Source organism: Tachysurus vachellii, chromosome 17 (genome assembly GCF_030014155.1).
Source record: "Tachysurus vachellii isolate PV-2020 chromosome 17, HZAU_Pvac_v1, whole genome shotgun sequence".
Lineage (NCBI taxonomy): Eukaryota > Metazoa > Chordata > Actinopteri > Siluriformes > Bagridae > Tachysurus > Tachysurus vachellii.
The window spans coordinates 12,056,754-12,200,932 of NC_083476.1; the positions used below are offsets into that span (position 1 = coordinate 12,056,754).

The window sequence follows — 144,179 nt, forward strand, 5'->3', positions numbered from 1 at the left end:
TAGGTCGATGGCGCAGTCACAGGCGCGATGTGGAGGTAGCTCCGTGGCCTTGACTTTACTAAATGCCTCTGCGAGGTCTAGATATTCGTCGGGGAGATCGGGGATGTCGGAGGAGATCGGCGTGGTGTCTGTGGTGTTAATTTGGCACGGCTCCGCCGGGTTCTGGCGGTGCGTGGCACATGCTCAGCCCCATCTGGTGATGCGCAGCTTGGACCAGGAAATGGTTGGGTCGTGGAGTCGGAGCCATGGTAGGCCAAGGATGAGGGCGTGCCGTGGGGAGTGGATGATGTGGAAGAAGAGGCGCTCCTGATGCTGGTCCCCCACCTGCAGGCTGAGATTCCTGGTGAGGTGTGTGATGCGCCCCTCTCCCAGAGGTCGTCCGTCTATCGCCTCCACTGCTGAAGGAAACACAGAAGGGATCACAGGAACGTTATGAGCGTGAACGAATTCCCAAGACATAAAATTACCGGCTGCACCTGAGTCGATAAGTGCACTGACTTCCACACTCTCCCCGTGAATCTCGAGTCATACACCGATTTTGGCGCAGCTCGGCGATCGCGGGGCGACGGAACGTCGACTCACCGGGTAATATTGTCCTTGCTGAGGTCGGGTTGGGCAGGTCGGCAGTCAGTGTCCCGGTTCTCCGCAGTACAGGCAGAGACGGAGACGGAAGCGGCGATCTCGTTCCTCCGGCGTGAGGTGTGTATAATCGACCTGCATGGGCTCGGGTTATTGCAGGATGTGTGACGGTGCGCGGGGGAGCCTGCGCCCGCCGGGAGCGCATCAGATTGTCCAGTTGGATGGAGAGATCCACGAACTCGGACAGGCTCCTTCCGTCATTCCGACAGGCCAGCTCAGCTTGGAGGTCCGGATTTAAACCCTTGCGGTAGAGCAGTCGCAGGGGGCGTTCCTCCCAGCCTGCTTCGGCGGCGAGAGTGCGAAACGTTAGGGCATACTCCGCCGCGGTGCGAGAGTTGCCCTGAGATGCGGCCAGCAAGCGCTCCTCCGCGCCCTCTCCAGAGGCGGAGTGATCAAAGACAGTACGAAACCGGCCGAGGAAAGCCGCGATTGTTGGGTAGGCGTTCTCTCCCCACACTGCGGTGGCCCAATCCAATGCCTTACCAGTAAGCAGAGAACAGACGAAGGCTATACGGCTGTCCTCCGTAGTGTACAGGGTCGGCTGCTGCGCCACGAACAGTGAGCATTGCATCAGGAAGCCCCGACAACCTCCTGGTTCGCCGTTAAACTTTTCCGGAAAGGCGAGACGGGGTCCGGTGGCAGCAGGAGCGGGATACGGCGTGGCCTGGGGAACCAGTGCTGGAGCTGGAGGATTCGGAGAAGCGGCGGCTCCTTGTAGCCCTTGTAACGCCGCGCCGAGCTCCTGTGTGAGCTGAGTGAGGCGCGTCAGCTGTTGGTGGTGATCGGCGAGCTGCTGGGCCTGACTGGTGACCTGAGTGGTCAGCTGAGCAACCGCTGCTGGATCCTCGGTTGGTGAGGTCTCCTGTGATAAGGAGGAGGCATACGGCTGTGGATCCATTTGCAGCAGTAAGAGTTTATTTTCTAAACACAGGCAAAGTCAGACAGGCAAAGATCAGAACCGGCAAACCACTATGTCAGACAGAAGGCAGAATCGGAATCGGGGACAGGCAAAAGGTCGGGGCAGGCGGCAAAATCAGAAAGTCAGAATGGGAAAACAGAAGAGATAACCGAAGGACAGAACACAGGAAACGCTCAGAATGACTGTACAATGACAAGTCGAGACCTCGCACAGGTATGAAGTTCAGGCGGGGTTTTATATGAATGGGAGCTGAGGAACAGCTGGTGCGGTAATCAGGAGGAAGGGTGGCTGATGGAAAGTGTAGTCCGGAAGCGCTCTAGTACTCCGGGGACGCGTCTCTATGGCGACGCTCGCGCGGTGGTTCGTTGCACATGACAACAACAATTTGTAATTTATAGAACATACCTTCTAGAGATCCTCAGTCTCAGCTACTTCACTTGAGATCTTAATCAATCTCAACAGGTTTCATGGCCTGTAGAAATTTCTGAAAATCTAAAGATTTCTAGATAATGTAACCAATAAGCTAGTTAAATATATTTCAAAACAATGTCCTCTATAAATCGGGAAAGTCCAAGTTATGGACACTAATATTCAACTAAAAATATGTATCTGGTTTAATTTAATTTAGAGGATTTTATTTTAGAGAAATATCAGAAGAATCTACTAGATCTAGATTATTATGTCATATTTTTGCAATCATATGCAGTGGTAACTCAGTGCTTAAGCTGTCAGCCTACGAAAGCTGTGAGCTCAAATCCCAATACCACCAAGCTTCCACTGCTTGGCCCAAGTTGCTCTGGATAAAGGTGTGCGATAGGCTGTAATATAATATACTGTGCCATGCACAACCTGTGGACAACCTGTAAACAAATGTTGAATCGGTTTATATAGAAATATGAATTTATGTAGGACCTCAATCAGGTATCCTTTAGCTCAGCTACCGGAGCGGTAAAAAATAATTGTTTAAAAATATATAGTGTGCTTTATCTGTTCAATAGAGACAATGTATTTGTATACAGTTACATCACTGTATATAGTTTGGGTTCAGATAATATGCTTCATCTTCAGCCACATGTGAGCTCCTTCTCACCTGCCCCATAAAGTCAGTGAAGAAGAGCATGTTGCAGAGGAAAGCAGTCCAGCCCAGCAGGTGGCTGATACACAGGCAGCGGTAATGACTGGGCATGTTAATCATGGCAGACAGTAATGATTTCAGAGTCATCCTCTTCTGTACCTGCAACACACACACGAACATGCACACGCAGGCAATTCAGAACTTTTATTTGCAGGGTTGATAATATTATAATAAGAGTTTTTCAGGAAAGCTTTTAAACTTAAACTTATATAATAAATTATAAATATGGTTAACTATGATTAGATATGGCAATATTTTAGATGATTTATATATTGTTTATATTCCTACATTTAAAAGTACTTTACAGTGTGAAGTAATCAAAACAGAAAAAAAATAACAAATCTTACAGTGACAAGAAAAAATACAATAATTAAAACTGCAGTGGCAGCTTGGTGGACCTGGGGTTCAAACCCATAACCTTCCAATTAGTAGCCCTACACCTTAACCACTGAGCTACTCACATCACTGCTAGGTTGATGCTTTTTTGCTTGAAACTTTCCATCTTCTCCTTTCCTGCCTCAGACGCACACATTTTTGTATGGCCCTTAGCATGGATGTCAGCCTACCAGCTGAAACTAAATCCCAGCAAGACTTATGTAAGATGATGATATAATGCAAAGAAGACATGTATCAAGACTGTTCTCTGTGCTGGCGTAGTTATATTAGCAGTGACTAATGTGATCATGCAACTATGCAAAAACAAATACAAATACACAAAAAAATATATATAATACAAAATTTCTCCAAACCATCTCCTTTCTCTTGTTACATTGATCAGTGTTATTCTTTCAAATTTGTAATTTTTATCTCTCAAATAAGAGAGAATATAAACACTATTGCTTTCTTCTGAGTTTTCTATCCCTGATGGTTTTGGGGTTTAAAGGCAACTCAGAAAATCAATGGACACTAGATATAAAAGCCTACACACAACTGTTTTAAAAAAAAAAAAATAAAAAATACTTACTACAGTATAACATGGCTGACAGGTTCATTCATCTATTCATTGATTCATCTAACTGTCAAAACCATAATGTCTACAAATATAAATCTCTAAATCAGTATTTCACTGTCCAGAGGTACAAATTACAATACAACATTAGATGTACCACAGAACACCATCAACACAAAAAAGAAGGTGAAAATGGGACACCATTACATTACCAAAAATAGGATGTCCTTCTAAATGTGGAGGCAAGCTGAGAAGAAAGCCGGTCAAGAGACCTACAGCAACATTAATGTTCACTCCATCTGTGTTTCATGTTCTTTATGTGTGTAGGCAATGGGGTAGAGTGGCGACATGGAAGTAATTTATAACAATTACAACAAAACCCATACATCCAAGCCTGCTTAAAACATCCCAAATCAGATGGCAAAATCCAGGCCCCTGTCAGACAGCTGAAGATGAAGAAAAATGAACAGGAGGGCTTATAAGTACTGGAAGCACTCTGGAACTACGACTACTAATCACCCAAAAATCCAGATAACAAAATGCTTATGTAAGTTCAGGATGAAGAGATAGGTCTTTTAGTCATCGTTTTAAAGACAGACAGTGAATGAGCTGTTGGAACCTCTAACCACTCAGGTGAGCTCAGTTGATAGAAATAGACAAATAGAAAGAAATCAGATGAGGTTGCTAGATTAGCAGAAAAGAACATCAGCTGATGGTACTGGTACAGACATCCATGGTCTTCCTCACGCTTATATTCTCTGCCCTCTAACTGGTTCTGCCTGTGGAACCAAGGTGCTGGCTCCTAAAACCGACGCTCTGTTCACTAACATTTCCCTATTATCTTCATTACTATCCACAGGGGCAACATCCCATGCCCAATAGAGCTGGGGAAGAGCAGAGGTAGGTGTGTTGGTGCTGCAGGGAAACTGGTTCTAAATAGAGTTGGAATCTATGATCTGGATCGCTGATGTGCATCAGGCTTCTCACCATCAGTCAGGAATGCGCCACAAGTTCACAGACATGTGATGAGTCTCTCCATCATAAACAATTAAGAGTAACCAATGGTCAAATACTCCAGCCAGAATTTGCACTCACCTATCCCCCACTCAAATATTAACAATTATATTATTTTAAAGATTTGAGTGAGGCAAGTCACTCAAAATAAGGAATGTTACAAATGTTGGAACTATAGAGCTATTGTTCTAGATGGCTCGATACAATCCCATGGTGGGGAATCAAGGACAGGATAAACCACACAATCTTCTAATGACTTAGTTTTATTGGTTGGGAATTCATGGTGATGTAAATTGAATTATTGTATGTGCAGAGACATTGCGGCATCTTAGGCATCATTATTGAAAACCGGCAGGAGGGAAGTTTAACAACAAACAATACTGTTTAATAACAGCAAAAATAAAAATGGTAATTTTCCAAGATCTTTTTGCCTCTAGAACTCATCAAGACTACACCAGGTTTGCTTTTATTCAGTTGGTTGTAACCAGCAGCCCATACTGGTTACATGAGCACAAAAAAAAGTGGTTTGGGATAATCTCATGGAAATGCTTGCTATCAGAGTAATTGAGAAGTCCCACGGTGATTGATATAATCAGCTGAATTCACAATTGAGGGATGTCCTGAGATCTAAATTGCACAGCTATTCCAAAGACGTGTGCAATTGTATGGGTGGAAATACAGGATCTGGACTTTGATTTGGGCCATGGGCAGATGCATCCGCAAATTGACAGTAACAATTGTGGCCTGACCAATAACCAAGATCAAAAAGGGTTGAGGCAGGTCCTAAGTGCTGGCTGGCTTTATCAGAGGTTTCTAGCTAATGTTTTTGGTGCCATCAGCCTGCTGACTGATCTCACTTAAATTCCACGTATCTCCTGGTTTTCATCTTCATCCTCACACAGCAGGTTTTACAGAAGGTAAAAAACATTGAGGTTCTATTTAACAACAAATTAATAGTGGGAAAATGGCTGCTTACAATTCCAATACCACTACTAACAATACCAATGTACTGGGAGGTTTTATTTATATATTTAGATTACAGGAAGCCCCACTACATCAGCATTTCTGGTTTAAGGAGGATATTTTCTACCTACATCTAAATACATCTAAAGTAAGCAGACCACTGTGTGCTTAAAATTATTTTATGCCGAACTGTCACTCTATTAAGATACAACGGTTAAATCTTTCCATGCTTAACATCCTCAGTGGCTGATAGAACTGAGAGTTGGAGGTTTACGAAGCAGAAGAAGAGCTCTTGTGAAATCTCAGGGACAGATGGTCTATTGTGTAAAAGAAGCAGACAGTTAATCATTGAAGGACTCTGAAGCAGAAGCTCTGAAATTGCAGGGTTGTGGTTAAATGCCTGATCACTGACATGATTCAGGTTTTTTTTTAAGAATAGAAAATAAAAAAGCAAGCACAAATAATGTCCAGGTGAAGACAGTGGTTATTGTGGGTGTAAGCCACAGACTAGCATTTTTAATTAGATATTGAATATTCTTGGACAAACAGCAGCAGTATTGTACAGTACATTATACCCACTCTGAAGACACATTATGAAGGACGGAGGTGGTTCCATTTCGAGAAAATTCCAGTAATATATCAAATTCCCTCTTATGTCTGCAGCAGTTCACATTTTTAAATGTCTATCATGACCAAAATGAATCCATACTTAAGATTGGCATGACATAATTCAATTCCACTCCTGGCAGTCAAGAAAAGGAATCTGAGGCTACAATGAGCACAGATTCCCCAAAACTGTACAGTTTAATATTAGGAAGGAAAAAAGTCTTCAAATAAAGTCTTCTGTCCTGTTTCACTGAATCTGTTCTTAGGTGACAGAAGTAGAACATGATGTGGTCTTCTGCTGTTTTATCTCATCCACCTAAAGGGTTTGATGTGTTGTGTATTCTGAGATGCCTTTCTACTCACCACAGTAGTAAGAATGTTTATTTGAGTTACTATAGACTTCCTTTTAGCTCAGACAAGTCTGGTCATTCACCTCTGATTGATCTCATTAACAAGATTCTTCAGCCTGCAGACCATCCTCTCACAGGATGTTCTTGTTTTTCACAAAATTCTGTATAAATTCTAGTGAACGCAGCCCATACTGTACCAACAATGCCATAATTAAAGTCACTGAGAACATATTTAGTCCCCATTATGATGTGAACATTAACTGAACACCTTTTTGTTACTTAATAATATAACAAGCTTTGCTTTTTGTCTTCTAGAGAGAAAAAGTGAGGCTGGCAAGGAAACAATTCTTCAGAGCCGCTATAACATATTTTATAACAGAAACTAACTAGGATGAAAATTATAATATGTAATTAATTAATAATTAAACAAATGCAATCATTGGTAAATTGCTGTGATATAAAATGAATAACAAACTCCCAAACTCCTCAGGAATTACTGTTAGGGATATAGGGATATGGGATATGGCCTGCTGTGGTAACAGTCTGCTTCATCTGCTCAGCAACCAATGCTACTGTTTATGAATTTCCTATAACAGCACAGCACCAAGTCTATTCTTTTATAAAGTTTATTCGTTACACAAAGCTCAGTGAATTCCAACAAAATTTGACAGAGTGACTCAGCAGATGACTCACCTCACTGCTCGGCTGCTTGGAGCTTGATGTGACAGAGTTAGCCTCACTTAAAGCTGAGAATGAGCGAGGGCGCAGCTCAGGTTCTTTAGTTGTGGAACCGTACATGGAACCATTCATTACTGATGGCTGCAGCAAGGGGGCGGTAGGGACTAAGGTCTCTGTGGGATGCTGCTTTTCCAGAGGATTCTCAGGAATGCTCAGGAGATGCACAGTAAGGAAGAAGACCCAGGTGAGTGCTGAGAAGAAATAAATGACCTGGTACTCTGAGCCCAGCAGGGCTCCCAGTGCAGAATGACCCCAGTCCATCGCACCAGTCAGGTACCCAAATGCTCCACCCAGACCTGCAGAGGAACATGACAAGTGATGTCATGCTCAATGAGAAAAATGTATCCACTAGAAAAGTACAGCTGATATAGAATGTCTACATACACACCCCTGTTAAAATTCCAAGTTTTTGTTATGAAAAAAATGAAAACACGATAAATATGGCTCTGTCACCGGTTCACTGTTTGTCCTTGTTGGACCACTTTTGGTTGAAAATCACAGCTGCAAACTGGGAACACCCCACAAGACATGCTGTTTTGGAGGTGTTCTAACACAGTCATCTAGCCATCACAAACTGGCGCATGTCAAAATCATCAGCACCAAAGCCACACTGATGTGCTTGGGGAGCAAAGGGCAGCACATCTGTTCTGATCCCACTTAAGAGCTACTGTAGCACAAATTGCTTAAATAAAGTTAATGCTGGCTATGATAGAAAGGTGTCAGGACACACAGTTCATCACAACTGTAGAACAGTCAGAGTGCCCACTGCCAGGAATGGTTTAAAAAACATGGTAAAGAGTTGACTTGGCCACCAAATTGCCCAGATCTCAATCTGATATAGCATCTGTTGTTAGGACTCAGTGCAGCGCGGCATCTACTGTGGTTATGTCCTGTTTCTAGTCTGCGTCTGCGTTTCGTGTTTTCTTTTATTAAACCCTTTTTATTTATGCTATCCTGCGTTTGGGTCCGCTTCTGTTCCGTGTTCATTACATCTGTGGGATGTGCTGGACAAATGATTCAGATCCATGGAGACCCCCCTCACAACTTACAGGACAGAAAGTACCTGCTGCTAATATTTTGGTGCCAAAATATTGTAAAGTTCATGCCTCAACAATTCAGACTTGTTTTGCCAACACAATAATAGACGTTTTTTTTATTGTTATGTCTGATTAGTGTATTTTATTTATGCTCCAGTTCCCTTACCTTTAATATATACTTATTTCATATCTACTCTGTTAACTGAGCATCCGTAACAGTGCCACAAAAGAACAAACATGATGATCTGCCTTCTTGCACTTCATTCAGTTTGAATTAAAACAAAAGTATTTTTTTTAAACATTTTTATTTTTTCATTTTATTTTATTTTCTGAGTAAAGGACCACCACTTCAACCTCAGCCGTGTTATCACCATGGTGATATTTCCTGCTGAGCAGTCACTGTAGTTAATAGATTCCATGTTTTACCACAAACAGATTAATTATGCAATTTTAAAATGCATGTTTGAAGCATCATGCATTAATGTGCATGCACATGCTCCCTAAGCTGAAAGCACACTAGGGCTGCATAATATAAACAAAACACTATTAGGTCTAAAACACTTAGTATGATAAGTTAGCTAGAATTTAGAAATAGTTAGGCCAGAGCCGATCCTGAACTCCCTGGGGCCCTAAGCAAAATTCTGCTAAGGGGCCCTCCTACCTGACCCGTGAGCCATGTACACCATTTGCCACACATTCACACTTGACACCCCACTGCTCCCACTACAAACCTCCCTCCTTTAAAAAAAAGTTTGCTCCGTCTCTCGGTCAAATAGTAAAACAATACAGAATTGAATGAGGTATAAACAAATCTTTATTGAATGGAATATTTTAAATAGAATTCTGAGTTGAATATTAGCAATTGAATTTAAAGTGAATAATAACAAAATGATATATATATATATATATATAAAAAACACAGCTTTGGATTTTGGGATTAACTGTGGTTCCCTCTACAGTCTGGGCATTTTCAGCATTGTTGACACCAGTCTATTTGGACTGTCTGGAAGAAACTGAAACTTGATTGAGAGACTATAAACATTGTCATTTAGGAGTGCTATCACGCTACTTTTTGTACTGGTCCCTACACAGATGTTGCTGCTGGAAAGCGCGCGTGTCATTTCGTGCACAATTGCACGCGAATATGAACGCATGTTCACGGGCGGTGCGGTTATCGAGCTGCCGTTTATAAACACCGTTGCCCTTGGGCATTTATTCACGCAAATGCACTGCAAGAGATGCACTGGCAGCACTGCACAGCTAATTTAGCTAGTCAAATAGAGACTAGAGACAGAATCACATCAACTTTACTGTTATTTGCTCTTGCTGACATCAAACCTGAAAAGAACACAGGTTTACCTGATTGCTGTTCTCGCATTTCACTCTCATTTTGTTTCTTTTTTCTTTTCATGGCCAGATGGATATATCCATATTGTCATCTACACAGTAAACATTAACACGCGCTGTAAAATGATATGAAAAAATGAAAAAATTGCGTAATTTGCGGGTCCCTACGCAACTTGCGTAGTGAGCGTATAGGGCCGATCGGCTCTGGGTTAAGCGGTCTTGAATGATTTTACTGCTGCAATGTTTTTTTTAACTGCTAAGTGACATATCTGCTTCTCTATTACTTCATTCATTCATCTTCTACCGCTTATCCGAATCTCTATTACTTTTTAAATAATAAAGAGAAAATAAAGAAAATAAAGAAAAAGGCAGGATTCAGATTCACCATAAACATATAATAAGTCATTGACTTAATTTCAGATGTTACATAAATATTTGTGCCAGGAAAGTTAAAAAGTACATTTCAAAATAAAAAAAAAATCTATTCCCATAAGCTTGTTCTACCTATCATATGATATCTACTGACCAGGGAGAGTTGTTATCTATCACTATCACATGCTTCCTCTATGACACTTGGAACCAGCAAACCTTATCTTTTTGAACTACTGCTTATGCTGCATCACTGCGCTGCATATAGACTCAAGAAGGAAAATGTGTAATAGCTTACAGACGATAGGAACCATTAAGAGAGAAAGACAATGCCACCCTCCAGAGCCAGACAGCACAATCAGTTCTGCTCTTGGACTACCCACCAAGGATGGCTGTGTTGGGATTCAATCTTGCAGTCTCCAGCTAATCAGGTGAAAGTTTTTCTGCATTTTCTGTACAGTACATGCAGGAACCATGGTTTCAGTGAGGAAATAACAGTGTGATATACAACATTTGACTGTAGATTTTTCCAATTTTTTGAAAAAGGATATATATATATATATATATATATATATATATATATATATATATATATATATATATATATATATATATATAAAGTGACACCAAAAAATCTGAACGATTGGCTCAAGCTATTCCTTTAGCCTGTCATATATAACAACAGCGCAAAACAGATTGTGTAACAGGGTTTCTAAAGAATCAGACACATAGTGGTGTAAGAGTGATCAGGTCCATTCCTGCCTAGTCATGTGCTGAAATCATGGGTTGGAGCTGAGAGCAACAGCAGTAGCACATGACCAGAGCGCATTAATGCAGCTCATTGGAGTGTGTGTAAGTGTGCATATACACGTGTTTACTCGTGTACGTATTTGCAACTGATTACTGATAATAATTTCAATACTGGTTTCAGTTATCTATAACCTCATGCATAGGATGAGATTGTAAAGGTCAGACACTTTATTGAAAAATAAATTAACATTGAGGATATTGATGTGCAGCCTGGCAGAAACCTTCAGTTGCTTAACACAGACAAATGAAAATCGGGTGCAATCTTTTTATATCTGTAGACTATTTACCTTTTATTTTTTATTATTTTTTTAATGTAGCCTAGAATCTAGTTTTTTTAATGTAATTTATATACAAGTTAATTTGTATAATAATAAGTGTTTAAAAACAGGATGAAGTAAAGGCTGACCAGATGCACAGCAGTTATAATCAGTACATGTTTTCACAATTCCAATAATGATTCCCAGAAACAGCTTGAAATTTATATCTCACCTAAATATCATGCATGAATCACTTGGTGACTCAACGATGAGCTAAATGCAAACAACATTTTTTAAAATCAAACCTGTTTTATTTAAAGAAAGGTATACTCTTTTAATCTATAACTTTTAAGAATTATTGGTTGTCTGAGGTAATAAATCTTTCTAATCAAGTCAGAAAATTTGTGTTTTTTAATTTCCATTTTAATTAAGCTAAGAATCCACATTCGCATTTCATTATTTGTTTCTTGTTGTATTGCTCTTATTACACAAACATTTGCTAAAGTTTTATGTTTATTTCTGCCACTCCTAAGCATCAAGAGATCTGAAGATTAACACCAATTTCCTGCTTACTGTCATGATGGAAGCACCTGTCTCGTCCTCCAATCGCCAACAGAGGGAACCGTCCCCGGAGTATTAACACTTCCGGACTACATTTCCCATAAGCCACATGCCGGGACTGATTGCACCGCCACCTGCGGCCAATTACCCAGTGCCTATTTAAGGCAAACTTGAACTTGACGCCACTGCGAAGTCTTGATTTGCTGTCATTCTGAGCGTTTTCTAGTTATTCCTGTTTCTGGTTTTTGATCTGTTTCTGTATTTTGCCCCACGACTGTTTTCTGCCTGCCCTGACCTCTTGCCTGTTATTCTGACCACGTCTTTGCCTTACCTACGCTGTCGTGTTTATGGTATCGAACTCTGCCTGTTGGTGACGAGATTGTCTATTAAAGCTGCAAATGGATCCTCAGTCTTACGACTCGTCATTACAGAAGACTTCGCCACCAAGCGATCCAGCAGCTATCACTCGGATCGCTACGGAGCTGTCCGCCCAAGCCCAACAACTCACTGGTCATCATCAACAGCTGATGTGCCTCACCACGCTCACGGGAGAACTCGTCACAGCCCCTGCCGCACTTATGCCACCGGTGGTCCCGTCTCCCACTCCGCCCAAAGCCAGCGCAGTCGGAAATCCTCGGCTCGCCTTCCCTGACAAGTTCAACGGCAACCCGGGGAGGTGTAAGGGGTTCCTCATGCAGTGCTCACTTTTCGTGATGCAACAGCCCTCTCTCTATCCCACCGAAGCAAGTCAGATTGCATTCGTATGCACGCTCCTCACCGGGAGAGCGCTCGAATGGGCGACGGCAGTAGGAGTGGAGGGAGGATGGAACCGCGTTCCCGTCCTTCAAACACTTCCTCGCCCAATTTCGCAGTATGTTTGAGCACTCCACTGGAGGAGAGAGCACAGAGGAGCGGTTACTGACCCTTTCCCAGGAGGGTCACCCTGCAGCAGAGTATGCTCTAACGTTTCGCACCCTCGCCGCCCAGGCAGGTTGGGAGGAGAAACCCCTCAAACTCCTGTATCGTAAGGGCTTGGATCACGAGCTGCAGGCTGAACTCGCATGCCGAGATGAGGGGAGGAATCTAGCTGAATTCATCGATTTATCCATTCAAATAGATAACCTGATGAGAACCCGTTGAGCGCCCGCATGCGACCTCCCAACCAGGGCTTTCGCGCCGCCCCAGCGTCCCTCCTACTTGGCACGGCACGGCTCGGAGGAGAGCGAACCCATGCAACTCGGCTACACTCACCTTACCCCGAGGAGAGAGCACAACGCATCCCCCGTCACCTGTGCCTATACTGTGGAGAACCTGGTCATATTCTGCCTAACTGCCCAACCAGACCACCCAACAAGCGCAGCACTCTGGTGAGTCAGAACATTCTCACTTCTCGATCTCAAAACTGCGCTCAGTTTGAAGTACAGTTAGGAGTACAGGGAAGAATGATTCACCTTATGGCGCTCATTGATTCCGGGCCGGTGGGAAAATTTGCCAAACTCCATAACATCCCGTTAACAAAATGCCTCTCTCCTTTAGCAGTGGAGGCGATAGATGGTCGACCTATGCAACGCCTACAATCTCATCCGCATTAGGGAGGAAGATGAGTGGAAAACCGCGTTCTCGACCCAAACCGGTCACTACGAATATTTGGTCATGCCGTTCGGCCTGTCGAACAGTCCAGCCGTGTTCCAGTAGTTCATCAATGACATATTCCGTGACCTGCTAGACCGCTGTGTGATCGTCTACATTGACGACATCCTGATCCACTCTGAGACACTAGAGGAGCACGTACAGCATATAAGAACAGTGCTGAAGCGTCTGATCCAGCACCAACTCTACGCCAAGGCTGAGAAGTGCGAGTTCCATCAGACATCTACGTGCTTCTTAAGCTACGTCATCTCTGCCGAGGGGGTCACCATGGATGAATCGAAGGTCAAGGCCGTATTAAATTGGCCGCGACCTGAAACTATCAAGGAGCTACAGCGCTTCCTCGGGTTCGCTAACTTTTACCACCGTTTCATCCTTGGGTTCAGCACTATCGTGGCACCACTCACTTCGATGACCAAGAAGACACAGCCCCGCCTCTCATGGTCACCCGAAGCCGTCACAGCCTTTCGTCGGCTAAAAGAGAGTTTCACCTCGGCTCCCATCCTTCACCACCCGGACCCGTCCCGGCCATTCATTGTTGAAGTTGACACCGTCATTGTTGAAGTTGATGCCTCCGACACAGGAGCCATTCTCTCACAATGCCAGGGGCCGGCTAATAATATGTTTCCGTGTGCGTATTACTCACGAAAACTATCACCCATGGAACAGAACTACGATGTGCGGGATCACGAACTATTAGCCATGAAAGCAGCCTTCGAGGAGTGGCAGCACTGGCTGGAGGGCGCTCAGCACCCATTCACCGTCCTCACCGATCACAGGAACCTCGAGTATCTCCGCTCCTCCAAATGAATGAATACTCACCACGCACGCTGAGCCATGTTCTTTACACGCTTTCACTTCACGGTCACCTACCGACCGGGATTCAAAAAAGATGAGATTTCACACATGCATTTGCACTAAAAAGGAGATGTTAATAAGTCATCGTTTTCTTTAATTCTGAGAAAATATTGTGTTTAGGTGTAAATGCATGTGTTATGTTCATGCACCTTAGTGCATGTTTGTGTCCATGAGAATCCTGAGCTGATTCCGTGAGGAATAACATCCACTCATAAATGATGCTGTAGGTTTCAGGTTTGCTGCAGGTCAGACTTTCAGTAAAAGCACATGGATTTTATTTAATCTCTTGGTTGATGACTGTCTGATGCCTTAATACCAGACTGAACACCACTGTTCAGACAGCACTTTGGCAGAAAGTTGGTGTCAGCTAGATGGCCACTGGCACTTTATTTACTGAGTGGAAAAACATGGAACAGGCTGCAGTAACAGCGTTCAGCAATTTCACACAAATTCAGCGCCATCAGCACTAAACAGCACAAATCTGCTGTAAGACCTTCAAGTGCAACATCTGGCTCATGTTTACAGAATAAGCAAGAAATCTTTACATATTACTGTATGTTGCATCATGTCTCCTGCATAAAATATTTGGAAATTCTGAAAGATTAAAAAAAAAGTAGAAATATTGTAAATAAATGGATAATACAGTAGGATTCTAATTACAATTTGTTGTATCCACGATTCAGCATCTTATGAAAAGTTCAAAAGTACTTTGTATTCAGACATTAAATTGCAGTGTTTAATTTAGTTTAGCACACATTCAATTTCAAGACATGGTGTAATAGCACTTAGATCACAAGTAAGAAAGACTAAAATGAGAAATGTGCCGTATTAAAATGTATTCCGTCAAACATTTCCACTTACCAGTGAGCAGTGCATGGTAATGCAGGCCTCTCTCCTTGTCCTGGTAAGAACATACATCAAACAGGTAGGCCTTTACTGGGCCATCTATAAAGTCCGCTGAAAAGTCAAACATGACCACTCCAAACATGACCACCACTATGGACCAGATTTTCTTCCATCCCATGTTCTGTACCAGCACTGATACATAAACAAAGAAAACATGCCTTCACTTTCAACACATCTGATACATATCTAACAAAAATAATGCTTACTACTACTACTACTACTAATAATAATAATAATAATAATAATATGTAAGTGCAAAAACTTTACACATATACAATGCCCCAAATTAATGAACTGCTCTTTCAGCTAGGTGCTGTATTTGACGAAGGTGTATTGGCACATCCTCTTGACGCCGAAAACCAACCTCTTTTGGTTCACCCCAATTTATGACCTTCACATGTGGTTGTTTTTCATTTCGGGATGCTTGGAACCCCATCAACATTCCAACAAAAGAACAAGTGTTTGGCCCTTAAGTGGGTGGTTGTCATCCTCTGATACTATCTGTAGGGATTAGCCTTCACCCTTCTCTCTGATCTTAATCTGCTTCATTGGTGCCGTCACATGACAGACACCAACACACAGATCACTCATTGGTATATGGCACTTCAGCTCTTTTAATTTGGAGGTAGTCAACAGGCCAGGGACACAGATGGCTATGCTGGATTTCCTCTCTTGTCATGAGGTGGTGTTAGACTGGTTTGTTGGCAACAGGCTAAACAGCTCCCCAGGTGGTTGGGGCCAGTGAATGGGTATCTACACCTAGATCTCATTTCTCTAACAAGTGTTTCAGTAAGAAGCCTCACTGCATCATTAAAAGCATCATTAAAAATTATTATAATAAATTGATGTGATATATAAATATGAATAACCCCATTCTAGCAGCACTGTGTTCCAGCTTCATAGTAGATTCTGATAGAGTGTTCAACAACAATTTCTCAGTTTTATGGAATGAAATAACCCCAAAGGAAAAAATAAAATAGGTACCTATCGTTGTCAATTACTATATAATTAATCAGACATTAATTTGATGGATGAATGGACGATTTGAAAAAACAATTGAAAAAAGAAATTCAAAATTTTAAAATTCCATGATTCATACCTTACTTATATTTGCGTAATACAAATCTATATAGCATCAAGCTTTTTTCAAAATATCTGGTCTACTAAGCTTCATTGTTTAATGTAGGAACACAAGGTCAGTATCAATCTATCACTAGGCAATGGCCAGAACACTGATAACCACAATTGTTTCAGCTTGTCAACACGGTCACTGTTCATTTTATAGAACATTAAATGTGACATCATTATTTTGGGAAAACTGTAAATTGACTGTTTTCAGGTTTCAGGTACCATCAGATGACAAATCTGTCATCTGATGGTAGTATAAATGTCATGCTAATTTTTGTACTTAATTAACATCCCAAATGATTTTAATTATTGATATAAATAACAGAAATTCATCAGTGTACAAACTCACTAATGCTTTTGTGGCTGCATAGGAAATTCCTACGGCCACATTCTAAAATCTAGTGGAAACCATTACCAGAAGAGGAGGTTAACTTTGGGCCAAATAATCTTATAGCCATATTGTGTAGCACAAAGGATTGTATTTAATGCCCTTTTCCCCAAATACTCTTGGCTTCATTATGAAGACACTCTAACTGAAAAAAAAATAATTATGGGATTTTCTGATTACTTTCAGCTCATACATACTGTAGAATTATGTAACTGCTAATTACACACAAACACTCTCTCATACACACAGGCATAGAGAGAGAGAGAGAGAGAGAGAGAGAGAGAGAGAGAGAGAGAGAGAGAGAGAGAGAGAGAGAGAGAGATTTCACAATCCAACATGTTTGGAAAAGGTGCAAGAAAGCATATGAGCAGATATTAGCCAATTTCTTTCACTTTTTAATTATTGTAAGGCTTAGTACAAAGCAAAACCAATCAACAGTCTAATACCAATTATAAAACTTAAAGGTGAAAATGAGGTACAGCATCTAAGTTAATTATCTTTACCCACCATTGGCAGCACTCTGTACTAAACCAATAATTGAAAGTCTTACCTGATACCAGAGTATCTCCATTAAGAAACAGAGTAATGCCAATGAGCATCATAACCCCCAGTGTAAGGATATAAGGTCTCCTGCGTCCCCATGGTGAGCGGCAATAGTCACTGGCTGAACCGATAACTGGCTGGAGAATGAAGCCCAAGACAGGGCTGATGAGCCACACCAGGCTGTAAAGGCTTCGTGGGAGACCCACACTTAGCAAAACAGGAGTGACAAATGCAGCCTCCACAGCATAGCAGAATTCCCTCCCAAACATCACCAAGGCATGCATGATCAGGCGCCAACGAGACCTCCTCGGAGGCTCCACAGATCTGAAAATGGCCCCCTCTATGGCATCCACATAGTCACTGTTAGGGCCACAGTCGATGGAGTGGCGCTTTACGGTTGTAGTGGTGGTGGTACAGCTTCCCAACTCCTGTGGGAACTTGTACGGTTTCTCCTCTGTCAGTAAAGTCATGATTTAGGCTTTCACAGAAACACAAATGTAGACCTTCTGGTATCTACTGTATAGCTGAGTGAGTGGTGTGAAAGAGTAGTACTCGAGATGTGATCAGGACTGAGCAGGAAATAAGAAGCTGCCTGGTTTGGATGAATGGAAGTCTGTTTTGTCCCGTGTTGCCAAAAGCCTCCAGCCAGTTGTAAGCACGTGACAGATTATAAGCTTAGAATTGCCCCCCTCTCTCTCTTTCTCTCTCTCTTTCTCTCTCTCTCTCTCTGTCTTAAAGGTTCATATTTGATGATTGATGTGAATTCACATACTTGAGATCATGCCAGTAAATTGAGTTTCAGTTATCTGTTTGCTTCAAGCCTAAGATTTTTCCCTCCTAGACTTCTCACAACCGCTCTTTTTTGTGCACATTGTTGATCAAATTATTAGTGAATATTCAAGAATATTTTTTTCAAGACACCTTGAATTTTGATACAAAATTAGTCCCTTCAGTTTGGAGTTTATTTAGGTACAGATGCAGATGGCTCCTACTAAGCATCACAAGACCCCGTGTTTTGAGAGAGATCATGTGAGACACAGTACTCTGCCTTCTCGTGGTTCACTGCCTACGAAGGTTAGATTCATCCTTCGGAGGTTAGGGCATAAAGTACAGGACAAATGGAGTCCTTTGGATTTAAATGTCACATTCCTCGCATAGCAATAAACACAGAGTCATTTATTTAACATTTGTTGATGCTGGTAAACTCAGTGAAATTTTCAATAAACAAAAAGTAATAAACTAAAAAACTATTTCAAATTCAATTAAAATCAGTAATATTTTACAAATTGCTTTGGAATGTTCAAATGGCGTGTAAAATGCTCCTACTTTATCAACTCCTTATACTTGGTTATTACATGTAAAAGAAGAAGCCGCCTTTTTTTTCCACACATACTGTATACATTACAGCAAAGTGAAAATCTTTGAAGGTTGGGGTCAGAGCGCAGGGTCAGCCATAATGCAGTGCCCCTTGTGTAGGGAAGGGTTAAGGGCCCTGCTTAGGGGCCCAACAGTGGCAGCTGGGCAGTAAACCCTGACCTTCCGATAAGGGAACCAGAGCCTTAAACACTTGAACTACCGCCACCCTTAAAAGCAACAGAATGTTGGATATTTCTAGTAGATTGAAATAAAAATGCTATAACAGTATATTTTAACAATATTGTTAAGGTAGTGTAGAGAAAACTTAAACGTAAACCTCTTTCATTTAAATCTCTAGTCTAAACCAACTAAAAGACATTTTGGAAACCCTTTGTGCCGGGGTCATAGTTATAACATGTTATAATGCTTTCATAAGCATTACACACAGGGTTAAATTTATTTATGAAAATGCATTAAATCACATAGCAAACTTTATTGTGAATTGTTACTACTACTATCTTAGTAGTATTTATAAGATGGTATGATACCAACACCAAAGAAGCCAAGCACTAGTGCATCAGACATATCTTTATTTTACTTCATTAACCTCTGTAATGCTACTTTGCATAAATAATTATGTGTATAATGCCTACTAAATATGTTATGATGCATATGGCCTTAATATATTCTGGATATAAAAGTGAACAAGAAGGGAACTATTATAGAACCTTCTGGAACATCATTCTGCCCTTTTTTTAGGCTAAATATATATGAAGTGCCCTGAGATCAAAAGGGTTGGTCGCTGGAATAACATGAAATAATATATTGCATGGGGGCACGGTGGCTTAGTGGTTAGCACGTTCGCCTCACACCTCCAGGGTCGGGGTTCGATTCCCGCCTCCACCTTGTGTGTGTGGAGTTTGCATGTTCTCCCCGTGCCTCGGGGGTTTCCTCCGGGTACTCCGGTTTCCTCCCCTGGTCCAAAGACATGCATGGTAGGTTGATTGGCATCTCTAGAAAATTGTCCCTAGTGTGTGATTGCGTGAGTGAATAAGAGTGTGTGTGTGCCCTACTATGAATATATTGCATAGTATTAATTTATTTGTTATTTACAATAACATTGATACAGACAATGAATGTGTGAGTATTTCTGATTAGGTCTGAAGCTGTGTGAACTTTGTTTCTGATTTCAAGCAGCTCAAACACATACAGTATATTCCAAAATATAACAAATCTCTGGCTTTCTGGTTCGGTCAATTTTCCATCATGCTGACTTCTGTTGTTCCTTTGCTAGACTATAACTGACCCTCATTAGTGTTATTTACTGCCAGCTCAACAATATACAATGTGCCTTTATACATTTCCCATTTTTTCCCCCACAACGATAAACATAAATCATTTTATTTTCTAGCAAACAAGTTTCAGAATTTATGGAAAACTGTTTATTGATGACTCCGTCACAATCATCAGTTAATTTCATCTCATTTCTTAAAACAGAAAATTAGAAAGCAAAAATTTGACAAATGGACACAGGACAGTTCAGTTTTTACATGATCCTTAATAGTAAACTACACAATTAATGGCACCCTTTAAATAAAGTCATTGTATACCAAATGTTTTTTTAGCATAACAAAACAAATTGTATTAGAATTTTCTCTCACATTTTCTTTTCTCCAAGCCTGTGACAAACAATCTGGCTAAATGATTGACATGTTAAAATAAATGCAAACAAATTGTCATCCATTGAAAAATAAAAGGGGGGCACGGTGGCTTAGTGGTTAGCATGTTCGCCTCACACCTCCAGGGTCGGGGTTCGATTCCCGCCTCCACCTTGTGTGTGTGTGGAGTTTGCATGTTCTCCCCGTGCCTCGGGGGTTTCCTCCGGGTACTCCGGTTTCCTCCCCCGGTCCAAAGACATGCATGGTAGGTTGATTGGCATCTCTGGAAAATTGTCCCTAGTGTGTGATTGCGTGAGTGAATGAGAGTGTGTGTGTGTGTGTGTGTGCCCTGCGATGGGTTGGCACTCCGTCCAGGGTGTATCCTGCCTTGATGCCCAATGACGCCTGAGATAGGTACAGGCTCCCCGTGACCCGAGGTAGTTCGGATAAGCGGTAGAAGATGAATGAATAGAAGATGAATGAAAAATAAAAAAAAAATCATCAATTTGCTATTAAGTCTTTGATCGTGTTTGCATGTTCCTGGAGTTATAACTATGAGGTTACATGTTACATACATGAACATATGTATCCCTTTTGTCATTCATCAATCAGTTTCATCAAAAAGATATCAGATATCAGATGCATCAATAGTGATAGTGATAATGGGAATCGTTTCCAAATCATGTTCATTTGCACACATACAAAAAGATCCTCCAATCAATACCAGCATCCACAAGGCTATCACTTTAGGTTTGTACATTGGCAAGCCAACTTGTGGTCTAGTTCACTTCAGTCATTACAAATGCCAGTTATCTATCTCTCTCTCTCACAGGGCAGATAAAAATCTTCAGTCTTTCTCTCACAAAATTCACATAAATCCTCCCTCTCTCTCTCTCCTCTCTCTCTCCCTCCCTCTCCTCTCTGTCTCTCTCTCTCTCCTCCCTCTTCTCTCTGTCTCTCTCTCTTTCTCTGATGTCTGGAAAAAGTTATTGATGCAGCACTAAAAACGTAATACTAAAAGATGAGATGAACATAGACGGTTGCTGATCTACAAAAATAAGATAAAAAAATAGCATGAATCCACAAAGAAAGACAATAAGAGTGTTTAATTCAATTCAATGTCAATTGCTTGTCATTTTTACTAAAGGTGCCATTAATTCTGTAGGACACTGTGCTGGTTCTTAGTGCTAATTAACCCAAGCTATGGATGGAGACATTATTAAACATCCAGGAGGAAAATTCTCAGCTATAAACTGAAGCCTTAATTACGCTGATCACAGAGTCTTTAGATTTCAGGAATACAAATCACACTAAAGATCTTGTGTACTTAAAAGGCAAAGCATTTCACCGCAGACCAAAAATCATCCGTCTGCACACTCAGATAAAAACCTCCGCATGAATGGATGGTTATTTTGAGCTTAATCCCTCTTAACACGTCAGTTCTTTGCTGAAGGCGGTAAGTATAAAAGACGGCAGTTTTTTGCCTGTGTGAGAAATGAATGATTCACCGCTGATGCTGCTGCTTCATCGTCTTACAGACGTGCTTTGGTTTCATTGCACTCCACTACACCGGCTGACAGGAGCTGCTCAATATGAGCTGGATCAAAGCCATACTCCTCCATCACGGAGCGAGTGTTTTCACCCACGACAGGGTCTCGAAAGAGACACGGCTGAGCCGGAGTGCGAGACAGGACGGGTGCTGGACGAGGACTGATTTCGCCCTGAGCGTCCTTCAGAAATGAGCCCCTCTCCCGGTTATGGGGATGTGATCCGGCTTCATCCAGAGGTAGGACTGGGGTCACGCAGGCGTCTGTACCGTCAAAGATTCTGCTCCACTCTGCCTGAGTCTTCTGTGCAAACACCCGGTGGAACGTCTGCCTAAGCTCTGGCCAATCAGAGATGCTCATCTGTGGCGGGAGGGAGGCAGCATCCAATCCAAGGCCTGGGTTAAAAACAAAGGGTTAACAATAAGTCTACAAATTAAAAAAAAATATAGAATGTAAGATGTTTATAATAAATAAATGAAACTTCACAAGGATTAAGCAGAAAAGAAAATGGAAGGAAATAATAATGTCGTGCCATTTCTACCTCCCGTCAACCTGAATCTAATCAACATCATACAGCTCCAACTTTAGAATCTAGGCCACACTTAGTTGGTGCCGAGTGATGACAAACTCGGTCAAGAGGTAAAAATGTGATGGTTCTCTGACTGTTTTCCTCTCTGTGACTGCCCTTTTGTCCATGCTTATATAGAACACAGTGTCAGAAACAACAGTCTCATTAACAAGTCTGTTTGAGGCACTGAGTAACTTCACAAAGCCAAGTGAGTCAACACTGCAAAACTGGAGCTTCCATTCTTTTTGTTAGCTCCATTAAACTTATAACTCCTGTGCAACATTAAAGAAGGTGAACTTCAGACTTAATGCATTTAGGACAATGGAAAAATTGAAGAGTGCAATTTCAAAGAGGTTTGGGTTCAGTTCCCTAATTTGGAATGAATTGAATTTGAACAGTAAAAGTGGAATTATAGCTTGCATAAGAGGATTAAGAGGGCCAAACACAAGCATCACCTGAACTCAGTTCACTTAGATGATTAGTTGGGAGTCTGCATTACATACTGAGAAGCATCCTCAAGAATCAAGTTTTCTAATTTATCCTAAAGCAACTTGTGTCTTTGAAAACAGGAACAGAAAACACAGCGACCTTGAGAACCTTGCAGTCAAACATATTGCAGGTTATTATTTGATTTCACTTTTCCACAGTAGTAATAATTTCACATTACATTCACACTAGCATGTACTTGCCAGTCAGGTCACTTGTAATATCTCTCTTGTGGATGCAAGTAAAAAAACACCCTGAACTGAAATCAGCTCAGGTGAAATAATGGGACCATTACAGTATACTCTACTTTTTGTAAAAAAATCTTTTTAGGTTGCTTTCAAACTAAGCTTCACATTACTGTCCATCTGCACTGTGAAGTGCTGCCCATTCAAACTGAAACTTTGGTCTTAATCTGAGCAAATAGAAGAGCCGTCTACACATCGCAATTCATCCTGTTGACAAGCAGTCATATCAATAAACAGAAGAAAAAGAGTTCCGTTAGAAGCCATACATCCCCCTGCCGTAAGATGAGGTGGTATTCTTCCAACCTTGAGCTGTTCCTTTCCTTTTCTAAACTCTTCTCATCGTTCTGGTATTTTTATCTGTCTGTAGGATGCTGTTCCAGACCTTGGGGGTTTCCTCCAGGTACTCCGGTTTCCTCCCCCGGTCCAAAGACATGCATGGTAGGTTGATTGGCATCTCTGGAAAATTGTCCCTAGTGTGTGATTGCGTGAGTGAATGAGAGTGTGTGTGTGTGTGCCCTGCGATGGGTTGGCACTCCGTCCAGGGTGTATCCTGCCTTGATGCCCAATGACGCCTGAGATAGGCACAGGCTCCCCGTGACCTGAGGTAGTTCGGATAAGCGGTAGAAGATGAATGAATGAATGAATGAATGGATAAAGCAGCGGACTTAATAAAAAAACATTTTTTTTTAAATGCATGTATCGCTTTCAGTGTGATTTACTCCTGAAAGTCATGTGAGGTATGGAGATATGGTATGTAAATTAATATGAACAAAAACAGTAGTGAGCATTGATTGGTCATAGGGAACAACAGTGATTATTCATTAATTAATGGGAACCATGATGCTCACTGATTAGTTGTTGGAAACAGTGCTGATTAGTGACTGTTCATATGGAACAATGGTGATAGGTGAAGCCTGTAAAATTGTGACGCCTCTAAAGTGATCAACCCAGCTTTGAATCAACAAAGAAGAAACAACATCCAATTGTAAATTGTCTCCATTAGCACCTTTTTTTTTGCTCCTCAGCATGGAAGTCATTGGAAAATGTCTTGGGCTCTTACAGCATTTCGATTCAGGCAGCTGTGCAACGAGAATATGGCCTTTGTATAGATTCTCAATTTTGTAGGTTGACAATCTTTATATGACACAAATGTATTGTGTAATAGTATTACACAAAAACCAGTCCGTTTCTTCATTACCTGTTGTGTGTGTCCTTACAGCAGGAGGTTCACAAATGTTTTATAGTGCATATGTCAAATTATTTGATATATGGCCATTCCTAGCCTTCTAGCCAGTAAGTCAATTAAAAAGTTGGGAAAAGGAAAAGATGCGTATACTCACCTCGGATCAGCTGATCATAGAACTGAGGTTCGATGGCCCCCACAGCCACGTGCTTCCCATCAGATGTCTGATATGTGTCATAGAAAGGAGCGCCACTGTCCAGCATGTTCTCCCCACGAGGCCGGTTCCACAGACCAAGACTGCGAGACTTCCACATAAAGGAACCCACATACGCTGCTCCCTCCACCTGTACGCTCGCGCACACACACACAGACATGTGACTGAGCATTACAATATCTGAATACATGATTAAACGAATCATTACATGGAATTTTGTCTTTGGATTATTGTAATTTATTGGTTTTCTCAAAATTAAGACCTTGTTTTAGCATAATGTATTTTAAAAGACAGATCTATGTCTTTTAAAAGATCTAGATATCTCAAACATACATGGGTTATAAATAATGCGTCTTTCATTTGGTTTACACATAAAATGAATCAAATATATTGGAAAAAATATATAAAAATAATAAAAAAAAAAACACAAAAATACAGCCATTAAATGTTATTCCAAAATTCTCCAGATTTTAATTAATGTACATGAAGCTGTTACTGGGTTACTTTATTTGATAGGCTTTATTCATGTCTACCTGCTCATAAACTCAGTTATCCAAGATCTCTGTCGGAGTGATCTCTGTTATCAGACTATCTCAGTTAGGTCTATAAATAACATCTTTATCTCAGATTTTTACAATTATCTCAGTTACCCCATATTATTCATATTACTTCCAGTTCTCTCAGACAAGCCATCTCAATTATGACAGATTATCTCATATTAATGGAGTTATCCAATATTATCCCAAGTATCGCAGATTATCTAAATTATCTCCATTAGATGATCTCTCTAGTTATCTAACATTCTCAAATCCATCAGATTTTTCTCTGCTAACTCCAATTCAGCTTGTCTATAAAGAATGGAGCCTAGTAGAGGATGCTGTACTGAATGATTTAAATGAAAATGTCTGCAACATTAACCAAACTTTTCTCAAGAGTTATCTGAAGACAAAACAAAAGGTGAGATTTGTTCTAAATGCTACAGCCTCAATAAAAATTTCCACGCTTATGTGAGTGGACGAAGAAATCAAATTTTAATTAGGCACAGTGTGATCTGGCTGTCAGACCATTTAACTTGTATAACAGTGATGAGGATACATGTGTTAGTCACTGCCAAAGCTGTGTTACATCTCACAGGTGCAGGGAAGCTGTTAAGGGAATTATATGGCAGAAGTCATTACTGCTTGTCAGAGAAAGAGCTAAATATCATGATAGCAGCCATACTGCACTAAAGATTCCCACTGTGTGTAATTACGCAAATGTGTTTCCCATGTATCCAGAACAAAAAACAGTACATCTGAAATGTGGGCATGTTTACATAGATTCAGCTATGTGTTGAAGTTAGATGTGCATTGAGGCTCTGTGTTTTTCACAGAACTGTGTATGTATCTGTATTTATGATTTACAGTATGGACAAAAAACTAAAACACATTTGCCTGCATTGTGAAAACTGTTTTAATCAGAACTAATCTATAATAAAGTGTATAATGCAGGTCTAAGCATAGACAGTGAACATGGAAGATGGTAATATGCATAGATGTGGTATTTAAGTAGAATTGTGTGAGATGATAAAACCATAATGTGTACATGCCCTCAAAGTCGATCATTCCCAGCGACTATCTAAAGTTAGTGACGTCCCTCATCATTGAATCCGTAAAGAAGAGCTTCTGACTCATCTCTTTGATTGCACATCCTTGTTTCTATTCCTTACATCTTGCTTCCTCCCTCTTCCTTCTTATTAAATGCGAAGAAAGGAAGCAAGGAGAAATGTAATGATACATCACTCACTGAAGCGCAGACTGTAACAAATCTGCATTCACACGCATCGGCATAGGATTACACACTTAATGAAAACATTATAGCATGTGTACACACACAGCACATGTGTATTTGGAGATTTTAAAATGACAGGCATATTTTAATGCACTTTTATCCAAGATCTGAATTTACATCAGTGGTTTATTTAAATAACATTTTACATCAGTGGTCCCTTTACTGAGATTATGTATAAACAAACCAACCATCAAACACCTGTAAGCATTAATATACCACAAATAACTTAATAAAAGAAAATAAAGAACATGCTGGATTTTTTGGTCAATTAAACTTAAGTGCTGTTGAATTCTGCATTCTGGTCATGGGTCCTGATTGTTATGGATATATTATCTAGAACAGCAGCGTTGTCAATAGTTCAGCTGCAAATCACAGGTTTTTTTATTAATGTGTTTAATCTATAGCATTGTCATCTCTAGAGAAAAGTTCAGGGACTTTTATGGCAAACAGTCTGCTTAATTTTAACTTAATGTTAAATAAACTTTCAAAAGCATATTATTGATCAAAGAAAGTTATATAATCATTGATGGATCATTTTTGAAAGGAAACGAGTTTTCAGTGTCAAATCAATGCAACAGTAAGATGTAAAGTTGGAAAACATGGGACAGTAAAGGAACCACCAGTTCTACAGCAATAAATCTAACTATAAAAAAAATTGTCATTCATTACTAAATAAAAAATTGTAATCATTGATAAATTATTGCTGTAGTTGAAATGGAATAGAACTCTTCCAGATGTGTTATTAGTCTCTGAAAAATAAATCATACTTGGGATCATCTCTTAGACTGATGAAAGGAGGTCTGGACTCCATAGCAGCTTTTATTGACCAAGGATTACATTACATTTATACCATGAACTTCACATGATTTGGAAAATCCAGCGTTTACCTTATCAAATTCTTATTTACTTGTAGTGCTTTAACAATGGATATTGTCTCAAAACAGCAAATCCACAAAAGCGCTCATGGTCACAGTTTTAATGTGATGACTTTCTTCTTCCCTGAGTGAAGCAAAACATCAAGGCAGCTTTGGTACCAGGCCGATCGTTAAAAAGTGCGACACTCACTTCTCCTGGAAATCCAAAACTAAACAAAATGAGGTGTTTCCAATTTTGTGTGCAATCTGCATCAGACTTTCAGCCAAAGGATAGTGGACGCGTGCAGGTGAGGCTGAGACTATGCTTAGCATGGTAAAGTAGCTTCACTTCATCACACACACACAATATTAATCCAAATTTTAATATTAAACATATGCATTAGGTGGTGCTCATCAGCGAGTAGAATTCAGTCCACAGTGAACATCTTAATTAACTTGTTTGCTGCCTGAGGAGAAGGAAACATGGTCCACACCAGAGTTCAGTAATTTATCAGCATTTATTAACATGCTGTAATTTAAAGCAGAAAATATGTTTTAGCAGAAGACTCACAGATGAGGGAAATGGAGTAGAAAACTAGCAGCTGACACACACTCGCACACATTTCAGCAGTTCATACAAATCGTTCACTTGCACACGAAAAATAGTATTCACAAAAATCTAATCTCGTAAAACAAGCAGATCCTATGTTACACTTCTGAGTTTGAGAAAATGAACTAAATAGACTCACTGAGGTGAACTACAACTGATCATATTGCTGGTTCTGAATGTGGTTTCACATACGTAAAGCTGAAATCACTCATTTTAAATATACACATGGAGGTTTTTTTTTTTTTGTGAAACTCAGCCCTTTCCTATTAAATAACTTGTAATAAAACAAATCCACACTTACAAAGTGTCATTACTTAGTAAATTAAAAACCGTAATCATGACAAAATTATTGCTGTTGTACAAGAGGAATAAAACCCTTCCGGATATGCTGACAGTCTCTCAAAAATAGTTAGGCTCTCTCATGTAGCCAGAGCTGCGGACTGACGGCAGACGGTCTGTACTCCATAGCAGCTTTTATTGGCTAAGAACTGAGTAATAGGGCTTGTGACATGTAAAGCAGCCAATCACAATGTGTTTTGTTCAATGACATGTTTACACACCTTTAAACATGTCATTGAACAAAACACATTGTGATTGGCTGCTTTACATGTCAGTCACAATTGACATTGACATTTCTTAATAAAGTACTGAATATTTAATGGGGTGTCCTAATTCTTTCACATGACTGTATATTAATATGATTTTCCTGCGGTTATTATGTCTGTGTCTACATGCTGCACAGCTGCATGATCATTCTTGTTGTATGTTTATGATCATGACTTCTAACAAGAAATATTGATACACTGTAGTGTAGACGACAGCAGACACGAGAGAAAAGCAGCTGTGTGACATCTGTCTGTGTGTGTGTGTGTGTGTGTGTGTGTGTAGAAGCAGCATGGATTAAAACTCATCCATCAGCAGGCATAAATATTTCATGCTTCAATTTCCAGTGCAAAATCTCTCTATCCTCTGGTTGCTCCTACGTTAAAGCCACACGCGGCAGCCCTTCTTTCAGACATTTAACCCCATTAATATTTAAAGCAACATTAATGCATCATTTGTGATTCCTTGTCCTAACCTTGCAGACACTTCAATTTTCCATCACAGAAGTGATGCCGAAAAAGTTGAAATTTTCTAAGCATAATATTTTATTGATTTTTTATTATTATTATTTTGCTTAAGATTTCCTTCCTCTGTCTGTTCAGTTGTGAATGGCTTTAATTATAGCTGTAATTATAAGTGTTTGACTGAAAATGCTAAATCATTTATTACAGCCAATTATTTTCTAATTCAAATTCAATTTATTTGTATAGCGCTTTTAACGATTCACATCGTCTCAAAGCAGCTTTACAGAAGTATAGAAACAATAGAGAGAAAAACAATAATAAATAAATAAGTAAATAAATAAAAATAAATAATACTAAGAACAAGAAAAAAATAAGGACAAATATAAATAAATTAATATATACAATTAAAGTTTAAAGTTTTCCCATACCAACATGCTGGGAAGTGTTTGCTTCTCTTACACCAAGACAGACATTATCATGCTATCATGTCTGTGAGACTCTCATTAAATCTCATAAATATAAGAATGAATGGTGAAATGTTGTTGGATTAACATGAAACAATATACAGGATCACAGCAAGGTCTGAAATAGATTTTCTTCAATACTCTCCATAGTGTTTACGTTAGATTTCAATGGTATTTGAGGATTGTTGGCAGTGGCAGAGTTTCTATCACCACACTGGCTTGGTGTTATACAAAGATACACAAAGTCTTAATTAACTCTGTCAGGTATTGCTGAAACTTTAGAAAAAAACGTTTCTGCCAGAGTGCTGTTGAATTCTGGATTCTGATCGGATGCGTTGTGCTTTTTACATTTAATGCCTGTTATCACTCACTTTCCTGACAGCTTTAAACATGATTATTAATAGGTTTAGATGAAGTGTCAGGTCAAACATAGTAAGCAGTTACTATGGAAAAACAGCTTTAGAACAGCAAGATTAATATAAAGCTATGATCTGCAGCTGCACTATTGTCAGAGATGCTGTTATAGATAAACTATACAAAAGATAGAAACGAGCCTGAAATCCATTCAACAATCAAAGTCACATATTTGATGTGAACATTAAATGACGTGCTTTCCCTTTATCTGTATGTATTTTTTTCCCCCATTACGATGCAAAAAAACTAGATAACTACACAAACTGTTCCTGATAAAATGAATGAAGTATTTATACACACACTATACATCATAATCACATGTGTGTGGCCATCTGTATATCTGCCCTTTCATGCAATTATCCAGTCAGTCATTTGTTCTGTATCAGCACAAGCCACAGAGATCTAAGAGACTTTAAGCAGCTTCTGCTTTTACCACAGACAGCTTTTGCTTATTCATTACACTTACTGAATGTTGACTGGTGCAAATGTGTCAGTGTGTGTCAGAGGACGTACCATGCTAGCATCGATGATTTGGCCCCGGCCTGATTTGCTCCTCTCCAGCAAAGCCAGAACGATCCCCAAAGCACACATCAGGCCTCCTCCTGCAAAGTCAGCCACCAAGTTCAGCGGGGCATAGGGCTTCTCTGAGCTCCGGCCCAACATGGACAGTAGTCCTGTTCCAGACAGATACAAGAGGAAATATTCAAGCTACTGCCACCGATTCTCAGTCAGATAAGCAGAAATAAGCAGCTGCCCTAAATGCTTTCCTGTGTTGCAACACTTGCAAAGCTGTGACACTGGAGACTCCTTCCACAAATGTGAAAAACATCTCCTTAGAGAAAACACCACTAGATTATAATGATTATACAGAATCTTTAAAAAGATGTTTAAAATGTAGTGAGCTCTATACAAATCCATGTGAAGGAGTTATTGCTATAGAAGCAATAAAAGAGCTGTTACAGAACATTATCTTGCCTTATGCTTAGGTAAACAACGGCTTAAAAAAATTCTCAGAAGAGTTAGGTGGATTTATGACATTTGAATTATTACCACATGGGTTTGTGAATCCCTGCTTCCTGGAGGCACATTCAAATGACTTACACAGCTTAACTTTTTAAAGGATTTTGGTAATGTAATGACTATTACACCTTTTAATTCAAAAGGTTTCAGATGATGCTTTGAACATGTGGAGCATGGAAATGGAAAGTAGCCAGATTTCATGTTGGTGTTCATTACAGACTTATTAGAAATGCCATAAATGTGTTTCTGTTCTAAGCTCCTACCAAATTACTGATGTGAGACAAACAGCGAGTGGCAAAAAGCACAACGAGACCAAGCAGGAAGATGGATAGTTCTTTGTTCTCCTTTGTTACATGAATATGATTTATACATTGTCACTTTTTAAAGTCACTGCAAATGAAGAGCACAGTTTCACGCTCAGGGACTATTTTATTGGCATGACTGGCAAGACAGACAGACACAGACAGACGCGCGCACACACACACAGACAGACAGACAGACAGACAGACAGAGACACGCGCGCGCACACAGACAGAGACACGCGCGCGCACACAGACAGAGACACGCGCGCGCACACAGACAGAGACACGCGCGCACACACAGACAGAGACACGCGCGCACACACAGACAGAGACACGCGCGCACACACAGACAGAGACACGCGCGCACACACAGACAGAGACACGCGCGCACACACAGACAGAGACACGCGCGCACACACAGACAGAGACACGCGCGCACACACAGACAGAGACACGCGCGCACACACAGACAGAGACACGCGCGCACACAAAAATCAATGATTCGCCTTGGAGAAATAAGGGATGAGACAGGACATGCTTTAATAGAAAAATAAACAATACCAAAGCTCGAAAAAATTAACACCTTCCGAGCAATCAGATTCTAAACGAACTGATACAATTACTAGAACTGGAGCCATGACAGTTGACATGTGTTTGTTTATTTCACAGGAAATGTAAGCGCTAACAGAAACAGACCTTTTCATGGACATTCCTCAATATTAAATGCAACTATAAATATGATAAAATATAGGCCCTTATGTCTTAATAAATAACATAAAATAATAAAACACTTGATGTGCAGTAACAGGAAAATAACAACTATTTAATTTTTCTAAGCAAGTAATCAAGATTAGATCTATATACAAGACACTACCATTAGATTGAATCTATGATTTACAGATTTATTACTGTCAGATCTGCTGTTAAATAGAATTAATGAGAACATTCTGATCAATCAGAATTCATAATCAGTGTAATCAGTGTAGCAGCATGTGGAGGTGAGTTACGTACCTGACATGGCCAGGTAGTTAATGTCGTGTCCTGCAGCTTTGGCATATGAACCACTCTGGCCATATCCGGTGAGTCGAGCATAAATAAGGCGAGGATTTTCCTTCAGCAGCTCTTCAGGACCCAAACCCAACTTTTCCATTACACCTTTAACCCAGTACAGAGATATAAATCACAGCACAGACGCAGAAAGTCATAAATTTAAATCCCAGCATCAAAATAAAATAAATAAATAAATAAATAAATATATATATATATATATATATATTACACATACACACACATACATGCATATACATACATATACACACACATACATATATACACACACACACACACACACTGACTTAATTAAGTCAGTGTACTAATTAAGTCATTTTTTATTGATTTTAACCAATATAAATGGTTTAAATCTCTTAAACATGATTGGCATGTCTGACATACGATTTATTTAAGAATTTAATTAACTTAAATTTAATCTATGGCAAAGCATTTCAGGGAAACTGTTAGAAATTAAACAAATTCATAATAAAAGCTGTTGTCAGAAAATCATATAAGAGCTCTTTATTATAAAGCTGTAATTTGCAGCTGTCTGAGCTTCAGCTACTGAGCTACGGCTACTGAGCTAGAGCTCAAAGAAATGATGAACCAATCAGAATCCAAAATTCAACAGCGTTCTGGCAGAGACCGTTTCAAGTGTCAGCAATTTTTGACAGACAGTTTGTACATTTACTGAGCTTTTGTTTAACTGCTGAAGGTTTTTTCAATAATGTTCAATTTCAGTGTACATCTCGCACACATTTACTTCAACGTCTTGAGAGAAAACAAGCACATTAACTTTTCAGGCTTATTTTTAACACATTGTGTCAAAAAGTATCTCAGCTAATTGTCTACTTTTGAGAACATTGTGTCCATTTTGTTTCGACTGACCTTTTCGGTAGGGTTCAAGAACAACATCTGACTGAAGGCACAGTTTTTTCAGCACCGACACACCCTGTGGACTCTTCAAGTTCAAGGCCACAGACTGTTTGCCTCTCGCTTGTGAGTCCATCGCCATGGAAACCTTTGTCCGATCTACTCGAATCACTCTGGCCCCGAAATCAGACAGGATCATTCCACAGAAGGGTGCAGGTGCGAGTCCAGCTAACTCAATCACACACACTCCAGCTAGCGCCATCTCTCTCTCTGTTTCTCTCTCACTCTCTATCTCTCTGGACAACTGATAATAAACCCACAGATAAAGACAGGTTAGTTCACAAAATCAACCTGAAAAAAAGCAGTAGTGTTAAAAATTAAATTAAAATTTTTTTAAATAAAATGAAAAATTTTGAATAATATTTAAATATTTATTTTTGAGTTCATTTCAGTGCATCTACAAGTTTTCCTGTCTGCTGTTAGACTGTATTAATACAGTTTATTTAAAATGTAAAAATATTAAAACCCATGAGAATTTTTTTTAGTAAACGTCATCCCTCAAATGTACTTTTTTGATATATGCAATTTTGTCACAATAATATAATTAGGGCCTGAGCACCGAATGGTGCGAAGCCCTATTGTTTTTCTTCGGGAGTATTTTTTATTTTTTTTCCCCCCACACATTGGCCAATTGGGGTCCCTTAACATACTCAAAAACTCTTGAAATTTGGCACACATGTCAGAGTCGTGCGACACTAGGTTTGGGCAAAGGCTGGAATACGGGCGTGGCAAGGGGGCTCTGTAGCGCCCCCTGTAATGCAAAAACAAACATTGGTGCACAGATCGGGCAATTATGTACGCACATGTACAAGGGTTGGTACGCATATAGATCTCTTCGACCCGAACAACTTTCGCGCTCTAAACTATGAGCTCCGCCCAACAGGAAGTCGGCCATTTTGGATTGTTTTATAAGTTTTAAATACTCCTCCTAGGGAATTCATGCGATTGACATCAAACGTGGTGAACATGATGCCGAGACATTGCACTTGCTAAATTGCGAAGGGATTTTTGATATCTTGAACGGTGCTGCTATGGCGAGGCGACAAAGTTATGGCGAATTCAGAGAAACAGGAAGTGTCTAATATCTAAAGCAAAAAATGTCTTATTGGGATGACACGCGGTGTGTATGTTCGGCCAAGGATTCCGATCGCATCGATGTGCCTATTGTGAATCTCGGACATAGCGCCACCAACAGGCGCCAGGAAGTGTGTCAGTCACAACAGTTGCATGTGGTGAACTTTTATATACTCCTCCTAGGACATTCATGCGATTGACACCAAAAGTGGTAGACATGATGCCGAGACATTGCACTTGCTAAATTGCGAAGGGATTTTTGATATCTCGAACGGTGCTGCCAAGGCGAGGCGACTAACTCATGGCCAATTCAGAGAACCAGGAAGTGTCTTCTATCTAAGGCAAAAAATGTCTTATTGTGATGACACGCAGTGTGTATGTTCGGCCAAGGATTCCTATCGCATCGATGTGCTTATTGTGAGTCCCGGGTATAGTGTGTCAGTCACAAAGGTGGATTTTTTGACAGCTGCATGAGGTAAACTTTTAAATACTCCTCCTAGGGGATTCATGCAATTGAGACCAGACTTAGCCACCATGACGCAGAGATATTGGAGATGCAAAATTGCGAACTGTTGCCATGGCATCGTGTCAAAGTTTACTTTTATTTCAGGCATATTTAAGGCTTTTGGCATGCTTAGATTAACTTGAAATTTGACATATACATCACATTTGTCGGCTGTTAAATGTGGACGAAAAGGTCAGACAAAGGTGTGTCTCTTAAGTGGCTCACTAGTGCACTCACCGTGCATTGTTTTCTGGGAGCCACCGTATAGCAATAAACAAACATGCGAGGACCCGCCATAGCTGCTTGCAGCTATATTTTACTTATTATAATTGATAAATAATCTTATTTTACTTGTCTATCTGTCTGTCTCTCTGTCTGTCTAAACATTACAAACCACACCAACTAGAAGACTAGGATTCAGTTTTCGATATATGCAAAATAACCCATTTAATTCTAACATCATCTAAAGTATGGATATTTTATCATAATTCATTTTATGAAGCCAAATAAATATATAATTTTATTACATTTAGCTTTTTTTATCTATTACATTATATTCAGCAATTAAAATATACACCACATCTACACAAGAGATCTTTATTTATTGTTACAACCCCATTAACCTTCACCTAGTTATCAGAAAAGTGTATTAATAGTATGACAATGAGCCAAGACTTTCATCTGCTCCCTGTTTTGTCCTGGAGCATTGTTGTTCTGTTTTAAAATACTAAGCAAAAAAAAAAAACAAAAACAACAAACAAAAAAAAACAACACTTATGCAATCAATTTGTTTAACTTAATGATTTAACTTAACTTTAACTTAAATGATTAACTAATGATCTAATGTTCTGTTTATTTAAAGTGTGAAAACAATAAATTGAAAGTGCATTGTGCAATAAAAACCTTGTTTGTCCTTAGATCATGATTAATTAAGTCAGTATTAAAATAATAACATGATAAAGCCTAAAACTTCATCCTAGCAGTAGAATATAAATGATATCACCCCTTTAAAAAAAAAAATAAAGGGGGGGTGTAAAATTAGGATTGATGAATAGGATTCATAAATAAAGGCGCTCATTATATCACATTTGTTTGTATGCACTCACTGATAACTCACCTGCTTTACTCAGGTCAAAGTTCATTATCAAGTTTGGAGATTTAAACAAAAAACAAAACATTTTATAGAACACATGTTTAACTTCTACAGAAACACTGCAGAGGCCAATTAACACAAATACATACTAGATATTGGAAAAGAAAGTTTTCAACCTACCGTCTGTTTCACACAGGGACTTGAACAATGTCCAGGCTGCAGAGTAAGTTTTGAGTTTTGAATTTCAACTCTCATTAAACCCAAGTTTTATTCCTTTAACCCAAACATTGCTCATCGCGCACGCGCACATAAAAGCATGACGTTTGCTGCAAGCAGCCAATAGCGTTCAAGTTCGAAAATAGCAGGTGTGTTTACTTGTGTTTAGTTTAAAGGGCAAGAAATTATTATTACAACCGCAAAAAAAGCACCAACTTTGCGTCTGTCAAAGCTGCGTGCTCACAGCTGATTGGTCCAGACTGTGTGTGAGAGTTCTCTCACCCACAATAAAACCTGCTGTTTAGCCATGTGGTGGTGAGTCACAATGGCGTTGAAACTCGCTAAAAACCAATTCAGCTTGTTGAGACCGAAAAGTAAAAACTTACCCAGATCGCCTCTGCCAGCAGCTTCTTAAACAGACCTCGGTGGAAGGGTTACCTTTGTTTGTCGATCGGAGATGACGTAATGTAGCGCGACGAATTATGGGTGTTGTAGTTCACCGTCTTCACTTTATTTCATCAATGGATTTCGCTTGATACTTTCGGCCTTTAGGATGTTTGTGACATTATGAAGTGATGTTTATGCTACAGAGAACTATGTATATATATATATATATATATATATATATATATATATATATATATATATATATATATATATATATATATATATATATATATATGTATATATATATATATCTTCTTCTTCTTCTTTCGGCTTTTCCCTTCAGGGGTCGCCACAGCGAATCATCTCTCTCCACCTAACCCTATCTTCTGCATCCTCAACACTTGCACCCACTAGCTTCAAATCCTCATTAATTACATCCATGTACCTCCTCTTTGGCCTTCCTCTTTGCCTCCTGCCTGGCAGCTCCATGTCCAACATTCTCCCACCAATATACTCACTCTCCCTCCTCTGAACATGTCCAAACCATCTTAATCTCGCCTCCCTAACTTTGTCCCCCAAACGTCCAACATGGGCTGTCCCTCTGATGTACTCGTTCCTAATCCTGTCCAATCTTGTCACACCCAAAGGGAACCTCAACATCTTCAGTTCGGCTACCTCAAGCTCTGACTCCTGTCTCTCCTTCAGTGTCACTGTCTCTAAACCATACAGCACGGCCGGTCTCACCACTGTCCTGTACACCTTCCCCTTGATTCTTGCTGATATTTTCCTATCACACAGAACTCCTGACACCTTTCTCCACCCACTCCAACCTGCCTGCACTCGCTTCTTTACTTCTTTCCCACTCTCTCCATTACTCTGGACTGTTGACCCCAAGTACTTAAACTCCTGTACCTTCTTCACCTCTTCACCCTGTAACCTTACTATTCCACTTCCCTCCCTTTCATTCACACACATGTACTCAGTCTTACTACGACTGACTTTCATTCCTCTTCTCTCCAGCGCAAACCTCCACCTCTCCAGGTTTTCCTCCACCTGCTCCCTGCTCTCACTACAGATCACAATGTCATCTGCAAACATCATTGTCCAAGGAGACTCCTGTCTGACCTCCTCTGACAACTGGTCCATCACTATAGCAAACAGGAAGGGGCTCAGAGCCGATCCCTGATGCAGTCCCACCTCCACTGTAAACTCCTCTGTCTGACCTACAGCACACCTCACCACTGTCCTGCTCCTCTCATACATGTCCTGCACCACTCTGACATACTTCTCTGCTACTCCTGACTTCCTCATACAGTACCACAGCTCTTCTCTTGGCACCCTGTCATACGCTTTCTCTAAGTCTACAAACACACAGTGCAACTCCCTCTGACCATCCCTATACTTCTCCATCAACATTCTCAGAGCAAAAATTGCATCTGTTGTGCTCTTTCTCGGCATGAAGCCATACTGCTGCTCACAAATTTCCACCACCTTCCTTAACCTAGCTTCCACTACTCTTTCCCACAACTTCATTGTATGGCTCATCAACTTTATCCCCCTATAGTTGCTGCAACTCTGCACGTCACCCTTATTCTTAAAGATCGGCACTAACACACTCCTTCTCCATTCCTCAGGCATCCTCTCACTTTCTAATACCCTGTTGAACAAACTAGTTAAAAATTCCACTGCTGCCTCTCCTAGACACTTCCAGACCTCTACCGGGATGTCGTCAGGACCAACTGCCTTTCCACTTTTCATCCTCTTCAAGGCCTTCCTGACTTCATCCTTTCTAATCTTATCTACTTCCTGTTCCACAGAGTTCACCCCTTCTACTCTTTTTTCCCTCTGATTTTCCTCATTCATCAGCTCCTCAAAGTATTCCTTCCATCTCCTCTGTACACTCTCCTCACTTGTGAGCACCCTTCCATCTCTATCCTTAATAATTCTAACTTGCTGCACATCCTTCCCATCTCGATCCCTCTGTCTAGCTAACCTGTACAAGTCCTTCTCTCCTTCTCTAGTGTCTAACCTAGTGTACAACTCATCATATGCCTTCTGCTTGGCCTTAGACACCTCCCTCTTCACTCTGCGCTGTAACTCCTTGTATTCCTGTCTATTCTCTTCAGTCCTGTCCATATCCCACTTCTTCTTGGCTAATCTCTTCCTCTGTATACTATCCTGAACTTCCTCATTCCACCACCAAGTCTCCTTATCTTCTTTCCTCCTTCCAGATGACACACCCAGCACCTTTCTCCCTGTCTCCCTGATCACTTCTGCTGTAGTTTCCCAGTCATCCGGCAGCACTACCTGACCACCCAGAGCCTGCCTCAACTTCTGTCTAAATTCCTCACAACATTCCTCCTTTTTCAGCTTCCACCACTTAGTTTTCTTCTCTATCTTTGACCTCTTCCTCTTACAGACCATCAGAGTCATCCTACACACCACCATCCTATGCTGTCTGGCTACACTCTCTCCCACTACCACTTTACAGTCACTAATCTCTTTCAGATTGCCTCTTCTACAAAGGATGTAGTCTACCTGTGTTCTCCTACCTCCACTCTTGTAAGTCACTCTATGTTCCTCCCTCTTCTGAAAATACGTGTTAACCACAGCCATGTCCATCCTCTTAGCAAAGTCTACTACCATCTGTCCTTCAAGGTTCCTTTCCTTAACTCCAAACTTGCCCATCACCTCCTCATCACCTGTGTTCCCCTCACCAACATGTCCATTAAAATCCGCTCCTATCACCACTCTCTCACCCGTGGGAATACTCTCAATCACCTCATCGAATTCACACCAGAATCTCTCTTTCTCCTCTAACTCACAACCTACCTGTGGGGCATAACCACTAACAACATTCAACATCACCCCTTCAATCTCTAACTTCAGACTCATCACCCTGTCTGACACTCTCTTCACCTCCAGAACATTCCTCACAAACTCCTCCTTCAGGACCACACCTACCCCATTTCTCTTACTATCCACACCATAATAAAACAGCTTGAATCCTGCTCCTATACTACGAGCCTTGCTACCCTTCCACTTGGTCTCCTGTACACACAGTATATCCACCTTCCTTCTCTCCATCATATCAGCCAGCTCTCTACCTTTCCCTGTCATAGTACCAACATTCAGAGTCCCTATTCTCAGTCCTACACTCTTACCTTTCCTCTTCTCTCTCTGTCTGTGCACTCTCCTCCCTCCTCTACTCCTTCGACCAACAGTAGCCCAATTTCCACCGGCGCCCTGTAGGTCAACGGCGCCGATGGCGGTCGTTGTTAACCCGGGCCTCGACCGATCCGGTATGAAATTCTTACTGACAACTCGCATGGTTAGATTTGGAAATGTTTTATGCCGGATGCCCTTCCTGACGCAACCCTCTCTATTTATCCGGGCTTGGGACCGGCACAGAAGTCACTGGACTGTGACCCCCATGGCTAGATTATATATATATATATATATATATATATATATATATATATATATATATATATACACACACACACACACACACACACAGATTAGCTTTGGTATATTGGTTGTCTCCGACATTAAAGTTCTTCTTGATCAGATCAAGGCCAGTTTAGCATTGTGCACTATAGCATATATTAATATATGGTAACAATTCTACAATAGCATGTCCTCAGCAGGTTTCTATCGGGTCAGAATTGTTTCGTTATTCTGAATAAATATACTATGATCCACAAATAAATATAAAGAGTTTCACAAGTATTTTTTAAATCTTTTTTTAACAACAAATGCACAATGAGTAAACCGTAAATATATGTTACACATTTCACAAAAAAAAAAAATGAAATTCACAAATACATAAAATGGGATTTGCAAATAAAAAAAATTATAAATATATATTTAATTGTATTTATTTGTGAATGGCTTCCTGCTCATTTGTGAATCACTGCACGCATTTGTGGATTGCGTTCTGTGCATTTGTGGATTTGAAACATTTCTAACGTCAAGATGTGCACAAGAATCCACAAATAGGTGGACTCCGCCCACCCTCTACTCCAGCCAATCGGACAACGGTCTATCTCCAACCAATCACGTTCTGATTTACTCGCTCTGAGGCTGTTCTTCAATGCAGTGTCTAGTTTGCACTCGTTTTTTTCATCCAGTACGATTCTCTTGTTCTATTTTGTGTGCCCTTTCACATGTATTTATAGTCTCATGATTTTTTTTTACTTTGCATGATGCTTTCACTTGCACGTACATGACCTAGCCCTGTGTGCCATCGTTCTACGTTATAAAAAGCATTATGGTCGTGAAGAAATTACATTTTATTCTAATGTATACAAGCTGTATAGCGGAATTATGATACATTGAATGATGAAACCTAAGAGTTATTGTAAGCATAATGCATCCTGCTTCCTTTAGCTTTTCCTTTAATAAAGTCACACAGTACATTTTCAATCAGCAAAATGTGAGCCATGTTTACAGGTGTACAGTGAGTTGACACTGAATGCTATTTCACATGAAACTTCTGTTTCTAAATAACCTGCACTTGACCGATTAGTAAGGATAGCATGCATGTTATCTCTAACAGGAGTTTACAATATTTGTCTGAAAAGGTTCATCTCTGTTTCTGGGCTTTTTATTTTTATTTTTAGTATTTCACATACAGTAGATAATGTCATGATTTCGAGTCATGCGATTGCGAGTAAATCAGAACGTGATTGGTTGGAGGTAGACCGTGCCACGATTGGTCGGCGCCACGAGACCGTTGTCCGATTGGCTGGAGTAGAGGGTGGGCGGAGTCCACCTATTTGTGGATTCTTGTGCACGTCTTGACGTTAGAAATGTTTCAAATCCACAAATGCGTGCATTGATTCACAAATGAGCAGGAAGCCATTCACAAATAAATACAATTAAATATATATTCATAAATTATTTTTATTTGCAAATCCCATTTTATTTATTTGTGAATTTCATTTCTTTTTGTGAAATTTGTAACATATATTTACGGTTTGCTTATTGTGCATTTGTTGATTTAAAAAATATTTGTGAAACTCTTTATATTTATTTGTGGATCATAGTATATTTATTCAGAATAACGAAACAATTCTGACCCGATAGGTTTCTGATGCTGAATGACATCTGTAATCACTCTAAACATGGACAAAAGCCAAGGAGAGGTAAAACAGGCCAAAATTAAATTATCTTTCTTAATAGTCTGATCTGACTCCAACCATATCCTTGAATGCTTGTTTTGAATGTTAAAACTCAACATTTACCTTTACTCTGCTTTACTAATTTTTTACCTCACAGGTGATATTAGGGGGCTTCCACATACCAGCAATTTAAGCCTCCATCACTTCCCTAATTGCAACTTACTGTACACCTAGATGAATCAGAATGAGTGCAAAAACATCACTACCATATTTCTCCTAATAAGTACTATTTAGTGTGTTTAGCTTTGTGGATATGTTTCCAACTGTGCCAAAGCAATTCAACTTTCACTTTTTTGCAGGAGAGATATGAGCGCTACAGAGATTTAAAAGATCAGCATGTCCATTCTCTAAAACAACAAAGACAATAAACCTGTCAATCAGGATTGAGTAGGTAATCAGTGATATTTTACCACTTTTTTTTTTTGTTTTTTGTTGTCTGCCAGCCCTGAAAAAAAAAAATCAGTTAAAATAAGGTTTTGTTACGGTGGTGCTAGAATCAGCAAGGGGTACGTGCTGTAAGATCAGCCAAAGGATTTAAATCCCCAAGGATTTTGGTGTGTAATATTAAACATGTTTATATAATACACACCTGAGTTTTCTATTAACCATCCAGTTATAAAATAAAAAAGCTTATACTGCAGCTGCAGATACTGATAACACTAGATGAATAGACATGGCGTAATATTCAAATTAGTGTGCTTGACTGATAGCTCTCTGTCCAACCCAACCTCTTCATAAATATGTATGAAGACATTACAAAGAAAAATAAAGCTTCAAAGGAAGAAGTAGAGAACATTGGTGCTGCTGGTCAGTTTACATACAGTCAAGTGAAATACAGCCCCCTCCAAAACTACTGGAACATCAAGGCCGATCCAATTGTTTCTGCTGTAGAGTGAAGACATTTGGGTTTGAGAGCAGAAGATGAGAAGAGAGATTTAATTTCAGCCATCATTTTCTGGTATTTATATGTAGAGGTGTTAAATGTCTTAGAACATATCACATTTTGTATCAGACCAGTAAATAATTAGGTGAGAAAAAATACTGGAACATGACGGACTGGTGGTTCTTGTTATCCTGGTGTGTCTGTCTGTTGTTAAAAAGAATAGGCCAACGTGAAGATCAGAGAGCAGTCTAAAGAAGAAAGCCTTTCTAAAGCTGAGAAAAGAAGAAAAATCAATCAGAGGCATTGCAGAACAATGGGCATAGCCAACAGAACACTTTGGAATGACCTGAAAAAGAAAGAAACCCTTTGTTGGCTTTTCAGTTTCAAAAAGAGTAGTGCTATTTTCTTTTACAGAAGATTTTCAAGGCAGACACCAAAGATTTTCTGAAGAGACCGCAAACATTTAAAAAAAAACCCTTTTGTTCAGTTTTAAAAAATAATCCATCTAGTTTTTTTGTGCATGCCATCGTAATTACATGATGTCTAACATTTATATCCATTCATTTATTTGGTCTTCAGAATTGTAAAAAAATTAACTAACCTTCAGTGAGACTAATTGCATTTCCGAGCCTATGACATATTTACAATGTCCCCTTTGATGTATTCATCCCCTTTAATGCTTCCATATTGTTGTATTACAACCTAGGGCTGAAATTAAATGAATTGGAGGTCATAAATTTACACAAAATAGGCCATAATAGTTAAGGGCCATAAGAAAAATTGCATAAATGGTTGCATAAGCATTTCACCCAGTTACTATAAAACTCCTAAATTAGTTCTGGTACCAACTGCCAAGTAAATGCTATGTGAGATTGATAAACAGTATATACACCTGTTTGTGGATGGACCCAGTGTCTATTAGAGAACATACCTAAACAAACAATCATTAAGCCTATCATTAAGCCTACTATTCTGCCTAATTAATAGCAGGATTTTATGTAGATTTCATTCTTTCATAAACCCGAGATGTTTGAAGGATGCAGGCTTGGATATCCTTTGAACAGTTTTTTTCCATATGTATATGTTTCTCACAATCTGCTGTGAAGATATTTACATAATGAATATGCTTGTATAAATCAGAACTCAAAACTTCACATGACCACAAATGTTTGTGATCACAGCTAACTCACCACCACGTGAATTGCTGACTGAAAACTTCTTAGAACCTAAATACATAATTTGAAATAATAAATTCTGATGACCGGATCCTAATATTTTATATATAGGTCATCAGCCCAGACACACTCTTGATTTAATACTGACATTTGGATGAAATATACAGAACACTGTCTCGGTCTAAAGCATATTATCATCTCACTGTTCACCTTTAGGTTGGATTGTTTTAATGCCTTGCTGTCTTACTGGTCCAGAAGATGCATAGGCAAGCTCCAGTTAGGTCTGCTTGCAGCATCCATTCTTAGTCCTTACTGAAGCAAAAATATCTAAACAAATCACCTCTATCTTTTTCACATTGCTCTGGAAAAAATATTGTAAAGATTATAAAATACAACTAATGATTTATAAAACACTAAATGGACTTGTACCACAGTACCTTTGACTACTTTTTTTATATATTTTTTATCTGAGATGCCTGGTTTGATCAAAAGGTGCAGGGTCTTTCCAGAATAATGATGTTGAAACTGCAGGGTGCAGAGCTTTCACTTACAGAGCCCTACAGTTATAGAACAGGCTTCCAATTAGTGTTCAGGACACAGACACGGTCTTATTCTTTAGGTCCAGACTATTGGTTTGGTCAAGTCTTTTGTTTATAGCTTTAATAAAGGTATTAAAGGTGCAGGTATTAAATCTGGAAGATTTATGGGGAAAGAGAGGTCTGGAATCTGGAACAGTAGATAACTTCACTAAACATTAAAAATGACGACAATGACCCTATTCTTCAAGCTACTTCCAACACACATAACACTGTATGACTCTATAGTATACAGCCATAGTGAAGTGACTCAACCATGAATGACTCATGCTTTGCATTATTCTTATCAGTAGAGAATGGAATGATGGAATGGATGGAGAGTTTGGTTCCACTCAAGCTAACTTACTCATTTCATCCCTGGCTTGCTCATTAACAACAATAATGAAAAATAAAATACTTTTTTTGAAATGTTATATCTGGATTTCTGTAAAGATGATTTGTGACAATGTCCATTGTAAAAAAAAAATGCAATATAGAATTAAAAAAAAAATAAAATAAAATGGAATTTAATTGATTATTGATTATCTGCTTTTTAAATACAATGGGTTTGCACAGAAAACTGAACAACCTTTCTCTATGGAAAAAAAAATCTCTATGGTTCCAGAGCCTTTTTCTGCAACAAGTTCCTGAAGAAAAAGCACAAGCACATTACACAAGTTCAGTATAAGGCACACAGAAATGAAAATGTAATGATGAGACAGCTGCCATCACAGCTGAAAGACCACCGTTTTTGCAATAAGGCAGAAGCAGAAATGGATGGAGGACTGTCACTGAAATGTCTGCTGCTTTCACACACTGCAATTTTTTTTAAATGCCAGCACAAGGTGGAAGGAATAAGAGCCCTTGTGATGAAAAAATGTGATGTCTTCTTCATCACTTTGGACACAGATTTCAACTTTTAAAAACTTTTCAGAATTCATGTTGAGTATTTTATTTTTGCCTCACAATCAGGTGACAAATCAAGGACAGGTGAGAAAAACATACCAGGAAAACAGAGCGCTGGTGTTGTCAGTGAGCAAACAAAGGAGATTTATAATGTGAACGTAAAATATTTCATTAACGATATTCTAGATTTGCAGTAAAACAAACAAAAAATTTAAAAATATATATTTTGGGACTATTTTGGGAATATTTGCCTTTGAACCCAGGCAGTTCAACTAATTCCTCCAATGCTAAAGACAAGGCAAACATCTTCATTACTGATAATAATACATCTAATCTAATCTAAAGAGCAAGTTAGACTAGTTAGTTATACCAGATATTAGCAGGACTAGAGAGCATTGTTAAACTGATACTTCCTGTTATACTTCCAGTATACTGTATATTGCAGGAGATGCTTTTATTCCCATGAGCTCTCGGCAGACCAAATTTTTTCACACTGTGCCACTAAGAGATATAGCAGCATGAAATCTCATGCTGACCTCCGGATTGTTTAGTTTAGAAAGCTGGCCAGGGTACAATGTTTATGTCAAGCCCTCTTCACAAACTGTACAATTAGCAATAAAAGTAAATCACCACAGTGTATCCATTCACAAAAGAATCAGTTGGTCAGGCGGTTCAATCACATGCTTAAAAATATTGTGTTGATGGCGATGCTTAGTACCCTGTGGTTTGAACTCCTATTGTTTGTAGTACAGAAGGTCCCAAAGTTCTCTTATGCAGTGGCCTGGCAGGAAAATCCATGCCAAGTCACGTAACAGAGGAAAATCTGTGTTAGGCCAAAGAATAACAGTCCTGATTGCACAACAGAGGTTCTCGTCTATGGGAATTTGCATCAGGAGATAAGATACTTGAGCTCTAAATTGCTCATAAAGAGGCGAGGACCCTTGAGCTCATGCAGCGAGATGTCAGGTGAACAGATAGAGGTCACTAATTTAAAATATATTGTTCCAAATTTCTAAAGTCAATGGAAATGGGGAAAGGCAGTTCCTGTGGCTCTAGAAATAGTGGTTCCCGAGATGGAACAACCAAAGGTAAATCTTAAAGGTCATGAACAAAATGTTATTTAGTTTCCTGGACATGACACACACAAAAATGGAAAATATATCCAAAAATGAAGAAAGAAACTGAACATTTTATCTATGGTTCAATGCCTTTTTTCCCAGTACAGTATATATAATTTTCTTACAGTGATCTGACTATTGTTAAGAATATGAATATTGTTCAGGGAATCATGCTGCACTACAGGATTTAACTTTTTTTGTAACAATCTGAGCATGATGCAAATGTGAAAAGCAGGCATTCATTCAGGAATTCAATCAGAAAATGCCACCAGCTATTTCACCAATTTGATGGGTAAATCAATTTTCCTCAGTGAAAGCCTCAAGACACAAAGATACATTCAGCTGGACACCAGTTCATCCTCTGTACTACTGACACAAATCACACACTATCCTGTGGCCTTTTTGTTTCTGCTGGCTGAAAAGACTATAATTCCGAACTGATCCCTACCTCTCCTCTCCAAACCTCTCCTCTCCGAACCTCTCCAAACCACTCTTCTCGGAACATCTCCTCACCTCTCCTCACCTCACCTCTCCGAACCTCACCTACCGCCACTGGGGAGCTACAGATCATCGAGGGAACCATAAATGCCAAATGTACTGTGACATACTGAAGCAGAGCATTATCCCCTCCCTTCATAGACTGGGCCGCAGGGCAGTATTCCAACATGATAAGGACCCCAAACGCACCTCCAAGACGACCACTGCCTTGCTAAAGAAGCTGATGGACTGGCCAAGCAGGTGTCCAGACCTAAACCCTATTGAGCATCCGTGGGGCATCCTGAAACTGAAGGTGGAGGAGTGCAATGTCTCCACCAGCTCTGTGATGTTGTCATGGAGGAGTGGAAGCGGACTCCAGTGGCAAGCTGTGACACTCTGGTGAACTCCATGCCCAAGAGGGTTAAGGCAGTGCTGGAAAATAATGGTGACCAAACAAAATATTGTCACTTTGTGTCAGGACTCTGCCTGGACTTTGGCCATGTGCCTTTTGTTTATGTTTCGTGTTCACGTGTCTGCCCCGCCCTTGTCTTTTCCTCCCTGCCTCTGCACACCTGTCCCTCATGCTTATTGATTATTTGTATTATTTAGTTGAGCCGCATTGCATTGGGCAGCACGGAATCCTCTTGTCTTCATGTCTGGTTTTGTCTGTGTCCTGTTTCGTGTTTTTTCTTTGGTTATTAAATCCCGTTTCTGTTAAGCTGTCCTGCATTTGGGTCCGTTTTTACCCCCGCGATCGTGACACTTTGGGCCCAATTTGGACATTTTCACTTAGGGATGTACTCACTTTTGTGGTCAGCGGTTTAGATATACAGTATAAAACGTAGTAAATGAGATTCATGAATTAAAGTGGGAAATGTGCAAAAATCTGTGTCCCTGTCACTGTATCCTTGAAAATGAGGTTGCTGAAGTTCTTTTACAGATCATTAATATTCATTAAGCAAGTATTTTATTTTAAGTTTGAGGGTGATGTCGCTTAGGCGCAATCAAACCCAATCCAGATCATGTAACTGTAGCTGCTAACACTAACAGAGTAATGCAAAAGCTATTACGGCTCCAGCTATAACGTGCACAAACCCACTCCCGGGCGTCAACATGAAATTCCCTGAAATCCGTTTAAACCTGGTTGAAAAGCGTGTGGCACAACAGATGCTCGACATCAAGGCCAGAGAGGCTGCACGATGCACTACACGTGTTACACTCAACTGCTAAGCACTTTAAAGCTAAGATTATGTTCCATGTTTGATCAAGTCTGATCCTACACACCCACACACACACAGATTTGTGGCAGGAACTGAGACGCATGAAAACTTCAGTAGGAAGAGCGCAGTTTCCTATAGTGAACTGATACATAAATTAGAATATTTATCATATTTAAATTTGACATTTTTTATAATTTTTGGCATGTGATGATGTTTTTGATCCTCTGGTTTGGATTTAGTTATATTTCAATCATTAAATGAAAAGAATTACAGAAACCTCGAGCGTGAGTTCTAGTAATCTTATAGCAACATTACAACATTGGTAATGTGCAAAAGTTTTTTTGGCACCTTCATTAAAAAAGTTATAGATGTTTGTTTATAATATCAAAATTACCAAGTCAGTACAAAAACATATTTGATTTCCAAGCATTTATTTCTCAATAAAAAAATATATATATATTCATATTCATATATAGTCAGATATTTCTGCAATATTTTTAATGTTGTTTGTTTAATCCTTGATGGTACCTGGTTTTTGTCAAGTTTTTGATAGAATGTCCTGTTCTTGGTAATCATGAAAATGTCAGATTATCATTTTGGACTAAAAACCTGAAATGTTGTTGGAATGACAAAAAAAAATTAAATCTAAACCTGAACTATGTATTACCATATAAGGGAGTTTTTTGTACTCTATTTATCTTTATATTATTCTTTATATTAACCTTTTGTTGTATGTTTATCTTCTGTAAAGCTGCTTTGAGACAATGTCAATTGTAAAAAGCACTACACAAATAAACTTGAATTGAAATTGAATTAAATTATGGATCTAGGAAATGAATGATGTTCTAAATGAGGCTTTAAAATAGAACCTTTTTTGACAAATCAAGTAAAAATGAAAAAATGGAGCAAACACAAAACAGTGCAAAACATATGAAGTCTAAGCAAAGCTTGTATTCCATCATGTTGGGTAAAAAGCTGCAGTAAAGCATGTAGAGTAAATGCCAGAATGCCTTTCACACACTCAGACATGTGCTGTTTGGATAATCAGTATTTTCTTAGAAAAAGAAAAGGACCTTTACCCCACTGGCTTATAGAGAGCTGCACAATATGTGAGAATTGATCCCTCAGTGTGGTGCTTTTATAATAAAATATTATGTCACCATAATCTGAAGTAATGCTTTTATATTCATAGTGCATTTTTCCATATTTCATATTGCATGAGTGTTTTAGAAGCTGTTTAATATGCTGTTGGTCCTCCACGTGCTGCCAAAACAGCATTGACCTGCTAAAGCATGGACTCTAGGAAGACCAGGTGCTCTGTGGTGTCTAATAATCAACAACCGTTCCCAATTAATCCATACAGTAGGGTAGGGAATGGAGCACTGTACAAATGATCCTTACACTGCCATCAGGATATACATTTGTAATGAAGGGTTGTTCCTGCTCCACAATGATGTTTAGACAGGTGGCAATTGTCAAATTGACATCCACATGAATCCAAGGTTTCCCAGTAGAACAATACCCAGGGCATAACACTCCTTCCACCAGCTTGTCCTCTTCCCACAGTCCATTCATTGGACCAGTCAACCTTTATCCGTTGCACCATGGCACAGTTCTTCTCAATCAAGCCCATTGTATTTGATTTCGATGGTGGACAGGGGTTAGCATGGACACTCAGTCTGGTCTATTGGTACACAGCCCCAACATTGCAGGATAAGATCAACTTTGTGTTCTGACATATTGCTTCTCTAACCATAATTAACATTTTCTGTGACCAGACTGAACAGTGCTTGTCACCCTTCATTGATAAGCCTTAGGTTTATTCCTCTATGGATGACTCTCTGTACATTCCACAAGCATTGGCGTTTATGAGATGCTCCGATGCATCTGACCCTTGACAGAGTTATTCAGGTCTTGAGTAACTTGCCCATTTATCCTGCATACATTTTAACCACAAGAACCAACTGGTCAGCTAGAAACACTTGTTCCCGTAGCAGCCTCTTTTTCTTGGTTGAAATTAATATGGTGAATAAAATGCAGCTTGTCTTTTTCTCTGAAAAACCACCAAGTGTAAACTTCCCTGTCATGCAGGCTTTGCCAGTTAGAAAAAATTAAAGGACAGCTGTTATTTTTACAATATTATTCACACCACATTTAAAAAGAAAAACTGTATTACACAATTCTAACATTTTCAGGTTGTGATGAGTCACTAGAGCATCTTTAATGTGCTTGATTCTGCAAGTCTTTGTTTCAACACAGGATGAAGTCAGTAGAACACGTAGTTGGTTCACAGTGATGCCTTATTCTAACATGGCCAATCAATCCAGCATTCATCATGAACAAGCTCTTCAGGCCAAAGATCTTACAGGCAATAAAAATTATTTTCTTGAGGTTCCTTCTTCACCAAACCCAATAACTATAATTTAACGCTAGTTTTGCCTCTAGAGGGCAGTATGTCCCAATAATTACCTGATTCCTTCACAACTTATAAATGACAACCTGACATCCAAGTTATTATATTTAATAGCATAATGAATGGTCACCTGTATATTCATTCATTCATTCATTTTCTCCCGCTTATCCGAACTACCTCGGGTCACGGGAAGCCTGTGCCTATTTCAGGAGTAAATCACACTGCAATCACACTGCAATTTTTTTTTTATTAAGTCTGCTGCTTTATTCATTCATTCATTCATTCATCTTCTACCGCTTATCCAAACTACCTCAGGTCACGGGGAGCCTGTGCCTATCTCAGGCGTCATTGGGCATCAAGGCAGGAAACACCCTGGACGGAGTGCCAACCCATCGCAGGGCACACACACACTCTCATTCACTCACGCAATCACACACTACGGACAATTTTCCAGAGATGCCAATCAACCTACCATGCATGTCTTTGGTCCGGGGGAGGAAACTGGAGTACCCGGAGGAAACCCCCGAGGCACGGGGAGAACATGCAAACTGCTCACACACAAGGCGGAGGCGGGAATCGAACCCCCAACCCTGGAGGTGTGAGGTGCCCCTCTCACTTGTATATAATATATATTATGTAAATTACTTACATTTAATGACAATTTACAATCACAACTTAATGAAAATATATAGTAGTACTTAAGGGTTTGTGAATAAATATGACCCAACTCTTTAGAGATGGTTTTCTAACCTTTTCCTGCCTAATGAGCAACAACTCTTGTTTTTTTTTTTTTGAGGTCCTCAGAAATCTCCTTGTTAATGACATGACACAAACCCGTGTTGTGAAGATCAGGCTTTGATAGATCCCTTTTTTTTTTAAAATAAAACAGGACCTTCACTGACACTTGATTGAAAACTGATTGGCCTCTAATTTGACCTTCAAATTAACTGCTAATCCTAGAGTTACCCATAATTTTCACATATATGTAATAAAGGACCGTATTCCTGGTTAAATAAATTCCCAGGTATATTTCATTTCTGCCTCCTTTGTTAGATTCTGTTCACTTTGTCTATTTTTATTATTTATGTGAAAATCTGATGATGTTTTGGTTCATTTCAATGAAGAAATTTCAAGCACAACTGTATGTACATGGAAGCGCATGGAGGTTTCATAATGCTATAATAGCATCTTCCGTGAATGCACAAAGGTCAAAAATAACACCGGCCCATGCTCCATCTCTCCAAATATGAGGTAAACTGAATGCAGCTTTAGTGTAAAGACCCTGAAGTTGAACATTGACATCTTTCAAATTTTAGTTCTTTCATACCACAGCAATTTTCCAAAAATACCTTCTTACATTTTATTATTCATTGTTTTTATCCATTTGTAGTTACTTTTAATGTATTACCAGGTATTATGTATTAAATATATTACCAAGAAACTGGCAAACATTAAGGACTCTGTCCTGAAAACTTTCCCATGTCAGAAAGTTACAGATTTACCTCAGTTAACTAATGCTGACACTAGAGACTGTCAGAGTTGTTGTTATAGACGTTATATCAGTATCTTCTGACCAACTGTTGGACTTTTTACTGAAGCACCTGAAGTCATTGTGGATGTTAGACCTCTAGTCCTGTTTGAATCATTTGTATGGAGGTACACTGACACACAGCCACACACACAGCACTTATAAAGCACTCCTGTGTTTGCCGAGCTATTTACAGCCAGACTCGGTGTGAGAAATTGCTCACTTCAAAGACTTTAGAGCAATAAGTGTTGCTCACTAACCCACTGCACTTCAAAGTGTTTTATCAGCTACGATCTGGGTTAATAGTGCCATAGACACAAAGGACAAAAAGCAAAGCAGTAAACCGTTGGGAGTGTCATCTCACTGCATTGTCTCACTTAGCAACATGACCCAAGGCACAGAAATTCAATCCAAGCTCAGCTGCGCATGCCCACTTTAGGGCATTGATGCTACAAAAGCTTTCATACTGGTTTAGGTAGTAAAAAAATTCAATATTCAATATAACACAATATGGCAGAGTGTTTATAATATAGAATAATAATAATAATAATAATAATAACAATGCCTGGTTGTGTGTCCTAGGTTTCTTAATTAATTAAAATGTTAATTATAATACAGTCAGAATTACTGAAACCTAATTATAATAACAACATTAATGATGAATAACAATATTTCTGCCGTTAATTAACTGATTTAGTTAAAGTGTCTGAGTTACACAGCACTCTGTAATGCAAGATGTTTGTTTTAAATACTGCGTTCTCCATCAATCATTATGATGTTCATAATTACCGGGTGATTTTGTATAACCTGAATTGAATCCTCCAGAAAAGAAGGGTGAGATCAGATACGTCTTTGGTATTAGTGCTGGTGTATTGTACACATGCTGTATTTGGCAGCTTCAGCACAGTATAATGTTTTAGTCCATCAATCACTGGCTGTCAGCATGATAATGGGAAGCTGAAGTGTTTCCATACGGTACATCAGAAATTAAGGATCTGGAGGAATCTTCCAGTTTCTGCTTGCTGGCTAAAAGTTTTGCTTAATACTATCTAATACATCAATATGACTTTATACTAGCACACTGACTCAAGAAAATACTGGACTTAGGAGGTGTGCTTTTTGCTTTTTTTTTTTTAAAAACACAAATATGAAGGGATTTTTTTCAGCAAATGGTGTGTGCTTCATCAAGTTTAAAAGTTCCTTACACCAATTGTTACGAGTGATATAGCAAACTCACATTACATCGCTTATACATTTCTAGTTCGAACTGAAATTCATTTTTTTGTCACTCCATATTAATGACCTGAATGACAGCAATCTAAAACAAATCTATAAATCGACAAATTAGACTAGCCATTCAATTAGTATAAAGGTATTAGTGCCTCACTAAAGGAAGTGTATGTCTATGGTATTAATTCTAAAGAACAAGCTTTACATAAAAAGATTAAACCACCTGTAATCATTAACATGATGATGTTATCTGTAAGGAGACATCTATTTATGCAAAAGTCTCCAATGTTTGCACTGTATAACAGTCCGAGGTAAAGCTTTAGGTTTTCTGACACTGGCAACTCCTCAGGATGTAACCCTGTAGTTTCTTGGCAGGATGGCAAGCTGCCTTTTCTGCCTTAATAACTTCAAGAAAAGAAAAAAAAAACGGAACCAGTTTGGTGAGGGAACCAGTGTTTAGTGAGAAATGGAAGCCACAACAGTAAAAGTAGCAATGAATGAAAAAAGTGTTGTGTCTAGTAAATGTATAATGTAAAAAAAATAAAATAAAATGACTTCTGGGTGACTCTGCTCTCAACAGTAACTACTTCATCACATCACCCCATTGTTGATTATATTCCTACAACAGCCATACACATAGGATCCAGAACATGTGGATTTAAATACAGACAGTAAACTACAAGCTGTGTGTTGTTTCGTGTGAACAGAAATTGCAGCACTTTTCACAAACATGCAAAAAAAAAAGTAAATTTCAACCAAGACATTAGGCAAAACAGGTAGAATACTGGTTAATACACTTTAGTGAAAAGGAAACTGCATACCAAAGCTAGGGTGTGGTATCTGCAAACTTCAAGCTCTTTTCTTTTCTCTCTGTAACAAAAGCGTATCGCTTTCACTGCTGATACTCGGTGGTGTAAATAGAATACAAGTAATGTTAACGCAAACAAGCCAACACATGACAAGAAATGCTTCAGGTTTTTTTTTTTGTTTGTTTTGTTTTTTTGATAGATAAACTTTACTGGAACTTTATATCTACATAGCAAGTAAAACAGCACACAACACTACAGATATTTTATATATAATTTTTTTTTTTTTACATCCTTCAAACAATAAATAGATCTGTGTATTTGATAGAAATGTTTAAATTCTTTGACATCAAACTTTGCAGTAACTATTTTCTCGAGGTAACTGCCTGAATGATGTCTGTAGTCTCACTGCACAGTTTTGAGATAACAAAAATCTCAAAACAATATCAACATCAGCCATTTATTTGATCTTTCTTATTGTGATGATAAAATAAATACAAGATGATTAAGCCTTTATTGTTCGCTCTGTTGATAGAACAATTTGCAGGTAAATAGCCAATTAGCCAAATAGAAGACAGTTACATGTTTTACTTGACTTAAAGGAGTAAAAGTCTTTTGAAATCGGCTTAATATTCTTGTATTTGTTGCATCATAATCACAATGAGAAATGTTACATACGCTTTTTGCACAAAGGTTTTTTTTTTTCTGACTTGAATAGACACCTTTTTTTTATGCACAGCATTAAACATTTTCATACAAAAGTGTCCGCTTCTCTAATATAACCATCTAATAATTTGTCATTTGGGGCATTAGAGAAGAACATATCCCTTCTACAGCTGACCGTGATCTGTAAATCTGGCCAGAAATTCTTGATCCTATGCCCATAACATCCAAAACACACTGCTGCTGGTGTTGCAGCCTGGAGAAAAAAAAAAGCATACCTAGCACATAGTCTAGTCGCAATTGTAGCTGAACTATAATAGAGACTGGAAAGTTGGATCACATGCCGCATCCCTTGGGTCCGTTTCAAGGACTTCAGGTTCGTTAATCATGCAGGGTGTCTTCCTGTCCAGCAGGAGAACTCCTTGTAGACTGGTTTTACAGCTCTACAAAAGGGCACACAGAGGATTACATTATTACAGTGACGGAAATGCTCATTGCATGTTACAACATGACTGTGCGTTTTTGATTATTAAGCATTGAATAGTAAACAATGGGTCATGATGTTACAGAAAAGTAGTCCACACCTTCTTTTATAGCAGTACCGTGGTACAATAATTTGTCAGTGCTTCCGAATTATCAGGTTGAGCAGTTCGGAAAAAACTACAGGTTTATATTAATGTGTTTGTCTAATACATTATTTTTTCTGTAATATCTAGTAACAGCTCATCACAGACTTGCCATGCCAAATGTTCCACACAATAACAATAATAATAATAGATGCAAAAGCTGGAACATCAGGACAATGGAGACCAGTTTCAAACTGACAGGCTATGGTTTTATTTTGTTTTTATCACCTTCACCAGAGAGAAAAGAGTAGTTGATGTGGAACTTCATCTTAAATAGATAAACATCGTGACCTCATTCTTTAACGATGTTGAGACGTGCTGTTATAGGAAAATAATCATGTACAAAAGCACACACCTTGAGCAAATTGCTTACTTTGAGAAAAATACATCAGTTTCTATACTAGTCGTACATTGCAAAAGTAGAATAGCCAGGTGAAATTTTTTTGCCTCAAGTGTTCTTTTTGTTGTTGTTTTTTTTTTAAATAGGGGAAACAAAAAGACCCTTTTAAATAAAAAGGGTCACAGGACCCACTGACCACTGCACCAGAGTAAAGTCTGACAATGGTTCTGCGGGTGTCATCCATGTACCCAAGTCTGTGGTTCCTTCAAAAATATTCCTCCCCTTACCATCACTGACCCCCCACCAAACTGCTCATGCTGGATGATTCCCCACGGCATCATACGAGCTCAGTGTGAACCTGCTCTCATTTGTGAAGATAACAGGGAGCCACTGGAGGACCTGCCATTTCTGGTGTTCTCTTGCAAATGGCAATTATATTGCCTTATGCTGACAAGGACCTTAAGAAAACAAAACTAGAAGCAAATTGTTCAGGAGGAAATAAAGAGAGAGCAATTATTTATGGTCACCACACACAAAACATGTTGCCTGCTGTTGCCTCTCAGGTTCACCTGTTTGCACCAAAGCAGTTGAAAATGATTCCCAATCACTTCTGCTTCCTAACTCCACAGATTGATGTCCCTGAAGATGATTGTGTTCCCTTATTTTTTGAGCATTAAAAAAGAAACTACTAAAATGAGGAAAAGAAAAAAAAAGACACCAGAAATATGACCCTGGATTAACTCCAAAATCTAATCAGTTCATCTGTTGTTTATATCTACAAATCTTCAACAACTCCCTCCTCAGCTCTGTTCCTCATACAGAGTTTGCATTTACACATTCATTATCAGAAGCTCAAGGTCCGGTTTCTGGCTAGAGTTTTGCCACTGGTAGGACATTCTTGCTGGTGAAATACTTCAAAAATTAGAGTGTAAATATAGGATTTGTACAGACATACCCTTGATATGAAATCAAACTTTTGGTATTTTGGTATCAAACTTGGTCAATGTTATTTTAGGGACACAAATAAGTAAGGACTAGACTTGGTGGTGGATATTTCAGCCATGGATGCAGCTCTGCCATGTTCTACTTGCCTCATGTTTTGCCTCATTCAGAGCTCATGCTTTTTCCTGATATGTGAGATAGCATTCTGTGTGAAGGAGACAGATAACAGTTTCAGTTTTGCATGCCTCTGTGATTTGAGTGATTTGGGTTGCTTAATAACAATCTTTATTAAATTTAGGGTAAGGGATTTGTGTGGCCTTTGTGTGAAATCATCCAGTCACACCCTATTATAGATGGTGTCTTTAATAATAGATTTTATAACTTTAAATACCCCACAGTTCTGATCGCGGTACATCCAGCCGTAACAAACAGGTCTGTTGTAATGTTACAATTTTTATACTAACTGCTTGTTCACAGAGACTTTGCGTTGGAGACGCGTTGAATAAAAATCAATTGCTGAGGTGGTGAAGGTTTCTGTTTATAAATGTTTATTTAACAGTAATGGAAGGAGACTCAGGTGTTTGTGTTATGTAGCCGTTAGCTTCCCAGATCATCAGACTCTTCAGGACAGACTCTTCACAGTTTGTTGATAACAGATTTCTTTTGTCTGTTTGTGTGTTAAGAATTTTAAGAAAGAGGCTGGTGAGGCATCAACTGTTTGTCGCAGCTGTAACGCAAGCAATAACACATAGTAAATTTCTCATGGATGTTCCAAAACATTAAATCTAACAATAAACAGTTATAGAAAACATCACCTATTTAAAATATTTAAGGTACAGTAAGTAGCAAATCACCATGGTATAAGCAGAATAACACATCTCAGACTTGTTCTGTTAAGAGAACAATCCACTTCTGTTTATACATCAGGCTGCATCACACTAACCCTGTTTTTGCACGACTTCACACTCTGACATGAGTTAGCTTTAACTAATTAAAGAGCCATCAGGACAGACAATCCATCTGTGATTCCTGAATCACATTTTAATAGGATTCCTGACTGGCCTTCTTTCATAGCATTCAGAAGGTGAGAAATGAAGCTATTTAGAAAACAATTTAGTCACTTTTCTGAAACAGAAATGTCTGACAGCCTCCAACAACAGCGACAGTGGAGTTTAAATTTTCACATGAACACAGATGACCAAAACCTGCTCGTCCTTTCGATGGGCACTGGGAATTGTGTAACTCCTAGAAGATTTTTAAAGGCTATCAGCTTCATCAAAGCATACTTTCATTTTCCTGGAACTGGCCACAGGAATGTGCAGTTTCACCTCCTGCTACTTGGTGTTTGCCTAATGCTAAATGGTGAAAAGCATGCAGACAGTAAAAAAGCTCCTACTCTTAGAATTTCTAAATAAAGTGACAAAGCTTAAACCACTGTTAAGAAACCCTGAATGGTTTGTATTTATCAATCAGCCATTTAAGTCAGGTATACCTGCTATTAGTATTCCTACTGTAAAAATGGTAAGTAAACTAAATCTAAATAAATAACACCAACACAATCCAAAAGAGAGAGAACAGACCCAACGGTTCCTGTGAAATTTTAGTAGAATATTATCTTGTGCACAATAATAATAATGCCCACTACAGTTAAGGTACTGTAGAGTTGTAGCCGTTATGTACATGGTTTCCTTTTAGAGCCAGAAACGGTGCCTTCTTGTTGTTAAAGTGGCTCAGTGAGAATCACATTCACTGTCCATCTACGGTATGGAAACACGCTCACTACTGCCTTCCATTTCATCTTAATAGATGGGTTTTAACTGTGCTTACAAGGCTGGCAATTCATGCCTTGTGGACAGGACAGGATTTTTAAAGCCCCAGCATCAATTTCAAAATCAGAATCAAATACAATTTAAATCTTACAGCAGAGCTGCAGATTACTTAATATGATCAGACATCGCTGTTGGTGCACTTCATTTTGCAGGCTTTTAGGGATTAGAACATTTATATATTTTGATAGTCTCAGAAAAACTAGAAATATGTCCTATCAGCATCACAAAGAGGTGTAAACAATATACAGAGATCACATTTCCAACTCAATAGTATTAACAGGCCATTGACATTTTACATAGCTCCAGTCGCAATGAATAGTGCTCACTGAGCTATATTTTGAAGAAGTAAAGCAGCCTTTCAATAAGAAACCAGTTGACAGTTTTACTGTTTGTTGTGTGTATTTGAATAAATGTGACAGCTGATATTTGGAAGGGATTTGGGACTACTGTCTGACCCCATTCACACATACAGGTGTTTTGGGACACATGTATGCTTACACCAAAATATATTCCTACCTGATTTCAAACACGGTAGTTTTATAAATCTGTCCACATGCACAGCATTTCAGAACATTTTCTCTGACCGCACAAGCAACATTTACACAAATGCCTCTGTGTACATGAGACCTTTTCAATGTAAAATTTAAAACTACTCACATGAACATTCCAGCCCAACAGGTAGTAATAGCATTTTGTATCATCTATTCAGGCACTGAATTACAATAATAATAAAAAAATTATTAAAAAAACCCTCAATCAACCTTATACCTATACATATTTCTGTATCATGTGACCTGAAGACGGTGAACAACAATGAAAGAGCAATACGCAATCGAGGAATAAATTCTCACCTCATACTGTGTTTGTGTCAGACACGTCTCCGGTTGCAGGTGAAGCTTCATTCGTGTTTAGTGTGTTCAGCCTCTCCACTTCATCCCTTTTCTGCTGTTTTCTCCTCTTTTTCCGATACAACTTTCTGCTGAGAAAAGAAGGCACTGGAATTATGTTTAACGTAGTGCAGTCTTATATACATACACAGATATATATATATATATATATATATATATATATATATATATATATATATATATATAAAATATATAAAAATCTCAATGATACACAGATACATTAAGACATGTTATAGCTCAATAGTATGCATTAGCGTGTGGTTTATGTAAGTGACAGGAATTTAAGTTAGGGGTGTAACTGTGCAGAAATGTAATGAAGTGCATCGTGCATGAATGTGCAATTCATATTGAGTACATCAGCTTTCTAGTATGTATGCAGTGTTTGTTTCCCAATGTGTTTGCAGTGTTTGTTTTGCACTACCAATAAAATATACAGAGCACACTTGCCCTAACAGCATGTTTACAATATGAAACCTATTTGTAGCAAACACACACTGTTATTTATATAGAAATAAAAAGGAGTCTTTACAGACATCATTTTTCTCTATCAAAGCCAAACTGAATTGTGACCCGTGAAGCCAGTATTATAAATTCAGCAGAATCGTTACCTGTTGTTACACTAATAGTAAATTATATGCAAGTATAAAAACATGTAAATGCCATTGATATATTTTACTGGATTTAGTGTATGGAGCCAAACTAGGGTCCGTTTTTTATGTAAATAAAATCCATATTACAGTAAATTGGTAGCGTGTTTCATGGAAATGGATCATGTATATTATGTAAACTTATTTTAATACTAATTAATTAGAGAGTGCTTCATGCAAATGAGGTACACAATCATTGCATGTAACCGTTTCACGTAAATAAAATGTGAACAATGGCAAACAGATGCGTTTTATTCTGGGATTAGACAGAATGGCCAGACCATGTCATATTCAAATGATATGTAAATAATGTAAGAATTATTAAATGCAGTGTTGTATAAAGTACTTGAAAGCAATACTTGAGTAAAAGTACAAGTATCGTACTAGAAAAAGACTTTGGTAGAAGTAAAAGTTACCTTTTAGAATATTACTCAAGTAAAAGTCTTAAAGTATCTGATATATACTGTACTTAAGTATCAAAAGTAATTTTCTGATATTTAATGTACTTAAGTATTTGAAGTAAAAGTAAAAAGTTAAATTTCAGTGATTTTCGGTAGCCATAAGATCATGGGCGGTTCTAGGATTTCATCTTTAGGGGGTTTTAGCCCTCAGTGAGAATTTAAAACAAGAAGAGATTTATATTATATATTATATGACTACATAGTAAGCCAAAAGTTATGGTATTATTAAATGGCAAATGTGTACACCAAAATTTTATGCATGATGTAATGATGCCAGTCTTGAATCAATTCAGTTCATGTATGTGTGCATTCTCTACGAACAGTGTGTCCAATGAATGCAGTCATTAATAAAAAAATATTCACAAGACAAAGACCAAATCAATAAATGTTATTTTTATTTAGTATTGAATGGATTGTTTGCATTAATATTTTGTTTGTGCCATCAACTCTGGTAATAAGAATAGTGAAGTTTAACTGCTTTCGGTTGCCGTCTTCGCGGCTTTCCGCCAATTAACGTTATAGATAAACGCCTCCAGCTCTGACTGCGCGTGCACGCTGTGCGTCCCTGTGCTTCTCCATAGAGCGTGAGGAGCGTAATGCAATCTAGGAGCAGTGATTCGCCAAACCTCCCTTATTGCAGTCGCACACATTTCTTCTGATTTTATTTTGTAGTAACGAGTAACGCAGATACTTAGTGGAAATATAACGGAGTAAAAGTATACATTTTATCTAGGAAATGTAGTGGAGTAAAAGTGAAAGTTGACAAATTTAAATAGCGAAGTAAAGTACAGATACGTGAAATTTCTACTTAAGTACAGTAACGAAGTATTTGTACTCTGTAACATTACAACACTGATTAAATGCTAATTTTGATGTTCTTTGAAACCTAACACATCGATCAATCATTGTGCTAAATTTTATGTTTATGCGAGGTTTCATTGCTAAGAGTTGGTGTAATTGGAAATATATAAAAGATAATTAATGTATTCTTAAGCCTGGCCGTATTTATCATACGTTCCGGTTCCCATCAGCTCAGAGCCGGATACACAGCATTCTACAGCCTTTGTTATTGGTGTCTGGAGCTGGATTTAGCCCAAATATGTGGCCTGACTGGGACTTTCTGAGTACAGGAAGCCATAATGAATACTGGCCACATTTATTGGATTATATTAAGCTCCACACCTTTTACCTGAAAGTTAATAATACATAAATATACATTAAATATTACATGACACTATTCTGTTTTTATTTTTCTGCTTTCTCCTGAATGTGAATGTAGAAAAAATACGAACAGCCTTACAAATATGTACATAAAAATGTAAATATTTACATAAAATATGTTATGTCAGAAATTAATCAACATTACATATCTTGGATGCAAGTTTCAATAGTTTTAACTGAACCTGATGTCTGATAACACGAGGCATGATGTAAACAAGACGCAACATGGAATTAGACAGATAAAATGATAATGGAGATAAAAGTCTGCTGTGTATGGACTCACTGTGCACAGATGCATATAAAGACAATGATGAGAAGGAGAATGACCAATCCAGATATGATGCTAATGATGACTATTTCCCTCTGTTCGCCAACCAACCAGCCAAGATCATGATATTCACATCTGGCACCAATGTATCCACTCTCACATCTGTATGATAAGCAAGAAAAAGATCAGCGCTTTAAAGAATGCAAGAGAGACAAAACAGCGACAGAAACTGCTCAGCTTGTGTACTTCAGTTTCAGGTATAAAACTCATTCTAAGAGTCAGTCTCACCTGCAGGTCGGCGTGTTCTGCTCCTGCACAAAACGGCACATCCCATGGATACAATAATGTAGGTAATCGTCAGGACATTTGGAGAAATGCCCACTCCATTGGTGGATATCCTTCAAATCTGTAGAGAAGAAACAATTGCGTGATGACGCCAAAGTGGATTTAAATGCGTCACAGTATAATAAAAGAATTCCTGGCACTGCTTTGGAAGTAAAACGGATATAATCATTCTCCCATTTACCTCTGATGTTAAATATGAGCCTGGTTTGTGGTTTGGAGGTTAATGTGGAAAATAAACATGAAACCTGAAGCTTTTACTACTGAACAGCTGCAGGTTGAATGGCGTAGTATCTGATTACTACAGATTATATGATCGCAATACGATAGGCTAACTCATTGTAAACTGACTAGCTATTATACGCATGCTTTTAAGTTTTGTTCTGCAATTATCCCTGACAGGTGACTCATTTTTTTTTTCAGTCTTACCTCAGGTATGACATATCTGGCAACTTGTTCATAAAAATATATATGCAGCTTCATGCTGATCAGTCCTAATTCTCTTTAATATCTGGTTTTAAAGAAATCACTCACTGCATGTTTAACATTACACATGAACATGTATAATAGCAACAATATAATATTTTTATTATAATTCTTACATTATGGTGCCAGAGCACTATTTTGCTAGCTCCCCTTTTCCTAGATAATGTTTGTCAGTGATTTACAACCTTATGCATTGCAAACATCAAAATCCTTACATAAATAACAAATATTTAGTATAAAACTTTAATCATATTACTGCCTTAAGCTCACTGTGTGTGAAATGTTTTTGAGCAGACTACACATGCAACTCACTATACTGCTACATTTCATAAACTCAGTCACTGTTTGTTTAGTAGGAATTGAATTTTAATATATTTTACATGAATATTAAAGACTTGCTAATTCATTTATGATCTCTCTCACTACAAGTGGGTATTTGGGTCATTTTAAAACTCTTTTTTTTTTTTGCTTGTAGACTGTGACAGGGACATAACAGGGCAAGCATTCAGACCACACAGAGTTACAGAATAAAATGCCTCAATACACTGTGAAACATATTAAGTTTAAATGCACATAATAAGAAAATGAAACACACAACAGACACACAAACACATGAATCGGTACCAGCACTGCCATCAGTTAAAAGGCTAAAAGTTTACACTAATGGCGAGCGGCCGACCTGAGCACGTAGAGCAGTATCAGTGAGCGTGGTCATTAAACGCTTTTATTACAAGCGTAATATAAAACTCTGCATGAAAACAACTCTTTGCTAGCAACATACAGCAACAATCAACACAAATTGAGCTGGGTAATGTTCTGTAATGTCTCTGATTGCTTAGGTTTTTCATTTCACTATGACACTAGGAAAAACTGGTATGATGTAGCCCTAATAACGGGGACAAACATATGAAGCTAAAGGATTTGTTGAGGCATTATTATATAATATTCACATATTTAGTGCTTTGCTGTCAGATGATGAGTAATAAAGGGAATCCTTGAAAATTCCAAGGTATAACACTGAATAAAAGCTCCTGATCTGGATCAGATGATTGCAAATGAACAGGGAGGAACGAGAGCAGGATATTTACCTGTGCAGTTGCTGCTGTTGTCATGGGGACCGCAGGACACAGTCTTATTCGCTGTGTCCCTCGTTGTGTTCCATTCAGCCTGTGAATATTTGCATAGGGCAACTACGTGCAAAAAAAAAAAAAGAAAACACACAAATCACAGGTGCCACCCAATCTGAGCAACAATCCATATAGATCCTATATCCTATAGATCAATATCTAAAAATCCAAGATAAATGATGCAGACTTGGGGCCTGTGGACAGGTTAAAGAGCATGCACATGTACAGACAAATCCATTAACATGAAAGAAATCAGTTTTTTCTCTATAAGTCATTTGTAAATCGAGGTTAATTATATTTTCTATGCGTGTGGTATAGCTTTTCCACTTTTTAAAATCAAGTATCACATAATGATTAAATAAAGAGTAGAACAGTTACCACCCTGGAGCTGAGAATCTTCCTATAACAGTAAATATATATAAATGTCCTTTGGTGTTTTATATCTCACATACAACTTGCACTTTTCCACTGTTTATTTTTATCTATCATAGAAGTGCCTGTCATACCTTGTTTTAATCAGTTTAGAGTTGCATATTCAAAACAACTGATTTCTTGTTATCACTTTCAATGTAGCAGCTATAAACATTTTAGTATTTTTTTTCTCTATGTTAAAGCCTTACACCCTAAGCATGTTTTAATGTAATCTAACCAAGGGAGACCAAATTCTTTGTACCAACCACCAGAACATTGCTTAAAATGTAAAAAAAATATTATTCCTATCAGGTGATTTTCAGATGAAGACTTTTTTCATTCAAGTGATTTCTCTTTAGGAACAAATTAATGTAAATGAATCAGCTCTTTGTAAGAATATTAGTTATAATATATACTATAACATCTGTGCTGTATGAGTGTCAGGTTTTGTGTTGATGTCGCAAACAAATTATTCTGAGTATAGAAAAACTTTTTGATAATATTATGTATAGTAATAAAGAACTGCATAGCATAATATACACTGACTGGCCACTTTAATAGGAACGCATGTACACCTGCTCATTCATGCAGTTATCCATCCAGCCAATATCGTGGCAGCAGCACAATATATTCAATCACGCAGATCTAGGTCTGTTTATATCAAGCATCAGAATTGGGAAAGGTCTGATCTCTGTGACTAACTGTTGCATGGTGGTTTTTACCATATTGGACAAAATCAGAAACCGTCCAGCTCGTTGGAGTTTCACCCAATAATCTGTAACCTTTAGACTGATCTGTTTTTAGTCAGGCTGTTCTGCAGGGAGAAAATCTTGTTGAGAGATATGAGGCGAATGACCAGACCATTTTAAGTTGAGAGAAAGGCCACATTAACTCATTCACCCATTATACACATCCATGGTGGATACAAAAGCATCTCAACATGCCGGATTACCTTAAACCTGTTTCATGCACAACTACGGTAACTCTTTGGAGTACTGCAACAAAAATTGTGCAAATGCAAAATAAGTATAAAATAAGAGTTTTACCATTTTGAGAAAAGTCTGGCTTGGCTTATCAGCTAGCATTTTGGTACACACATTGTACACTGCACCACTCCTTACTGCTCTCGTTCATGCGCAGGAAACAGCACAGACTTCCTAATAGCAGGGAAAGTGTTTGTGCAGGCTACAAAAAACCTTCTTTGTGCCTTTATACATTATCCTGGGGTTTGACCGACCTTGTTCATGCCAAAGGAATCTCAGTTAAACATTGTATTAAGAACAAAACACAGAAAGGTCACTCTGCCTCTCTCTATTGTAGTTAAATCCCCATGACTTATTGTCAGAGCTGCTGTGAGAAAATGAATCGACACCTTCTTGACCAATCAGAATCCAGACTTGATTGACGATAGACGATACTGTGATATATCGTTAAAATATATGGTGCTGAGACTCGCTTGATTTCATTTCACTCCCTTTTACTGTGTTAAACCTTTGCTTAAACAAATCCCAAGCTTTTCTTTCAGTTTATTAGATTGTTATTTTTTAAGACATATTTAAGCGTAATAAAGGTCACAAAAAAGCGTGATTTGTATATTTACCGACGATTAAGGGCATAATCTAAATTAATTCATTACTATTTTGAGAAAGTTGAATGTTTTCTCACCTGTAAAAATCCCCAGCAGCAGTTTATGTGTCTTCTCCATCTGTCATTTGTCACGACTCTTAAATCAACAGTTCATTTTCAGGTCACTAATCTTCCTTCCTTCCTCTCTCAATAAACAGAACACTAGTGAGTCACTTGGTTTCTAAATTCGTATCCTCCCAGCCCCACAGTACCTGCATATATTTAGATATAACCTGAAATTACAGTTAGATAAGTTGTATTCTACATTTTCAGCTCGATGAACTTGGCTTGACTTTCCTGAGGTAAATGACTTAGCCGAATTAGCTGACCTACTGAAGAGAGCGGCGTGCACGCGCACACAGGTTGGGTTTCCTCACATGAAGGGGGCGGGGCTGCTGAACTGGTTGGGACACCACACCCACTACTGGGCTATTAATAACAGCCCCAACGTGGTGCATATTAATCTCAGTCAATTTCTATCACAAAAAAAAAATCCTGACTAAGAGAATTTCAATATACATGTAATTTTTTGTTAAAAAAAAAAAAAAAAAATACATTAAAAAATACACTTATTTCTAAATGCTACAGAACTGTTTGCTAATAACTTAACTTGGTATTATGACAATTTCCTTATAGAGATTAACTGATTTAAAATTTTGGAGCTTCTTTTATATATGTATATAACATTAATTTTTTCTATCACAGCTATGACAATAATGCAGCAAAAAAATCACAGTTGTATACTGTATGACTGCACATGTTCATCTCTTTATCATTTCTATAATAACTCATTCACAGGGACTTGAACAGCAAGGCCACCTTGTAATAAAGAAACGTCAAGTCCTGAAATACGTTCTATGTGTAGAAATGTCAAGAGGACCAAGCATAGGCCTAATTACCTTACCATAATTAGTACATTCTTATTTTCCTGCATCGTGATATCAATAATGCAATTTACTCTTATATTGATAAATAAATACAATAAATGCATTGATTTCCCTATAGATCAGACACTGTAGTATTGAGGATGAATGTATGAAAGTTTGCAGCCACATGGCGCCCATTAATGAAGCTGAGAGATGGAGCGGAGCTGTGTTGCCTTGAGCTGCCTGCTTAGAGTGTGTTTGTATAGCTTAACCAGCAGGCCACAAGTTCGTTCCCATGAGACTGAGAAGATGTGAAACTGGCACGTTCTTAAATCAAACAAGTTAGTCCCTGTCTGGATGACACACAACACGCCCTTCAATCTCAGCTGAGTGAAAACTCCTATCACAGCATTGTAACACTACACAGAAATCACAACCTCTAAAAGCAGATTATTCAGATTATATCTTTAGATGTCAGACATAATAAGGTATATGCCAAAGTATCTAAAAGTAAGAAGACATAGAACATAGGCATAACTCATCCCACTCATTCAAGATGTAATGTTTGCTGTGTTAGGCTTGTAAACTGGCGATTTATAAACATGACACAAGTCCTACTCTTTTGGAGAGTTGGACTTGTGTCATGTTCCTGGTATACAGTGGCTAGTATCAACCAAAAGTGGTCCAAAGAAAGACAACTGGTGAATCGCGGATAGGGGCATGAGCAAATCGTTTTCTTTTACTGTACATTGTGCAGATAGCTGGGAGTGTGTGTTGGCCTTTAAATTTTCCAGGCCAGCATCTTTGCTGGGCAAACAAGTCAGATCCATGGAGACGTCACCTCACAACTTGCTGAACTTAAAGGATCTGCTGTCTTGCTGCCAGAGACCACAGCCCACCTTCAGAGGTTTTGAGAAGACCATGGTTTGGAGGGTCAAAGCTCAAAGTTAGGCAGGTGGTTATAGTAGGTATGATTGGTTTATGAGATAGATAGATAGATAGATAGATAGATAGATAGATAGATAGATAGATAGATAGATAGATAGATAGATAGATAGATAGATACTTAAAAATACATAGATATAATTAATTAGAATATCAGCAGACATTATAAGGTGGGATAATATGTACGCATTTAGAGGGAAAATATAATTTTACAAACTGTTTGTTAACAATGTAATATTACTAATATTAAAATCATACTTAGATCGTTTATAAATCCTAATATAAAATTTGGAAACACCGCCACCTTGTGGCCAGTAATACAAACGTCTAAAGTTCTCTATTTTGAATAGTTTGTCACTGCTTGATTTTGAATAATTTCAGAACAGTCCAATCTGACAGTACTGGACGATTCAGGGCCAGTTCATGGCCAGGACACTCTTGCAAAATATATTTTTAATCTCAATGTGGTTTTCCATGTAAAATAATGGCAAAATACAAATTAAAAAATAAGGTCTGGTGAGTTCTGTGTACTTTTTTCTATGAGGACTTAATTTTTTGTGTTTTGAGTCATTGTCTTGCATTGCTCTGTAAAATTGGCAGACAGGAGGTTTCTGTAGACCTCTGAATTAATTCTGCTTCAAACCTCATGAGTTACATCATCAATAAAGATTAGTGAACCCAGAAGCAGCCATTCAAGCCCAAGCCATGGTTCTTTCTCCACCATGCTTGACGGATGAGTCTGTAAATTTTAGATCATGACCCAAGATCATGAACATGTCCATCTCTAGTTAGATCATGACTTTGTTCAGTCTCCTGGGTTTTAACATTGGCTATCCAGTTGCCTTGTTCAGATGGTGCTTTATAATTAGTAGTCTAAAAAAAGCAAACCTCTGTGGGAAGATTTACATTTTGCTAATTAATTATAGACAGCGTTAATGTTTGCACTATGCTCTCTTGATATATACAAAACAGATGGAATGGGTATGAATGAATGTTTGATGGTAACTTTATATACAAAGCTGTTATTATAGTACCTACAGTCATTTATTTATTCCAGTTTCAATTCATGTTTCCTATTTATTTAAATGAACACCTACACTCACTGTCTCAGTTTACTAAGTTGAACTATTTTTCTCTGGTGATTGTGTGTGTTTGTGTGAAAGCTGAGTGATGTTTTATATCTTGTTAAAATGTATTGATTATTTTGTATATCATCAGCACATCTGTATGTGACATCACTGCTTCCATCAGCAAGGTTACAGGGACAACCATATAATCTTAGGCATATAATAGAAGCATTTGCTTGTTACATATACATTACAGCACAGTGAATTTCCTACTTCGTGCATCCCAACATTTGAGGCTGGGGTCAGAGCGCAGGGTCAGCCATGATACAGTGACCCTGGAGCAGGGAGTGTTAAGAGCCTTGAACAAGGGCCCAATGGTGGCAGCTTGGCAGTGCTGAGGCTTAAACCCAGATTAGCTGAGCAACAAGTCAGAGCCTTAATCACATGAGCCACCACTATACAACATATAAAATATATAATAAATTAATTTTTAGATATTATTTAAATATTATAATTATATATAAATAAAAGCTTTTCAAATATTTTGTGATGTAAAACCTATACTTATTCATATGGTGATGTTTCCTGTAAGTTTACTTACAGTGACATTTATGGAAGGAGTCTCCGGTGTTAGCTCTCTGTAGCAGTCCGAAGTTAAGCTATAACTTTAAGTTTTCTGATACAGGAAAATCTTAAAGTCAGATGCAGCCATGACACAATGATTTTATGCATTTATTTTCATATTTCATTTTGATTTTTGATTAAATCTAACAAGTGGCATAGCTTTTGATTTTTTACACATTACTTCTATTCAATTTTCCCCACATTGCATTTACATGACATTTTGAAAATGGTTCCATAATTTCCCCACATGACTTGCACAGGACACAGAACATGATACACCTGGATGCACTTCAGGTACACAGAACAGGGTTTAATTTCATGTTTTTTTAAACATCTGGCTTTATTTATCATTTATTTTTAACATGATGTGATATACTTAAACATGCTGAAGTACCCTTTCATATGACTTCCATATGTGATCTATTTGTTTCAGCAAGTGATGCAGCTATGTCACTTGTCAGATTTCAAAATTTTAGAGCTAAAAACTTTTAAAAGGTTCTATATATTTTTAACATTTATCCTTTAAAGCATTTGGGTGTTGTCTAACAATGTGTCCATGTATGGACCTGTGGCCTGAGTGCTGGTCCTGCTGGACACTTTCTGTCCCTAATGAAATATTCTGAGCCTCTCCCTCTTACCGACAGCTGCTATATTTAAGCTCAGATTTTCCACCATGATTCTGCACAATCTTTTAGAGAGAAGGATTGGTGTGGGAGGAAAATGGTAAATTGTTGTGAATTATTTTTATATTTGAAATAGTTTTTGAAGAATCAATGAAAATTTCTTTTTGAAAGTTTTAGTGTTATCACTACTTTTCAGGCCAGCAGGAAGACCAAGAAGAAGGAAGGAGGTGCAAAACGTGCTCAAAGGGCCTCTTCCAACGTGTTCTCCATGTTCGAGCAGACTCAGATCCAGGAATTTAAAGAGGTATGAATTTATCAGCCAACACAGAAAACAATCGGGGATGCTCCATGCCCATATATTCATGTTTTGAACTAAACTATCATTTGTAAGGGTTTCTGTAATGGTAGTTCATTGGGATTTGCTATTGGCTATTAACTGCAACCAGAGTTAGCTAAAAACTAAATTCTAACAGTATAAGAAATATTTTTTATTAAAATCTGTTTTCTGAATTCTGAAGATGACATGAAACCCATGGAGCAGTCACACAGGCAATATTGGCAACGACAAACTGGTTATGTTTCTTAAGGAATAAAACGTCTTCTATTACACCAACACATGGAGAGCACACGAGAGTGCAAAATTAATGCATCCAAAATATTTTTGGGAACTTGTACATTGTGACAAATAATAAGACAGCTAAAATCACTTTAGGGAATAACATGTTTAAAAGAGATGGACAATCAGAGAGTAGACTTGTGAAGATTCTACACTTTAGTAATTGCAAGTAAGTGTGTTTTTGTGTTTGTTGTATAAATAAAAAACCTCTACATAAATGTGTCAAAACTGATCTGGTCTGAATTTCCTTAAAGCAAACACAAAAATTATTGCTGAATGGTGGAATGAGCATCATCGTAAAGACAGATCAGAGTTCAGACCAAAATAACTGTTTGATTCAGAGTCTCAGAATTGGATCAGTGCTTTATTAAAAAATGAAGTTTGAGAATTTAACCACTTTGTCTAACATTGATGATCACTTCTCTTTGGTTCAGGCTTTCACACTGATTGATCAAAACAGAGATGGTTTCATTGACAAGGAGGACCTTAAAGACACATATGCATCTCTTGGTCAGTGTGGGTTTTTCTTTTACATTTTACATTACATCTACAGCATTTGGCAGACGCCCTTATCCAGAGCGACGTACATAAGTGCTTAAATCTCTAACATTGAATACATTAATGCTGGCTCACTAAGTTACATACTTAAGATACCATGAGTTTAAAACATTTGTTCAAAGTTACAACGAAAAAGTGTCAAAGGTGTTTTTTTTTTTGTTTTTTTTTAAATGCAAAAGATAAGGAAAGAAGTGCTAGTTGAAGTGTTTCCTGAATAAGTAGGTCTTCAACCGCCGTTTGAAAATAGCCAGTGACTCAGCTGTCCGGACCTCTAGGGGAAGTTCGTTCCACCACCTTGGTGCCAGAACAGAGAAGAGTCTTGTAGTATACTTGCCTCTTACCCTGAGAGATGGTGGAACCAGTCGAGCCAGTGGAGGGATCGCAGCAGCGGGGTGGTATGCGAGAACTTTAGCAGGTTGAAAACAAGCCGTGCAGCTGTATTTTGGATCATTTGCAGAGGACGAATTGCATTCATAGGTAGACCTGCCAGCAGTGCATTGCAGTAATCCATTCTAGAAATGACAAGAGAATGAACAAGTACCTGAACAGCCTGTGTGGACAGAAATGGCTGAATCCTTCTAATGTTGTTGAGAAGAAACCGACATGAGCGAGTCACATTAGCAACATGAGAGGAAAAGGACAGTTGATTGTCCATGGTTACACCAAGGTTGCATGCTTAATTTTTCTTCGGTTTTCTTAATAATGTGCTTTGTTTAAATACTTTATAAGCATTATAAGATTTTTATGTTTAATTTAGATGTACTTTTTAATCCACAGGTAAACTGAATGTCAAAGACAATGAACTGGAAGACATGCTTAAGGAAGCCAGTGGGCCAATCAATTTCACAATGTTCCTTAATCTGTTTGGAGAAAAACTGCATGGTGGGTAACAGCTAATGTGAAAGCAATTAGGTAAAAGATACTACATTGTATTTATACTCCATACATGAACTAATATAAAAGACAGCAAGATCAAGAACATGTACAAATTACATACTAGGGTTGTACCCATCTAATATTTGGTTTTAATTTTAGAAAAAAGTTTTGAAAAACTATTCAGTTTGATTGAAAATTCTCACTCACTCACTCATTTTCTACCGCTTATCCGAACTACCTCGGGTCACGGGGAGCCTGTGCGTATCTCAGGCGTCATCGGGCATCAAGGCAGGATACACCCTGGACAGATTGCCAACCCATCACAGGGCACACACACACTCTCATTCACTCACGCAATCACACACTATGGACAATTTTCCAGACATGCCAATCAACCTACCATAAATGTCTTTGGCCCGGGGAGGAAACCGGAGTACCCGGAGGAAACCCCCGAGGCACGGGGAGAACATGCAAACTCCACACACACAAGGTGGAGACGGGAATCGAACCCCCAACCCTGGAGGTGTGAGGCGAACTATGATCTTCTTATATACAATATAATATAGTACAAGTACATATCCTACAAAAGTTTGTTTTTAATGTATTTTATTTATTACTTGTGCTGTTGCATTTCATAAAATTTTCAAACTTAAGCTAATTTATTCTCCCCAAATCCCCAAAGCAATGATAGAATGTAGTATCACACTGAAGCACTTGCTAAAAGAATGGGCTGCTCCCGGGACCTGTATTGAACTCAACATAATCAATGCATCTATTGATTATTAGACTCCTATGGACTCATATATCAAGTATTACACTAATGTAGCTCACATTTTGGTAAACAGGCTTAAATAATCAGAATTAAATGGCTGAGCCATAGCAAATTTAATTAAGAAAAATTACAGTCTACATTGTTTGGTGACCCAGAAGTCCTTTAGAAGCATTTCTATGCATTTCTTATTTTTTGTTTGTTATAATTTATATAGAGGGCAACAACAGCAAGGATAATTTTGAAATAATATGTCTCTGAATGTAGGTACTGACCCAGAAGACACCATACTTAATGCTTTTAAGATGTTTGATCCTGAGGCCAAGGGATACATACATACAGCTGAGTAAGTTAACATTACAGGACTGCTATAATAATAATTAAAAAAAAACAACACCTTCTGACCAATCCAAATCAAGCATTCAAGAGAGACTATGGCATAAAAATGATAAATCTAGATCTAAATTAATCAATGTTATTCTACATTTCTAGATTACAACACATGCTCATGACGCAGGCAGACAAGTTCAGTGCAGAGGAGGTGAGAGCTCCATCTATGCAGAACATCTGTCATATTTGTAACACGCTTTTGATTTGAGGTCGTTTCTACACACACACATACATATACCTTATGTTGTGTTTTAATGAAAGGTGTGTCAGATGTTCCAGTCCTCTAACATCGACACAGCGGGAAACCTGGATTACAAATCGCTCTGTTACATCATTACACACGGAGAACAGCAGGAAGAGTGAAGAAGCTCCAGCCACATGTTATTCCTGCTGTTGTTTACTCTGTGTAACATCTGCTAATGAATGTCAGCAGTGTGTTTATCTACTCTAAAATAAATGCATTTAATTTTATTGAATGTTTTTCACATCTTTAAAAGAGAAATTATAAAAGTATCTCCCCTTTTCAGAAATACATTTTTTTACTGCTTCAATTTACATCTTGGAGAGAGATATTTACTACAACTGAAATAAATAAATAAATAAATGACAGACAGACAGACAGACAGATAGATAGATTTAACTTGTTGGCCTAGCACAAATCATAAGCCAATCACTGCTCATCACCCAGTGTACACCATCGCCACAGAGAAGCATGATGTGTGGTAGCACCGTGTAAGGCGTTATGATGGTCTGCAGAGTTTGCTAGATTTTTTAGACCCTCACCTCAATTGACACTTTTTCAGAGCCTAAAATATTAATAATAATAATAATGATAACAATTCATTATTACTATTAGAAAATGGTTACAAAAACAATAAAACTATTGTATTTAATAGTAATTAAATTATTTCATTCAACTGTTGTTTTTTTACCACAATTTATTGACTAATATAAATATATTTTTGTTTGCTTTATTAAAGTGCAAATATCATTCCATATAGACTGGTTCGACAACAACACAATTAAAAATCTCATTATTATTGCACAAAAATAGCAACGAAACACCTTTACTTTTACTGCCATCAAAAATATATTTTTTAAATATGTGGCTTGGAAACATTCCAAGCTTTACTCAGTAAACCTCAGTAACCTGTTGTTGAATGGCATACATATCTGTTAAATCTCCTTCCTGATGTTTGATGTAAACATTAACTGAAGCTCTTGACCCAAACCTGCATGATTTAATGCACTGTGTTATGAGCAGGTGTTCAAGTAGCCAGTGAGTGTCTGATGATTCAAAAGTAACATGTAAACTCTTAAAATCTTATAATATATAAATGTTCATGGAGCAATGTTCAAGATTTTCCCATAAACAACATTCAGGATAAAATCATCACTGTGTTTTTAGCACAGTGGAGCAGCAGCTTGTTTCAGCACATAGAAGGCAAACGATAGTGCAGGAAGTTTGAGATGTTCTCCAGGAGGAAGTTCAACTCCATGAAGAGTTGGAAGAGTCCTTTCATCTACCATTTTCAGCACATCACCGTTCAGCCTGACAGATCTGCAGATTAAAATGGTTTAAAGCCATTGTTAAAAAAAAACATGCTGAATGCAAATTCATACCATGCACATTTCTAAAGTGTTTTTATCCTGGAAGACATTTATGCATAACAGATACACAGAGACTTGGCCTCAACCCCCTGAATACAATGGAGATGAACTGGAACACTGTCTGAACTCCAGACCTCCTCAACTAACATTAATGTCAGACCTCAATAATGCTCTTATGGAAATATCCACAGCATATAATCTAAAATCTAAAAATCTGACACTTGTATCTTCCCCATAGCACAGGAATTATGCTCAAATCTAAGTAAGCCTTTGCTAGCAGAATAATTAAAAGCTAAAGCTTACTATGGATGAAATCTGCACAAGCTCCTCTATAACTAAAGTCTATCCTAGCATACAAAAGCTACAAGCTACTATCCTAGCATACAAACGTGTAAGGGTAAAAGCTAACCTAGTAAATGAAAGCTAACCTTGTGAGTGTGAGCTGAGCTTATTGAGACCTATAAAGAGTTTACTGTGTATCTCTGTAATTAGGTGAGCTGTCAATCAAGTCTCATGGCTCAGATAGCGCAGTAGCTATCTATGGCCAACCTATGTTCATATGAAGTAGATCTGTTTTTGGATATTTGCTTAAATATTGTACAGACTATTTTTCTTTGTTGCTAAGACACCCACCAATGCAAGCGTCTGTGTGCTGGAATTAAACTTAGTTCAGGTTGGAACATACAAGAACACACATTTATTTAGAAATGCCCTGGCTTTGCGGTCATCACCTGGAACGGAGGCCGTCCTCCCCTGGCTCAGCCGACTGGAGCACAAATACTTCAACAGTGCTGTTGCAGACGATTTTCGGCAGCTTGATCACCATTTGCTTCTTGCTCAGGTTTAAGGCGAACAAAGTGACTGCACCTTTTCTGTAAGTATAACTGAGTAGAAAAGTAGCTTCCTAAATTGAATTATTTTTTTATACAACAGCACTGCTGAATCTTTGATTGGTTAGAGGGTCGTGATTAATCTTCTACAGTACGAGCTCTGTTAATAGTTCAGCTGCAAAACTGTGTGTAATCATTGTCAAATTTCTAAGGTATAGATGGAATAAAATCTTTGCATGTTCATCTCGAGGTTAAGATTCTTTTACCTTTCTTTGTTGGTGCAATGAAGATATACCCGTAAGAGCTGCTTTTGCCTCCCTGAACCTGACGGAACCTGCACTGTCAGCACTTCAGGTCCTATGAGTCTCTTGTACAGAACCGACAGCCAATAATCCTGCCGTAGTAGCTCTCTTAAAGCCCTGATATCACTTTCATACTTTGTGTCTTACCAGATTTCAGCAGATTTTGTCGTACCAAAACATTTACCAGATATTTATAGGATTTTAAATGCTCTTCAACAGTTCACACTGATTGATATTTTGACAACAGCATGTCAAAATATTTACATAGCAAATCAAGACAATCTGACAGCGACTGAGAAAATGTTTTACAAATAGTTTTGCTCTCCTCTTAATTTGCATTTTATTTTCAAGGGTATACAAACATTTTAAACTCAGCTACATGAGGCATAGCATCTGGATTAGCATAATTCTAACTTGAGCATTTATTAATGTAATTACAGTAATGAAAATCCAACCATTTTGCAAAATTAGATTAATCATAGTGGTTTCAGTGGTAAATATCACTGAACAACATATAAAATAGCACCAAACTAAATTAAACCAGTTAAAACAACTATAAATACACCACTGTAAATAATAAACTAGCTTCATGCTACAGTGTAATTGCTTATTAATTTATAGCCCAGAAAATATGGCAAGAAATGTTTTGACTCTGAGCAGCACGTAACATACCGGAAGTGGATCAAGATTATTATCCACAAGGTGATACGTCCCAGAGCCAATTAACACCTGTCGCATGACTACGTCCAATCCCAGCTTAGCCGCGAGTCCCAATTTGTCCAACCACCTTTAGAGAACAAACACACAGTGATTTATTCGGGTATAACATTTCTAAAATCTACATAGCTATCAAACACTAAACCGTAAAACTGTGTGATTTATATTCTGTAGCATTAAGATTTTGCTTCACTGGAACTAAGAGACCCAACCACTGTTCCAGCATGGCAATGCCCCTGTGCACAATAGCTACATCTTACGCACATATAATTACTTATAAAAAAAAAAGTAGGAGTAAAAAAAATGCAAATATAAGAAAATTAAGACATGATGCGCAATGGTTAGAGTGGAAGAATTTGAGTGGTCTGCACATTGCCTTCGACACATTAAACTTAATAAACACCTCTGGGATGAACTGGATACCTCCTGTGTCCTTGACCACCTTTCCTCACAGCTGTGCCTGACCTCACTAATGCTCTTGTGGCTGAATAAGCAATTCCCAAAGGCCCTATTCCAAAATGTAGTTGGAAAGATTCATTTTATATATCGTATATTACTAGAATTTTCTGGTAAATCCAGTAATAACTATAAGTTCCTTTCTTTTCTTTTTGCTAAACAATACATACTTCCTTTAAACTTTTAATCCGTTCATGTAAAGCTAGGTGGTACTGATAAATAAGCTGAAGAAATGGATTCCCTTCATTTTATTTATTTAAAAAAACATCTGACTAGTGAAATTGACATTGTAATTTATTTAAGTAGAAAAATATGCTCTGGAAAATAAATCACAATACAGACCTTGAATTTCTTTCTTATTTAAATTTCTCAGTCTCAATCTGGGATGGATACAGCGGGGATGATTTATTTTTTTTTATTCATTATTTGCCATTTTCTAGCTAATGCTAGCGTAAACTATCAGTAATAAAATAATAACAATAATATGCCATGTGCTAGACACAGAATTCTCAATTCTGGTGGTATAAACATTTGAATGATATGGTTAGATGAGCTTGTTTGAGACAGCATTTTGCACTAAACTTCATTTTTCAGCTCAGTTTGGAATCTAATATTGGAAAGTTAATTCATATTTTTAAAAAACCCACAGGTTCCACTCTATGGATCTTTTAACAGATTTTTCACACAGATTTATTTAGCCACACATTGACCACAGAGTGTACATGTATGTACTCACATAAAACCAGCAACAAAAGTATCAGAGAGACCGAATGCCCCACCACCGTATGCTGAGCTTGTCTCTCCAAGCCATACTTTCTTTCCAGGAGACAGAGAATTGACAATCTATATACAGACACATTTACAACATTACAACATTTGGTATCAAGTGATCTTATTTGACAGAAATCTAGTTTACTCTGTCAGCCTTCTGGATGAATGTGATTAAAGCAAAGCAGTCTGTAAAGTTTAGATTGGGAAAATATAAGAAGTATAAACTATAGAATGTCTTACAAGTAAAACCTTGAGATTATTTCGAACGGCTTCACTCGATACTTTTTTGTTAATCAATCCTATAAAGCCTGATATTATTGGAAGAACATTCTATTTTTTTTATTGACCTGTTTACTAGATCTGTAATACTGTTTAAAATTATACCCAATTACAAATTTTGTATCATATTTGCTACATTGGTATATACATACCATCTAGTATATACATATATTTTTAAGGAAAGTGGAGAAACAAGTTAGTAATCCAACATCAAGCTTCTCAACATTGTGTTAGATAATGCATATTTACAGTCCAAGTTAAATACAGTTTGTATACAGTTTGTATGTGTTTGCATATGTACAGCGGGTAAAATAAGTATTGAACACGTCACCATTTTTCTCAGTAAATCTATTTGTAAAGGTGCTATTGACATGAAATTTTGACCAGATGTTGGTAACCACCCATTCAATCCACACATGCAAAGAAATCAAACCATAGATGTACATAAATTAAGTTATGTTTAATAATGTTAAATGACACAGGGAAAAAGTATTGAACACATGAAGAAAGGGAGGTGCAAAACGGCATGGAAAGCCAAGACAATCAGTAACTAGATTTGTAAAGTTCGTCGAGACAAACTTTGATGTTGGCTTTGACGGTGCAAGTATTCGCAAAGGCCGGTGCTTTTTGGAGGCGAGTGGACATAAGGGTTAGTGTTACTTTTGGAGGCAAGTGGACAGAAAGATTGTGAAAGCTACTGGACCGCTAGGGTGCCAATACTTTTGGAGGCGAGCGGACATGAGCATGTGACATGATCCGAATACCCATGAGGCAGTTCCCCTCATTGTGCTGAGTGTTTTGATATGTCACATGTCCATGTTGTGCAAATTTTTTATTTTCACGTGATGACACGTGACGACACGTGACGTGACGTGACCATAACACACGTGAGGCACTTCCCCTCATTGGGCTGAGTGTTTTGATATGTCACATGTCCGTGTTGTGCAAATTTTTTATTTTCACGTGATGACACGTGACGACACGTGACGTGACGTGACCATAACACACGTGAGGCACTTCCCTTCATTGGGCTGAGTGTTTTGATATATGACATGTCCATGTTGTGCTAATTTTTGATTTCGCTTATTTTGGGGGCGGGGCTACACGTGACGTCACGTGACGTGACCAAAATACACGTGGGGCAGTTCCCCTCATTGTGCTGAGTGTTTTGATATGTCACATGTCCATGTTGTGCTAATTTTTGATTTCGCTTATTTTGGGGGCGGGGCTAAACGTGACGTCACGTGACGTGACCAAAATACACGTGGGGCAGTTCCCCTCATTGTGCTGAGTGTTTTGATATGTCACATGTCCATGTTGTGCAAATTTTTGATTTCGCTTATTTTGGGGGCGGGGCTACACGTGACGTCACGTGACGTTACCAAAATACACGTGGGGCAGTTCCCCTCATTGTGTTGAGTGTTTTGATATGTCACATGTCCATGTTGTGCAAATTTTTTATTTTCACGTGATGACACGTGACGACACGTGACGTGACGTGACCATAACACACGTGAGGCACTTCCCCTCATTGGGCTGAGTGTTTTGATATGTCACATGTCCATGTTGTGCAAATTTTTGATTTCGCTTATTTTGGGGGCGGGGCTATATACGTGACGTCACGTGACGTGACCAAAATACACGTGGGGCAGTTCCCCTCATTGGGCTGAGTGTTTTGATATATGACATGTCCATATTGTGCTCATTTTTGATTTCGCTTATTCTGGGGGCGGGGCTACACGTGACGTCACCAGTATACCCGGTGGGGTGCCAATACTTTTGGCAAAAAGTGGCTACTGAGGGTTTGGACATTTCATGTCAATACTGCAGTCATTATGGGATTCTACTTATTATTATACTGCATAGAACACAGGAGAGAAGCCGTGCCTGAGCTCTGCGCACGCTGCGTGTGTGAAAGCTTAGAGGAATTTTAGGAATTCCCCATTCAAGTCTATGGGACGTTCCATCGTCGACTACGGGAAAACCGAAAGTTCCGTCGGAACGCCGAGTCCGGAACTTTGTCCGGAGTAACGTCCTAAAGAACCTGTCCGAGTTTGGTGTAAATCGCTCGAAAACTTGCCGAGTTATAAACCTCCAAAATTTATAATGGAAGTGGATACGAAAAAAGGCCACTTTGAGCTTCCGTACCGGGAATGCCGGAATTCCGATCGCTTAGAAAAGTAGTAGCAACAAACTTCAGACCAGGGTCTACGACATATCCGAATTTGGTGCATGTGGCTCGAAAGCCCTAGGACGAGTTACTCTTGATAAATTTGTGGCTAAGAATAATAATAATAATAATAATAATAATAATAATAATAATAATAATAAGCTTATAAAGGAAATCAGAATGTTGGCTTCTACAAAGCCAACATAATTAGAAAGCAATCCTGCTCCTTGTCAATGCAAATTAATATCTGTCCAAACTGATGGCCTACAGTATAAAAAGGTCTCGTTACCAAGGTATCACACAAGAAACATCTCATGATGGGTAAAAGCAAAGAACTCTCTCAAGACCTTCGCAACCTTATTGTTGCAAAATATTCTGATGGCACTGGTTACAGAAGGATTTCAAAACTTCTGAATGTTCCAGTGAGCACTGTTGGGGCCATAATCCGTAAGTGGAAAGAACATCATTTGGCCACGACCAGGTGCTCCTCGCAAGATTTCTGACAGAGGAGTGAAAAGAATTATCAGAAGTGTTGTCCAAGAGCCAAGGATCACTTGTGGACAGCTTCAGAAAGACCTGGAATCAGCAGGTACAGTTGTTTCAAAGAAAACAATAAGTAATGCACTCAACTGCCATGGCCTGTATGCACGCTCACCACGCAAGACTCCACTGCTGAAGAAAAGACATGTTGAAGCTCGTTTAAAGTTTGCTGCACAACATTTGGACAAGCCTGTGAAATACTGGGATAATATAGTCTGGTCAGATGGGACCAAAATTGAACTCTTTGGATGCCATAATACACACAAGAAATGGCACTGCACATCACCCCAAAAACACCATACCAACAGTAAAGTTTGGAGGTGGGAACATCATGGTGTGGGGCTGCTTTTCAGCATACGGTACTGGCAAACTTAATATAATTGAAGGAAGGACGAATGGGAAAATGTACAGAGACATTCTTGATAAAAATCTGCTACCAGGATGATGACGATGAAACGAGGGTGGACATTTCAGCAAGACAATGATCCCAAACACACAGCCAAGGAAACTCTCAATTGATTTCAGAAAAAGAAAATAAAGCTGCTAGAATGGCCCAGCCAATCACCTGATTTGAATCCAATTGAAAATCTATCGAAGAACTAAAAATCAGAATTCATAGAAGAGGCCCACGGAACCTTCAAGATTTGAAGACTGTTTGTGTGGAAGAATGGGCCAAAATCACACCTCAGCAATGCATGCAACTCGTTTCTCCATACAGGAGGCGACTTGAAGCTGTCATTACCAAAAAAGGCTTTTGTACAAAGTATTAAATATGTTTTCAGTAAGCGTGTTCAATACTTTTTCCCTGTGTCATTTAACATTATTAAACATAACAATTTACGGAATGGACTAAGAGAGTAGTCGTGTAAATTGGAATGCGTCTACTCGCCCCAAGACCAAACAATCCCAATCTTATCTGCTTTCGGCTCCCCTCAACCAGCACTGGCCTCGGCCAAGGCCGCTGTTGGAACAACAATTCCCCTGGAAGAGCACTGCAGCGAGACGTTCTTGTGTTCCTTCCCCCACTTCTACAGACACCTCCTGATTGTTGACTCTCTTTGGGACCTAATCAAGGTTGTCTCCATGGCAAATTGCTGTGTATCGATATGACAATCTTGTGGACTGAGGCCCCAAGATTTGATGCCGGGAGCAACGACTCTCCAGGCCTACACTTACATACATACACACACACACACACACAAAGATATGCACTCACCCGACACCCCCCATCCCACGCCTTCGCCGCTTTGTACCGCGAGTCTGACAAGCGGGTCTGTGACCAGCGCCGAAGATAAAGGCCGCAGGACCTGATGGCTGCTTGCCTGTGCTGGATTACCTCCACCCCCCCACTCCCCTCCCCTGTTGCAAGTCGTGTGTTTATGGCGTACTGTTTATGTGCTTATGTTGCTGAGGTGTTTTTTTCCTGTTCCCACACTGTACTCCCCACCGGAGCATAGTCTGGGGGTTGTTTTTTTTTTTTTTTCTTATCCCTTCCCTCATTTTATGCTGTATTTCTTTTCAATCCCCTGTCTTCCTGTCCTGTCCCCCCCTTGTCATATTGTATGTATTGGATGTATGGGCAGGTTGATGGCTAATTTCACTGGTACCTGTGACCAGTGACAATAAAGGCTACTACTACTACTACTACATCTATGGTTTGATTTCTTTGCATGTGTGGATTGAATGGGTTGTTACCAACATCTGGTCAAGATTTCCTGTCAATAGCACATTTAGAAATATATTTACTGAGAAAAATGGTGACGTGTTCAGTACTTATTTTACCCGCTGTACAGTATATATGTCCTTAACTATATTTAATTGTCCTTAACTCAATCACAGCCAGATCTGTAATCACTAACAGGAAAAATAAAGTCAGTAGTGATACCTTGAGGACCTCGTCTGTTTTATCCGCCAGCATATCGAGAACTTTGGGATCAAGGAAATCATCCAAAGATGCATCTCTTCCATTGACATAATAACTAACAACAAATATAAAAAGACATGTGACTTAAATTAAAATCATGCAGGAAAGTCACATGAATAAATGTACAGAGCAAAAACAGGCTCAATGTTTGTACAGTCAGCAGCCATTTTAGCTGGTCAGCTTTTTTAGCTTTTAGCTGGTCAGCTGAAAAAAAAATGGCTTTTTTTAACAAAGAAATATAAAAAAAAAATGTTTGGGTTACTGCAAAAGTTCAGATTTAATTCTAGCACACTGTGTGTGTGTGTTTTGTGTGTGTGTGTGTGTGTGTGTGTGTGTGACATACTGGTGCCAGGTACAGGCATCAATGGCTTCAGCTCCGCTTTCCAAAAACCTACAAAAATATACAAAAAGGACTCAAAGTTCAAATTTTAAATCCAAGATGTGACGTGTAACATACTGCAGCATTTATGATCACTCCTGTTTGTACTTTAGTGAACTGTATGTTATGAAACTTCAGTGTTTGTTAAACCTCAAGAGCTTAACAAGCAGCTGAACTTCCTGGTCACACTGAAAGTATGGGTGTAGCGTAATATTCTATTCAGCATGCTTGATTGACAGCCACTCACACTAGGTTAGGTTTAGCTTTCAACCACTTTTGCTAACATTAATCGTTATTTATTTATTAATTTATTTTTACTTAGTAATTTAGTTTAGCTGCCACCTGCTAGATTTCCTGTCCACTCTACTCTAAAACATTCAGCAGTTATTCAGAATGACTGTGTTCTTCATTATTAAACAACAGAGCTGGCTTAACATTTTAAATGAAGTTTACTGTACTTGATTCTCCAGCATGGAGTGTTTGTATATAAGAGGTTTTACAGTAGGCAATCTCATCCGTCTTTTTGTAAACATTTTTATGCACATTTTCTTTCTTTTCTAGGAAAAAAGTGTTACTTGCAGCAATTAATAACAAAGTGTGTAAGTAAACCTTTCTAGTATCTACATCTTAAGTAAAACAGAGAAGTTTAAGGGCCCAAGTGCATTGTGGTTACAGTAAAACTTTAGATATATTCACACTCTAGTTTCTACACTGACAGGATTGACCGCACTGTTAAACGTGTCTGCTTGTGACAGTTACAGTTGAGCTAACATTATTTGAATCACTTTCAAATTACCAATTAAATGACAGATGCCTCTCATCCCTTTGTTTCTATTAATGTCATATGTTTTCAGTGCATCTATAAAATAAATATACAATAGTTAACTCTCTCCTGCCTAATTTTAGCTGAATCAAACACACTGAAAGCTTATATTTCAGTCTCACATTAATGAATCATTCTTCCATTAATCGTGACAGAAACAGAGTGAGAGAGAACAAAACTCTCATTCCAGATACATATGTCTACTTTCTTGGAGTGAACAAAAAAAAAATTAAAAAGATTTGATAGATTATATTTGTCAGGTCTATTGATGCTGTTTTTAGCTAGAAGTTTATGTTTTGTTTATTCTACGTGCTTTATTAAAAAGGCTCCTGTAGCTCTGAGGGAGGTGTTAGTGTCTAACCCAGTGAGGAGGTCTTTGCGGTGGTCTCGCGGCTGACTGATATCAGGTCCGTACACACCCGAGGAATTGTACAGTTCTGATTTCTGCAGTATTTTACGCAGATGAATGAAATCCTCTCCCAGCTGGGAACCGCTCACCCTGATCCCCGCCTTCTTCTCGTAACTGTTGGGTTCTGGTAATGAAATCCACAGCACAAGATTAAATGCTTTATTAGAGATAAACGATGAACGATTTATAATGGTAAATTACATGACAGTGTTGTTGAATTTGCTAATTTTGTTGGTCATGAGGTGATGCTTAATTTTCTATAACAGCAATGCTTACATAAATCACAAATCTATATTAATGCGCTCATTTTAACGTTATTGTTTCTATGGTAACAGCTCGGGCCAGGGGGACATTCATGGGTTTAAAAATGTGCTGAAATTCATTACTGATTTGGTGAAGTTTTCTGTCGATGCATTTTAACGGTAAGGCTTTAAGTTTTAAATGCTGGAAAGTCATCAGGACAGAGGAGTTGTATTTTGTGGTTTCCTTCTAACTTCAAGCTGCATTTTTTTCTTTTCAACTTCAAGCTGCTATAAGTGATAACAAGAAAGAGGCTTGTCTCAAAATGATCCACATTAAATGTAACTATAAGTGGAGAAAAATTATGAGATTATTATTTAATAAATAAAACAGTAATAGTTCATAATGAAACATAAAATATTACCCTGCTTCGTTACACTACCACGTTACATTTCATTCTTTACTTCTTTAATCTGTCAACATTTCCTACTAAGATAGCAATGTTCCTGATACAAAGGTTGAAGCAAAAACAAACAGAGTCGCACCATTTCCCAGCTCCCAGGACATCCTGTACTGCTGTCGCTCACAGTAGTTTAGCAGCAGCTCGGCATTCTGACTGTCCCACACATTCTCAGGAGTTCGTAGCAGCGCATTTAAGCCAAAGATCAACTCCAATCCCGAGCAGTTCACAAAAGAGTAAAGCAGATCTATGGCATATTCTACACAAACATGAAAAAGATCATTAAACAAACATAGTAAAATGTTCCTCATATTTACCCACAAATCCAGATTATTACACTAAGTAAGTGGTTCTATTTTGTGTATTTGTCCTGTATTGTCTGTTTGCACTGTCTTTTGTCTCGCACTGTTTTCACTAGGTTACACACGATGCACTTCATGTGGCTAAGACAACTTACTATATGTCCTTAGCTCTGTGTTGTGTTATGCAGCTCTCTGTGTTATGTAGCTCTATGTATTGTTATGTAGCTTTGTGGTGTGTTATGTAGCTCCATGGTGCTGGAGAAACGCTATTTCATTTCACTATTTACTGTGACCAATATATACAGTCCTGCTCACCATTATTGGCACCCCTTAAGGTTTTGCATAACTGAGTGAATGTCTTCAGAAATAAATGGAAAATGTGCCAAATTTATATCAGCAGGATCTTTTAATTGGAGGTCCAAAGTAATTTAACAAAGACAATTGTTTTTTCAACATAGGAAAAAATAGAAAACCAGCATGTGCACTAATATTGGCACCCCTCCTTAATATTTGGTTGCACACCCTTTGGCAGAGATGACAGCCTCCAAACATTTCTTATATCCATCTTTAAGCTTCTTGCACTTCTCAGCCCATAAAGCCCTGCTTTGTTTAGTGTGCAGCGTATAGTACTTGTTGGTCCAGGTTGGTCTTCAGGTCTTTAGATGTTTGACGTGATGTTTTATCCACCATTCGCACCAACCTTCGAACACTTCTGTCATCAATTTTTCTCTTCCCCCCACGTCCAGGGAGGTTCTTGACAGTTCCATGCCTGGAAAACTTCTTAATAACATTACGCACTGTTGAAACAGGGATACCAAGGTCTTTGGAGATGGCCTTATACCCTTTGGAGGTCTTGTGCTTGCAAATAATAGCATTTCTGTTGTCCTCAGACAGCTCCTTTGTCTTTACCATTGTCACACATGAAGAGGTAATAACAGGTGGCTTTTAAAAACACCAAAATGATCATTCATTGGCTAATTTATGTCACATGGGTGGAGGCAATTCATCACAGGTGATCCTCATTTGTGATTTGCAAAGGGTGAGCCAAATTGGGTTTCCATACTGGTTTGCAGCAAAGGGTGCCAATACCATTGACATGGCAAGCATTAAGTTTTTCTGTGTTTTCCTCATAATGTTTATCTTTTTAAATGTTCTTTATCATTTGCTGTTTTGTATATTCCACAATATGTACATAAACTTCATGGGTGCCAATAATGGTGAGCAGGACTGTATATAGTGATAGAAATATATAGAAATAAGTATATAAGTATATAAGTTATATAAGTATATAGAAATGACAATAAAAGCTTCTTGACGTGACTTGAAGGAGTGCGATAGTATCATTACAGTGTTAAATTACAAAATACATTGTATGATGACAGTGCTATGACGTATGGTTAACGGTGTGTAACACAAAAGCAGCTTTTCTTTTATATCAGCACAATAGAAGCTTAAGGCAGTGACATTTCTTTGAAGAAAAAAAGTGTGTGAAATCAGCCTTACTCGATCATTGTACATTATAAAAAAAAAACAGAGGATTAGAATGAACTCGACTTTGGCGTTAGATAATCATTTGAGAAAATGTTACAGAGAAGCAAAAGAGTCTAAAATTAACATCCCTGTATCAAACAGTGCAATGGAAATTTCCAGAAAATATATCTTTATCCAACAATGTGTCTGTTTCGTTTCAGGTCTACATTGGAAATCGTCATCAACCTGACTTTAGTCGTGTCAATCTCAACTTCCAAACCCAACAAGCTAAACACAGAAACCAAGCTGTACAAATCTGACCCGATTGTAGAAAACAATAATTGATCGTAACTTTAAAGTTTAAATAATAAGTGACAGCCTGAAGAGTGTCACTCTATAACCTGCTTACCAGAAAAATTTACTTGCTTGTATTTTCCTCGCACATCCTCCTGGCGTAAGAGTAAGGCCTGTACTGCCCATTCTCGCTTTAGCTCTTCTTCCAGCAATGGTGGCAGCTCATATTTACTACACGCAGGTCCTACAAGAATAATCCCAAACAGAAACTTTGACAAATGCAAAACAGGATTTTTCCGCAAATAAAAGAAACTAAATCTTATAGCATTTGACAGATTAAAAAAGAGAAAGGTGTATTTATATAACTAAGAAAAGTACAACCTGCTGATCGGTAGTGCCTTCACTGAGAAGTTGCCACTACAATAAACATATGCTATCAAAATCCTTATTATCTTTAAGAAAAGACTAATAAAAGACTAATTTTAATGTTAGCATATGCAAATATCTAATCAAACCTAAAATATAAAAATGTAAAATATATAATCTAAATATAAAATATAAATCTTAAAATAATTAATCCATTTCTTAAGTCACATGTTTGGAATCTTAGTCAATACGACCACATTTTGGAAAATTGGAATTTTGTGTAAAAATTATAGTGTAGTAAAAAAAATTTCAGTTTTACTCAGTCTACATTTCATAATATCAGCTTCCTGTTTTCTGAACGATCACAGTTAATGTCAAGTGAAAGCAATCACTTGACCGTCAAGCTGCTCTTAAAGCATAAAGTACAATAAATGTGACAGTACCTAAATGAGGAAAAGAATCTCCACTGTAGCTTTTATACATGTAATATTCACTCTGTGGCTTAAATTCCATAAAATCTTGTTCAGTCCCGCCAAAGCGCAGAAATGCAGGAGTCAAAGCTTTGGCAAGGGTCCTCAGTTTTGGAGAGCTGAAGAGACATCATGTTAGCATGTTGTTTATATTTTACAAATAATTCATAAAATAAGCAATGTGACTTTACATAACCTTACATCAACAATACCTGTTGTATTTACGTGTCATCCAAGTAATAGTAGCTTTTCCTACAAGTTTACATTTGCTTTTTTAAAATAAAATAAAAAATAAATTAATTAACTAATTTAATTAACCTTAACCCCAACTGAGCAGTATTTCACTTCCGCAAGAGGAGTGTGAAATGAAAAAGTCCCTAAGTGCATTTCTTGGAACTACATAGTAAAGAACAACAATTCAGTGGTCCTGTGTGCTTAATGTAACAGACACTGTTATATACTTCAATACTATCTATTCCTGTACTTTTACTCACACAGAAAAGGTGTCATGTTCCAAGTTGTTTAACACATCTGGATGTAAATATCAGAAAATGAAAAGCTGAAATTCTGATCCATCATTCATTATTTTTCAAATATGCATGCTTTTACAGTACAGTATAAGTAAGAATTATTATTTAAAGTAGATCATTTAAGATTTCTGACATTTCTAAACAATATAAAAATATTTAAGAATGTGTGTGTGGTGGTGGTGGTGGTGGGGTACATTAGATAGACAGATGTGTCAGAAAAATGGCACAAATGTGAGAGTTCACTTCATTCAGGCGCTTTATTTAACACTTACCCCAGAAGGAACATGAATTTCTCCTCTGCCACCAGACTCGCATCTATAGTCACAGACAGAAACCTTTCATCCACTTTTCTGGCCAGACGAGAAAGATCTATTTCCACATTTACAGAATTTAAAACCACTGCTGACACAAGGAATGTTTTAAAAAGCACAGAAAATGTAACGAAATGCGCAAAGGCTGCGAATCGGTTCACGGATCCTGAATTTCTCATCATCATTATCTAAAGTACTATCTATCTACATAACCAGGTTGTTCATGGTCACGCTACTTTACATACACTAAACGTACAATAAGATATTTTTATATAGATAATCATAACCGGCTTCATGAAATTTTTAAAATGCTTTAACTGACTCGCTCGCACAGGATTTCCGGCTCGGAACCGTCTAGTCTAGTATAAACAAGCAAAGGCGTGATTGTAACACGTGGGTGTGGCTTAGTGATATTCAGGTAACAGGTGATTGGACAGAAGCTTCTCGGAAGCCACGCCTATGAACGGTGTTCCAGTGGAAAGAGGTGTGTCCTTTTTTTGAAGCTCCATTCAATTTTTTTGTCTATAAACTGCAGACCAATAATGTCCCCTGATGAAGCTGTCGCTGCTTTTAAACCTAGTTTAACTTTAACGTTTAAATTGATCTGCTTATTTATAGGAAGCTGTTATACTAAGATAAATATTTAAAACTATAAATACTATATATTATATATTGTATATAAATAGTTTTGCAATTCAAGTCTTTTTAGAAAGATTATAAACACTGATTAACTGATCTTGATAAAGACTTGATTGCTGTAGATCTTGGTCTTGACACCCAGCTTCATGCTTGTCTTGACTTATACTTGACTTCCTCTTCTCCTTGGATCTCCTTGGCTTGGATTCAACACCGGTCTTAGCCTGAGAACTTGTTGGTTTAGGTTTTGACTCAGATTTGACTACCTGTTTGTCTTGTACTTGACTTTGATACGACACCTTGTTGGTCTCTTTTAACTCAGACTCAGCATTTCATTGCTTTTGAATCAGATCAAACACCCTGATGTTCTTGACTCTGACTCAACCCCTTGTTGATTTTACTATTGAATCATATTGACCCCAATTTGGTTCTGACTCAATTTCAGGTTGTTTTTAGCTAGTACCACGAAAAACTTAGTGATTATCACCCTTTTGCTGAAGACAACAATTTTAAGGTGGTTAGTTCATTTTCCTGCTCATGTTGTGTGCCTGATTCATTAGTATCAATTACTAAAAATACTCAAATTTCACACTTATTTATTTTTGAAAGCTTCTAATTTCTATTCAGATCACCATGCAGATGTGAGCAGGGAAAGAAATCTCTTCATAAAGAAATTTCATATTACGTCAGGTTCATTTTCCCTTTCTCACGTTTCTGTCCTGAACACTCAGCAAAATCTCAGAGGCTGAAAGGGAACATTTAATCCTGAAAATAATGGTTTTTGTATTTCACTTGTGCATAATGGGTCATTTTTTGGAATTTAACCACAAACTTTTATATGCTAAGAATGTGTCTCATAAGGACTGTGCAATTAAAATGAACAGAGATTACAAAAAATAGTTATATTATATGTTTGCATTCATTTATTGACCAGATGGCTTTCATGATAAAAAAAAAAAGCATATACAAAAAAAAAAAAAAAGAGATATTAAATGTCTCATTTTTATTTTAGACAGTTGGGCTAGCCATCAAGGATAAATATAAATAGCAAAAATGTTAAATTGAATTACATAAAATAGTAAACGTTTAGGCAGACGGGAGGTCAGTAGGGAACATCAGCAGCTCGTCAACCTCCTCCTGCAGAGCTTCTGCCTTCTCCTGTAACAGCATCTACAACAGTATCAACACAGGTAATAAGAGGTTAAATACATATTATACCAATTATTTTACCAAGCTTTATTTATACAAAACTTTTAACAATGGACATTGTTACATAGAAGTTTTACAGAAATCCAGATTTAGACTTTTCCAGAAAGAAAGGCAATAGATTGAAATCGAATTATATTATAGCCAGATGGATGGATGGATGGAAGAATGAAAGAAAGCTTTTTTCCTTTTGCCCAGCTACCAATTCAATCTTCTATGATCTTAAACCTTATTTATTAACTACATTATTTAAACCATCTAATCAAATACATACAAATGTAAACAGACCTCTCGGCCACTCTTCATATATTACATTTTAACAAATGTTTAGCATTTAGCAAATCGAGATCATTTTAAGATAATTTCCTGAGAGCGGCAATGTTGTGTGGGGGAGAAATGAACCTTACGGAGGGACCAAAACTATCCATAATTCATCAGTTCTTTTTAGTTCAGAAAATCCTAGTATAACTGAAGAACAAGGATCTCACTTTCAGGGGAATTTTGGCCATATTGAATCTCCTTAAAGTTAAACATAATATTTTCGTTCGTACACTTATATCTCTCTCTTTGCTGTGTGTTTCCTGGTCCACTTGTTAGAAAATGTGTTTGATGCTCAAGTTCATCTCATGAATATGATGTGTTTGTTTAATGTGTATAATAAAAGCATGGCAAGGGTGAGAGAAAGGAAAGCCAGAATAATGCCATTAACTATCTGTTATACAGATAATATAACCATCTCGTTGATAATGTGATCACACTTTTCTGAAAAAGCACACATTAAAATGCTATTTAACATGAGCTACTAACTAACATTAATATGATTATTAGTATGATTAGCTAAACTTATGAGGTACATAATGATTTGGCTAACAACAAACATCATTAGTAGAAACCACTAATTGCAGTGTCTCATGAGCACTGAAGGCTCATAAAAGGCCATTAAATGTTAAGGCTAAAGTGTCCTCCTAAGCCGTTCAGACGCCAGCAAAGCCACTCCTGATAAGAAACGAAGAATGAAGAATAATCACAGCTGACTACATCTACAAAGGTTTTTTGGGGGAATTTCACTGCCAGGAGAAAAGCCTTAAAAACTACTCTGGTCCAGACTTCTGTTTCCTCACAGCTATTCTCATAAGTGCAAAAGACATGGCTCATAGCTTCATCTTGGAACATCCAGCCTCAAACAAGGAAAAACAAAGAAATGACCTTAAATTTAGAAACATCTCCCCAACCCTAAGGTGGTTGTTCACAGCAATAAATAAATGAATGAATGAATAAATAAATAAATAAATAACTTATATAATTATTAATATTTAACTTCTTTACTTTTAAATAAATTAAACCAAGCTGAACAGGTACTGCCCAGTGTCTTGGTTACAGAATTCCCTCTGTGATCTGAGTTTCTGTGACTTGCTAGATCACAAAGTTATCTAGCTTATGAATAAATTATCCCTGCTGATACAAATGCACATGTAAAACTAACACAAAGGTTTTTAAAACAAGACAAAAACTTCAAGATACATAATAATTACAAAGTACTGAAATATATACACAAGTGGTAACCACTGAAAAAGTGCAGAATTTGATTCAGTTACATTGTTTGCAATGCATCATGGTCTTCTATTTCTTATGACCTGAATATTGCCAAATGTAATGTCATAAGGCGACTGTTACAGTAGGGACTGCATTTTATACTCCCTCCAGGAATTTGTCATTTTATGGAATCAAGCAACATAAAATTTAAACCAAAATCATTAAACTGAAATCATTGAAATCTACAGGTACATAGAAATAAAATTATTTAGTTACTGAAATCCTCGTACTGTAGCAAGAAATGAAAGATGAGCTTCAACATCTTCAACACTTTTGACCTTCCGTTTATTGTGTGAATTCGTGTGTTTAGTGATTCTTCATAATCTTGAGCTACAAGGCAAAAGTAAAAGCAAGCATACGATGATGACATGATTAAAATGTACTAACTTTTGCTGAAGCCACAATCTGATTCGCCTGCCTCTTAAAAAGATTCTCCACAGATTTCACCAGCACGTTCGGGTCCGCGTTGGCCAGATGAGCCAGAGATTTATACCCAGCATTATACAGCTGCTTGGCACGGAACTGGGAAAAGAGATCAAACGAGATACACAGTTTGTTTATTCTTTATCTCTCATGTTACTGTGTAATATGAGGAAGATAAGTGCAAAGCATCACACAAAAATTTTATTCAGACAGTGTATCAAGCAAAAGTGATGCTAAACACACATGTCTAGCTATGGGTCTATACTTTAATTAATCATTTCAATAATATTATTAAACAAGAAGTACAATTTCACTTGTGTGTTCGTTCCTTAATGTTGTCCATGTTGTTGAGTGCCTAAAGGAATTTAGCCTGTGTCTCTCCTCATAGCTACAAGTCCCTTATTTGTCCTGGGAAGTTAAATTGAACGCAGTTACTATATGATTCTAAAATCCAACCTTTTACACTGAGACTTGTACACAACAATTACAGAACCTACAAACATTCACTTAGAGACTAGAAGGCAACACAATACGTGCCAGCCAGGGTGGTGTAAACTTTTGTACAGGTTGAACAGTGAACATTGTTATTTTGTTTAATTATATTATTTTGTCCAGAAGATATTATAAGATATTTTAAATATTGGGGGCACGGTGGCTTAGTGGATAGCACATTCGCCTCCCGCCTCCGGTTTGTGTGTGTGTGGAGTTTGCATGTTCTCCCCGTGCCTCGGGGGTTCCTCCGGGTACTCCGGTTTCCTCCCCCGGTCCAAAGACATGCATGGTAGGTTGATTGGCATCTCTGGAAAATTGTCCGTAGTGCGTGAGTGAATGAGTGTGTGTGTGCCCTGCGATGGGTTGGCACTTCGTCCAGGGTGTATCCTGCCTTGATGCCCGATGACGCCTGAGATAGGCACAGGCTCCCCGTGACCCGAGGTAGTTCAGATAAGTGGTAAAAAAAATGAATGAATGAATGATAATCATCCTGTTCAAAAGTTTACACCCCCAGAAAATAATGTTTCATATTGCCTTCTGTCTTAATTGTTTATTTTGGCAATTAACTCTCCCCCTCTGAACTACTCTGCACTTTTCTGCAACACTTAAACTAGCACTTATTTTCCCTGTTTGTTTATGTATTTGAACACACACAAAAAAAAATAAAAATAATAAAGCAGCAAGCTCTCAACAGAGATTTAGGTTGATGGTATCCCAAGTCTGTTTACTACCAGTGTTAATGTATTCATTGATAGAGACTTCAAATCAATTTAGGACGTAGCTCTGGATAAGGGTGTCTGCCAAAAACCATAAATGTAAATGTAGAGGTTTCATATAATATTAAGCTGCATGCTTAGGCAATAAGTTAAATGCTTTACTAAAGTGTGCGTGTGGTGCCACTTGGTGTCCCATGCAGGATGAATTCTACTTTCACCCAAAGATATGTTCTGTGGATAGGCTTGGGTCCATACCTTAACCAAGATGAACCATAAAACTGAAGACACTGAAAACATGCAAAGTGAACAGATTTTACATGCAAACACACCTCCATGACTCCAGTGACCTCCATCAGTGGAATGAGCTCAGCCTGTACGCAGTAGGTCAGTCTGCGGGTCAGCTCGGTGAGAAGAGCTTTATAGGCCCAAAACTCCTCCAGCTCCTGGATGAACACAGAGACAAATTCAGGTATAGTCCTGAAATTACAGAGTCTAGTCTTCCAACATCATGGAACCCAATCCCTGATCTGACCTCAGTGAAATGCAGCACACAGGAGCAGAAGGCTGAGGAGGAACTGACGAGGGTCTGAATGAGGCCTCGCGTCAGCTGAAATCTGTCCGAGACATTCCACACATTCGTCTCTTTCAGAAGAGAATAAAGCACCAGAGCCAGGTACAGTCTGTTCACCACTGCAGGGTCTATACTCTAACACACACACACGCACACACACGCATAAACACGCACACACAATAAACTACCTGAACTAATGTAATTCCCATGAGCACAGCACAACCAGAGCAAAAATCCTGAAATAGAAACCTACACCCCACCTTTCTCACACTCTGTCCAGCTGCTTTCCGAACGAGGAAGCTCTCGGGCACACCAATAGTGGCCGCCATCTTCTGTTCAGCGGCAGACAGCTTTGTTATCTATTAATAAATTTAAAAAAAATTATAATAATAATAATATTTTTTTCGTCAAATTGCAAATAAACGGTAGCCTTCACTGTAAAAAAAATTAAATAAAATGTTGCAAAATAGTTGTATTTACTTGAAGAGGAAATCAAAAAGCACAGCTTTGTGAGATTAAAGTTGTCATAACTTACAATGCTTTGTTTCATGATTTTGTGGCAACGTTGGGAAACTTGACATACAAAGTTTGAAGAGAGCAAATATAGGAGTTATTTTTCATTAATCATCACAAATGGAAAATGCTATGCTTGACTTTGGAAGACGTTCACATGCTTAATTGGACACTAAGAGCTAGAAGCAACAAAGACAAGTTCTTCAAACGTTTTTCGATATTTAATGTATGATCATAAAGTCATTCTTTCTGTGTGGTTAAAAAATCTTGTGCCTACAGTACCTACAACCTCCATGGTGTTAATTTAGCTGGCAAGCGATGGGCTTAAAGAATTAATGTAATATTTGAGTTTGAATTTGCTATAATTTAACTGGCTAAGTTTAGCTAACTTCTCTAGTTACTGTAACTAGCAAGAAAGTGCAATTGTCAAATTTTGTTACTAGTTAACTTTAAGACTTGAAAATTGGTAAGTGCCTTTCTTGACAGAAATCTACTTTATGTTTACCATTCTAGTGCATTGTATGTACTTTTACTGATGTGTAAGATGCGCAAGCTATCAGGTCTAAGGGGTTTCCTTTCAGTTTGATACCGCATTGTGATAGTTTGTTAGTTAGCAGTTTTGTATGTTGTGACCTTCTCTTCTAATGTAATAGTAGTTGTAGTTAGGTATGTCAGATATTGTAGTAACATCTTTTATTGTGTTTATGTTTTTCCTCAGTAGAGTTGCCAGATACAGTACTACTAGTTTTTACACTACAACTCTGAGTTTTTTCTGTAGCACCTCAAGATACAGCACATTCAGGAAGGAGCCAGCTGGCCTTTATTCAGCGACCCTGCATTGGTCTCTTTTGAAAATGGCATTTCCATAGCTTTGTGTTTTGTCGTGAGTCTTATTGGTTACAAATGTAGGCATAGAATAATGTTGACAAAATCCAAATCAAAACATTTATAGGTTACAACAAACTAAATTATTAAGTACAGGGAACTTTAAACATTATTTCCTATAATTACCTTAAATTGAACCTTAAACTGTAACTTAATGATTTTCTATTGAAAAGTTCAGTTTACTCAATAATTTGCATGTAGAATGTTGACTAATTTTTTATGTTGAGGTCACCACAGATTTTTTTATTTTTTTTAACATTGTACTGTATTTCCTAGATATATTGTCTGCATTAGCATGAGATATGACCGCTTATCAGAGCATTTCAAGATGATGATCCTCTGGTGGTTCTAAAGAGGTATGATTTACAATGTCTAGTATATACTGACATGCACATTAGAATTATGGTATTTACAGTAAATAAACAAATAAACTCCTTGTGATGTAAATGATAAGGTTTAATAGCAAAAAAAAAAAAAAACAGCAAAAAAGCCTAATGGGAAATCTGGAATTTAATCTTGATATGAACAAAATCTTACAAGGAAAACTGTCTAGAAATGGGTTTAAATAATCTTAGATAACTGAGAAATATCTAATATCGAGAAATACTGGACACAGTTGACTATATTGAAGACATTGTTACAGGCCAAGATGTCTATTTTTTTTACAATGTAAGTGCTGTTTGTTCTGGAGTCTTCATTAATAAGCCCATTTTGTCTACAGAGATCTGCCAGCTGTAAATACATGACTGTACACCCAAAAATGTACCACGAGACAGTACGACAGTGAATAACAATTACATTTGTGATTGTTTCTCCATGTTAGGATAACTACAGGTTGCACAACGAAACGCACAATGTATAGAAAGTGTCATGTTGTGATTACAGCAGATGCCAGTTATGGATTGGTGTCAATTGAAGCGCTTGTTAAAATGTCATTGCGAAGTCTGATTTGTATGCAACTTACCTGACTGAAGTAGATCATCCATTCTGGCTTGATCTGGGAAACCATGTCATATGGAGTGACCAGATACACCAAATGCAGAAAACTGTTCAGCAGCAGACCTTCCAGACCTTTAGACAAGTCTCTGTAGAGGATGTCCGAGTATCTCAGATCTACTGAGCCTGAATAGAGGACAAAGCACGCAGTTGAATATATGCACACAGAACCGTATATTGGTTATTCCCCATATTTATGTTATATATCTAGACCTTCGTTGCTATGTATTAGCATCTGTGAAGATGTTAAATATACCTACATTAACTAATGTTTCATCTACTCATGATATAAGATCAATTTAATTCTAGCAAGTTATACCACAGTCTGTCTGAATACTTGATTCTGATTGGCTGCTTATAAACAACTATAACCACAATAACATACAGTTAGAGTTGCATACTGAGTGAGGAAGCTATTGTAAACATTTTAATTACCTTATTTAGCTTGTGTTTGTTCAACAATTTAGTGGTATTTTACTCATCACCCTCTGACCCTCTGACAATATCAGAATTCACATTATATACTATTGCCATTTTTTTATTGTGAGGATACAGATGGAGTATTTGCAGCATCAATATTTAATTAGTAAAGTTAAATTATTAAAAATCTAACAAAGCTTCTCTCTTAATGGGCAGGTTGGACAATGAAACTGAAACACTGGCCAATTTGCTTTGGAGGTTGTGTCTAGGCCTCCTGGTGGCCAGTCTCCACTGGTTTCACAAGTCATAAGTAAGAACAAAGTGTGAAGGTTGAATTAGCAGAGCAGTAGATTAATTATTACAGTCTACACAACACATATCATATCTGGATGGCCATGTTCACCCAATGGTTCAAACACTGTTCCCTGAAGGTGTTTTAATGATTTTGAAAGTGAATTTGAGCATCTCCCATGACCTGCACAGTCACCAGATCTGAATATAATTGAGCCACTTTTTTCATCCTCATGCAGTAACCTGGCCACTGTTCTGCAAGATGAATGGCTCAAAAACTCTCTGGCCACTGTGCAAGACTCGTATCCTTCATTCCCAAGATGAAATGGTGCTGTATTGGCTGCAAAAGAAGATTCTAGTCTATATTAAGTTTTAATCTAAAACCAGGTTTTTAGTTTCATTGTCCAATCCCAGCATGTCATACAATATCCATGGTATTAAATAATCTCACCTTTATATGTTGCTCTTCCAAGTTTGGTGACACGCAGCACAGATTGCTCGTGAGAAGCCATGGTGATGAGGCCCTTTTGATTCAGCATCTCTATAGACTCCACTGTAAGCTTACTAAGACTCTTCTGCAGACAAAGCCGAGTTTCCTGGATGCTGAGTAAAGTCCTGGACATGAACTCCAGGACCTGCTCCACAGTGCATGTGATCTAGATCAAAAAACTTTATTTACTAAAAGACTTTATTAACAACTCAGACTTCTCTGACCACTGAGATCAAAAACGGTCACTCACTTCAAGGCCAATGAGGGAGAGAATGAGACTTAGAAGGCCGTGACTCCCATCATGTAACAGGTTGCTGTAACAGTTCTCCACTGGCGCACACACTAGCTCTTTGACCTAACAACAAAATAAAACAAGTGAGTGTTATTCAGTACCTGAGCTGAACGTTGGAAGATGAGAGGAGGCTAAAACTCTCACCCGCTCCTTGTCTTTGTCCTGCAGGATGACGATGCTCTCACCCATTGAATCAATCCCAGCACGACCTGCTCTTCCCACCATCTGCTTGTACTGACTCCTCTTTATGAAGTCTGCTCCCATGTATGGGGAGCGCAGGATCACCCTGAATACACAGGATTTAAAGTTTATATAGACCAAAATAAAAATAGTGGCTAAACAGTCAGACAAAGCTTGGTATGCTTATGGAACATATTAATAAAAAAGACAGAGATAAAGCCCAGACTGAGATGATTGGGTCTTGTGGTGCAAGCTAAATACGTATAAAAATTCTGTTATAATTATGATAAAACTGTTTGTATAATTTCATCTTACAAAATATATTTAATAAAATGTATTTAATATTTGGATGTAATTAAAATGTATTTTAAAAAATGTTGGTTTTTTTGGTGGTACAGCACACTTGAGTTTTCATTTCGGTACAGCATTAATTCCATAGGTTAACCTGAAAAAAAAAAACTTCTCCACAATATTAATACTGATTACAGCACAATTAGACCAAAATTATTTCAAGATTTTTTTTAATGTGGGTCAGGCACAGGCAGTATAAAAGTAACACAGCAAAAGCTATTATTCTAAATAACGTAAAACCTCTTCAACAGGCTCAGTAAGCACAACACTGCAAGAGTCTCTGCTGCTTATTCCAGGTGTCTTTGTGTCATTGTAAGGTGCTACATTAATAGATTAACTGTGACGGACCTGCGAGCAGGGAGGTTGATGCCCGCAGCCAGGGTGGAGGTGCAGGCGAGGAGACAGAGCACTCCGGATGAGTAGGCCTCCTCCAGCAGCTTCCTTTCATCACTGGTCAGACCGCTGTGGTGGTACGCCAGGCCGAAGGGCACAGTCTTCTGTAGCACGGGACACAACGCGCCATTCCCACTGTTCCTCAGCTCGGAGAGCAGTGTCGCTTTCTGCTCCTCTCTGTGCTTGAGGAAGTCTCTGTGGAGGAGTTAACAGACAAAAACCAAAAATACAACTTCTGCAAAAGTCTATAATAATATACTGTATATGAATATTTGTATCTTATATTTATTATTAAAGGGTGTACTTACTTATTCAGATACTTGCAGATCATACCAGCTACGTTTTCACAGTTCTTCTTGGTGGCACAGAATATTAAACAGGACTGTTGAGGGATCACTTCAGTAACCAGAGCAATAATGTGGTCCGGATCCAGCTTCTGCATCCCGCTGGAGTACTTTTACAAACAAACAAAGAAAAAAACAACAACACACACAGCATAAAGTCAGCAGGTTTGTGTTTCTTTCACACTTAACCGAAAAAAAGCATCTTTTGGACTGATATATAATAATGCAGCATCCATAAAATGTAATTTTTTTTCAAATTATATATTTTTCTCTGTTATATAACAACATTTTTAAAACGATCTGTTTATTAGCTTTAGATGTGTATGTGCAACACGTCTTACAAATTATTCTGTATGTAACACACAGAACAAACACATTGCTCTTAACGCTGAAACAATCAGATGATTTGGCTTGATGTTCTGATTTAAAAGGTGAAATCATTACTCAATCATTTTCATTTTTAAAATTCATTAGAAATAAAGTATTCTTAATTAGCATTCATAGTAATTTATATTATTAAAAATATTATTATCCAATTACTGTGTAAAAATGCATGAAGTGATGTGAGGATTGCTTCACAGACAGCCTCAAGGTACATTTACAGCACTTGGCAGACACCCTTATCCAGAGCAACTTACATGTTTACTTCATTTTTATACAACTGAGCAATTGAGGTCCCCCGTCCAAAGACATGCATGGTAGGTTGATTGGCATCTCTGGAAAATTGTCCCTAGTGTGTGATTGCATGAGTGAATGAGAGTGTGTGTGCCCTGCGATGGGTTGGCACTCCGTCCAGGGTGTATCCTGCCTTGATGCCCGATGGCGCCTGAGATAGGCACAGGCTCCCCGTGACCCGAGGTAGTTCGGATAAGCGGTAGAAGATGAATGAATGAATGAATGAATGAATGAGCAATTGAGGATGGAGAGCCTTGCTCAGGGGCCCAGCAGTGGACGCTTGGTGGACCTGGGATTCGAGCTCAAGTCCTTCTGATCAGTGGTTCATCACCTTAACCACTTACAGTAGCTACAACATCCCTCAGATTCTAGATACAGCCTAGAAATTACTGTGAATGGTATCAGGTAGAAGCCATGAAGATGGCTTTAGACTGCAGTTGATACGAACAGGTTCTCCATCAACAAGTCTCCATCAAACCTTAACAAAATTATTTTATAATCCCAATCATTTGTAAAACAGATGGCTTCTCATTTAAGTTGTTTCATCATTGTATCGTCCAAGAAAGCCATCATCAACTCAGGGTTGCTCATTAGGGATAAAGGTATACATCCTGAAAATATAAATGTACAGTATATATATATATATATAAATAAAGCTGTTTTTATGCCCATTGTTAAAAGCACAATACAGATAATGAATTAAACTGAATGTGTAAAAAAAATTCCACAGGCTAGAAAAGATATTTGTCTATAACAGTGAAGTCCTTCTTTATGTAATCATACACAAATTAACAAGCTTACCTCAGATTCTAAACTAAAGCTGGTAACCTATCGTTAAATATTAACTTGTTGCTTTATGAATTTAAAATTCTTCTGTATGAAGTTGTGCTATCAGCAAAGCTTCTGTTATACATAAACCTTCTGACCAAATCAGAATCCAGAATCCATCAACCGCATTGTATAGCACAGTTTGAATCTTGACAATGAGGCAGGAGTCAAAGAGATCATAATTAGCCAGGCTGGTGGTAGGAATGGCAGCCAAGAACAGAGACACTAGCTAATCATGGCCATCTGTGAAGCCATGTGGGGAGAAAAGGGCAGTTAGTGCTTTGCTATGAGGTTTAGCTGCCCTGGGAGCAACAAGAACAGCAGTGCATAAAAATGCGTCAGCTTCATGTGTCTTGTAGGAAGCATGTGTTTGCCTTCAGGAAAGAGCTAGACATTAGGTGGGAATGGGGACATGACCAAACAGGAAGAAAATACTGTTTAATCACAGAGGAGACACCTGGATGTTTTAGGATGTTTTACAGAAACAAGAACCATCACTACCTACCTTAAAATTCAGCACACGTGAGAAGCAGAAGCAGTGCTCCTCTTTAGGATCGATTTCATATATACTGTCCCTCAGTTTCACATACTCCTTCAGCTGGACCTGCAAAACAGCACTGAGACATCACTTCATATACAGCATCCTTGACCGAGTCGTTCAGTAAAGTGTTAAAGTAATTAAAGGAATATTTACAGGTCTGAAGTCATTGGTGTAGTTGTCAGCCTTCAGGAAACTCAGGAGATCTGCTACGTTCCCCAGAGTTGCACTCATTCCAATGATGTGTGTGCTTTCTGTTAAAACGTTCACATTAAGCTTTGTGAAGTAATGTGTTGAGAGACAGAGAAGTCAACGTTTTGCGATCGACTTACTGCTGATGTAGAGTACTTTGGCCAGAGTCATCTCGAGAATCGCTCCTCTGCTGCCGTCTCCAAGCATGTGTAGCTGAGTAAAGTGGAGAAGAAACAAAAATAAAACTGTTACATTTTGCAAAATAAATATATAAATAAATGAATAAACAAACAAGCGACGCACCAGAACCAACCTCATCGACCACCACTAAGCCGATGTTGTCCAGTCTGTTTGTCTCAATCAGCGAGTTCACTAGGCTATGACCTTTCTCTATCGTGGCAATGTAAAGTGAATTCTTGCTTCGTCTTTTCACAGGAGGGAATTTTCCTTTACTCCCAGCATACTCCTCTACTAAGAAGTCCAGCTCAATACCAAAACTTGACAATCCTCGAACCTGCGAGGGAAAAAAAACTGCTTACTTGGGGGCATTTCATGTATCCTGTATCTGAAAAAACACATATAAACACTTTGAAACGTATCACTGCTTAGTTAGCCGTTCATATTCAACTTCCTGTGTATTTCCTTTTTATGCCAAATGTGGTTGCGGGTTTTCTCTGTCTTGCAGTTAATAAGACACAAAAACATCTTGTCATGTTACCAAGAAAGTGCAGTGTGTAAAAAAAGCTACAGCGTTACTTCTGTCTGTAAAAAAGCTCTGACACTGGAGACAGAAAATTTATACTGTATATCATTAATTACACATAGTTTTTACACTGTTCGTGTAGCACACTTCCATTCAATTCCTTGTAAATTAGCTGCTACTAGAAAACAAGAACATATTAGAATGAGCACATTAACAGAAAGCTGTGATTTCCCTTGTAGCCGATCGTCCTTGTGAGTTTTACTGGTGTACAAAATGAATCAACACCTTCTGACCAAGTTATATTAATAAGCAGGGAGAATCATAAAAAATGGTGGTGTTGTATATAATTAAATATCATAGCGAAATATTTTACATTAGGTAAAATTCAGCCCAGCAAAGCTGTTCAGGAAAAAGGAACAGGATATGTAGTATTTTTTTTTTTTCATTTCCACATCTGGATTGCCTGATGAAGGTAAAAAAAAAAAAAATCAGCCCTGGAACCAGCCTTCTATTCATTTACTGTACTTCTTATCACACACAGGGCTGCAGAGAGCCCAAGGTCTATTCCTGGTTACTATACAACGCAGGGCCCCTGGACAGGGTTCCAAATCATCACATAGCACATTCGAGTACACACAGCCATTCACGCTGTGGACAATTTAGAGATGCCATTCAGACTATAGTCTGTCTTTAGAATAAAGGCGAAAACTGGAGAACCCAAAGGAAATCCCTGAAGCATGTGCAGAACATGCAAACTGCAGCCTAGTGGTTAATGTGTTGGACTATCAATCGGAAGGTTGTGCTTATTTAAATCCCAGGTTACACCAAGCTACCACTGCTGGGCCCCTGAGCAAGACCCTTAACCCTTAATTGCTCAGTATTAAACAAAAAGAGAGATAAAATGTCAGTCGCTCTGGGTACAAGACAACCACACTAACCAGAAACTATATTAGATTTTTCATGCTGCTGAACAATAAAACACTGTTTTATTTACCTTTTCTTGCACCAAGGATACATATGGTAATATCAGCAGAGCGTCTTTCTTCCTACAGAGAATCTCTTTAAAAATAAGAATCTCAGCCACCAACGTCTTCCCTCCACTCGTCGGAAGAGAGTAGATCAAATTCTTTCTGTGGATCACTGAGTCCAAATTCAGGCACACCTTCTGCCACTCTGGAACACAGACAGACTCCATTAGGCTTCATTAGTACCAGGACTCTATATTACACATTTTGCACAGGTAGTAGTGAAAATATTGTAGAAGTGAACAAAAAGTCAAAAACAATTATATAAAAGCCTTAATTCGTACAAGTTACATAATATAATTAAAAAGTAAATGCTAAAATTTTAAAAAGCATATCAATTGCAGAAAAAGAAAATATTAAAAAAAAAATTGGGGTGTTAGAATTTAATGTGGCTTACTGATTGGTCAAAACAAAATCTCCAACCAAAACAACACAGTAAGCTTCAGGAGTGTAGTGAATATCTGCTGACGTTTCTCTCTCTTTTCTAAGAATGCTTTAAGTTTAGGATTAGGATCATATTATTTGATAGTTTTGGCTTCGTGAATGTTTTATGTCATTTCCTGTGATCCATGTGAAAATATTTTCATTCTGGTGCTGAAAATTTGTGACATGCAAACTAGTTTCGTTTCTCAAAGACATTAAATACAAGCTTGCCTTTTCTCCTGGTCTATATTTCAGCCTGTGAGGGAGGTATACAACAGTGTTACATACTATGTTATAACATTAAAATAAGTTATGCATTATTGTACTACTTGTGTCTGTCACTAGTCACCACAAGATATAATCCTCTTTCTACTTTCACATACAGTTGTGCTCAAAAGTTTGAATACCCTGAAAGAATAAAAATATAGTGGATATATAAACAAGGATATTGGTCATGTTAAGTCAATTTTAAAGCCTAATGATAACTGAAATCACCTAAACAACCCTGATCAAAAGTTTACATATTCTTAAATGTTTGGCAACACTATAAAGACACAGGTTGACAAACCTGAGGTTTAAATGGCTATTAAAGGGAAGTTTCCAAACCTGTGACTCATTGTAATTGTAATTAGTGTCTGTGTATAAATAACCAGTGAGTTTCTCAGCTCATGAGGTGATGCACTGAATTGGCTGGATACTGCACCATGGGGAAGACAAAAGAACTGCCAATGGACCTGCGTAATACGGTAGTGGAACTTTATAAAGCAGGAAAAGGATATAAAAAGATCTCTCAACACTATGCCAGTCAGTACTGTTCAAACTCTGATAAAGAGGTGGAAAATAAGAGGATCTGTTGATACTAAGCCATGGTTAGATAGACCAAGAAAGATTTCACCCCCTACCGCCAGAAGACTTTTTCGGAACGCAAAGAAAATCCCACAAACAACTTCAAGAGAAATGCAGGCTGCCTTGGAAAAAAGTGGTGGTGTTTCAAGGAGCTCAATAAGGAGGTACTTGAACACAAATGAGAGAAAGACATCTCTGCGCCCATGCCATAAAAAGACCGTAAAAAGTGTTACTGGAGCAACACAGGGAAGTTAGTAAAAATTGATGGCAAGATGAATGCAGCATATTATCAGCAAATACTGGCAGACAATTTTCATTCTACAGCACAAAAGCTGCGCATGGACGCTCTTGGACGTTCCAACATGACAATGATCGTAAGCACAAGGCAAGTTTGATGCTCCAATGGCTTCAGCAGATAAAGGTGAAGGTTCTGGAGGCCATAACAGCCTCCTGACCTCAATATTATTGAGCCACTTTGGGAGATCTCAAACGTGCAGTTTGTGTAAGACAACCAAAACATTTACAGGAACTGGAGACAATCTGATAAAAAGAAAAAAGAGCTGTACCACTTGAGAGAATTAAGGACCTCATGCACAATTACTGATTAATTAATGATGACTGCATGCTATTACTGATGCTAAAGGGGGCAATACAGAATACTAAGGACTAAAGGTATGAAAACATTTGAACAGGGATTATTTCCTTATTTTCTTTTTGGTTATGATTTGTTTGAGGATTGTGCCATTCTGTTATGCCTTACATGTTAATTTGAGTCCTATAAGAAATAAAATATATTTTTTTGCCTTCTCACTCATGTTTTCTTAAAAAAAATTTTTGAGCACAACTATAAGTGCCATTCCAGTCCACAGTGACCCTCAATCAATTCATGTTTGTGTGCATTGTGTCATTATGAGGATCAAAGAAAATCAAGATTCTGCTTCACTAAACGCTGTTAAAATGACACCTGATAGGAAATGCCAGAAAAAGAAATGTGCTCTGACTGAGGTATTGGTTTAAATTTATATACGTGGCTGTGAATTATTCACCATACAAGTCCTCAATCCTCTTCAGTCTCTTGATTAAATCCTTAACTTTGGATGGAAGCCCAAAGAAAGGACCCAAATCTCCTTCTTGGGGCGCGTATTTGATAGTCTGCACGGCTGCACTAATTTCTTCGCTCACTGCTGCCTCTTTCTGCAGAACAGCCTTTGAAACCGTGTTGGAAGAAGTAGCGTTTTCCAGCATGGCCCTTTTCAGCTGGTCAGCCATGCTTCTCCTGGCCTTGCTGGAGGGTTTGTTCTGATCAATGGAGATCGGATCGGAGCATCTCTTATCGGGAACAGACGTGTTCCCGGTTCCTCCTGTGTGGGCTGGGTGAGATTTATTTTGCACATCTTGCTGAAACGCAAGTTGAGAGCTCGGTAAATCATGGAAATTGTCCACAAAGTCTGTGAGATGATCGATGTTCTGTGAGCTGGTTTGTGGTGCGTGATCCTGTTCAAAATCTTCCAGCTTGGCGAGGAAGGAGGTGTCAGCGATAATGCTGTCGTAGCCATCAAAGAGATCTTCACTGTCACTGCAGCACTGGAAAATGATTATAGAACAAAAAAAAACAGCATGATGATACATTCCATTTGTGTGCAGACCTGCATTAAAGTTACCAGTAATTGTAACTATACGTTTTTTTTATTAACTAAAAAAACAATTAGGGGCTTAAAATTATACAGCTTTTACACTTATAAAGTGTCCCACTGGACAGAGTGTACTTTATAAAGTGTACAATTGCTGTCTCAGCAGTTCATTTCAGAAGCTTATAACAGCTAGTAGATAGAACTCGGCTCGGCTCATCGATAAGAGTCGACACTGTATTGTGCAGTACAAAAAGAGTCGAATCTTATCGATGAGCTTAGCCTTGTTCTGTTCATTCATATCGTTAACTCACAATATAAACTATTTAAATGTCTACTAACTATTATAATAGTTTATAGTGTGAGTTAACGATATGAATGAACAGAACTCGGCTCAGCTCATCAATAAGAGTCGACACTGTATTGTGCAGTATAAAAAGAGTCGACTCCATACTTAGCAGTAGTAAAATCATAAAAATCAATCACATTTTCAGCTTTGGCTTCTATTCTGTATGAAACACTGTGGAAGAAATATTCTGCTGCATAGTTAAAAATAACAGTATAAGAGTAATTTACCTGCTCTGGGACTCTGTCTTCTATCTTGATCTGTGGTTCTTTATTTATATCTTCGGCTGGTTTACATTGTTCTGGTTTACATTGTTCTGGTTTACATTGTTCTGCACTGAGCCGCTTCTTAGCCGGAGTTAAATCGCTCCGCATTCCTGTATCTCTGGATCTCTTTTTGGACCATGAGCTGCGTTTTATAACTATTTCACTTTGAATCTCTGCGTGTCGACTCATATCTGTTCAGTTAAACCGCTAGCTAACTTCAGGCTAACTGCCATCGCTTCATGACACAAATAACACAAGCAGGCTGCAGAGTTAAGCCATTTTCAGTTATAACGGATACAGATAGTTATGACTAATTTGCATCATGGTAATAGCTAACTAAGCCCATGACCAGGCTCGGATGAGCTTCTACTACAAACACCATAGATATCTATGTACAAACACGACGAATCGCTGTCATCAATATAGTGACGCTTTGGACAAGACTGTTTCAAAGGGATTGGTCAGAAGACCGACCAATCCTGAGTCAGAGGTTGATACACGTGACCGGAACTAACACGCTATAACGTCACTTGCCAGCCATATTGGACAGGGCTAGATTTGATTGTTTTTTTTTTTCTTTTACTATTGTCTATTGAGAGTTTGTGGTATTTAAATTTAAATGGTTTTAAAATGTTATATCATATATAAGAAATATATAAGAAAGAAAGAATATATTATTTCTTTCATTCATTCATTCATTCATTCATTCATTCTTTCTGTGTTGTGTTTGTGTTGTGTGTGTTTCCCATCACTAAAAGACATTTAGAAGAGCAGGAGTTACTAGGAGAGCACACAGTATCTTCATGGATAGAACCCACTCTATTACAGCCTGCTATCAGTGACCCTCAGCCACAATTACTCCCATGTCGGCACATACAGCTTGTCCAGTAAAAACATATTTTGTAACCACTGTTCTATAACTGCGTTAAATTTATAAAAACCCAAGGCCCAGTGTCTCTTTATGTGTGCTGTTCTGTATATATATGTAGTTTTAGATGGAATTATTGGTCTGGTTATGGATGCGATTTGAGAAATCTGGATTTGAGCAAATGGGTTCATTATTTCACCCACTCAGTATTCTGTTTTAATTGGATTGAGCAGGAATTGCTGTATGATTACATTATGCATAGCTAGTTATTTATTTACTTAAGCATCTGAGAGAATGGACAAGAGGTTAAAAGAAAATGGCATGGATTTGTGGAGGGCAAATGACGGAAGAAATGAGCAGAAGCCTTTTATAATACAACGTCCTCTGAAGGTATTTAAACTATCAATATAAAATCATTTTTCTGTTGTTTTATCAAACAGCTTAGACCTGCAAAAACAGTGAATAAAGAACAAAGCAAAAGTAAAGAATGTCACCTTTTATTTCTTTGTGGTTATTGGTCAGACGTGTACTGTTAAAATGTATCTAACAGAACATTTTAAAATAAAGTAAGTAAAATAAAATTCTGGTTCATTATTCAAAAGGATAGAAAATTAAGGACATGGATGAATTAAAAAACATGGAATAAAGCAGCCTGCAAGGACAGAGAAATGATTAGTGTTAAGAGATCTCTAGGATCCTGAAAGTTGCCATGGACTGCCATGTACAATGAAGTCTCCTCCTTAGCCTTACATGCAAACTAATCAATCTGCACAGATTACAGAGTATTACACAGATAATAAAGTATTACACAGAAAGTAAAAATGCGAACAGAAAGGGACTTCCTATGAAACTGACTTGTGTTTACTGCTGACTCAAGAATCATGATCAGTAGACTGTCCCTTTCTCTTGTCAGCATGATACATGTAGAAGGGGTGGGGAACAACTTGGCACTAAGAGACGGAGGTTTCAAAGTCTTATCCTATTATTTCCATTACTATGATTGTCTCATTATTTTTCATTTCAACCACACCCTAGTCACTGTATACTGTATTGTAAGGCTTTCAGCTAAGAGCTTCTTGTAAGAACTGCTGTTGAACTTGAGTTCTGGCTTTGTGTTACATCCAACGTGATTAAATAATATAATATATATTGATAAATAAATTCTATAACTTGTGCAGATTCAACCTGAAAAGAACAATTTAAAATGAACACATTTAATCACTGCAATTATCAAAATGACAAATAACTGAAACTCAAGATCAAGGTCAGTACTTAGGTCTGCGATTACCATGTGATTGATGGATTGTGTCTTTGTGGTTGTAAACCAGCAAAGACGACTCTGTGGGCCCCTTATCATCCACAAGAGGTATGTCCTGATGTTCACTGACTAGAAATAGAGAAACAAAACTAAACATTAGAACTTGTAAAGAAGAGTGTTTGTGTGTTTGTATCATAGCTGCTACACTGTAGAATACCTCAGACTGGGAGATGGAGGTGTCTGCAGAGAGGAACTGAATGTTTTGGAAAGCGCTGATCAGCTCACCAGCATCGAGTGGCTGTAAAATTTAGAGCATAGCATAAGTGCTTCTGATCATAGCAGGTTCATACAGATATTCTGTTCAGTAAAAAGAACCTTGTAAAGTCCAGTGATCGGGTTTAGTAAATAAACGAAAGCTTTGGTTACCAGAAAAACAGGTCATGGGTCTCCTTGTTGTTCGTTGGGCAGCAAATGAAAATGAATATAAAACACACAAACACAATTAGTCACTGCAATTAGCAACATTTTTGATGCCACAATAAACAATCACTTAGCTGAATGCCAGTGAAACTCTCCTTGTAGCTGGTATAATAAGGGAATCCCTGCAAATGTCAATTAGACGAAATTCATGATCTATGACCACATTTCACAATTGTGTTCTTCTAATACAGAAGAAGAACACAGAATGTCAAATCAAAAATGTCAATTTTCATCACTTAAATATTTATTCGTTCAATATTCTTCTTTTCATAAAGGAAAAGTTTACTTTGTGAGTCGAGTGGTGCGTCTCTATGGTTTCGAGCCACTGGCTTAAAATAGAGAAACAAAACTAGACATTAAAACATGTAAAGAAGGGTGTTTGTGTGTTTGTATCTCAGCTGCAGCACTGTAGAATACCTCAGACTGGGAGGATGAGGAGTCTGCAGACACGAACTGAACATCGCAGCAAGCGCTGTTCGGTTCACCAGCATCGAGCGGCTGTGAAATGTAGAGCACAAAGATCATAGGAGCTGCTTATCATAACAGATTTATACTAACTTTTACAGTAAAAGCAATCTGGTAAAACCCAGTGATCGGCTTTAGCAAATAAAGGAAAGGTTTGTTTACCAGAATGACGGCTGAAGGTTCGCCTTGAGGTTCGGTGGGCAGCAGCTGCAGAACTGGCTCAATGACCTTCACACACACGCACACACACTTAGACAAAAGTGGACTACACGTTTCAAGCGAAGTTAAAATGTTACTATTGACCTGATACATACCTGGAGTACAGAAGGAGTGGGGAATGATTCTCTCAGCACGTCCACAGGCTCTGCAATGAGTTTTATGTGAATCAGTAACTTAACTACACAATATCAAACTTTCCTATTAATGCTTAAATGCTTCAATAACCCTCTGAATTGTATTAATAATTATCTTATAAAGAAACAGATAAATTGTAGCTATTGTAGTCAGCTTGTTTAAATTCACTGTACATGTGACCCGATTAAACTCTCTATAACCTCCTGCCCCTGTCCACCACCCAAATCTATTAAAAATGATCCTGTATAATTGTTCACACTGACCTCAGCAAACTAACTCCCTTTATATACTCACTATGATGTGTAAATGAAATGATTAGTGAAGTTCTCTAGGTAGACAACTTTAGAGCCCTTTAGACCTGACTAATCACTAGTCTAAGTAGGATTTAGTGTAAATCCAGTAGTCAGGGTTGTGAAAAGTCACTTTTTTAATGTTTGTCCACCTCTTGAATGATTACAAGTTCTCACTGGGATTAAGGTCTGGGATTAAGGTTTCCTTGCTTTACTTGACACAGATTGGCATGACACAGTGCTCACTTTGTCTACTCCAGACAAGCTTTTTGTGCTGATGCCCAAACAATCGGAAAGGGGATTCATCAGGGAATATTACTTTACCCCAGTCCTCAGCAGTCCATCACCTGTATCTTTTGCAGAATATCAGTCTGTCCCTGATGTTTTTTTTGGAGAGAAGTGCTCTTTGCTGCCCTTCTTGACACCAGACCATCCTCCAAAGGCTTTCACCTCATTGTGTGTGCAGATGAACTTACACCTACGCAGCTGGATCAAATTGTGTGGTACACTTTTGCTCCATTAACATTCAAACTCGCAATGTGAATCCCCCTTCTTGTAGTGGAAGCTATAGAACATCTAAATTAGTCCAGTGTTGGCCTGACCAAAAGAAGGTCACCAATGATATTTGCAATTCCTTTACAAGTCCAGCAGGTGGTTGTAGCACATTAAGTTTATGCCAGAGCATAGGGGCAAGTTATTGGCCACCAAATCTCTTCCTCTGTAGGATAGCTGGGGTAGTACCTGTTTCCAATGAGACCAATTTGGTGCACAAACTCTCTACTTCACCATTACATTTCAGCTAAATTCTTCTGTCCCTAAATAGACAACCAGTATCTTTAAACCTTCTCTATTCCACCTCAGGTTGCAAGGTTGGGCATGAAGCTCTATCTTAACTTTCCCTGTCCATAAAGCCTCGCCCTTATCCCAGTTCACTGTAGCTTAAGAAGCCTTCTGATAGATCTGTTTACTGCCAGTGTTTTTTTTTTTATTGCAATACAGACTTCCTACGTAAGATTTTTACTTGTAGAATATTAGTAAAAATCATATATACTTTTAATATGTATTGCATTATACTTCATCCTACAGTGTAATTATTAAATAAGTATTTATACATTCTCTGTTCCATATAGTCTTGATCGTGATTGGAAGGTACATGTCATGTAAGCATTGTACATTGTGTTTGATTCTTTCTGTGCATATGACAATAAACTCTTGAATGTAAATTCTATATAAAATAATTAAATAATTGAAGAAAGAAATGATGTACCATGAACCAAGAAAACACCGTATAATGATAATATTAATAAGAATAATAAGAAGTTTTTTTAAAGTTTTATTTCATAAAAGTAATCTCATCTAATCAATTTTAATTAAAGACACTAGATGGCGGTACTTGAATTAACTCGAGGCGTTTTCATCATGTTTACAGACGAGGAAGAAGTGTCATGGCGGCTCACTGATCCTGCACTGGAAGATGCTTGCCCTTTCACATTATCGAGTGTTTCAGGCAGCGCTGTCAAAACATGGAATCTTGTCAAACATTCCAGGTATTAAATATATTTATAACATTTTATTACTTAAGGAGTGGTATATATTCCTATTATAGGACTCCATCCGCCTGGCTAGCTGTCTTTCGTTCTAGTTCATGAGTCCTAAATGCCTCACTATTATAAGTGCATTATATAATTCTGCTCTCTCTCTCTCTCTCTCTCTCTCTCTCTCTCTCTCTCTCTCTCTCTCTCTCTCTCTCTCTCTCTCTATCTCTCTCTCTCTGTCTCTCTCTGTCTGTCTGTCTGTCTGTCTGTCTGTCTGTCTCTCTCTCTCTCTCTCTCTCTCTCTCTCTCTCTCTCTCTCTCTCTCTCTCTCTCTGTCTGTCTGTCTGTCTGTCTGTTTCTCTCTCTCTCTCCCTCTCTCTCTCCCTCTCTCTCTCTCTCTCTCTCTCTCTCTCTCTCTCTCTCTCCTATATAATATAATATAATATAATATAATATAATATAATATAATATAATATAATATAAGTTGTATGAGTTTCCCCCTTGTTTAAACCTTTTCATGCTGTTAATTCTGAACAGCCAGGACACTGAAATCGTCTGAAAAGACGCAGGCATGCCTCACCATTTGCTTTAGATATTTACTAATTAATAAAATAAATGATAATGAAATATCACTATCATTACATCAAATATCACTAACAGGGTTCAGATAATCTTCAATGCTTTCCAGTGTTATATCCGATTAAGGTCTGTACTACATTTCCAGCATTTGGCAGACACTTATTCAGAGCGACTTTTTCATTTCATTATCTCATTTTTATACAACTGAGCAATTGAGGTTTAAGGGCCTTGCACAGGGGCCCAGCAGTGGCAGCTTGGTGGACCTGGGATTCAAACTCACAACCTTATGATTGGTAGCCCAACACATTAACCACTAGGTCACCACGTACTAGAATACTCTATACTGTTTGAAGTTATTCTTCAGTTAGTTCTTTGTGTTAATTTGATGTAAATAAGCTTGTTTAGAGGTTTCTATATTAAACTATATAAAATCTGTCTCTTTTTACTAAATTTTTTTATGTATCATAATTAATTGACTCATTAATTAGCTCAGATATGTAACATTATTTTATATCATTGTCATATAAAATAATTACTATTTTTATCTCTAATTCACAGCAAAATGTTTCCAAAGTCTGTCCACCGTTCAACAAGAGAACAAATTAAATGATATGGTGAGTAATCTCTTTCTGTATATGTATAAATAAATCGCTTGGATCTAGTCATTAAGTATCTCTTTTCCTTTAGCCCATTAAAATGGAAAACCCATATAAACAACCACAGAAAGGCTGTATCCTGTGCAGCGTGACAGTGGATTATAAAAACATCCAGGTGAGTCGTATGAGGCTGAAAACAACGAATCTAAAACTACGATTTCCTTTACGCTCCAGTTGTGTCGAATGTAACACAAATACTTACTGTGTGCAGTTGCTGTCGCAGTTCATCTCACCACACACGGGCAGGATATACGGCCGGCACATCACAGGTGAAGCGTTACTGCCGTGTTCTGAATGCGTCCCTGTGTACTATTTAACGAGATTACGGTTTTAATGTATCTCTTGCAGGTTTGTGTGGTCGCAAACAGAAAGAGGTGACAAAAGCCATCAAGAGAGCTCGCTCAATGGGTAACGCTAATCGCTGTTCCTTCCATTCCTTTTGATTCTGGAAACCTTTTATTCTTGTATGTTTGTAATATTTTTAATTGAACATAAATTGTAACCAGTTAAAAGTTTTAGATCTAAATGATGCTTTTTTTTTAAACTGCATATTGAGAATCAAAGAGATAGAGAGAGAGAGCGATAGATACAGGAATGGAACCATCTGAGCGATGCAATATTTTGCAGAATAAAACATTCAACGGAAGGTTTTTATTGAACGCTAGAAGATCTCATTAAAAGTTAGTAATCGTTTTTGTCTGTTCAACAGGTTTCATGTCAGTAACACTGAAAGATCCACAGTTTATCAAAGACCCCAACGTTTGTGACATCCGACACATGGAGTAGCAAGAGAACATCATAATTATGCTTTACTAATGAACCCAATAAAAACCTCAGTGTATTTTTGTTGTTTATTTGTTTTATTTTCTCTTATGGCAGTAATAAAAATCCAACAAGCTTTTAAGCTGCAAAGTAAATCATAATTATGCAATCACATTGTTAAAGTCTCCACAATTATACATTATCACCCATTGAGTGATATCAAATCCCTGCATTTATTACATTATAAATCGGTGAAAGACAACACACAAATAGTTTAACTGTAACTAGGGTTCACACAGATGCCTCATGATGACTCCATGGACTTTCAACCACTTTTTAAGCTGAATTTTTGCTTGTTTGTTGTCAGGGACTGTACACATATCTGCAAACTCCTGACCGAGGAGAAGAAAGCGTAGAGGAATTAGCGTAGCTGCTGTTCATAATATTAAACATAACTAGATAATAATGTGTATCTACTGGCACACACGATTGTAAGATGTATTACGTGTACGCCTAGCTAAAGAGATATACATGTCTTTAATCTACATTTAAACTGGGAGTGTGTGTCTGAGCCCTGAACCCAGTCAGGAAGTGATATACTGTAAATGCTGTGATTTTAGCAACATAAAATAAAAACCTGCCTGAACTGTGACAATCCCACTATGAAAGAAATGATCAAAATATCTCAGATAAAGTCTGAGTTGATTGGAGCAAATACAACGAGTTTGCAAAATGTCTTAATAATATTGTTTATTACTTCATTTACCCCCCTATTAATCATTTCAAAATATTTTATTTATTTAATTACTTATTTTTATTAAAGCCAGTATTCAATATACCAGCTTTGGGATAAATCAGCATTGCTTAAAGGTGGAGTGCACGATATTTAAAGGCCAATGTTGACATTTGAAATCATCAAACATGCCCCTAACCCAAATGGGTGTCACCCCTGTTTTGATAGCTCCGCCCCACACATACATACGCAACCCGGGCAACTATTATGGCGGAACCTGCTGGGGCAGCTGGCCAAGGGGATATTTTTATCAATAAATGAACTCGATGAGTAATACTATGTTAATACAAATGTGTTTTTGTAGTACTGTGTGTTGTACCGTGTAAGGTTTAGCTCCATTTCACGTGGTAGACGACGTTCAACACCTAGAACCCGAGGCAGAGGTAACGGCAGGTATCCGCCATGTCAATCTTTCAATAGCTTTCGGCTAATGTCAGACATGTGCACTGAACACTCTCTCCACCGCATATTGACAAGACACGCCCCTTTCTGCTCATTGGCTACATGTTTGTTTTGTTTGTCAGCCCGACTCTGAAGCATTTCTCAAACATCATGCACCCCACCTTTAAACTCCACCATAACGTTAGCATCCTCCAGTTCAGTTACAGGAGCAGTGTACGTTAAAATGAGGAGGCAGAGTGGGGGAGAAGCCACAGTGTTGTGTCGAGTTCTGACTGATTATGTTTTTCTCCAACAAGATATTTTTTGACTTTATATTGACTGACTTTTTATAAATCAGGTATTTTTTAGGCACCATTAAAAACAACAAACAAACAAACAAACAAAAAAAAAACACAAGGTTTTTCAATACTTACATTTCAAAAAAGCCAAATTAAAGCACCTTGTAGGGACCCTAACTTTCTTCAGGTGAAAGTTTTCAGAATAATGCATTAATTGCTGCTATTTTTGAAACCCTAGTCCATTTAGTCCATCTATTTATCCTCTGGTACCTCATTTACGTATTTTAGTAACTGGACATAAACATAAAACGTGTTTGTTTTGCTGTTATTTTTTAATTGACTAATAAACCTGTATACGCATGCACATCATTACACTACTTATAAATGCAACTCAATGGAAAAGACAAATACATAAATCGTATTCATTATGAATCAGGCAACATTTCAGTTGATCTTTAATAAAAAAAGAATAAGGGCACATGATTAAGTGTATTTCATTTAATTTATATATATACACCACAGGCTAAAAGTCAACAAACTAAACAGAACAAAAGACAGGTTTGAAAATTAGAATTTGAAAAAGTAAAATAAAAGTAAAAAAAAAAAAAAAGAGTTTTTTTTAATTCAGTAAATACCTTAAGAAAATATTTACAAACAATATTTTTTTATAGCTGCTACACCACAAGTGGTTTCAGGAAGTAGGAAGTGCCATGTTTTGAGGACATTCCATAACAGTGAATGTAGCTATAAAACAATAAATAGAATGACATTCTTTACTAATAAATGACTATAATGTTTGGCAAATTGCAGTGGTATAAAAGGAATAAAACCCTCATGGTTGTGCTGTTAAAGGAAAATAATCAACTACAGGGTGGTAACAGTGGCTCTGCTTCATCACACCAGACTGTCGGTTGTGTTTGATGTCTGTTATATAAACAAGTCTTTAAAACACCGGCGAGTTGCTTTGGTTTGGGCTGCTCACCTCCACCTCCGTGTCAGACCCACTTTGGGACAGCGGCTCGCTTAGCTCAGTGTCCACCTTTCTCTTTTTATCTGTCCGTGAAATGCCTGGGGACTGACATTTTCCCTTCAACCCATAGCCTGAGCTCATCTTCCTCTTTCTCGCAGCTTTACCACACTGTAGCAACAGAAGTGGCAGTTTGGTGGGAACGTTGATGCCGTGGTCCTCAGTGCAGGACAACTGCAGTACAGGCGAACCCTCGACACTCAGAGTTTGGCTGCGCAGAGACGGTGTGTTGGGGAAAAGTGCTTTCAGAGCTGCACACAGCAGGATGTTCTCCTTAGGTTCTTCAAGAGGAGAACTTTCTTTAGCTAAAACACAACAAAGTTCTGTGATGAGTTACTGGAGTTAAAAAGTACCTGCTAACATAATAATAATAATAATAATAATAATAATAATAATAATAATAAAAATCCTTATCATCATAATCTCAGTGACACGGCTTAGTTAATAAGATAATCTACACTGGAGCTGTATTATTTTTTTCTTTGAATTTTATTCTCCCACAGCGCTGTTGTATTCTGGATTCTGATTGGTCAGAAGGTGTTGATCATTTTCTACAACAGCAGCTCTGTCAGCAGTGTCAATGTGTTATTGCTTCAATAGAAGCAGCTTATTTACAGGGACAGGATGGTACAATCTGCACATAAATAGACATTTAAAAACGTGTAAGTAATGTTATGAAGCATTTTCTTTAAGGAGAGGTTAATAATTATCATGCCTGGAAGGAACATTTTTGGGCATGGGAAAGTCTTTAGGAAATGATAAGCTTATTTCGATATAATCCTCAAACCTAAGACACATAAAACTCTAGAAAGTTTCACCATCGTGGTCTTGCTGTTTTTTCCTCCGCTCTCTGATGGCTTCTGCGAGCTCAGCGATCTCGGCCTGGAGCTTCTCCACCCGCCGCTCGCTCCTCTCCACTCTCACACACGCACTCTGGAAAGAAACATCTCGCTGTTTAGGAGCAAGGCTGGGTGTACCGACTGAACAACAAAGAAAACCTTCCCAATAGTTACCTTCATTTCATCTAACAAAGTGTCGTTCATGTCGTTGACATTTTCCACCTCTCTGAGATTCTGCTCTGAGGAGAAGAATTTGGCTCTAAGTGAGAGAAAAAACAGTATAAACTGAAGGCACAGAAAGCAACCAGAAACAGAACCAGATCTTTGTTATGAGCTATGGCCAACCCTTGTCTCACTCTCATGTGTGATAACACAATTATTAACTAAATAAGGAGGATGAGGAGTCCAGGAAAGGAAAATAATCAACAAAGAGGCACAAGGTTACAATTACCACCATCAAAGTTCTTAAAACAGAACGTCCTGAAGTTTCATTCCTCCCTTACAACAGCAACTTCCCAAAGCAAACAATTTTTATCACATAAAAAGACACATCACATTGTTATTAGGGGCCAAGCAGTGATGTTATGTAGGCACTCTGTTGTTCTACCTTTTTTTATTATTCTTTGAGCTAAGATGTCTATGGCAGCCCATAATTTCTAAAAATAAAAAGGAGATGGAAATTCTGACCAAATTTAGCACTCCATTGAGACCCTTTCAATTCACCCTGTGATGACCTAAAATTTTAATTTTTCTTCATCTCATTTTTTTTTTTACTACTCCTCCTAAAAATGTTGTCCAATCATCACCGAGTAAGCTTCACAAACATAAAATTTTTTTTTGAATACTTCAAACGGTTGGCTAACAAACCTGACAGCAAAGCCGCCAAACAGAAAGTCATGCTGTATCTCTGTGATGACTTTGCGCACTGAGAGAAAACTTGGATGCCGTCTTCAAGCTTTGCAACAAATTTCTTAACCACGTACTGGATAAAATTGACTATAACAAGCCGATAACTGCCGTTATTGCTACTTCTCCAAGTCTTGACACCGATTTAAATGTGAGCAAAGCCACACTGCTGCCTGTTTGACCATCTAGATCTTTTCTCCTAGTCAGAAAATTCCACCATTGTTTGTGGTCAGAATCCCTTTTAAAGTTTTAGCTCCTGTGATTGTGAAACCTGGGCTCAGTTTAACCTGTATGAAGCACCAAAGAGACAATAATTAGATTTTAAAGTACCTGTGTTGTTTTATGGCTTGGCAGTGGCTCAGAGAAGGACAGGTAGCGGAGACTCTCCAGTAATCCTGCTGCTCCAGTGTTCCCAGGTTGCTGACTGAGACTGGAATACTACTGAACTGACTGAAGCACAAAAACATTAGACATATTGTAAGCTTGAAGTGTTCAGCTGTACAAATGGCAGTATTCAGTGGGGCTGTCCTGACCTGCCATTGCATATAAAAGCTGTGTACTCGAGGCGGTGTGTGGAGTGAGATGATGTAACCTCGTATGGTGCAAGCAGCAAGAAAACGAGTTCCTGGTACGGCAGCAGCTTCCTCAAATTATGATGGACCAACTGCTCTTTTAAAGTCATTTGTTGACTGGTGTTCCTCCTCTGGCGATACCAACCAATCACGTTCTCCTGCACTCAAAACAAGAGGGGAAACCTGTTAATGATGCCTTATTATAATAATCATGGAACATAATGAAAAGAATCATAATGAAAATGTACATCATCCCAAATCTGATTCTTTTCCTTTAACAACACACCCCAGAGTGGTTTATTTCCCTTAAACCACAGCAATTTGCCAATCATTACATTTGTTTATCTATTAAAGACTGTTTTTTAAAGACTGTTTATTTAATAAAGAATAGCATTCACCCTTTTAACATCATGTAGTGACACAACCATATACACTATTAGAATTAAATAAAACTAAAAATAGAAACAGAATTACACAGGCAAAGGGAATATATATATATATATATATATATATATATATATATATATATATAAATACAATGGAGATCAGAGGCAAAACAGTATGACAATAGAGAATAAGGTGCAGATGTGTGCATTTTATTGCACTATAATCAATATGTGTTGTGTAAACATCTAGCTGAAGTATTGGGTGTTGTGCAGAAAAGTCCAGAAAAAGTCCAAGGTCTAGTCCTATGTGTTGTCCTATTTGTGGATGTAGTGTATAAGTGTATAGAGAGGGCTCTGATAATGCTCGATACCTCTTTGAGATTGGATAGAACCTGCCTAATCTTTTCTTTGTCCACTTCACAGGTGTTGTTGTAAAAGCTAAAAGGAAAAAGAGCAATAATCATTACACAAATTAATCAAACAGCATTGATACAGATTAGTACTGAAAGGATTTGATGTACCTGTGTGTACTCCTGCATGTGATGTGCTTTTGAATATCTGAAAAATTAATAGAATTACTAAATTTAACCCATCTGTTGCTTTGTACCCTTTATCAGCTCCAAATGGACCATCATAGGATTTATACCTACTCGGCTCAGTGTATGAAGACAGGTGTGGTAAAATGACTTACTTATTGTGTGCACAAATTGTATGTGATCTGTCTGCGAGTCAGTGATTTTGCTCTTCTCCTCTCCGACACTCTCACCGAGTAATAATCCTTCCTGTATGACCCAGACAAAAAGAACAGACACTCAGCACTGACCAGTCTTTATCCCAGGACGCTTATTCACAACATACTCAAACTGAACAACCACAACATACTTCATACTGTTTTTTTTGGAAGAGTAATGATTTAGAATCCTGGTCTTGGGTATCATGTAGAAGAGTCCTCATGTCATCATGACTGAATCTTTGCTATTGTTCGTCTGGCTTGCTCAATACAGATCTAAATCTTCAATCATATTCTTGTAAAAGATGACAGAGCTTTGAGTCGACTCTGAACCGACTCTCTGTTATGGTAAGTCATGTGAACCATGACGTCTATTTAGGGTCCTGTGGCTTAAAATGAATCACCTGATTTTAACCATGATTATAATAAAATATTTTTTTAGTGTAATAACAGGGTTAGAAACTCACCACATCACGGTCACTGTTCAGATGCTGAAACATTAATGAACTTAAAACGAATCCGGATGTTCTCACAGTGGTGCTGTATTCCTCCATAACGACGCCTTATGCAGTATATTTCGGGTTTTGTCGTTTATAAAACCTAAAAAAAACACTAAGCGAATATCGACTAAACAACAGCTAACCGAGTGCAATATTCTCAGGACACAATTCTACTTCAGTCTTAGACATCTTCATAAACTTTTTAGTGTTAGAGCTACTGTCTCCGCTCAGATGAGGATTGTTGTTTACACTGATTCTGCTGTAGCGCCACCACGTGGCCTGGAGTAACATCTGTGTCTGTATCTTACACTACAAGCTATAGTGTGTGAGAATTACCATAAAAATTGCTTAAATTTATGAAAACTTTTAAATTCACTTGTTTTTATTTTTAATGGACAACAGCAAAAAGGATTAAAGCTTTAATTTTAAAAATATAAGAAAATCTGAATAGAGTAGAATAGAATAGAACTGGGCATAGAAGCCTTTATTATCGCCACATGTACATTACAGTACAGTGGAATTCTTTTCTTCACATACCCCAACTGAGGAGGTTGGGGTCAGAGTGCAGGGGCAGCTATGATACAACGCCCCTGGAGCAGGGAGGGTTGAGGGCCTTGCTCAAGGGCCCAGCAGTGGCAGCTTGTCTGTACTGGGCCTTGAACCCCGATTGGACCTCCGATCAACAACCCAGAGCCTTAAGCCCCAAAATACAAAAAATACAATCCCAATCAAACTCACACTTGTAGTAAACACAAAGTATACCCAAACAAACCAGCAAATTACAAATATAAATATCTGCTATACTGCTTTATAAAACTATTTGTTTGTTTGTTTAACATTTCATCATGTTCTAATTGAGGAATAAGACATGGCAGGTCATGCTGTTATAATTTATACCCGGGTTGTGGGACACTTGTGGGTTGATTATTTTCCTACAGCAAACACAACAAACCTGAATTACATTTCAGTTTTGTTTGGTTATTGCGTGACAAAAAAGCTCAATTGCCAAGGTGTCTCAATTGCCAACCACTTTGTCCTGCACACTGCACTAAATAAATAACTAGCTTTCAGGAATAGATCACTTACTGTTTTCTCTAGCTGGAGTAACCTGATTTCTATGTCTAAGTCTAAATATAACAACATATAAAATGCCTAGAATTTGTATAAAATATAACAATAACAACAGAAAGAAGAACAACAATCATAATATGAGATTTATTAAGGTTAAAGCATTTGGTTGGAGATCAAAAGATGAGATATGAGATGATAGACCAAAAGTTTCAGATTTCATTTCCTGATATTTACATCAAGATGTTTTAAATATATAACACGTTTTGTAGTGGACTATCTATTTATTCTTATTTTTTTAAATCTCCAAAAGTATTGGAACATATAGCAAGTAAAGTAAATTGCAGTTAATATTTGGTTGCATAGCTTTTTCTTGCATCAAGACAATGACCCACTGACACTAGCAAAGTGTTGTATTGTTCTTTTGTCATGCTTTTCCAGGTTTGTGCTGCAGGTTCTTTCAGCTGTTTTGGGTTTTGTTCCAAATTCATTTGATGAAGTTCCTCCCAAATAGATTGGATGAATTTATCTGTAAATTGGAAGACAATGTTTCTGTAGATTTCTGCTGCATTATGAGTTACATTATCTGTAAAGATAAGCGAGTCTGTTCCTGAAGCTCCTGAAGCAGCCATGCGTCCCAAGCAATGACATTTTGGATCATGAGCAGATATTTTCTGTCTCCACACTTTTGTCTTTCCATTAAATTGGTATCTTAGTATTTTTTTATTTCAATCTGGTCTTTGATTCTTAATATTGAAGAGTTGTTTACATCTTGTGATATGTCCTCTTTATTTCTGCTCTCTTGGGTCCAATAAAGGCAAATCTTAATTCTACAGCGTGCAAGACTTACTAGGAAACAACAAAATATACTACTAAAAGATCAGTTAGAATTTTGAGAAAAATACAAACAACAACAACATAACAACAACAACAATAACAACAATAATGATAATAATAATAACAACAACAATAATAATGATAATAATGTTAACAACAATAACAACAACAACAAAAACAACAATAATAATAATTTTCTGTAATTTTCTGTTATTAAACTCTGATAAGACAGAAATACTACTTATAGGTCCAAAAACCAGTACACAGAAACTCTCACAATTTAACTTCCAATTAGAGGGATGTACTGTTTCTAGTAGCTCGACAGTGAAAGACCTGGGTGTTATATTAGACAGCAACTTGTCCTTTGAAAATCATGTCGCCCATACCACAAAAACAGCCTTCTTTCACCTTAGAAATATTGCCAAGCTGTGAAACATCCTGTCTGTATCTGATGCTGAGAAGCTAGTTCATGCTTTCATGACCTCTAGACCTGACTATTGTAATGCATTACTAGGTGGTTGTCCTGCATCTTTAATAAATAGGCTACAGTTAGTTCAAAATGCAGCTGCCAGAGTTCTTACTAGTACAAGAAAGTATGACCATATAACCCCAATTCTATCATCTCTACACTGGCTACCTGTTAAGTTTAGAATTGATTACAAACTGCTGCTACTTACGTACAAGGCTCTTAACAGTTTAGCGCCCACTTATCTAACTAGTCTTCTAACACGTTACAATCCTTCACGCTCTCTGAGATCACAAAACTCAGGAAACTTCTGGTAGTTCCCAGAATATCTAAGTCTACTAAAGGCGGTAGAGCGTTTTCTTTTTTAGCTCCCAAACTCTGGAATAGTCTTCCTGATAGTTTTCGGGGCTCAGACACACTTTCCCAGTTTAAATGCAGATTAAAAACTCATCTCTTTAGTCAGGCGTACACATAACACATCCCATTATATTGTGCACTATTACACTAGACTTGCACATTTTTATGAGCAGCAGATATGTTAATCCCTCTGCACTGCTCTTCTCTTTTTCTACCCATGCCGAGACACCCAGACATTGTACCAGCTCCGATCGTCTTCCGTGCGATGAAGTTTTTGGACCTCCACTGAGATGAGGCCGACTCTGTGAGAATCCTGAGACATCTACAGATCTACCAGCTCCAGTTGGACTCTGTGATACTAAGAGGAGATCTGAACTCCATGTGATCCTTACACCAATACAACACTTGTCTGACTGTATATTTGTAATCACACCATCTAGTGTCACACATATGAGGATGGGTTCCCATTTGAGTCTGGTTCCTCTCAAGGTTTCTTCCTTTACCAATCTAAGTGAGTTTTTCCTTGCCACTGCTGCCTGAGTCACCTCAGACTTGCTCATTGGGGATAAATACAGATACATACATACATACATACACACACACTGTGAACTATATATATTTTGAATTTTTATTATATTAATTCTTTATATTACTCCTTATGTTTATCTTCTGTTCTATGTTTATGTTCTGTAAAGCTGCTTTGAGACAATGTCCATTGTAAAAAGCGCTATACAAATAAACTTGAATTGAATTGAACTGAATAATAATAATAATAATAATAATAATAATAAGTTTATGATACAGCTCCACCAGCTGGCCTAACCCGAACGTGGACGGGTGAAACCATTAGTGATGAAATAGGGGGAGGCGTTCAGTTCTTGCATGCTGCTGAAAATGTTGAAATGTCTGACTTGAACTTTGTGACTAGACTAAAAACTTGCCCTCTGAGAAATTGAAGCTAAAACAGACATCTGGCATGAAGGATGAAAATGTTTCCGGTAGGCGACTGTTAGAAGTTTTTGGTATGAACTACGCTGTATATGTTGTTCGTGTGACGTTATTGTTTACAACGTAGCTGTTTGTATCATCAGCTGATTAACGCAACATAAAACACGAGGTCTATTCAAAAGGTGTAATAGTCGTGATAAAATGCACAAGATGGTAAAAAACGCGTCACAAGCTCTTGACGTGAACTTGGCGTGTCGTCGGAAACCACAAAACCTTATCAGTTTACAAGAGGGATTAGCTGAAGGTAGGAAGTCCACTGGTGATTTTCCCCTAAAGATTTACACACTTATTTTAAATACTTTTATGCTTTAAAAACAAAAAAATTATTATATATCATTATAATATTATTTAATTTAAATTAAATATTATATATCATTATAATATTATTTAATTTAAATTAAATATTGATTAAATATGTAGCATATTAGCATATAAATACACCCTATTATATACATTAGAGCCGTTCCACATTTTGTGCTCAGTTATACCTGGTTGTTTATTAATTGTTAAACTTGACATTTATATATATATATATATATATATATATATATATATATATATATATATATATATATATATATATTGCTTGTTTTTAGTTTTGAAGATTTACTTTTTAAAAATTAGCAATTTTATTCTTAATTAGTGATTTATATCTATAGTGTTTTTTATTACATTAAATATAATTCAAAATATAAAAATGTATGATATTGAAATTATTCTGTTTTATTATTAAGAAGATCCTTCATTGTTAAAATCCACTGAACCTCTAATGATCAGAAATTAATTTCACACGTTACTTTACTACTAAACAGTAAATGTTACTTTACTACTAAACAGATTTTTGGCGAGGCCTATTTTATTCATTTTTTATTTTTATTTTTGTATTTGTTGTATATTTTTGTATTCAATATTTTTATTGCCAGTTTTAGACCTCATTTAGATTTGATGGTGAATTGATGACTGTTTAGATTGAAATCGTATCTTTACATAGCAACATTTTATTCATACTGAATTGTACTGACCAGTCAATTAGATATCTGACTTATAATAATTAAATAATAATACCATTTTTTTCACCAACTAACCTCATTGCAACCAATTTGACAACCATGGATCAAGCTAACCATGTAGGGTGAATATTAATACACTTTTGTCACCAGGGATGAATAGCACAGAAATGAATTAGATCCTCTGAATTTGCATAAAGACATAATCAGAGATGAGCAGACATTTAAGTCAAGTGTGTCTCATTTCCAAAGCAACAAACATGTTTAGAATACCTCACCTTGTAATAATAATCCTATATAATGTTATGTGGTGTATAATAAGTTAATACTATACACCACTACAAACCAGTACAAAAACATCACTTATATGACATTCATTAGCTAGATATTAAAGACTGTATAGAAATAAAGTCATGTGGTTATTCTCTTTCTGTGCAGGTCAGCTGACCCCAGTGTACTCCACCACTGACAGGAGCCTGGAGTAAAATGGAGACTACCTGCTGGGATGTAATGTTTGCGATCCTCCTTGTGTGGCTGTATGCAGTGATGGGGCTCATCATGTTCCCTGCGATGTTTGGTGTCTCACTGGGCTTCAGTGATGTCTACATTAGAGTGCTTGTCAACACACTGAAGGTAAATCTGAGAACATCTCAGGGGCTTTTGATTTAACTTGAATGAACAAATTGCTTCAGATGTCTACACCAGTCTACTGTTTCATTGTAGAGCCAGTATAACCCTAGACCTTAAAGTTCAGCCAAAAATAAAATGTTCACATCATCCCCTTTACCCCATATGTAGTCAGCCAGGACATACTGGGTGAATGATGCTTGTTTGTATGTATGTCTGTATCAGCCAAAATCTTTTCCAAAAATAAATGGCTGAATCTCAATATAAGCTTCTTTGCTTCAGATGATATGTTTATGCACCATGATTTCAGCATTAAATAATAATAAGCTTAGAAAAAAGACAAAAAACTGATGGCATTACATTGTAGTGTTCTGTGAAGTTTAGTTCATGTTTATAAAAGACAAATGTGTGCTAATCCACTTCACAATGTCTGTGTGACATCACCAAAGAACTGCCTGGGGTTTAAGGCAGAGATTTACTCCAAAAATATTCAAGAGTTTATTGCTTAGCTAGCAGCAAATCCCTTGGAGCAGTCATCAGACAGTAAACATACTTTGACTGATTGACTATTGAATACATTTAAGTAACAAGGAAATTGTGGACTATTAGTATTTTTCCAAACCATGAATGATTCCCTAAAGCATCTGTTGATGCAGCTGTCCTATATCTGATGGATGTAATATGCTATACCCGGTGAGTGTGGATTGTTAAAGGTCACACAAAAATAAACTTGTTTTGTTGGCAGTGGGCCACCAAGAGGATTCAGAGAGGGCAAAAGGAACAGCTTGAACTGCCAGCATATCTCCCCAATGGTGAGAATGTTTATGTTTGCAAATCAAATAAAACCTAAAAACACTAAGGGTTCATCTCATGACAACTGTACCTCTGGGGGAAACCCTAAAGGATAACATTATAATTTTATGTTGTCAGAGATTTATTTTTTTGCATTGTGCTGCTGCATAAATGATATTTATGTGTATATTAATATTAATTTGTATATATTCTGCCTGTCTACTTTAATAGGAATATACCTGTACTTCTGCTCCTTCATGTATTTTAATCAGCCAGTCAGGTGGCAGCACCATAGTGCATAAAATCATGCAGATAGAGGTCAAATGCTTTAGTTAATGTTCACATGAAACTCTTTGGCTTTACCTGTGGCATGGTTGTTGGTGCCAGATTGGCTGGTTTTAGTATTTCTGAAAAATCTTTTGAATATGTTTGAGTTTCGAAAGTATAAACCAGCTCCTGCGACTTTTTTTTTTTTCTGGATTCCACAGGCTCACAGAAATGATGCACATTTCTAATCAGCGTGTTCATTTTAAACTCCTATCAAATTGATATTAGGGAAATATACATGTGGTGTAAATGAGAATCATTTCTTTGATTTTTTTTTTTGTTTGTTTTTTGGAAATACTCCACAACAAACAAATGCAATAAGTCAATGATTTGAAGTTTAGCTGAACTTTAACCAGCTTGAGAAACACACTGATCATCTCCAGAGACCTTGTTTCATTAAAGGATGCCTGTAACACAGTAGACCAGATAGGATTAGAGTTTTGTCGCATATGAAAAAAAACCTCAATGGGCAGGAAAGGAAACCACAAGAAAGACCACACATCTGTTTTTATTCATTTCTTAACATTCTATTTGTCACTTTCAGTATCTTTTCTTTCATTATAAAAATATCTTACATTAAACCACTCAATTAATATTCTCTTTACCCCAAATGTAGTCTACCAGACATGGCATGTTTATTAATTGAAGTTTTTGCTACCTGGTGACTCCCCTTCATGCTCCTATGGGGAATCTTTGGTCTTTTGGTCGCAGTTGTAAGGATTGCTGGTCATTTCAGGAATTATCCAGAGGAACGATGGCTCTATGGAAGAAGAGATTGGAGACCTGCGTCGTTCTCATCCAAAAACTCTCAACGGTGGGGACTTTACACTCTCTGATGTCTTTTATTTTTGCAAGAAGGGTGTTGAGTGCATCGTGGAGGACGAAGTCACTCAGCGATTCACATCCGAAGAGCTGGCTTCCTGGAACCTTCTGACTCGCACCAACAACAACTTCCACTTTATTAGTGTGCGACTCACCATCATATGGGGTCTGGGAGTATTCATCCGCTATTGCATTCTCCTTCCACTCAGGTGAGCATACTGTGACTGAAAAGCTACTATCTTTTACTATATTCTCTATCAGATTCTACATAGTACACTAAATAGAGACTAATATAACATTTTAATATTCAGGACAGTACACAGAAATTTACAAATCAAACATGTTGAAATGCCAGTGACCTCTAAGTTTAACATGTGCACACTATCCTGAATCAATAAAGTATCAGTAAACTATTTCTAAACTATTTATATTTAAATACAGAGTTTGTTAAATCTATAACTTTGACCACAATTTGCTTTCCAGAATGCAAATACATCATGAGCTTAAAAATTACTATCATATATTATCATGAATGTTAGCCGCAGTCCGTTTCCAATTCCAGAACAGGGAACTAACCCAGACACTTAGGGGTCAACTCTCAGTGCTGTCCCAAACCTGGCTAAAAGAAATGGAAGGGTTGCATCGTGAAGGGCATCCGGTGTAAAATCTGTGCCAAATCAAACCTGTGGACCAAGTGCTCCGTTGTGGCAACCCCAAACAGGGAGCAGCTGAAAGAACATCATTATTATTAATGCTAGCTGACTGCCTTGTTTTTAGTTCATGAGCGTTGGTGTTTCTTTCTTTTTTTTTTTGAATCATAATGCACCTTTTTCATTTTATGTACGTCTTATTGAGTGAACATATTAATGCACTAAATGTTTGTGAACTGTGATGGCTAATAACTCTATACTTTAAGTAACATACCAGTTAGTTATGTACTACGTCTACAGCCATTTAGTCAAAACAATTTTTTAAAAATATAAAATTGCATAAAATGTCTTATAACACTTGGTATTTTTTAAATGAACAGGGTTACCTTGGCTGTTATTGGACTGAGTTGGCTAGTGATTGGCACATCGCTTGTAGGTCTGCTACCCAGCAGCAGGTAATTTTTGGTTAGATAATATAAACAATGTGTTTTTGTCCTGATAAAACTAGAACTAATACGCTCCTTGTCAGGTCAGAAAAGTAAAATCTGTCTCTTTAGTGTGAAAGACTGGATCAGTGATCTGATTCACATTACGTGCTACAGGATCTGTGCTAGAGGACTTTCAGCTACCATCCACTACCACAATAAGTATGTACAATTTAAACCCCTCTATAATTGATTTACTCACATTCTTAGTAAATTCTGATGACATGTATGTTTATTATTGCAGAGAAAATCGCCCAAAGAAAGGGGGAATTTGTGTAGCAAACCACACCTCTCCGATCGACATTGTCATTTTGGCGAATGATGGATGTTATGCCATGGTAGGGCTATCAAATGGGATTTAACTGGGTTTTAATCCTATGTTGTATTAGCATTACTAATTTTATGGCTTGTGGCTTCAGAATGAGAACAGCAGAGTGCAGGTCTCATAATGGAAGCAGGAGCTTAGGACTCAGAACAATGGCAAGAGCTTGTCAATCTTATGAGGCCATAGTAGGGGCTTTTTGGTCTCCCAATGGCAGGAAAGGTACTTGTTTAGCTCAAAGTGGCAGATGCACATTCTTAGAGCTTCAGGATTCCTAGATTTGGACATTGTAGGTCATGTGACAGGAGCAGAAGCTTGTAGCCTTAATAATGATAGGAGTTAGTTGGAATCAGGATGAAAGGAGTAGAATCATGTACTGTAGGCCTCAGGATAGAAATAGAAGCTTGCAGGCATCAAGATCAATATAGACTTTGCAATAAATAAACAGGGAGTTAAGGACTTTCAAATGAAAGGATTAAATGTTTTCAGGCCTTGTTACAAGAACATGCTATGTATGCAAGTCAAGAAAATGAGCATGCAGGTTTAAAGACAGGAACATGAACTTTGTGACAGGAGCAGAACTTTGTTTCAGGATACAGGAGTATATAGGACCTGCTAAATCCAGCAGGCATAGAGCTACTATTGAAGCTGTCTGTTATCTTTTCTGTCAATAGGTGGGTCAGGTTCATGGCGGAATGATGGGGGTCATCCAAAGGGCGATGGCACGATCCTGCCCACACGTGTGGTTTGAGAGGTCAGAGATGAAGGATCGACATGCAGTGGCCAAAAGGTGACTGAACAGTCATGAAAGTTCAGGAGTTATCTACATGCAATGTTTATAGATACAACGCAAATTCTGTATTGCTGTAAAATGACCAGTTAATGACACAAACACAAGAAATAGGGTTTTAAAAAAAAATTTTGTTCCTTTTTGTGCTGTAGGTTGAGAAATCATGTTGCTGACAAAACCAAGCTGCCTATTCTTATCTTCCCGGAAGGTAAAGACTTGTAAAGACATATATTTTGAGATTTAGTTTACACCAAGACCACCTTTTAATTACATGATTTTGGATTCGCTTTAGTGGTATAAACAAATGTCTTCAAGGTGGGAATTACAGTGAATACTGACGCTTCAATAGAATTGACAGTCTTTACTGTTGGATTAATGCAGTTTAACCAGTCAGTGTTGAATTGTTGGTTGATGATTACAGAGTCCAGGACAGTCAGAATAACCATTTTCTCTTCTCAGATCATCTATTTTACTTATAGTCAGCAGCCTATAAAGATAGTTTGGCCAAAGATTTTTTTTTTTCCCAGAGATCGATTAGAGCAGCTTTATAGTGCAGTAATTGCAGGTGGCTGCTTTATTCAGAACTGCTGCTTCAGCATTTTTACCTGAAAGGTTTGGAAACATTTTCCCTAAGACCCATTAATTTGGGTTGGAGTTGGCTGCATTACTGCGTTGTGCTGTATATCAAAGGCTAAAAAATGGTAATAAGGTCTGACTTCTTGCTCTGAAGGACTGCATAGTCCGGAGGAAATAAATGAACCATTGAGGTAATACAGATGAGTAAACAGTAAATTCTTTGCTCCAAGTACTATAAGTTGGACAACACTGTTTTTAATTGACACAGGCTACTTTGTTTTGCACTGTGGCCAATGGCCATATCTTCCATGCCACCTAGTTTCATGACAGTTTGTCTATGTAAGGAGATAGAAATGGAATCAGCTATATTATTGTCTAAAACTGCAGAGCATCAGCCAACTACATCAAGCATAACATAAAAACCACTGACAGGTGAAAGGAATAACATTGATTATATCATTCGAGGTCAAGGAGTACAATATATTAGGCAGCAAGAGAATTATTGTCCATTATTGAAGTTGATGTGTTGGAAGCAGGATAAAATGTGCAAGCATTGTGAAGTGACTGTGGCAATGGCCAAAGTCATGGTCATACTATAGGCAATCCATACTAGTTTAGCTTTTCTTTATATTCATATGTGTATGTTGGGGGAAAGAAAAATTATGGCACAGTGCAAAAATTTAGCTTGCAGAAAGGTGAAAATAACAAAATTACAGCTAAATAATATGATAATTTTGTGGAGTGTTTGGGCTTCCATAAACACATTACTTTCCCATTACTTTTATGCTAATTGATTGGCTAGTATTGCCTTAATAAATGGACTTGTTTTGGATTTCTTTCTTTCAAGTCATTAATATGAAATGAAAACGAACTTTTAACAAGTTGTTCTAATAAAAAGGTTTACTAAACATGGCTGTACAATGTTAAAAAAATGCAGTAGCTTCTTGCCAGTTATATGATTTGAAGCCAGTCATTCAGGTTCACATTAGTTAGGCTCCTTGTAATTAAATTTACACAAATCTATGAGTAAATCAAAGGACATGAACATTTTTCATTTTATTAACTTAGCTAATACGTCTGTGAACAGTTTGTGAATTTCTGCCTGAACCATTCTTTTTTAAATATTTGTCTTCGGTTTCCCCTCACAACAGGAACTTGCATCAATAACACCTCTGTCATGATGTTCAAAAAGGGGAGTTTTGAAATCGGAGGGACAATTTATCCTGTAGCAATTAAGGTATTTTCAGTCTCACACTTTTTTGTTTAAGCTCTTTTAATGAATTAAAGATTAGTTACTGACACCTTGATGTCCACATCTCTCTCCATGTCCTGTCCCCTGTCCCTCAGTATGACCCCCAGTTTGGAGATGCTTTCTGGAACAGTGCAAAGTACAACATGGTGAGCTACCTCCTGAGGATGATGACCAGCTGGGCCATAGTATGCAACGTCTGGTACCTTCCACCTATGAATCTACAGGTAGGCATGGAAAATTTGTTCAGTGAAATGAGCACTTAGATTATCCTAAAACATTTAGTTCTGATTAGCTCTTTTATTAGGATGGAGAGGACGCTGTACAATTCGCCAACAGAGTGAAATCAGCTATAGCACTACAGGGGGGACTGGTGGATCTATTCTGGTGAGACTACAGTTATACCGAATACAGAATAATAATAAAGCAATGACAACAGCACAGTGTTATAAATGTTCTAGCTATTCTTGGAATGCTCACTATATCAGTTTTAAGTATTTTGTGCTTGATTTGTTATAATACTTTTGAACATTAAAATGATTACATTTATGAACCAATTTTGTTATCTGACAGACAGCAGAAAGTTAACATTAACCCACAAATAGATATACTTTCTCTTTGGACCCATTTAACTGCACAAGAATGCTAACTAATCATATTAGAATTTATTATATATATATATATATATATATATATATATGTGTGTGTGTGTGTGTGTGTGTGTCTGTATGTATGTGTGTGTGTGTGTGTTTATTCATAATAACTAAATTTTGAGTGCATTTTGGGATTTGTGTGGATCCTGAAAGTGACTGACAAGAATGGGACACTTCTAGCTACCATTTTAGCATCTTGTTTAAATCTTGCGTGGGTTGTGTTGCAGGGATGGAGGCTTGAAGCGAGAGAAGGTAAAGCAGTCGTTTAAAGAGGAGCAACAGAAAATGTACAGCAGTATGATTGTGGGTCAAGACTGAAAGCCAAACGTCCATGTTTTCTCTTTGTTCTTCTGGACTCTGAGTGAACGGAGTTGACAGATAGAATCACTGTCAATAGACCTTTTATAGACTCTACAGTATGAACAAATCAGGTTAATTCTGTGTCTACTATATTTTTAAAAGACTCACAAGCATAAAACACACATAGACTTGCATATAGTTGCTCCAGTTAGCAGCAATTTACACTGGACTTTTTGATCATCAAACAAGTTGAGTTATTGCTTTAACCTTTTTTGTAGATGCAGACATTCAGTGGAAACTACTTCACAAATGCTTGGATTTTCCAATGGGCACTTTGTGTAGTGCCTTTATGATTAAACAGTGATTTTAATTTTTTTTTAATAAGATTTAATGCAAAGTAATGTTATCCTGTTAAGACGGATCTTAACATTTTAAAACAAATTTAGTCGCTAAGAAGACTCCAATGAGACGTGGACCAAGTCTATGACATGAAGCTACATGAGCACGTCTGAAAGACATCACTGTAGAACTGATTGTGGGTTTGAGAGACAGATTTGCACAAGGAACTTTAGACAGTTTTACCAGTATTTCATGTTTTTTTGCTGCTCAATTTTATTTATCTATTGGAGTTGGGGTTACCTAAATTTTCCTTCAAGTGCACACACCCTCGTGTTTAATTCTTATTAACTTCTTATTCCACTGCAGTTTGTTAACAATCACTTTAATAACGTCACATAATCCATCCACTTTTTATCCATTTCTAATATATATAAATTCAGTGCATCCTGTCTGAAATGCTGCTTTCTGATAATCACTCACACACACACACACACACACACACACACACACTTCATTTCATGCAAAAAAAACATCATGATTTCCGTTGTAAAAATGTTTAAATGTCACCATGTTCTTTTAAATCACATCTTGTGTTGTTGTTGTTGTTGTTGTTGTTTTTCCCAGAGCATTTTGTAAATCTTATGTAATAAATACGTCTGTCCTGTGATCACAGCTTATGTATTTCAAGTGCCTATGAGCTAAATCGCTTTTCTTATTACGAGTTCATGAAGTGTTTGTTCTCACTCAAAAAGCGCCTGCTTGGCTTTTATTCTATGAGACCACTAGAGGTCGCTCTAAACCATGAAAGGAAAATTCTTTCAAACTCTTACGAAATTGGAACAAACTAGAAAAATCTATATATTTATTATTTGTAATTAATAAAAGCTTTTATTATCTCCTGATATCACCTGTACAATGGAAAATGCTGATTTTCCTTTCCTTTATAATGTCTGGTGCTGATGTTTTTTTTGTTTTTTTTTTCTTTTTCTGTATTACATTCTGAGTTTTAACTTGTAGCCTTAACTTCAAAATTTAGGCCCAATTCCCATTAGACTTGAGTCTAATGCATTTTGTCCAAAGTTATAGATGGCGGTGTTTCATACAAGTCAGGTCTATTTGAACATGCAGTGTAAATCATGTAAATGGCTTCAGATAGTAGGATTACTAACAATTTATTTTTTAATCAATACTACCTAAACCAACAATCTTCCATCTAGCAAGTTTTCCACAAACTGGTCCTTTAAAATTGTCCAGTTAGAAGATAAATATTTACCTGGGAACCCTGGTCATTTGTAAATGGCCATGCATAAAACAAGCATAAAAAAAGAAAAGAAATGCGCAGCTGTCTTTCACTTTTATAGATAATTGGAAAATTGCTTTGCTTCAAGTGAATTTTACTCCACTTTGTTCCATTGCTCACCCACTTGATAAAACTCTTCATGTGGTCAGTAGTAATGCTGCCAAATTAGAGACGTTCTAGCGAGATAAGCTGGCTAATTTATAGACCCTTGTAAAGTCTAGCAACAAAACTAACAACTGTTCAACACACGTTAGTTATTTAACTCAAACGTTCCCACTCGCAAATAATCACCGATCAGCATTGTTTGTACACCTGCATGTTTGTACACCTGCATGTAATACAGTAAAAACATTCATAGATCTATATGAATTCAATCTATAGAACATTCAATCTATAGAATGTTGTAAATATGTGATTAATGCCATCACCAAAGATGACTTTGTTTTATAAGAAATAAGTTATAATCTATCATTTAATATTCATATTCGTATTCTGATTCAACAGAAGAACATTCCCCTGATAGTCATGAGATTGCAAGTGTGAGCCTGGTGATGTTGCAGCCATTCATGGCTGAGAGCCAAGGGAGCAAAATTGGCCATGTTCTCTTAGTGGGAGAGATGGCATGCTCTCTCTCTCTGCTGTCAGTCAAAGCAACACTAGCTAGTTTGATGGGGAGAGCTGGGTGGAGGCTAGGAATTGGCACACTGGCAGGTGACCAAATTGTAAAGAAAAGTGCAGGGAATACTCTCTTATTCTATTCTATTGTCTTCAGAAAATCTTCTTTAATCATGTCATTCCAATAAATATGCAAATTATTCTATGAAGTCATATCATGACTTCTAGTGGCTTTTTGAGCACACATTATCTACTTTCTCCAGAAAAGAACTAGCAACCCTGGTTACCAGAAATCTGCAATTTCGACCGCTTTGTTGCATCACATGGCTTCCAGCGTGAATATGGGCTTACAATGCTGACTCCAAAGATTTAGTTGACAAGTTTTTCAAAGACGTCTGGTGTCATTCAGCACTAATGATGATAAGAGCATCATTGACTTACTGATTGCAATATTAGTGACTCGTTTAAAACACAGCTCAATTTCGACGCCTGCCGTTATAAACTCATTAGAGACTAATGATTTGGAGAAGCCTTTGGCCAAAATAACTTGGAAAGTTTTCTGGCCCTGAGAGAGAATCCATGCACACACACACACAAACACTGTAATGTGTCTTGTTACTCTTATGAGAGATAATCTATTCTAACCATAAATTTTACTTTTTTTTTCTTTTGAGAATCAGTCCCCACAAGGTCAAAACTGTCAGATATTCCTAACCTTTTGGGGAAATTTCATCCTTGCCAAAATATAAACACACACACACACAGAGGAGAAGGAGGTTGAGGGATGAATGCATCGTGTTTACTGTGACGGCAGTTTAATAAAGAAAGCAGTGAGTGTGAAATAGCAGCGAGCTCTTCTTTAGCACAGAGCTTAGATTTCACTGCTTTCCTCTCTCTGTTCTTCCTCAGCACCTCACGTTCTGGTTTCTCTATCCTCCCTCCATCCATGGGCTTTAATAACAATCCTGCACCCTTAAATTGTTTGAGCAGAAATGTTTGTTCTCTGCTAACAGGATTGTGAATTATTAATCGGCTCCTGAAGCCGGTTTTATAACCTGATTGTTGAGGTGGGATCGTGCACCTTGATGCTCCACCACACCATTTACTGTGATGTATGTGTCTGCACATCTTTATATCCAATTTAATGTGATTCGGATGGATTTTTTAGAAAGACATCATAAAAAACGAAGCATGTGTGTGACCCCTGAAGGTTCTGCTCCATGCACGAGAGACTCTATAATCTATATGATTGGCCATCATGTCTGGGAGATTTTGATTAGATTTTCTCCGCATCTGTTTGATCTATACAAATGTAATGCCGGTACACTCAGTAAATATGAATAAACCGCTGAATTAGATCATTTTCCCGGAGAATGGAGTTCAAGCTGAACATCATTTTAAGCCCAAGACTGAGTGCTTTACCTAATCGAGAGGCTAAATGACCCTGGCTCTGCCCTACAGCCGCCATTAGTGAGAGGGAAATGCTTTTTAAATACATTCTTCCACGATCCTTTCTGTGAGCCACGTGGACCTTCTGCACTTAATGCAGGACATGATAAAGGGACGAGAGACGGTGTCTCTTAGGGACAAATCGATAGGTAGTGAAATCTCAGCACACAGACACACACACACACACACACACACACACACACACACACATACACGTTTTCCTTAATAGGGCTTAATATTTGATTGTGCAATAACACTACCCTATTAAATCCATCATCTAGAGGGAATTAGTGCACGCTCACTAAAGGACATCACTGCCACATGGCTTGATTTCAGAAAGCAGTGCACCTTCACATTTATACACCTCCAGTGCTTGAGGTTCCATTCCTACTTCTGGCTTTTGTGCACATAATTTGCATGTTTACCTTGTTCATTGGCAGTTTCCTCCAGGTACTCTGGTTTTCTCCTTCATTCCAAAGACATGCATTATAGGAAGATCTCAAACTTGTCTGTAGTGTGTGAATGGGTTTAAGAGTGTGTGTGCGATTTTAGAAAGATAGAATCCACATTCCCCATGACCCTGTGTAGGATAAATAGTAGAGAAAATAGATGGCTGGATAGTTAGATTAAGACTCTGTATAAAGCAACTACAGATTCTTATCACTCATTCTCACTCACTCATTTTCTACCGCTTATCCGAACTACCTCGGGTCACGGGGAGCCTGTGCCTATCTCAGGCGTCAGGCGGGCATCAAGGCAGGATACAACCCATCGCAGGGCACACACACACTCTCATTCACTCACGCAATCACACACTACGGACAATTTTCCAGAGATGCCAATCAACCTACCATGCATGTCTTTGGACCGGGGGAGGAAACCCGGAGTACCCGGAGGAAACCCCCGAGGCATGGGGAGAACATGCAAACTCCACACACACACAAGGCGGAGGCGGGAATCGAACCCCCAACCCTGGAGGTGTGAGGCGAACGTGCTAACCACTAAGCCACCGTCCCCCCCCAGATTCTTATCAGACCTTAAATAAAAACAGGCCACCCACATGATTTAAACACCCACAAACTCATCAGACTTATCCTTTTAAATAAAGCACCCTTTCTCTCTGGAGGAATCTTTTAAGGCTCTATGTAGGGTTTCCCTATCAGAAAGGATTCCAAGTAGAGCTCCTTTTTGAATTATGCGAAGAATTTGAATGATTCAAGGATTCAATAAGGAGTGTAGTCACTGAATAATGCATAGTAGTTGGTAAATATGCTTTAGGATAAATAACTCTATGATAATGTGGGGTTGATATTGTATTTAAGTATTTAACTCTCTCCAACACAGCACCAATTCTTGGCAGTCAGAAAAGGTTTTAGGTACCTTTTGAAAGCTGCACTCTTAGAAAATATTGCCAGCACACTGTTTTCCCCTAAAGGGTTCTTTACATCTTCTATAGGTTCAATGTCTTTCTGTGGAAAAAATTTCAAGATTGTAGAGTTAGTGGAAACACACACACACACACACACACACACACACACACACACACACACACACACAAACACACAATTGTTTCTCAGCCAAAAACTGTGATTTTATTATGTAGACATTTTACAACAATACTAAATAGGCCATTTTTTCCAGTCACCCTTGCACTGGTCGATAAAATAAGCCACAGTGTTATCAAGTGCTCTGAGGCCTCCTCTTTAATTAAAAACTAAGTGAGACCTGGAGGATCGAGACGAGTAAATCTCGGGGGATGAAAAGCACTTAGAACTGTTTATGTCATTCATCCTTAGGATTTTAGAGAATAATTACTAGATTTGCACACAGTGTACACAATGTCTGCTTAACCCCGCACACAATAAATGTAGCTAATAACTAATGCATGTCTGTGTCACAAAATTTGTTCCACAAATACACAACTAAATTTTGATCTATTTTATGTAATTATTTAGCAGCTATTATCTATCATCCACATCACATATAGTTTTCTGCCACAGCTCCAGTTACAGTCCAGTTAAAGACAATTAACCCAACATTAATATATATTATACAGTATATTATCTTGTGTGTGTTTGTGTGTGTGTGTATATATATATATATATATATATATATATATATATATATATATATATATATATATATATATATATATATATAATTTATTATTTTTTATTATTATTATTATTATTATTATTATTATTATTATTATTATTATTATTATTATAATCTACACATTGGACATAGTGCTTTTGGATATAAGGAATATAAAAATTCAGAATATATAATATAAAGATTGAAATGTAGTTTTACTTATTTTTTTCCCTAATGAGTAAGCCAAAGGTGAGGACGATGAGGAAAAACTCCCTGAGATGATAGTAGGAAGAAACCTTGAGAGGAACGAGACTCAAAGGTAAGACATTATATTGTAAAGGGGATTATAAAATAATTCCATTTCAATAATTGTACATTATATAGACAAGTGCTATTGTGTAACCAAGAGCTTTTGAGCTAAATATGAGCTTCAGCGGAATTACTGAATAGTTTTAACATGAAGTCTACTGTTGAAATGATCAAATGTTCACTGATGAAAACTTGAATGCAAAACTAAACTCTATGGTCTTCTATCCAAAGCAATCCCATGTATCTTCAGGCTGTCCATAGGTAGGTTCATCCTCAGCAGCAGTAAGAGGCCTACAAGTGATGAGACTCCAACCAGGAGTATAGCATCAGAATGACATCAGAATGAATCAGGCAGGTCAGGAGAGCAGAAGCTGTCAGGAACACACAACACACACACAGGAACAAATCACAATTTTTTTAATCCTCTCATTCTAAGACCTTATTGTTTCTATAGTAACAACTAACTGGGAGTTGACACATAATCTAAATCTAATCACAAATAGATTTATTTATTTATTTATTTATTTTCAGAAAATGAATATGTCTAATTGTTGTGATGTGGACGTTTTCTGTGAGCTGTTTAGTTCACATTTCTGGAAAGAGACTCCAGTGTCAGCATTTTATAACATTTATTAAAAATGTAACTTTAAGTTTTCAGACATGGGAAAGTCTTCAGGACAACGGAGTTAGTTTTAAGACAGAATTGAAAATGTAGCTACCGTTATGTAAGTGACAACAGAAAATAATGTCTTGAATAATTTAAAAATGCTAATCATTGGCAAATTGCCATGGTATAAGAAAAATTCCTTGAAAAAGTCCTTGGAGGACGTGCTGTTTTAGGAAAGTAATTGACTTTGGCTTAAAATTGCATTAATTATTTTACTATAGTATCAATACACACTATGTTTAGTTCTTAATGCTTATAGTGTAGTATATCACTTGTCTACAGATATATTTTCCCATGAATTGTCTTCATCAGTAACTGAAGGTATGCTGTTTGTCAGAAATCCTGACTCTGCACTGTACTGAGAGACTCCAGGAGAGGAAACACAACGCCAACTCGCTTACAGCTCGGCATGATTAACATAACTTAATGAAACTGGCTATAATTGGGCTGCATTGATTTTTTTCTCTTTTTGATTGAGACACGATGAAGTCCTGATGCTTTTCAATGCAGAGCTGATTGATTTGTGGTGCGATTCCAGGACTATTCAGTTTGAAAAATAATTATGTACTTATTTAGTTATTGCTCGCTTCCTGCACTTTAATATACCATAAACATCCATTAATAAGCTTAACAGTCATTAAACACAACTGTTATTCCTAAGAGTCTGCTCAAATTTCTAAATTAGAAGATAAGAAAAAAATATCTTCAGCGGGTATTTCTTAAATTGCAATTTATAAAGAATCAGAAGAAGAATTCTAATTTACATGGTCATGCATATTTATACATCCTGGGTACAAATGTAGAAAGATGTACGAATGTAAAGAAGCCTATTGCAAGGCCACTTTAGTTGTTTTGGGGTATTTGGATAAAGAAAATTCCTAGATTTCTTTTTTATGACTGTAACTGCATTCTTCAGCTTAAAAATAAATCATACCGCATTATAATGTTTATTTCATAACACAAACAAATTCAAGATTTTTTATGTTGTAAGAAATTTCTGAACGTTTTAGAAAAATTCATTATAATTCATTTAAACATAATCTTATGCTTGTAGTCTTGAGCTTTCTGCCATTATAAGTTAAATAAAAGGGAATATGAAATAAACCTGTTATTGAAACCTGGTCATAAATAATCACCACTTTTATTGACAGAGTGGAAGAATCATAGCCTTGTGTGTGTTTGATTCACCGCTCCACAGTTTCACCCTTCGCCTTGATTGCTTTTGTTTCTGGGTCACCACATAATCCATCGCTCCGATTTTTCCAATTCGTTACGGACTTGTTATATGGAGACAACATGCGTGTTCAGGAAAAATTGTGTGATTGTGTGTGAAAAAGTACATATAACCACAAAGGAAAAACAATAGAGATTTAGAGAGAAATGCTCTGTGAGCAGGTGGCTTTCTTAACCCTGAACACATTCCATATAAAATTCACTCTACAAGTTAATCAAATAAATAATCTAATAATGGTTGCAGTCCATTAATAGAAAATTATCCAGGCCCATGATTAATTGTGTTAAACTTATGAAAGGGTGTTTTTTTGTCCAAATCAAAGAGAGGAAATGATGGATGGGGACGCATGATGAATGAAAAAAGCATCCGAACTAAATTGAATGTGTACTCATCCGTTCTCTCTTCACAACTAATGATAAATTGAGCATGTCACATTGAACAATACAGAGAGAGGTTTAAACCTAATCCCTGTTTGAGGGCAGGAAAAAAATTTAGAGCTTCTGAAATTGTAAACAAAGGTTTTTTTATCCAGAGGTTCTAGGTAAACTATTACAATCACTAACATTTAAAGTGCTTTCATTGTGTTTAAAAGGTCATGTAATGTATGTATCCTGCTTTAAATAAATGAATAAATAATTAGAATAAATACATAAATATTAAATAATATACAGTATATATAATTAAATAAAAAAATTGGCCTGTTAAATCATTCAAAAATTAAAAGCATTCTTTTGTTTTACACTGATGATATGTAACTAACAAATAATGGAAGCGTCCATATGTATACTCTTGGTGCTCTGCATGCGTAAATTGTCCAACATCAACTTTGGACTTGTTGAGTGTCTCAACCTGCCATGAATATCTATAAATATCAATAAATACTGAAGAAAAGTATGGAGATTATAAAGATTTAAACTCTAAGAGCTCTATCACTTTCTTTCACAAACCTCAGTTTCAGCTTGGGGGTGTGTCCTAATGTTTAAATTTGAATGGTAACATTCATTCATTCATTCATTCATTCATTCATTTTCTACCGCTTATCCGAACTACCTCGGGTCACGGGGAGCCTGTGCCTATCTCAGGCGTCATCGGGCATCAAGGCAGGATACACCCTGGGCGGAGTGCCAACCCATCGCAGGGCACACACACACTCTCATTCACTCACGCAATCACACACTACGGACAATTTTCCAGAGATGCCAATCAACCTACCATGCATGTCTTTGGACTGGGGGAGGAAACCGGAGTACCCGGAGGAAACCCCCGAGGCACGGGGAGAACATGCAAACTCCACACACACAAGGTGGAGGCGGGAATCGAACCACCAACCCTGGAGGTGTGAGGCGAACCACTAAGCCATTGTGCCCCCCTGAATGGTAACATACCATACATGTACTAACAACCTTCTTCTTTAGGTCACTTCCCACAGCTATTCATCATACATAAGGACAGGGACTCACTAGTGGAGACTTCAACATTTGCTTCCTTTCCACAAATGTTTTAATGATTGTAACAATGCGGCAGCTGATCTGATTCATTTGCCGATCTCACACTTTCTTTTTCCAACGCTTGTGTATAATATTCCAAGACAATTCCTCCAACAGGGGCAAGGTTTATCCCTTCATCTAAAAGGAGCATTCCATTCTTTAGCGGAGAGAACCATGTCCTCGGCCTCTGAGATGTTGATTTTTATCTCAGCCACTTCACACTCAGCAGAATGCCAAAGGTCCAGATACATGGTAGCGAGAGGTTAACATCATCTGCAAATAACAGGAATGCTACATAGTCCACAATACTGGGCCCTATGCTTACGCTTATCCGATCTACCTCGGGTCACGGGGAGCCTGTGCCTATCTCAGGCGTCATCGGGCATCAAGGCAGGATACACCCTGGACGGAGTGCCAACCCATCGCAGGGCACACACACACTCACTCATTCACTCACGCAATCACTACGGACAATTTTCCAGAGATGCCAATCAACCTACCATGCATGTCTTTGGACCGGGGGAGGAAACCGGAGTACCCGGAGGAAACCCCTGAGGCACGGGGAGAACATGCAAACTCTACAAATCCACACACTCTGCTACTAAGGTGAGGTTGTGGAAGACAGTTTCATGTTACAAGTCATATATCATGGCAAGACTGAGCACAGCAACAAAACACAAGGTAGTTATACTGCATCAGCAAGATCTATCCCAGGCAAAATTTTCAAAGCAGACTGGGGTTTCAAGATGCAAAAGATGAAAGAGGCATCATGCTTACTTTCCTTTGACGTTGTAAGATGTCCAGCAGTGTCATCAGTAAAGACCTAGGGGAAACCATTGGGACCCAGATACACCCATCTATTGTCTGGAGATGTCTGTCCACAAGTACTATTCAAAGCAAAATTGCGATGTGGAAACAAAGCTAAGCAACTCAACTTTGCACAAAAACATAGGAACTGGGGTGCAGGAGTAAGGTTGTTCGCTAAAGGGCTGGAAAACAGTATAATTATGAATTTCTGCAAGCAACAGTAAAGCATGGTGGAGGTTTCTTGAAATTTTGCAACTATATTTCTGTAAATGGAGATTTGGTCAAGTTTAATGGGGTCCTGTATTCTGAGAAATACAGGCAAATAATTATCCATCATACAGTTCCACCCGGGAGGCATCTGATTGGTCCCGAAATTGTTCTGCAGCAGGACAATGACTCCAAACATACAGCCAATGTCATTAAGAACTATCTTAATGACATCTTAACACGGAGCCCTGATCTCAGCATCAAGAAATCTTTCTGAGATTACATAAAGAGACAGAAGGATTTGTGGCAAACTACATCCACAAAAGATCTGTGGTTAGTTCTCCAAGATGTTCGAAACAACCTACCTGCTGAGTTCCTTTAAAAACAGTGTGCAAGTACACCTTGAATACTTGATACTGTCTTGTAGGCAAAGGGAAATCACACCAAATATTGATTTGAATTTCTCTTCTGTTCGTTTACCTTCCAACTTGTAAAATGATAAAAAAAAATAAACTATTAACACTTTTACAGCATTCTTACTTTACAGCAACTTTTGCACAGTACCATATTTTGTATATTTTTCACACATAGTAACTTTTTACTTTAAATGCACACTAGTATTTTCAAATTAGAATTTTACACAATTCATTCATTTTCACATGAAAGTATTCACATGTAAGGGATGTTGTTTCTCACATGAATAATAATATTACTTGAGTTATGATCACATATCACATGCCTACTTTTACTT

The 144,179-nt window shown here is 37.8% G+C and overlaps 9 protein-coding genes and 1 long non-coding RNA gene across 16 annotated transcripts in view; 3 read left to right on the forward strand and 7 right to left on the reverse strand.

Annotated features, from left to right (window-relative positions):
• The window catches only part of slc45a2 (solute carrier family 45 member 2), a 25,635-nt gene extending 7,960 nt beyond the window's left edge, over positions 1-17,675 (reverse strand). The window contains exons 1-4 of the mRNA XM_060891110.1: positions 17,172-17,675; positions 15,061-15,237; positions 7,269-7,609; positions 2,649-2,792 (exon numbers count right to left, since the gene is read on the reverse strand). Coding sequence (XP_060747093.1) covers positions 2,649-2,792; positions 7,269-7,609; positions 15,061-15,237; positions 17,172-17,634 — 1,125 coding nt within the window. The 5' untranslated portion in view covers positions 17,635-17,675. The remainder of the gene's footprint in view (positions 1-2,648; positions 2,793-7,268; positions 7,610-15,060; positions 15,238-17,171) is intronic.
• A 2,264-nt stretch (positions 17,676-19,939) lies between these two features.
• amacr (alpha-methylacyl-CoA racemase) lies at positions 19,940-36,336 on the reverse strand. Of its 2 annotated transcripts, none has more exons than XM_060890588.1 (6): positions 36,240-36,336; positions 32,921-33,209; positions 31,994-32,137; positions 30,174-30,334; positions 24,365-24,551; positions 19,940-22,120 (listed from the first exon to the last, which is right to left on the reverse strand). In XM_060890588.1, the coding sequence occupies exons 2-6, from the start codon at positions 33,165-33,167 to the stop codon at positions 21,711-21,713; spliced, it is 1,149 nt and encodes a 382-aa protein (XP_060746571.1). In that variant the 5' UTR covers positions 33,168-33,209; positions 36,240-36,336; the 3' UTR covers positions 19,940-21,710. The 2 variants fall into 2 exon arrangements, with proteins under 2 accessions (XP_060746571.1, XP_060746570.1); XM_060890587.1 differs by lacking the exon at positions 36,240-36,336 and adding an exon at positions 35,818-35,947.
• Positions 36,337-53,372: 17,036 nt separating this feature from the next.
• On the reverse strand, positions 53,373-66,044 carry btc (betacellulin, epidermal growth factor family member). 3 transcript variants are annotated; one of them, XM_060891298.1, is made up of 6 exons: positions 65,694-66,044; positions 63,579-63,680; positions 61,951-62,068; positions 61,678-61,824; positions 59,009-59,133; positions 53,373-54,863 (listed from the first exon to the last, which is right to left on the reverse strand). In XM_060891298.1, the coding sequence occupies exons 1-5, from the start codon at positions 65,731-65,733 to the stop codon at positions 59,010-59,012; spliced, it is 531 nt and encodes a 176-aa protein (XP_060747281.1). In that variant the 5' UTR covers positions 65,734-66,044; the 3' UTR covers positions 53,373-54,863; position 59,009. The 3 variants fall into 3 exon arrangements, with proteins under 3 accessions (XP_060747281.1, XP_060747279.1, XP_060747280.1); XM_060891296.1 differs by having other exon boundaries at positions 53,375-54,863; positions 59,009-59,136; XM_060891297.1 differs by lacking the exon at positions 53,373-54,863 and adding an exon at positions 55,906-57,055 and having other exon boundaries at positions 59,009-59,136.
• A 3,777-nt stretch (positions 66,045-69,821) lies between these two features.
• LOC132859614 (myosin light chain 5-like) lies at positions 69,822-73,459 on the forward strand. Its single transcript, XM_060890391.1, has 7 exons — positions 69,822-69,879; positions 69,976-70,083; positions 70,830-70,905; positions 71,731-71,835; positions 72,866-72,944; positions 73,091-73,139; positions 73,250-73,459. Exons 1-7 carry the CDS (start codon positions 69,877-69,879, stop codon positions 73,349-73,351), a joined length of 522 nt encoding a protein of 173 aa, XP_060746374.1. The 5' UTR covers positions 69,822-69,876; the 3' UTR covers positions 73,352-73,459.
• Positions 73,460-73,961: 502 nt separating this feature from the next.
• hpse (heparanase) lies at positions 73,962-88,995 on the reverse strand. Its single transcript, XM_060890390.1, has 12 exons — positions 88,604-88,995; positions 87,775-87,920; positions 87,081-87,209; positions 84,985-85,158; positions 84,152-84,323; positions 82,932-82,979; positions 82,550-82,643; positions 77,641-77,747; positions 76,404-76,518; positions 75,696-75,823; positions 75,331-75,483; positions 73,962-74,549 (listed from the first exon to the last, which is right to left on the reverse strand). Exons 1-12 carry the CDS (start codon positions 88,825-88,827, stop codon positions 74,393-74,395), a joined length of 1,647 nt encoding a protein of 548 aa, XP_060746373.1. The 5' UTR covers positions 88,828-88,995; the 3' UTR covers positions 73,962-74,392.
• A 1,270-nt stretch (positions 88,996-90,265) lies between these two features.
• On the reverse strand, positions 90,266-107,318 carry helq (helicase, POLQ like). Of its 2 annotated transcripts, XM_060891353.1 has the most exons (18): positions 106,869-107,318; positions 105,711-106,248; positions 103,365-103,543; positions 101,981-102,181; positions 101,808-101,880; positions 101,632-101,729; positions 101,443-101,541; positions 99,399-99,544; positions 99,046-99,285; positions 98,311-98,452; positions 98,125-98,229; positions 97,836-98,040; positions 96,642-96,799; positions 94,540-94,638; positions 94,241-94,414; positions 94,038-94,151; positions 92,465-92,599; positions 90,266-90,448 (listed from the first exon to the last, which is right to left on the reverse strand). In XM_060891353.1, exons 1-18 carry the CDS (start codon positions 107,091-107,093, stop codon positions 90,365-90,367), a joined length of 3,015 nt encoding a protein of 1,004 aa, XP_060747336.1. In that variant the 5' UTR covers positions 107,094-107,318; the 3' UTR covers positions 90,266-90,364. The 2 variants fall into 2 exon arrangements, with proteins under 2 accessions (XP_060747336.1, XP_060747338.1); XM_060891355.1 differs by lacking the exons at positions 103,365-103,543; positions 105,711-106,248; positions 106,869-107,318 and having other exon boundaries at positions 101,971-102,099.
• Positions 107,319-108,322: 1,004 nt separating this feature from the next.
• On the reverse strand, positions 108,323-110,209 carry LOC132860075 (uncharacterized). 3 transcript variants are annotated; one of them, XR_009649782.1, is made up of 6 exons: positions 110,138-110,209; positions 109,928-110,008; positions 109,797-109,839; positions 109,457-109,632; positions 109,248-109,328; positions 108,323-109,159 (listed from the first exon to the last, which is right to left on the reverse strand). It is a non-coding gene; the product is annotated as an uncharacterized LOC132860075 (long non-coding RNA). The 3 variants fall into 3 exon arrangements; XR_009649781.1 differs by having other exon boundaries at positions 108,323-108,957; positions 109,061-109,159; positions 109,457-109,839; XR_009649780.1 differs by having other exon boundaries at positions 109,457-109,839.
• A 1,825-nt stretch (positions 110,210-112,034) lies between these two features.
• Positions 112,035-114,230, forward strand: mrps18c (mitochondrial ribosomal protein S18C). Its single transcript, XM_060890902.1, has 6 exons — positions 112,035-112,166; positions 113,292-113,347; positions 113,421-113,504; positions 113,601-113,658; positions 113,738-113,797; positions 114,099-114,230. The coding sequence occupies exons 1-6, from the start codon at positions 112,094-112,096 to the stop codon at positions 114,173-114,175; spliced, it is 408 nt and encodes a 135-aa protein (XP_060746885.1). The 5' UTR covers positions 112,035-112,093; the 3' UTR covers positions 114,176-114,230.
• Positions 114,231-116,107: 1,877 nt separating this feature from the next.
• On the reverse strand, positions 116,108-120,827 carry abraxas1 (abraxas 1, BRCA1 A complex subunit). Its single transcript, XM_060891345.1, has 9 exons — positions 120,552-120,827; positions 120,046-120,136; positions 119,876-119,912; positions 119,726-119,792; positions 118,930-119,126; positions 118,727-118,846; positions 117,665-117,749; positions 117,470-117,584; positions 116,108-116,956 (listed from the first exon to the last, which is right to left on the reverse strand). Exons 1-9 carry the CDS (start codon positions 120,636-120,638, stop codon positions 116,568-116,570), a joined length of 1,188 nt encoding a protein of 395 aa, XP_060747328.1. The 5' UTR covers positions 120,639-120,827; the 3' UTR covers positions 116,108-116,567.
• A 3,517-nt stretch (positions 120,828-124,344) lies between these two features.
• Positions 124,345-133,287, forward strand: gpat3 (glycerol-3-phosphate acyltransferase 3). The gene is made up of 13 exons (XM_060891342.1): positions 124,345-124,564; positions 125,766-125,960; positions 126,700-126,766; positions 127,810-128,104; positions 128,926-129,000; positions 129,103-129,192; positions 129,275-129,368; positions 130,027-130,142; positions 130,295-130,350; positions 131,870-131,955; positions 132,066-132,194; positions 132,275-132,354; positions 132,848-133,287. The coding sequence occupies exons 2-13, from the start codon at positions 125,814-125,816 to the stop codon at positions 132,936-132,938; spliced, it is 1,326 nt and encodes a 441-aa protein (XP_060747325.1). The 5' UTR covers positions 124,345-124,564; positions 125,766-125,813; the 3' UTR covers positions 132,939-133,287.
• The last annotated feature ends 10,892 nt before the right edge of the window (positions 133,288-144,179 follow it).

Bases quoted from the DNA above. Each gene is read 5' to 3' on its own strand.
- amacr (XM_060890587.1), bottom strand. From the start codon at position 35,892: ATGAGAGTTGAAATTCAAAACTCAAAACTTACTCTGCAGCCTGGACAT. The intron at 24,552-30,173 runs GTACGTCCTCTG...GCGAGCGTACAG, and splicing joins AAATCATCGATGCTAGCATG to GTGGAGGGAGCAGCGTATGT. The intron at 22,121-24,364 runs GTGAGTATACGC...TTTTTAACCCAG, and splicing joins CTATGATCAGCTGATCCGAG to GCCTTGGATTGGATGCTGCC.
- btc (XM_060891296.1), bottom strand. From the start codon at position 65,733: ATGGAGAAGACACATAAACTGCTGCTGGGGATTTTTACAG. The intron at 61,825-61,950 runs GTGAGACTGACT...CTTATCATACAG, and splicing joins CAGAACACGCCGACCTGCAG to ATGTGAGAGTGGATACATTG. The intron at 59,137-61,677 runs GTGAGTCCATAC...TTCTTTTCTCAG, and splicing joins TTTATATGCATCTGTGCACA to CAGAAAGTTGTATCGGAAAA.
- LOC132859614 (XM_060890391.1), top strand. The intron at 71,836-72,865 runs GTGGGTAACAGC...CTCTGAATGTAG, and splicing joins GTTTGGAGAAAAACTGCATG to GTACTGACCCAGAAGACACC. The intron at 72,945-73,090 runs GTAAGTTAACAT...CTACATTTCTAG, and splicing joins GGATACATACATACAGCTGA to ATTACAACACATGCTCATGA.
- hpse (XM_060890390.1), bottom strand. From the start codon at position 88,827: ATGATGATGAGAAATTCAGGATCCGTGAACCGATTCGCAGCCTTTGCG. The intron at 87,210-87,774 runs GTACTGTCACAT...TTATTCTTGTAG, and splicing joins AGATTCTTTTCCTCATTTAG to GACCTGCGTGTAGTAAATAT. The intron at 84,324-84,984 runs GTGCGACTCTGT...TTTCATTACCAG, and splicing joins GTCCTGGGAGCTGGGAAATG to AACCCAACAGTTACGAGAAG.
- helq (XM_060891353.1), bottom strand. From the start codon at position 107,093: ATGAGTCGACACGCAGAGATTCAAAGTGAAATAGTTATAAAACGCAGC. The intron at 98,041-98,124 runs GTGAGTGACCGT...TTTTTGATCTAG, and splicing joins TCTCCCTCATTGGCCTTGAA to ATCACATGCACTGTGGAGCA. The intron at 90,449-92,464 runs GTTAGTACATTT...ATACTGTTGTAG, and splicing joins AGATTGTGGCTTCAGCAAAA to ATGCTGTTACAGGAGAAGGC.
- mrps18c (XM_060890902.1), top strand. From the start codon at position 112,094: ATGCTTGCCCTTTCACATTATCGAGTGTTTCAGGCAGCGCTGTCAAAA. The intron at 113,348-113,420 runs GTGAGTAATCTC...CTTTTCCTTTAG, and splicing joins AGAACAAATTAAATGATATG to CCCATTAAAATGGAAAACCC. The intron at 113,659-113,737 runs GTGAAGCGTTAC...TATCTCTTGCAG, and splicing joins ATACGGCCGGCACATCACAG to GTTTGTGTGGTCGCAAACAG.
- abraxas1 (XM_060891345.1), bottom strand. From the start codon at position 120,638: ATGGAGGAATACAGCACCACTGTGAGAACATCCGGATTCGTTTTAAGT. The intron at 119,127-119,725 runs GTATCGAGCATT...TTTTGAGTGCAG, and splicing joins TTCTATCCAATCTCAAAGAG to GAGAACGTGATTGGTTGGTA. The intron at 117,585-117,664 runs GTAACTATTGGG...GTTTCTTTCCAG, and splicing joins CTTTGTTAGATGAAATGAAG to AGTGCGTGTGTGAGAGTGGA.
- gpat3 (XM_060891342.1), top strand. From the start codon at position 125,814: ATGGAGACTACCTGCTGGGATGTAATGTTTGCGATCCTCCTTGTGTGG. The intron at 130,143-130,294 runs GTGACTGAACAG...TTTGTGCTGTAG, and splicing joins CGACATGCAGTGGCCAAAAG to GTTGAGAAATCATGTTGCTG. The intron at 130,351-131,869 runs GTAAAGACTTGT...CCCTCACAACAG, and splicing joins TATTCTTATCTTCCCGGAAG to GAACTTGCATCAATAACACC.